This window comes from Ascidiella aspersa, chromosome 1 (genome assembly GCF_963924565.1).
Source record: "Ascidiella aspersa chromosome 1, kaAscAspe10.2, whole genome shotgun sequence".
Taxonomy (NCBI): domain Eukaryota; kingdom Metazoa; phylum Chordata; class Ascidiacea; order Phlebobranchia; family Ascidiidae; genus Ascidiella; species Ascidiella aspersa.
Window position 1 is genome coordinate 23,781,014 of NC_139447.1, and position 139,154 is coordinate 23,920,167.

The following is a 139,154-nucleotide window of genomic DNA, read 5'->3' on the forward strand; positions in this document are numbered from 1 at the left end:
AATCGAAAGTTACTTGTTTTAGATGTTCCGTTATGACATAACTTTGTGACGTCATTTATGATGTTTTTCATGCGTTCTAATAAGAAAAATTTTAATCGTTTTTAATCGTTACGAAAATTATTCTACGCTCGTCCCTGATTTTATCCCACAGCAGCGGATCCTTAGCTGTCTTTTTATTCGTATACAACACATGAAAATGTTTTTATTCAAGTTCAAATTTCTCATTTTCAACCATGCATCTTCAAATCTTTGGAGCATAATAGTTGGAGGTTGTAGTAAGACGTAATAAGAATATCAAAGCCCATACAGAAGTAGGTATCATTTGGTGAACATGAATAAAGAGTTATTCGAAACGTTCAAAATGATACCTTCTGTATGGGCTTTGATATTCTTATTACATCTTCAAATCGTTTAACTAAATAAACGTTTTCAGTTGTCTTGCGAAACTAATTTGACCAGTATAAAAGTTTTCAAGTTTGAAGAGAAGTACGATATCTTTAATTTAAAATTTTCACAGATAAACATAATTAGGCAGATCAGGGCCGAATTAACATAGTAGCAGATGTACAAGCGTTTCACAAGGCCCCGCGCTTGGTGAGCAAAACATTTTTTTTTGCAAAACCGAACAGTTGGTAAGTAATTTTTGGCTTGCAAACTGGAATGATAGGACAATATTATAGTTGTAAGATTCAATTACTAGTCCCAACGTCTTGTCCCAATTCCTAATTATTGTTAACTTTAAAAAACAGCAATTTGTGCTGACAATAATGTTCCGGCTACTTTGGAAATACTCCGACGCTTTTCAACCTGTATACCTAGGCTTGCCATACTAAACCGGGACGGTCCCGGTTTTAAGGCCTTGTCCCCGGTTAACCAATTTGTCCCGGATTTTTCAATTTAAGATTTACAAAAAAAATTATAAAATGTAAAAACTCTTGAGTTAGCCATTTACCAATTCCCCTCAAAACTAAGTAATACTTTTTTTTACATTTTTGGTTGGTAGGCTGTCAAGCAAATTTTTTTAACATACATTAATTATTTTTCCAGCTGGTGTTAAGAAATATGTTTCTGGGTGTTAGCTTGCTGTGGGTAGTTTATTTTTTGTGTGTGGTGAGTAAAAAAATTTAAATGGATTTTATCCGGCGGGGGTTGGAAGATAACGTTTTGAAGAAGGTAAGCGAGCACCGTCGCAAACCGGTCACCGTTAAGCAATTTTTATTTTCAAGGATTTTTTTCACGTATGACGCAGTTTGGTGCCGGTATTATTTGCTCAAATATTACGCAAGTCTAAACAATTGCTGTTACAACTTAAAGTTTAACGTTTGTTAGTAATTCTGGATCGATAAATGTCGCGGGTTTTCAGCATTACCAATTAAATTGAAGTCATAATCATACCGATTGCCTTAATATAAAAAAAGTTTTAATTTTCCAACTTAAGCGTTATATGTTTAAAAACTTCTTGATGTCTGTTACCGCGCAAAATTTAGGTAGAGTTCGCAAAATTTCGCTTTTAATGCGTCGATTTTAATAGTAAGCAATTTTCAGTTTCAAACGAGATTTTACTTACATTGGACGCAGTATAGTTCCAGGATTACGTATTAGCTGAATATCACGCAATGCGAACAATGGCTGCTATACAACTTAAGGTTTTACGTTAGTGAGTAGTTCCCTATTGATAGAAGTCACTGGTTTTCGTTACGCAAAAGATGTTTGACGTGCTTAGCCGTTGGGTATTTAGTCGTTTCATTTCAAATAAGTACACATTATTTGAAATTTTATTTCAACAAAATGTAAAATTTTAGTTTGCGAAGACGAACAATTAGATGTTTCACAGTCACGCAGATAAATGCGATAATGTAGAACACGCCATCCGATTAAATGCCGCTTCCACACAGGCTAAAGAATATGTGACTTCATTTGTGGGGAAGCATTTAGTCAACCAATTTCAGGCACAATCAACGAAAAAAAGTCAACGGACGACCAACATAATATGCTGTATAACAATTTACGATTAGAGAAATTAAAATGTTTTATTTATAAAAAATTAAAATGTTTACCACTTTACACACTATTTAGCACTCAAGCCATGATATTACGCTATCCGTAACATTACTTTTTAGTAATTAACATGGTAAATTACGTTTTTAAATCATCGGCAATAACACGCGGCTTTGCATATTTGCGCAAAGATATTTTGCGCAAGAGTTCACTCTCGAAGAGCGGGAAGAGATGTTTATAGGTTAAGTTATTTTATGGCGTCACGATACGACGTAAATTATAACGTCACCCCTTTAATTTGATAGGTTTTGCGGCCCATCAAAATTTTTAAAGTGGCAATGCGGCCCATTCTGCTAAAAGGTTGGACATCCCTGGGCTACACTATTTTTAACTGTTTTGAATATTGAAAATTACGTTCTGAAGTCACTGAACTCATATGAAATAATTGCCAAATTTACAGAGATTAAAATGCGTCGAAAATAACTTTGAATGATATTGCTGAAGTTTTATATTTCCCCTTGCAAATAAAACATTACATTAGACTTTTGTTATTGTAGAACCAACGCTTATCTATAATATATAGGCGATGATAGAACGTAGATCAAATCTATAAAATATTCAATTACTTCCCGGTCATTATTTGTACATCAAATCAATCTGCTGCACTTAGTTAATCCGGCACTGAGGCAGATAGTTAAATAACTCACGAAAAACACATCTAAATACTGCTAGCTTATAAAAAGTTTCATCAAAGAAAATGAATTTGTTAAAAATAAAATGGACTTTATTCCTAAATTGGCAACCCTGTAACCTTCAAAAATTTAAATTTCTCTTATAAAAAACTTTTTCGATTTTAAACTTAAAAAAATGCTCTCTATGACGCAACAATGAGGTTGTCGCAGAGAACTAAACTAGTGGCATTGTCAACCAATGATACCATTATAATAATACGATATTATTATTTGTGTTATTAATTTTGGTTTGATTTATGCGAATTCAAAAATGCCAATGATGCTGTTAAAAACAATAGCGTACGATTTGTTGGATGAACGGACTATTTTAAGAAGGCTGAGCGGGCCACAAAACAGGTGCTGTGGACCGTATGTTACACGCCTCTCACTGAAGACATGGCATAGCAATATTGCGTTTACCTTGGCCTCTTAACAAGTAATTATTTTGCTTCAAATAGATTATCTTCGACAAAACACACAAAAAAACGTGACCGGTCTAATTAAAATGACGTATAAAAACATTAGGGTTTTAAGTACCTATACCCAAAGGTATAAATCGGTCCAAAAAAAAAGCTTTAAAATTGTGTTGAATGTTCGAATTGTTCAGGGTTGTAAGCGTTAAACATATTAAAAGCCTACAATGATAGCGTCGAAGACCTTTTAACAAATTAATATACAAACGTTATCTAGTGTTATACAGTAAAGGGCGTCGTAACTAAGCCGCGGTACAATTTACACAAAACCAGGCCTCTGCCAACGGACCACCAGAAACATTCCACGAACTAAAAAGTTGTTTAAATTCGTAAACTTTCTTAACTCCTACAAAACTGGTATGATTAGATGTATTCTGTACAGAAATAAAAGTGAACGTTAACGTTTAGTGGTAAAACAGATTACTTGATTACTTTTAGGTTTCTCTGCTTTTTATTTGATCACGTTAATAGAATTTAATTACCGTGTATCAACAAGTTTAAATTGCTTTTCTTGCGCATTCATTCTACAACACGTAAAAGGCCAATAATAACCTTTTTTCCTATTTAGTTCGCGGCACGCTTAGAGTTAGCAGAAGAGATACTTACTTCGAAGTCGCCTTCGCAGCAACATGGAATTTGTGCGCCGCATCGGCTATGATTCGGTTTCGTCCGAGGCTACGCCCGCAATAGGTACCCAACCTGTACACGGAGTGAGCAACTACACGCTAAATCGAATATTTGTATCCGGCTTTGATGAAATGGTAAGACTTGGTGTTATTGTTCAATGGGACGTTAATGCTCTTTAAACCGGTGTATAACGTATTAATGTTTGTACCATCTATTTAGTTCAGTGATAATTTTTTCGTTAGTATGTGTTTTTCGGGTTATATTTTTGATTTTTGGTTACTTTTGTAATAGTCTACCTAATGTTTTCGTTTTCTCAGGTTTGTAACCGTATTCCGTTTATTTTTAGACTACTGAAAATGAGCTGGAGTCAGCCTTTGAAATCTACGGAGAAATATTAGACGTCAATATCGTGCGAAGCATGGAATCCAGGTGTGCCTTAATTAAGTTGCCTAGTTCATCCTAATTATTTCGTGTAGTTCTACGCGTGTGAAAAGTTTATTTGTTTTGTTGCGTAAAAGAGGCCATTGTTCAATACTTTTCTTGTTTCCGGCTTTTTATAAATTGTTCAAGGCTGGCTTACAGTAGCAAATATCTGGTTCTAACTGCATTTAAACGAGGGATTCTTAAACTGGGGTCCGTGAAGCCCTTGGGGGTACGTGGACAAGTTTTTGGGGTCCATCAAGGACAAATTGGAATCTTAATGTATTACATAAAAATAATTTGAAGTAGGTCGTAAGATTATAAAAAAAAAACGCTTTGGCGCCTTCTTGAATTTATTTAAGTTTAACATTTTTCAGACTGAAAACATTTTTGATTTCTACTTGTTTAATGGCGTCGTTTTATTGCGTCAACCCTTAAAAACTACATGCCGAACCTCTAGCTAGATAAAACCAGAAATTTTCTTGGGGGGTGAGCGTTAAAGAAAGTTAAAAAACTTCTAGTTTAAACGAACAATAATTTCAAGGAAATAAAAAAAAAAAAGCGCGAAATGACAAGTTGCAATGAACATAATAAAAAGCCAAAATAGTATTAGACAGTTTAGGTTTTTCAGTAAAACTGGTATTTTATTTGTTAAGCTCATAAACCAAAAAAATGCCAGTGCAACTTTTTGATGACTGAGATAAGTAATTTATAAGTATTTTATAAGTAGTAATTTATAAGTAATTTAAAATAAGTATGGGTGTGAAAGGGTTATCAAAATTATATAATTACTATACTTGTTCGCTTTGCTAAATCCAAATAAAAAATAATTTAGGGACATCATGATGAGTGCTATTGCCACTATATTAGGCTAAACTACAACAAAATTATTCTGTGTTTTTGTTTTAACACGTATGACACGCATCTATATGTACAAGACACGCATCAGTCTATTCGAAATCGACTCCCAAATACATATTGTTTACCGCCTAAAACTTACTGATTTTTCATTGACGAATTCACGCGTTATCATTTTAGCCACACTTTTATTTCACGGCTTAATGCCATTAAATATCAAATGGACATAAGATTTCGACGTTATACAACCTAAAGCAGTGGCTAATTAAATTAGCCTAATTTTTTTACAGTTAATATGTCGTCATTTTTTGCGAGAAAAATTAGCTGCTTAAACCCCCTTTAGAGAGAGCATCTTTCGCACAGTTGTCGTCGTCTCGTGTTGCTTCTTTATTTTCCTAAATTACAGCGCGGTCAGCAGTTTTGCAAAAACTTGTTTTTCGTTGACCCGAGAGCGCGCCCGACGCACGTGGACTCCCGCTGTGCAGCTGCGACAGTTTAATGAATTTTGTCGCGGAGGGCATCCTGCGCTCTTCGCACGTGTTCGATTGAGGCCGTCGCTCGGTTTGTTAACCGCCATTTTGTTTCGGTTTTTTAACTGTTGAAACAGGGAAGAAAACAACAGACTTTCTTGCGTGATTTTTTGGAGTATAATTTGTGTCCTTTTTCGTTTCGTAACCTTCGTGAAATTCCCGAAGTCCTTTTTCGAAAACATTTTATTTGCAGTTAAATGTAAACATACCTAAAATATTTAAACCACTTACAATCCTCAAATATAACTTTATTTATCTGTTTGCTTTGCTAACACGCAATTCATGAAACTTGCATCTGCGTCGATTGTCACACTGTGATTTTGTTTAACTGTAATGTGCTTTAATCCAACAGGTTTTGCGCGTCAGGGAAGTAAAACTTGTCGTCTACTTTTCGTCCTCTATTCAACAGGCTTCACAGTAAATGGTAGTCGAAGAGTTGTAGAGATTATATGGTGATTTTCTGATTTGTTCACCTATAAACCAACAACCCATCGATTGCTGTTGCCACGCTTCCTTCTGTCTTATGCGTCGAATAACAATTTTTCTTCTTACTATAGATTTTGCAAAAAAATATATTGTTGTAGTTCAATACATTTTATTTGTGTCGGTCAAAAAAAAAAACTATATTACAGTAAACGTTGGGAGTATATTGTGGCGTTTGAATTAAAGGATTTTTTTGGAAATTTGTTTATGTATGTAAATCACAAATCGTAAATAAGTGTAACATTTTTGTTACTAATAATTTGTAAAATTTTCAGCAAATTAAAAAAAAAATTATTTCCCACTATGATGAAAAATGTCGCTTTGGTATTCTATAAAACGCCTTCATTTAATTTAAAGCTATTCTACTACCTGTTTGACAGCACAGCGAATTTAAGCTAACTCCTGTCGACATCAGCATTTCAAGCACAAAGGGAGTGTATCTTTGAAGGGGGCTGTGCCTTTCTCTCTGTACAGTTTTGTCAAGTTGAATGGCTTTCATATAAACGCTGTTCAAATATGGTTACTACCTAATTGGGGTTCTTTGTCGCCTATTACTTTATTGTGCAGTTTAACAGTAACATTGCAATTAATTAATATTTGTTCAAATTGATATACATTAAAATATTTTTTTATATTACAACCATAAGTTAAGATTATTATTATCAAACACTAATAATAAAAACAGTTTAAGTTTACGTCCTATTCCAGTTACCTTATTACCTGGAGAGTCAGTTGTTGCCTAAACAAAAATAAAATATTTCAAAATTTATCAATATTTAAACAATGTACACACTGATTGGGTTGTGAAGAGTACTGTAATCTGGGCCTTGTCATTTGGTATTCAGGAATTAAAGAGTTCCATTGGATTACATATACCTATAAACGAATTTTTGATAAAAAGGTTAAACTGTGTTGCCTAAAGTCTTCTGGTAGTAAAAGGGAGTGATAACGTCTCTGCCCCTGGGCTAAGACTTTATTGCGCGCCCCTGTTTCGGCGCCTGTCAATTCATCACCCCGATAAATGGCAAACTCGCCAGGGAAGTGCTTTTTGGCAAGCTGACAGCGGGAGACCATTTTGCGGTTGGTCGGCCGAATTAAAAACACGTCCGGTAGAATCGCTAACTTCCACCATGAGGGCGATCTATCGATGCGCATCGGCGCCAAACATGTCACACTATCTCCTTAATGTTTATCACTGACCGAGTGACCGTGGGCGGCAAACTATGGCTTGATGCTGTTTGCTACAAGGTCAACAAAGATCCCCAAAAGTGTCACCTCGCTAGCGCTTTGCTTAGCTTATGTGTAACACTATCCGCGTCGTTGTTTTAAATGAAAGCAAAGGCAAAAGGTTGCATTTGTCAAACATAAATGCGATAAAATTTGCATTAGCTTCCAAGTATCGAATATAGAAATGTTGTTATTTGTGTAACATTATACGATTTTATCTTCCAGATTGTACGGCTTTGTTACTTTCCGATACAGACAGCATTGTGAGGCCATTCTTAAAAAGAAGGTATGTTTGCCTAGTTTATTAATTTTAACAACTCAACCACAAGTTATAGCAATCAAAATTTCTTAAAAATATTGTAGAATTTCGAGTAACATCCCGATTGTATTTATAAGGTAATGACAATAGTTATTTGCTTATCTAAAATAAAAAAAACAAAACTATAAAAAACTAACAATCTTTTTTCTCATACGATTTTGTTTATTATCAACAGGCCATTTTCGCCGTCAAATTGCGAGGCAATCAATTGGTAATCAACCCAGCTTGGTACCGTCCACGAAGAAATTTAGCTACGGAAGCAGTCTCAGCTCAACCGCAACTGTTGACAATGCAGCACCAATTACAGCAGTCTGACTGGCAACACGTTCCAGCTGTTCCCGATCCAAACTGCCTTCTGTGTAGACAAGCACCTGGAAGCTGCATGCAATACAGTTGAGTGTTTGATAGGATTAAATCACAATAAGAAAATAGTTTTAAGTGGTACACCCTAACAAAGAAGCATGCTTAAATAGACTGTCCGCTGTCCGAAAGTTTGATTTTTGGAGAAAAATGCAAAATGTAAAAAAGTAAGTAAAACGCTTAAGTTAGTAAACAATTGGTATTGTATTTAAATACTTTTAAACTAAGAAGCCTAAAGTACCGGAACAATTAGTTTAATATAACTGAAGAACATCTATGGCAGGGACTTTTAACTGTACTAAATTTTTGAAATTATTGCAACTATAATCAGAGAAACTTTGAGAATCCCTGATTTAGCTTGTTACTAATAAATTTCTACCTTAAGCACTGGGTTCCCCAAATACGTTTTGGCGCCACCCAAAATAACTGACCACAAAATATGCGATCCTAATAATTTAATTGAATTTAATGGATTTTCTGTTTGTTTGTGAAATTTCTACCTTAAGCACTGGGGTCCGCAAATACCGTTTTTGCGCAACTAACAATAACTACCCAAAAGTCTCGCGATCCGAATAATTTAATGGAATAGATTTTCTGTTTGTTTGTGTCGAATCTAAACTCCTTAGACGACAAAACAAAAACTTACTGTTTCTCAATTTAAATGAATAATCTGTATTTAACGGCTAAAAAACTACTATTAATTATATCGATGTTACCAGCACTATCGGGGTGCAGCATCAACCCTCGCAAAAATCCGACCCTGAGCTTCCTATAATAATTAAATAATTAGCGGCACTCGCGCGACTTTTTTTTTTTGAAAGCAAACTTAACTGTAAGCATATAAGTAGCTTAACCAGGATTGCGATAGAAATTTTAGAACATGTTGTTACAGAATTGCGTCAAAACGCAAAAAAAAACGACAAGCAACTTAAAGAAATCTGGTTTGTGTAGTGTGAAATCTTGTAAAACTCGCAAAGCGCTAACAAAAATGCGTGTATTTCGTTTTAGTCAGCCAAACTTTTTATTTATGAAGATAAACGACTCATTGACCACACACAAAAAATGCACAAGATACTTTATATGGGCAAAACGTGTTTGGGTGGGAGTTTTATCCTACATATTTGCGGCGAAGCGTAATACAATAGCGCGTGTATTTATTTACTAAATTTGTAAACAATTACATTACCTTGATATAAGTATAGTTTACGTTTTCATAAATTGCAATTTTCATGGAACTATTTAAGCTTAATCCATATTGTAAAGATTTAAAGGATTTGTACGTTAAGCAAAAAATCAACTTTAATTTGCTAGAGAATTAATTGCTAATTGTACGCCGCTAATTAAAAAGACTAAAATTTTTGGGATCCTGAATAAAGGGCCGCCACGCTCTATTTGCGGATCGCTGTCTTATTGTTTATTCTATAGACTTTTTTGTTATATTTCTAAAATCCAACCAATAACAGTGATTCTTAAACAGTGCGTCTTTTGAGGCCATAAGAAAAAAATTGAAAATCATTGACTCAACAAACTAAAGTAATTACTTATTTTCCTAACAAATTGGAAAAAATACTTGTTCTTCAGATTTTGACACGCGGACGCAAATATTTAGCAGTGTTGTAAATGGAACAACTTTCTTTAGAAGAAGTGAGCCAGTATCAGCCGGTATATATAATGTAAGTTTGACGTCCCGAGCTCACTATATGTATTGTTAGAAATTAGTAAGTTAATTATATCGCCATATTGTTTAGCACCCTAACTGATATTAGTGGCCTTTCTATTCGATCTTTGAATGAACAGATCATTCTTGAATGAATTCTTTTCTCACTCATAAATAAGTTTTATTTGATAGCAAAGTCAATTATATAGTCAACATTATATGATTGTATTATAGCAAACTGTTTTTAAGAAAAAAAATAACAACTATTGTTTATGCTGGCCTAATATTACCACTGAATGCCTTTAAGCTTCAGGAGCACAAAAATTGATTTAATAATGTTTAACCAAATTATTTACATTTTTGTGCAGAACATCTACCAATCACCGACACCAGTGATCTTCAACTATATGCCTATTCCACCCGAGAATTTACAATATTTGTAAAACAAATTAAACATGCTTTTAAATAACACTGTAAAACTGTATTTTGAATAAACATGTATTTAGCACGTTTGCGTTTGTATTTACCGAAATACATTTGTTGATATTTTAACAATTTTTTTATAGACTTTAAAAGTATAGTTTTTTGAACTCGAAAAGTGCAAAAATTCAATTTCTTTAAATTTCAAATCTGTTCATTATAAATAGTATTCGAGCAAGTCAGGTGAATTTTTATTCATTATATTAACACCTGTAGTTTACAAATAATACTTTTTTCTTATAGGAATCAAATCGTGTTGGTTAGATTTTACAAAAAAAAAATACAGCAAGAAATAAACAATCAACGTTAATTGGTTAATACCAAATTTCAAATGATTTTCTATAAATTGTTTTCTTTTATCAAGCAGTGTATCCCAATATGCATATCTGAATTATACCATGTGCCGAACTTGCATTTCTCAACAAATTCCGGTACTGATGGTGACTAATACGGAAATTTTGGTATTAGTTAACAAACTCAGTTGTTAAATTCGCTTTAAAAAAACAACAAAGTGTTGGTAACTCAAATTTTATCCTTACAGATGTTCATTATCCGATATACTATAAGTACGGATTTCGTATATTTTAGTTTCTAGTTGGAAAGAATTACGTTTGCATCTAACCCAAAAACTGCTATTTTTTTATTTGTTTAAAATTAATCTTTCCAACCCTGCCTCGATAAACGATACCATTTACCTCAGCTTCAAGATAGTCTCTTGTAACAGTACATTGTAATCGGAAACGTATGCAGAAAAAGTAAGGCCATGCCCCATACTATTTTTTGGCCACTTAAACTAGAAGGCAAGAAAAGTAATCTCGATCCGTTAAGGCAGTGCTTCTCAAACTTTTTTCGCAAAGACCCAAATATTAAGCTCAAGTATGACGACAAACTTGGGCGACCCAATTGTTTTTTGTTGTAAGCTAAATAAAAACTCGCTTCTTGTAAGCGAAGATAAAATAGGCATTAGCATAGAGAATTTCGAATTTTATTAATTATTGTAAGTATAGGGCGATTATTTTTTAACTTAAAAGTCAAAAATTTTGTCGAAATTTACACTTATGGTCAAAATTGGTCAAAATTCTTTTAAGTCGAATAAAAATGCACATACATTGCTTACAAAATTAAAAAACCTATGGTCAGATTTTTATAATTGTCGTTCAGGTTACATTTTATCATAACAAATTAGTTTTGAATTATATGCAACGACATTGTAACGTTAACTTCACTATAGTAATATACGGTATACGCGAGCCGGTAGAAATAACCACCAAGACCTATAGTTTATCGCACTAAGTTGAGCTCGAACTTCGTTTTTGCTTTATAGAAGTGCGTATCTCTGATTTGAACCAATGTATTGAACAGTATTTCGATATTTTTACATTTTAATACCTTGTATTTCAACTGTTTGCACAACATTTTCTAAATTAACCAGCGTCTTGTTTTCTTGGGTATTTTTATACTTTTTTTATTGAAATGACAAAAATATCAACTACCATTTCCAAAGGTATTGCACAAACCCGAAAAAATGAGTGAATTTTGTTACAGTGGTAGTCAGTAAAACAGCATAAACGAGTGGTTGATGACTTCAAGGCACTAATGCAGTACTTCAAACAACAATATGTTGTTTAAATTAATGTATTTCTTATAGGTCAAAATTTTGTCAAAAAAAATTATTTTTAGGTCAAAATTTCAATTTTTCAGGTCAAAATTTGTAATGTTTAGGTTAAAAAATATTCTTCCTAATTATAAGACATTATTTGTATTGCTTCCTAAATTTTCCAAATTGAAAAATCTTTCTCAGAACCAACCAGTTAGTAAAACATGTGAATTACTGCGGTCGGCGACCCAACCAAACCAAACAGCGACCCAATTTTGGGTCGCGACCCATAGGTTGAGAAGCACTGCGTTAAGGCTTAAGTATTCCATCATCTATTATCTTATATATATAATATTTAAAACAGGTTCCTCTGGCAATATATATATATATATTGCCAGAGGAACCTGTTTTAAATATACTATGCCTGGTAGCAACAGCATATTTACTTATTTACATAAATTCGAAAGTTTGTAAATGAAACAATTCATCATACTGTGGGCTCTTGATCACTATTGTACCTTACGTTGTTACCAGGGCCGGATTAAGGGTACTGGTAGGCCAAAGGCTATTTACCAGGGAAGGGCCTAATTTTGCAAACGAAGCTACAAAGTTGAAATTATTTACTGCAAAATAACACAAACATAAATAAAATCATGAAATTAATGTAATTAACTGGCATAGACTCATAGTGTAGGGGAGATGAGGGACCAGTGGGCCACGTTTGACGTTTTTGCACCTGCAGGTTTTATTTGCGTCGTAAAATAGGACTTAGAGATCGCAACGTGAAGTGTTATTCACCCTTTAACACACCACAGCATTTAAGTCCAAATGTAAGAATTAAGAGAAAAGTTAATAAATGCACCTACATTCTAATTATTGAACCAATTAGTCATTTTGAATTAAACTAACTTATTTGGTCATTGTAAAGCTTGTTTTTGGACTCCGTCGAGGTATTTTGTGTATTCGACTCTGTTTTGTCACTACATTCGCCAATTCCTAGATTTTAATTCTGATAATGCGTGGCTAATATTTGCCAAATGCGTTATGCAAAGCCTAGCTGAATATTGGCCTAAAAGTTGACCTTGAGTAACCCCGTAGCATACCTTGCGCGTTTTCCGGTGGAGTGTTCTTTTGCTCTTTAAGGGAAATCTCCTTAACTAGGCGAAGGTTATCGTCAAGTAATTGGCTGCCCGAAAAAACGCTGACGCCGCACCACAAAGCTACATATATAAAGAAGCACATTAATTGTTTCGTCACAGCGACAGGCCTTTATCCAATTTTGCCACTCGCAAGCATACGATTAGGCGTAAAAAAGCAGGTCTTATTCAGACGATTTTGATCATGTTCTGTACTGGGCAGTAATCTGCGTATTTGGCTTTATTATGTCATTGGCTTTAAAAGTGATAGCACAGAACGTAGATAGTTCTTCGTTTGTAGCATAAATGAAACGATTTATTTATCTATTCACAAACAAGGCACATATTGACTCGACTCGGTCATTCGTTTTTAAGCAAAAACTGTACTGTAAAGGTACTGGATCTGTATCACTATCAGCCTTACAAAAATGTAACCTTAAAAAATTGAGGGCCGAATTTTTCCAGGGCCTAAGGCTATAGCCTTATTTTTTTCAAATATTATTTATTTCAATTTGGCTCGTGGTTTATTCAATGGATGTTCTATAGTTTCCGTAACTTGTTTCCGCAAGAAAAAAAAGATATGGGCCTAAAATTTCACCGCTTAACTTATGGCTTAGATGCGAAAGGGGATCAAATAAGGCGAGGTATTTAAGGGATGATCGAAACATATATTTGATAAATAGAATTTACGTAGATAATGCGTACGGCCATGTTATTAAATTTTGGCCAGCTAACATGTTTAAAAAGCAATAATCATTCTCTTGTATGGTACTTTTGCCAATGAATTTCTAAGACGAGCCACTGCTCACAAAGTCGCTTCGCGAGCTGAACAAAGCAAGCCAATATGATCGAATTCTGTATTGAAGTTTTTCTATTGTTAGATGGGAGTCGATAGCTACAGAGGGCTAAAATGATTACGTCACAATATTTTAGGTTTGTTGTCCTCCAATCGAAGGCTCCTAGGAGTGCAGACTCATGAAATTTATGCACACCTACATACCTCTCTACGGCATTCTGTAGCGATAGGAAAGGCTGAATCTCAACCGGTTAGTCAAAAACGCTTTAAAGCAGACTATTCGAGACTCATGAGATGGAACGCCGTTTCTTTCGTTGTTGCGCCTCCACCGATCAGACTACAGAAAAGTTTATGGGAATAAAGCCTATAGAATAGATGGACAAAGTAGTGCCTAAAATGTGAGAGGCTATGGGATGATCGGGGGTCATCAGTCTGGATTCTTTTGGTGTCGACGTTTGGATGCTCTCGTTGGAACGGCGTTTGGGGCGCCGTTGGAGAGCCGCTATTTTCGCATTGGGTTGTTTTCCCCTGTTTGGGGTTAGTGGTGGCTGGTGGGTAGCCTAATGGGTGGGGTTAAAAATTAACTTAGGGTTGGAATTATTGGAAAAGTTAGTGATGAATTTAGGGGCGAGGTTTAAGATTAGGTAAAATGTTGAGTATTCTCTATTCTACCAATTTAAGTCATATTCTGACGGGTTTAGGACTTAGCCTACATCGATTTAAAGATTATTACGACTAGTAGATATACATTATATACGACTAGTAGGTAGGTCTATACATTATATCGACTAGTAGGCATAGCCTATAGTCCAGTTTGGTCTTTTTCGAACTGTGTTTTATTTAGGCGTTGATGTTGTTCTAATTTCTGTCTTACGGCTGGAGTCCCTTTGACCGTCTTAGGATATAAGACCGTAAAAACAGAAGATAAAAGAGTGTGAAACGTCAAAATTTCGGCGCCGCCGGCGCGTTTAATCATACATCGCTCATTTCCCCAGGGCAGCATGGAATATTGCTAACGGTCTTTATTGTCGATCGTCATATATTTCGTGGGTGTGCCGCCGATTTTTTTTTTTTTTTTTTTTTAGCTCTGTTGTGTGCCGCAAGTGAAAAAAGTGTAGCATCTTGCTCCATATTGTTACCGAGTCGAAACCCGGCTATTCAAATGAAGCAGGCTGGCCGGTGTGACGTCAACCAACGCCTGCCTGTGCGTGTTATACAAACTGTCAGCAGATTGCTGGAAGCGTTTGGTCAATTATCCAAAATTTCGTGTTTCTCATTATTCGTGTTGAAGCACGTTGTCACGATATTTAATTACCGCCAGCTGGAATGCTGTATATAAGTGATTTCATTTTATACCAAAAATAGCAGTTCCACTGTTCACTTAGCTGGGGTCAGATCGCTACGTACCGTACACGGAGGTAATTTATTGTATGTATCTTTTATTGCCATCGTTTGTTTATTGGCAATAAACATTATTTCATTGTGGCTGCGCCCCACAAAAGGTTGCGAAGCACTGTTTGACTAGACCCGAAAAATGCTTTAAAGTTTTTAACTTAAATCTCCTCCCTCCAAGATAAAAGTGAGGGAAAAACATACAGTTGTTTTTAAAAGTAAACTCCTGATATTACATCATTAGGCAACGAGTTTGTGTGTTTTTTTGCATCAGTCGCAATCACAACACATTTTTACCACTTAGAAATTTTCTACCACGCGCTGCGCTATCCAGGTTTATAGAGATCAGTGAAGACACAAACAATGAAGATCATTGAAGACACCTTTTCGCCCGATTAACTTTATTTTAGTTGCAAATGCAAACCATATCGTTCGAAAACACGATGCTTGAGATGACAAAAATTGGACGTTGGGAATTATGAATCGGGCACTGAATCATTGATAGGTCTACTATTCTAGTAATACGGACAAGGACCGATGCAACCACTTGCCATCGGCTCCGATTCGTTAGTTAGTATATTAAATCCCTACTGGCGGCCGTGAGAAGAATAAATACTGCTAATGCGACCGCCAATGGCTAAAATGTTGTGCACTGATGATACGGATTAAACATTCTACAACTGGCGGGGTGTCGATTGTTTTTCAATTTAATATAATAGCAAGTCGTAATCGGGATTGTAAATTGTTAGGTTGGCTTATTAAAGAAAACTCTAGAAATTATTGCTAACCCACCCGATCCGTTAGAAATTAGTGCATTTCTAAGCAAAAAGATCTACGACAATTAGTGCATCCAAAGGATCAAAAAGTCCGACTTTTAGACTTTGAGGTCTCGGACAATGCACTAATTTGACTTAACAATGTGCTTCAAAAGATTAAGTTTAATAATATTTGACCTACCTAAACCCAAACGCTTACCAGCACCCTAACCCAAATAATGTGCATTGAATTAATATTTACATAAACGCTTTAGGCTTCAATACCTCAATTTGTGACGTAACAATCCTATGGTACCATAGACGAGAAACTATCTTATGCCGACCTGAGTTTGGGCTTTTTCACCAGCATTCAAATAATTATTACATTAACGCACATTATTTGGGTTATGGTTCGGGTTAGCGTTTGGGTTAGGGTGAGTCAAGTGTTATTAATGCCATCTCAAACTTTTTGTGTTGTGTGTCATGTTTTTTTGTAAAGGCTTGCTAAAACTAATCAAATATATATATTATATATACATAACTTTTTTTAAAACTTGTTTAAAATCTGCCCTACCGTTCCTACTGATAATAAAAATAATAACTAACAAGTAACTACACATCAAGCTGGCAGAATCTTGCCAGCCTTCTGGTGACAAGCATTTTTGGCGAAAATTCTTTGGTTATTGGTCGCGCCCTTAAACTTAAATGATGTGTTTGCCAAAGGAATTTATGAACCTTGCCATTAGGGATGTTCAAAGTAGAATCCCAAGGTATTCTAGAATAATAGGTTTCGAATCTAGAATAACGAATCCAGAATAGCGAATCCTAGTATATTTTTATTAAATTATTTAACCTCGATTTTGTTTGGGGAAGGGATTAATCTTAATCTACCGTACAGGGCGCACAATCACAGCAATAAATCGCCCAAACAATTTTCTAACATGTGTACATTATAATAAAAAAACTCTCTCATATGTTTAACATTCTTAACAACTGTCATCTGAAGTCGTTCTGTAAACTGTAGTATGTCAACTGTCCAGGTTGTGTCCAAAACTTATATTTTTGCCAATAGTGAGAAAATGCAACACTGCACACAGAAGTCTTAAGCAATTCGGTCCTGATTTTGAAAGCATTGTTAAGTCTTAGTGCTTCTTTTTTGACTAACATGATCTGTTATGCAGTCAAATGATGTACTGCAAAGAATACAAAGTTATTATTGACATAACGAATTCTTGACAATTACGTTGTGCATAATTGCATAACTTCCCTGAATATTAACCTAAAGTTTACCTTAAGTAACCCCATAGCGCATTTTGTGGACGGTCAGCACGTTTTGCAACGCTATGGTACTTTTGCAACTTAACGCATTTAGGGCAATTGCGAACTCCACACCGGACATTACACGTTGGTCGCTCGCCCAATAACGCTTGATTGACACTTAATTATTAGACGAACGTTATCGCGAGACGCGGTAATTGGTCGCCCGAAAAAACGCTGACACTGCACTATGAGGTTACATTTAAAGCAAGCACTATAAATTGGCCGCCGCGGCGACAGGCCAACTTACCACACGCGTTTGTGCAATTAGGCGCAACAATCGGCGGTAAAACATTAAATTATATTGGTTCCAATTACCCGAAATAAACGGCAGAATTGGATTCGAATCCAAGGATTCCATATTCTACTTTGAGCATCCCTACTTGCCATGTTTTTTTGCGATAAACAAGGCTATTAATAATAGAATTAGACAACAAAACGTAGCGCCGAAGGCGCAAAAAATTTTGTGACATTAAGTCATTAACAAATACATAAGGGACATGTGAAGGTACAACCTGGGGCCTGGGGGTGTACGTACATGTCTGCTTTTCTTGCTTTAAAAGTGTTACATAGATAAACTGTTTTCAGGCAAACTTGTGTGAAAACGTGCTGCTCAAAACCAGATTGAAAAGCACAAAAAAATATTCTTTGGCTAAATTTCCAATTTATATTGCTCAAAATAATGATATTTATAATAAAATGTAAAATAAATTGTCACAGTCACATTGCAACATGCCCTATAGAATGCATATTACCTTTGGGATAGATTTGTTGAAAACAAAGACACATAAACATAGCAAAAGCACGCTAAAGTTCGCGCAATGCGCGAAAAAAATTTTTGCATTTGCATAATTAAACAACCAAAAATATACTTTAGGCTCTAGGGGGAGAAGCATAGCCTGGTACATCCTTAATATGCCGATGCGAATGTTATACCTGTACATTTAACCGAAATGGGGAATTCAACTCAATATACAGGAAATCAATTCAATATAGAAGTACTTGCCAATTCAAAGTAAAACTGCCAACACGTAACAATTGTATGATCAAAAGTGTGTACTTTTTAAAATAATAAACAGTCTATATGCCTTACACTGGCTTTTTCTCACTAAACACTGTGCTTCACACTACCTTAACTGTTTTCAAAATGACACAACAAAATTAATTTCTGCCAATTGTAGTTTGTGTAATGTTATTACTTATTGCATATTTCCGCTTTTCAAAAATATATGTGATTTAATATGTGTGGAAACAACCACAAGGTATTTTGAAAATTGGATGTTGAAAAAAAAATTCAAGTAAAGAAAAAAAATTTCGAAAAAAAAAGAAAAAAAAAAATTTTTTTTTAAATTATTTTTCTTTACTTGAATTTTTTTTTGCACCAATTTGTTTGGTTTTCTGGCTGATTCTTCGGCCGACATAGTCGCCAAGTCGTCAGCATTCTGCCATACTGCTACACATAACTTGTCATTTTATCGTTAATATTGTTCTCATGCTTTTAATCCTAGATTAGTGAATTACCTTTAATGTTAGTTTAGTGAATTACCTATGGAAAAATCTTGTAGGGGTGCCGCAATCTATTGATTATTTCTGAGGGGTGCTGTATCCATAAAAGGCTAAGAAACATGCTTAAATGTAGCTAAATTTGAAGGAGATTTGATCACTAAACAGGAAAAGTAAACTTTAATATAGTACCTCGCATACTAGGCTCATGCTAAAAACTTATTTGACTTAAAATGTCTGAGTTTAGGGCGCTGGTCTACAATTCTACCACAGTTTTTAAATCAACACACAACATTTAAGTTGGGATGCAAGTTAGCGTTTTGGTGTGGTGGGTCAAGTATTATTGTATCATGATATTATATTCATATTTAATACTATTGCATATAACTAACCCAAACGCTAACCCGCACCCTTACCCAAATAATGTGCGTTGTAGTAGAATTCTAGACCAGCGCAATTCAAATTTTGTTTTCTGGCTGTCAGAAAGTTGACTTGAGCAGTTTTCAAACGGTGTTTCTAAACACATAAAAGCAAAAAAATGTGTTTTTAGTATAAATTTATTTGCCTATAGCATGCCTAAGGCCCTAAGCCTGCTTTGGGAGAGTTTACCCAAACCTTAAAAAAATTTTTTTTTGAAAAATCTTGCATATTTATTTGTTATTCACATATGCATATTACAAAAAGCAAAACTAATAGACTGAAGTTTATTTAAGATACACTTGCTTAGCTTTAGCGTTTAACTAATAAATTATTTTCTATTTATTTATAAGACATTTCTGTCTATTTATAAGATAACCATCTAATGGAACACAGAGGTCTGCAGAACGCACTTTTGGAAACTTTATTCTAAGCTTTTAGAAACACATTTCTTTATGCATTTTTATCAGATTATATTAGTGTTTCTTTATTAGTGCTGTTTAAGATGGCCAACCGGTCCTTAATCACTGAAAATAACAAAGCTGTGCAGGAGGCAAAGCTGTTTGTGGTTGGTGCTGGTGGAATAGGATGTGAGCTGTTAAAAAACCTCATTTTGGCTGGTTTTCGTCACATCAAAGTTATAGATTTGGATACTATTGATGTAAGCAATCTTAACAGACAATTTCTTTTTCAAAAACAACATGTAGGGCAGTCAAAATCCCAAGTTGCGAAAGAAAGTGTGTTGCGCTTATGTCCAAATGCTGATATCACCGCAATACATGACTCTATTTTTAACCCAAAATATAACATGGAGTATTTTAAACAGTTTGACTTGGTTTTAAATGCTCTTGATAACCGCTCAGCAAGAAATCACGTTAACAGAATGTGTCTTGCAGCTAACATCCCATTAGTAGAGAGTGGTTCGGCCGGGTACCTTGGCCAAGTATCTGTGATCAAGAGGGGTGCAACAGAATGTTATGAATGCAGTCCTGCACCAAGACAAAAGTCATTTCCTGGGTGTACTATTCGCAATACCCCATCAGAGTTAATCCACTGTATTGTTTGGGCAAAATATTTGTTTAATCAATTATTTGGTGAAGAAGATGCTGATCAAGATGTGTCTCCTGACACAGCAGATCCAGAAGCCACTGGTGAAAAAAAGTCAAATGATTCAGCTGCTGCAAATAAGCCCATTGGTGAATTTCAAAGAAAAAGTACAAGGGAGTGGGCCAAACAAACAAATTACGATCCTGAGAGGATTTTTAATAAGCTGTTTTGTACTGATATATCATATCTTCTTTCGATGGACAAACTATGGGAGAAAAGAACAGCACCAAAGCCTGTGTCATGGAGTGATGTAAAAAATCAATCTGTAAGTGAAGATTCTGATTTTCAGGCGGTACTAAGCTTGGGTACCAATGCAGCTATGTTCGCCCGAAGTATAGCCACCTTAAACGAAAAACTTATGCAGGAAGGTAATGGTGGAACCTTAGTTTGGGACAAAGATGATTCAGCAGCATTAAATTTTACAGCAAGTGCTGCAAACATTCGTGCACATATATTTGGCATCAACCAAAAGAGTGTGTTTGAAATAAAGTCAATGGCTGGAAATATTATTCCAGCAATAGCAACCACAAATGCTATTGTTGCTGGTTTAATTGTCTTGCAGGCTGTTTGTATTCTTAGCAAGAAGTTTGATCAATGCCGGAATGTATTTGTAAGAAGAACTGCAAATTTTAGCAAAAAGCTGCTGGTCCCTTGTTCCCTGGACCCGCCAAAATTAGACTGCTATGTCTGCTCTGAAAAGCCTGAAATTACAATTGAAATGGATACTAACACTTTTAGTTTGGCAAGTCTTCGAGATAAGTTACTAAAAGCTAACTTAGGAATGCTTGCTCCAGATGTTGAAATCTTGGATGGAAAGGGTACTGTACTGCTCTCAAGTGACGTAGATGATTGCGAGGGACTGGATTTTAACAAGCCACTTTCAGTATTTGGAATATGTAGTGGTTCAAGGCTTCGAGCTGACGACTTTTTGCAAAACTATGACATTGTTATAATTATCAAACAAGGAACAGAATTTGAAGAGGAAGAAACTTTTAAAATACTACAGAAGACTGGTTCTATTGAGCCTAGTGTTCCATCTGATAAAGATTTAAATCTCGATGGTAATGATGACGACATCTTAATAGAAGACATGACTACTTTGCCAACTAAAAAGCGAAAACTAAGTAAAAATGTGTTGTCTGAAGAAAACCCTATTGAAAATATTGCCAAAAGGAGAAAGTTGTCAAATGACAATCATGATGATGACTTGATTGTAATGACTGATTAATAACAAATTTCACTTTATTTAAGTCTTTTGAATTCAGTAATTTTATATTTTAAAACATATATTTGGTTTTCCACACTGCCCAAATGACTGAAAAAGGGACATTTTTACAATTGTTATAAAACTTTTTCCGATATATATGTTTTATTGAATTACAATTTGGGTTACCACTTGTACTATGACAACTAACCTATATGTCAAAGTATTTAGATTTATTGTCAGTTTGTCACACACATCTATACATTTAATTTGCTGTGAATATCTTAATCTGACAGCTTTATAAACTTTTCATCAAATCTCACTATGAATAAAAAACCTTACATTTGTTAGTAAAAGAATATTCTTACAATGCTGTACGAATAAAAAGGTAGTATATATGTAATAGTGTCATTATTGCCCTAAATTTATAATTTTACTGCTTTGTATAAGCCCTTAACAAATCTTTCTTTCAGTACCTTATAAATGGCTACTTTATAAAAAAGACAATAATGACTCCAGCACAAACAAAAGCTGAAAAGCATGCTTTATTTTTAAATTTGATTACTTTGGGATTTGAGTTGCAGCATCAAGAAGCAAAGCATGGGTAACCAAAACAACACTTCTCTTTATTGTAACTATATTAGCCATAACATTTTTTGTTAACAGGTGTCAATTTGATGAAAACATGTTTGACAAACCCAACAAAAGAGCCTTTGAGGTTGTAAGTCAATTTCTTTTTAACAAGATTAATCAAAAACAGGCCCAAGAGCTGTTCAGGTAAAAAAATGCTTTTGTTGTTATCAATATCCATTCTAATAATCTGCCTGGTTGCAGATCATGCTTTCCTACAACTGACAAAAGATCGACACAAGAATTCCGTAAAGTTTGTTATAATTGGCTTAAACGCATATCTGAGGTACCAAGTCTTTTAATATATGAGACATATTATATGTTACTATATTTATTTCAACTAAGATATGTCCAATTTAGGAGATGTGTAAGTGCTGTGCCATCTTTTCATACCAAAGTAACAGTTTAGAGTACAATTTAGCATAATTTAAATGTGTATCGTAGGTTTGATATTGCTAAGTTAATAAACATAACGTTTAGTATACTTTACTTTGTTGAGTACTCAATGCATTTCTAACCAGTGTAAGTGATATAGCACTTCCTTGATTATCCTGATTTTTTTATATAGTGCTTATAGAGTACATCACACACTGGACGTTTAAGAGCAGTGACATTAATCGCAAAATGAGTGAAAATAAAATTTAATAAAACTTCACCTTGTACCACCCGAACCCAAACATCTGTTGGAGCTATGTCTAACCTGCAACATACCCCAAATGTTGTGCAGTATAATTGTAAAATGTTAGACTGCCTAGCAAAAATCTATCTAAGTGGTGATTTTAATAAGAGTTTGTTAGTTTTGGCAGCTAACTCAGTATGAAAATGTCGGTTACAAGAGGTACGATAAAGGGGGAAGTACTATTTTATTTTATTTTTTTCTGCAGGACAGTAAAAGATTTCATTTTCCCAAAGTAAATGCAACATTGTTAATGTCACCAGGTGGTCATGAGTTTATCCACCTAATGTTTCATTTTTCAAAGTTTGCTCTGTTTCATTTAGGAGGTATGGATTTACTTTTTCCTAATTATTCTTTATTTTGTGTTATTGTGTTTAGCTGATTTTTTTTGCATCATAAAAGTACTACAATTAATCATTTATTAGTTAGGCCACTTTTTCTCAAATATCAGAATAATGCATAATATGTCATTTTATATATGTGTGAGTGTGATGCAATTTTGAATTTTCACCACAGAAAAGATGGCAAAATCAGAGATTCTTCAACCAACAGTATTGGCAAAAGAGAAGTCAGCCCTTAAGCTTAAAATGAAAAGTATAGATGCAATGATTTATCATGAATTTCAGCAGCTTTGTCTTCAGATGAAACTTATTAAAAAGGCAGAAGAAGAAAAGCAACTTGTTGTTAGGTAATATATATATATAAATAAAGCTTACTAATAAATATAATGTTTAGGCTATCTATCCCAATGAGTTTATAGGTTGTTTTGTAAATCCTTTTTAGTACTTTTTTCACCATAAGTTGGAAAAATGTGACCAGGTGTTTTTTGTACTCTTTTCAAAAACAAGAATTATCTTAACTAGTTTGTTGTTGTACATCTTTTTATATTTTTTATTTTATTGTTTAATGTTTCAGTAAAATGAATTTTGTAATATTGCTAATATTGCTCACTTGTAAGATTGCTTGTTGTTTATTTAATATTTTTGGCATCTAAAAATTACTATGGAAAGGTATTGAGAACCAACGAAATAAATCAAAGGTTATAAAGTATAGATTTCTTTTGTACATATTTTATAAAAACATTTAATACACATAGCATGTAAATTTACTACAGTAAATAAAAACTGTGTAACTCATTTAAATAAAGAAATCAGGTGGCACTGTATAAAGACAAATTGTATTTGATTCTCGACAAGCTTTCGCACAACCGTGCTTCATCAGGTCAAAGTATAAATGAAAACAATTAAAATGCACATAAAAGCACAGGCGCAAGTAAAAGGCGATAAGAATGGTGACGTCTAACATATCCACAGGCACATGCTCGCAAAAGCGTGTTACTGACGCAAAAACAATTATGCTACGATGCTTGCGCTTCAAGGTACGATGGGTGTAGTACAGCCTGCTATGAGGTGTAGTGTGACATAAAGCCCAAATCCCGATTGAGCCCACATTAATGGCATCGAACTTTTTAATTATGTTTTGTTCGACTGTGAGCCTCGCTTGGGTTCCGTTACTTACTTTTTTGATCACCGAAACTCTAAGGTCTTTTACACTGTGTGATCCTTGGTTAAAATGTTCGCCGACCGGTTTCTCCATATGTCCATGCCTTATGTCACTTTTATGTCCATTCATGCGCTTTCTGATTGTTTGTCCAGTTTCTCCAATGTATATGGTTCGGGGACATTTTACGCATGTGATTGCGTAAACCGCATTGGTGGTATCGCAGTTGTAATTGCCGCCGACTTCAACGCTGCTGCCGTTCGAAAGTCACATCATTGAAGGACCGAACGGCAGCAGCGTTGAAGTCGGCGACAATTACAACTGCGATACCACCAATGCGGTTTACGTAACGGCACCCAAGCGAGGCTCACAGTCGAACAAAACATAATTAAAAAGTTCGATGCCATTAATGTGGGGCTCAATCGGGATTTGGGCTTTATGTCACACTACACCTCATAGCAGGCTGTACTACACCCATCGTACCTTGAAGCGCAGGCATCGTAGCATAATTGTTTTTGTGTCAGTAACACGCTTTTGCGAGCATGTGCCTGTGGATATGTTAGACGCCACCATTCTTATCGCCTTTTACTTGCGCCTGTGCTTTTACGTGCATTTGAATTGTTTTCATTTATACTTTGACCTGATGAAGCACGGTTGTGCGAAAGCTTGTCGAGAATCAAATACAATTTGTCTTTATACAGTGCCACCTGATTTCTCTATTTAGAATTAGGACAAATACGGCCATATACAAAGATTCATTTAAATAACTAACTAAAACCCATTATTGGCATCATATATAACTGGTTTCCCGGCAAGCTTAAAAGTTTTTATTATGTTGAATATTTTAAGCATAGTCCTATTTTTTATCCTGTACCAGTTTTGGCTCGATTTTTGTTGTTTGCTAGTGCATGAATCTATAAACATTTTTGCACATTAAAAATTGTTGATGTACTAGTTTGATTCAAAGTTTGCAGATAGAGAATCATCATTCAATGCATCTTAAAACTAAACCATTAAGACAACGGTTACACCATCCGTATCATGGCCAGCTTATTTCAACTGACAAGTAAGACTTGCATTCAAATTCTATGAACTGTGCCACTGATATAAAAAGTGTTTGCTTGTGTTTCTTATTTAAGGTAAAAAATATACTTTTCAATTACACGAATATTTATGTTGTAGACAACGATTGGAAATTAGAAAAAAACGCAAGAATGAATTGGAACATAAGTTGTCAGTGACTCGTGGTCTCTGGAAAAAACTTTTCCATTATGTGGATGAGACTAAGCACCATGTGAGTATACTCATGAACCTATTTTAATTGTGATCTTGAGGTTGGTTGGTGGTCCAACCATAACACTGAGTCGGCCAATACCAGCAAACAGTGATATTTTTAATATCTGAAATCTATTAACAATAACTAATTTTTTATGTGAAACATGTTTTTGCTTGAATATACATGACCTCATCAATTATCCAATGAAGTTGGGTCAATATTTTAAACTATCTGGCTAAATAAGCAAAAAACAGATAATCCAATTATCCAATTAATATACTGTTCAAATAGCGACAGAGGAAAGAACTGCATTTATGTCCAGAAAAATAAACATTACCTTGCACTTTTATGGTAAAAACTGATGACTGTTTGCCTGGCAACCCTGTCCTAAAATTTCAATTTCAATAATAAAATCAAAAGAATGGTGAAAATAGATGCAAAAAAAAGTTTTATATCTTATATTTTCATCCAGTGTTTTTTTAAGGTGTTTTGGTTTTCTCCAGCGGTTTCCCAAAATTTGGATAAATAATTCATTTAAGCAAATATGGCTATTTTTTGGTATTTAAATAATACACTTGCGGTCTCTTAAAACTACTTAGCGGTCACCCAAACCAAACCTTAAAAAAAAAACTGTTTCCATCCACCTTTGGTAGTATTAAATTTGCACATTGTAATTTGTATGTTTCAGAGAGACGTGTTGCACAGCGCTATTGGTGTTGAGAAAAATAAACTGTTTCTGGACTCGAACCATCTGCAACCCAAAGTTCCAGCCAAACTTTTGGACAAGTGCCAAGATGAAATATATCAAGTAATAATTTTCTACATTACTTATTTATGTTTGTTTGGGTTACCAGACCATTTTATAAACACATTCTCTCTGTAATTAACTATTTAACAGTTATAAAAGGTTGGCCATAGCATCACCAGATTAACAGATTAGTTTAGAACTCATCAATCATTAAACCTCGACTAAAATAGCATCCAATTTTCTTTGGTTAAACCACAATTTGATTATGCAAAAAAAAAATGAAAAAATAAACTCCTTTGTGAGAGTACTGTGAAAGTGTCATATTTATTTCATATTTTACATCTCTACCATTCCAGACAATTGGAACAAGCTTGTATCAAGAAGGAAAGATTAATTTATCAAGTCTTGTTTCTCTCTGTAACTTGTCTTTGATGATCATTACCGAAAAGATTCATGAATGTATGTTGCTAAGTTTGGTTGAGTTTTTTTATTATTACTGCTATTTTATAATTATTTTGCTTGTTACCAGATGGGATCCCAAATTTTGAAAAGTACATTGCTTGCATTGACAATCAAGTGAAAATCCATAAAGATGAACTGCTAAGAATATTTGACATCAGGTATGCTGTATTTGGAAATTATTGAGTTTTTAAGTGATGCATATGTTCCAGCTTTTAGCCAAAATAAATATGTTGAAATAAATAGAAGCAATCGGCTCTAACTATTTGTTCTTTGTACAACACCTTGAGAGTTGAAGACATTTGATCTCAGTGTTTAATTGATATTAAACAGCACAAACTATTATTGAATATTTTTTTCAAAGAAATCATCTTGAAAGACTTCAACCTTTGATTGACAAATCTGATGAGAGTGTTACATGTCAACTTGAAAACATTTATGGGAAGCGGAAAAGCTTTAACATAGATTCAAGCCGAGGTTTGTGTGATATCCCTCAGTTGAAACGACATAATTATACCTGTTGTTCAAATCACTGTTTTTAGATGTTCCTGGTGATTCTTTAGATAGTTTATCTATTGAAAGTCAACACGAGACCCCTTTAGTCGTTGAATATGATTATTCACAGAGTCTTGCAGAAATGTACTTGACTCCAACAGGTAGATTTTTGTAGGGGTTATGTTTTAAAATATAATATTCAAGCGCTGTCCAGCATCAAGTTTTAATTCTAATTTATAGTTATTGGCCAGGGGTGTCCAAAATCCGGCATGCATGCCAAATGTGACCTAAAAAACATGACATGCAAGTCCTCCAAAAAATACTAAATTTGTTATATCCAATTGCCATTGTTTATTCACAATAACAATCGTGTCAATTATGGAAACTAACATTTACTTTTGATACTATAACATTATACTCTAGTAGAGGTTAGCATTAACATAATTATAATGGCTTGGTGTAAAAAAAAACAATAAGCAAAAGTCAGCTTAACAACTGATACTTGGATGCAGTAATATGCATTCCTACTACACAGCTTAAGGCCAATCTTTTCTAGTCAATCTTTTCTAGTTTAAAAACAAATGTTTGCAAAGAAGCAGTTTTGGCCAATTATAACAAACGGTTTGCTTGATTAAATAAACAAATTGGCACAGGTCTAGAATCCTACCACAGCAATAAAACAATTAATTTGGGTAGGGTTTCGGTTAGTGTTTGGGTTTGGGTGGATCAAGCATTATTATATTTATTATTTAATAATATTGCTTGACTCATCACCCTAGCCCAAAATAATTTTAGCAATATTAACCCAGAACAAAAATGTGGTAGGATTCTAGATCAGCCCAACAAATGTTTTTCATATGTAAATAAACGTTTTTGTTATTCAAAAAAAAACCTTTTAATATAAGAAAGAATTAATTACTAAACTTTGTCACGGGAAGAAGTTATAAGGTAAAAGTTTGCTTGTCGGCCTGTTTGAGTTGGACACCCCTGTTTTAGGCTAAACAATCTAGATCTAGACCAGCCTTTCTTCACCTGGGGTAAATTTACCCCAGGGGGTAAATTTCCTAGTTTCAGGGGGTAAATCCAAGGATATGTATTCAAGCTCTGAATATTCTTGTTTCATTTTCTTCAACTATATATGCGAATCGGCTTCTCTGCATTACAAACCAACTTAACATATTGAATCTGATACTTATTGTGCATTATCTACTACTTTACCATACATTGAACAACTCGTTCACCAAAAAACTAGGGCGGTCGTCGCACTGAATATGACTGATTTAATTAGTTACTTTCGTTTTTTAATAAATTAGCACCACTTTATATATTGGGGGTAAATTTGATATTCATCTTTGTTAAAAGGGTAAAAAATACAAAAAAGGTTAAGAACCCCTGATCTAGACATTAAAAAAATATATTTTAGTATGTAAGGGATTTCTAAATTGTTTGATTAAATTTTACAAAAGTTTTCCTTTTTTAACTTCTTCATAAAACTGTTGTTTTGGCCCATCAGGTATGTTGGTTTGGAACATTAGGTTTTACTGAATATGTAATTGGAATATATGATGTTCTTCTAAAGATCGTCATGAAATGTACCTTTTTAGGACGTATATTTTCTAAATGCCACAAACTGTGTACAAATGCAACTATACAAAATCAATGGCAAACAAAATCATTGTTAAAAAAATTAAAGCTATCAATTTATGTTATTGCAAATTTTGTATTATTATAATATGAGACTTTTGTGAACTTAGATGCTTCAATAACTTCACTTTTTGAGGATATCATGGATGAAAAGTCGTCTTCTGATGAAGATCTTAAGAGTGATGTATTGAGCAACAACTCAATTGCATCTCAGTCTTGGTCTGTACCTCTGGAAGAGTTAAAGATACACAAAAAACAAAAACCTTTTACCACACTTCAAAGTTCTACCAGAAAAACTGCAGTTCCCAAGCCAGTTTGGGTACAGGATCCTGGCAATAGATTTGTGTTGGAGAGAAGATTACAAGTAAAGACCGCCCAGACTGCGTCCAAAACTCCAGGTTTAAACCCATTAGGACCACATTCTTCCAACAGTGCAAAAATAAGGCCAACAAACAATATTTTTTAGGAAAGGTTTAATTAGAAATGATTTATTACACTATTTTGTTTCAATAGTGAATCGATTGAAAACATATGCACCAAATTAAAATTTGGTAAGAATCATAGAAATTATAGTTTTATTTTTTTCTAAAGCATCCACCGTACAAAACCTAATACCAGTATGATTAATAGGTTTATTACAAAGTCTTTATTATTTAATAACTGTGTTTTAAATTGTCAAAATGAGACCTAAGTGGCCAGAACAAGGTTAAGCGACCTATTACCTATAGTGTAGCTTTATAGGTTGTACTGTCGATGTCTCTTCCATCTTCACCTATGGCCTCTTTAGGGCTTTTAAATATTCCAGATGACCTATCACGGTCATACTATGCAGAGTCAAAATTGATTGACCAGGTCAGTAAATAGACCGGAAGTCGGATCAGTCTAACACCACTTGTTTGTTTTAAATTATCACAGCAATAAATTTATTTGTATACAAGTTAAGCTTCTTGTTCTTACTGTAGAAAAAGTGTATAAAAAAGCTGTTTTTGTCACGTGGAATAATATTTATCCAAATAAACTTGTATTTGTGTTTGTGTCTGTTTGCTGATAACCTGTTACCTAAACAAACATGCATAAATATTAATAAGTTTAATAAAACGTAAAAGTCTGTTACAATTCTCATTTTCCGCAAAATTGGCCTGTTTTGAGTGGTGGAAAAACGGTGGACCTACAATAAAGATTTCAAGTAAATATCAACAAATACACATATATATAATTTTGTTGTCGCAGATTGTCAATTGCACTGTACAAGAAATATGTCCAGACTCGCCTCAAGTAGTTTACCATCAAGACACTGTAGCACAATTAGGTAAATCTCAACATCATTCACTGTTTGCCTGATTTTTTTTTAAGCAATCTTAGTTGTAATGTGGAATTTTGTGTTACAGATGAAACTGCATTTGTTTCAACGGACAAAATCCCAAGAACTCCCCCTACAATATCAAGGTCATTGGATGAAGAAATGCATGCCGGGCATCAAATTTTGCAAAATGGTACGTTGCAAGTCTAACTTGAGAAATCGGAAAAGGGAAAAATTTTCCTACTGTTGAGTGTTTGTTGTGCCCCATTTTTACACATCACATGCCATATATCACTTTATTTTCGCTGTTTTACATTTTCGGTTTAGTTGATTGTTTTGTTACAAATATTACTAATTTATTAGCATCCAGATCCAATCACTTGATGCAATCTGCAATATCTTCTCCGCCGAAATACACTTCATACAGCCACACTCTAGTTGGCGTTTCGAGTGCCAGTCCACTTCCAACCCCAGTTGTTGAAATGCCACAAGATAGGAAAATAAATAGTGGTAAATCATCTCCTTTAAGCAGCATCGGTATGTTTAGAAATTTTTCTTCTCTATGTGGAACCACGTCACTTGGTAAATGGTCAATATATCAACTCCTTTACAGACAGCATCACGTTTTCTGCACCCTCATCATCCAATGAAGACTCTGATATAGAAGATGACCAAGCAGAAAATTGTTCTCCATCTTTGCCACAGGAATTTGTGTTATCCCCCTTTAGCAGTCAATTGCAGACCCCCAGACTAGGTAAGTTTATCGTATTTTCAAAATAATATGTAAAAATATTTTGAATGATATGTGATATGTGCTGTAGTCTGAGGTTTAACTTTAAGTTATGTTTTATTATTAGCTGTATAGATAAGTGCGGCTTATATTTGGATAGCGGCTTATATTTGGTTGGTTTTTATGGTTTGCATTTGTACACAAAGCCGTCTTACTTTGATTTTTGGAGGGTATACCGGCATTTCTTTTAAATTTCTTATTAACATTTTCTTTTAAAAAACAATGTTAAAAAATATAAGTTCAACATTTTGAATACGTTTTTCGTTTTTCCGTGACGCACTTGGCAGCCTTCCGCGGCTCAACATTGAATAACCGCTAATCTAGGTAAAAACACAGCATTAAAACGTAAACAAAAGGGACGTAAAATGATGATTCACGCGCAGCGCGAACAATTTTTGCACTCATGTAGTAAAATATGTGATATGCATGGACTCGTGTCTAGTTTGTCAAAGATGCGGCGGGCCGTATGAATTACATCCAGCCCGCGGGCCGTAGGTTGCCGACCCCTGTTCCATACGGTTGTGGGGTGAATGCAGCCCCTCCCAAAAGAAACGTGATGTCAATGTAACCAGGCGTTTGCGCGTTTTTTCAAAATTTCAGTCAACTTAAATTTTTGTTTTTTATTATGACTGTAAACCTTTCTTGTAACGTTTTGTAACACATTTTTATGACTCCTTCTTTGACTTGTCTGTAGGGATGTTTAAAGTAGATTATTCCATAATTTTTATTCGTTTTATCGCGGAAAGTGCACCTAATTGTACGTCCGCGAGTGGCAAGTTTGGTTAAAGGTCTGCCGTTGTGGCAAAACAATTACTTTGCTGCTTTATAGATGGCCATTGGACATGTGGTGCGGCGTAATCCTTTTTTTTTTGGAGCGGCCAATTAATGTCGATAACCTACGTCTAGCCATCAAATGTCGGTCAAATGTTGTTAGGCTAGAAGCTGATGTAATGCCAATGAAGAGATTTCGCGAGAGCTATTTAATGCTAAAAAGCGGTTGGTGGTTGATGGGGCTTATGGCGGGAGTTAATTGGGCTGCAACCCTAGCAGGGTTGTCACAAAGTCTTTCATCCTCTTTGAATTGATTAAGTCTTTGAATTGATTCGTGTTTTTAAAAGTCTTATATGCAGCTTTAGGTTTTTAATTGTTTTCCATTGTGTTGATTATGACATTTATACTGCTTTGATTTCGATAAAAGGCTATAAATTTTCTCAAAAATTTTTGAAGTGTCTTTTAAATTTTTTTATAAATCTGTGTGGCACCTTGTCTGGGACACCGAAAATAGTTATGTCGTAAAACTCTGGGGTTCGTTCGAGCTTTGTTTTAGATATGGTTATGTTGAAACCCTTTCTCTTTTAAAATAAACAAACGCATTACACTGTTTTTTTGTTATAAATAGAGCTATTCTATTAAAAAGCAAATTGCAAGAAATTTTTCTATTAACAACGACAGTATATCTAATAGTTTTGAACAACTATTCACGCCCGTTTATACTTCCCAAATGCGAATGCGCTATGGTGATTATAATTTAGCACGACTGCATACACTTTTAAATGCTTAGCGTTAAACGACCCTGCATTTTGCAGCACAGCGAAACGTGTCAGAAGGGAATGATGAGCAGAGGGTAAACGGATTCTTCACTCCCGGTAAACCAGCGTTTCAGCTGCTTGACTTTTCTGACGACGAGAATAGTCCCCCTGCTGCGCAGGGCTCACCCCTCATTTCCTTTGACGATGGAATCGGTAAGAAAAGCGGAACCGAAATTTTGGCTTCGCTTGCTCTAAATTATTTTAGAACCACTGCTATATCATTTTAATTCGCTATAACTTATGTTAGGCTGGTATAATCTTGCCAGGCCTAAATTTTAGTTTTTTTGTGACATTAAACATAAGGGGAAAGTGCTACCTTCGGTTGCACTTGTTTGCTTTGCTTTTCTTTTCTCAAACTGTTACATCGTTGAGTATTTTTTAACATAACTCCTGCACAAATATGCGCATCCACTATCCAGTTTAATTGCGTGAAGCGCGAAAAATCCTTTATTTGGTTAAATTGGCAAAATTTCGTTTTACAGATTCGCATATTGCTCGAATACATGGTGTTTAAAGCCTTAATTTAATAAAAATCGCACTTTGCCGTGGTTTCTGGTGTCCTTGGACGGCCCCTGTCTATGTCACATTTTGGTATTTTGTCTATTGAACTGTAGTTGTGATAATCGCGATTGATTTTTATACCAAATAGAAATATATTGTTTTCAAAAAATAGATGTTTGCGCAAATTTCTTCGCTTTTCCTGGACGATTCTTCGGTCGCCAAGTCGCTAGCATTTTGCCATACTGCTAAAGTTAATTCTGTTTCAGGCCTTATGTTCTGAATTATTTGCGCAGTTAAATCTTAACGCAGCAAACCCTAGAAGTTTTCAAAAACTTTCCGAAACATTTTTGTTGGTGACTTTGATTTAGACTTGACGCAGTCAAACCTATCACAAAACACGATGCGCGCAACCAATCCAATCGACCTTCTAATGGCCACGCCCCCGCCACTCCTCACTCCTCAGTTGGACTCAAATAGCAACCAATCACCATCTCTCGTTCCACCACCAGCGAAGTCTTTGCTGGACATTACCAACCCTGAAACGCCGGTCTCTAGTCTGACATCCTTGCACGAGTTCTCACAGAACCTTCTTTCGCATGCCGCCAACATACAGGCTATCGACCTCGAAACACCGGAACTACAGCGCTTCAAGTCTGTTCTAAAATACAAAAGCGATGACTAAGTAGAACGGAGTCTAATGATTTTAGCGGACAAAAAACGGAGTCCAATGATTTTAGCGGACAAAAGGAATTGTGTTATAAATTAAAAAATTGTTTTATATGTTTATTTATATGTATGTGTTTGGTTGCCAAGTTGAGTCACTTTATATTTACATAACGTTTACATACTGTATTCCTTTTTTTATAGTTCCTTAAAAATGCTAAAAGCGCTAAGTGAGTTTATAAATGTCCAGTCCGCTGTGCTTACGTTTTCATCAATTGTTTTCTGTTGATGAATATATGGAGTAGTTGCATTTACCGGACGAATGTAAAAATAAAAACGATATATTTTGCATTTATCATGATAATGTTACAAATTTGATGTTGTAAGTTAGCATTAAAGTTGTAATTGGCATGGTTTAGTCACAGTGGGAGGCAGTCCTACATCCAACAACACCCTAAAAGTTTTAGTGTGGGCTTATTTTGGCAGCTAACTATAGATACAGTTTAGGAATATTTAGCAGATTTACTAGTATCCACCATTTCAGTCTATTTTTAACAGGTTTATTTTTAAAGGTGGTATTACCTCCTGAAAGTTAAACTAACGTCTATTTGCCATGTCAGTGCTTCGCAGAGCTTCAGTGTAAGAAGGCACAGGTAGATAGTTGTACAGTTTGGTTGCGTTTTGGGTAAGGTTATGGAAGAACGACCCGCGAACCATATGTGATCCGTAAGATTAATTCTTCGCGGCTTGCTCTATGAGCATAAAATACAGATAAAATGTCGGATGCAAATCCAAACTTATTAAAAGTGAACCACAGTAGAATTCGCCTATAGTGCCTTTGGCCATATAGACAATTTGCTTATAATAACACTTGTTGCAAAGTACCGTTTGGAAACAATATGTTTTACATAGCAATGACATTATCTATACAGTGACTTGGTTTATAAGAACATTGTTTACAGTAACACCACATTTCTTTCATTTGGGCTCAAACATTTCCGTATAAGGACACTTTTGTGATGCAATAATATATTCAATATTCCGATTTTTTTTTAAATAAAAAAACTTTATTCGCGTGTTGAATGCAGTGAATTTATACTTTATATAGCCTATATATATTTCTCTTAATTGTATTTTATATATTTATTCCTCACTAATACAAAAAAACAACGAAGGCTAATAGCCTACTTAAATACGGAGGCCAGCCTCTTGGAATAACCACTAACTAGTGGTTGAAGGTAACGTTCCTTTTCGTAATCCGTTGTTGCTTATCCTTAACGGTTAAGCATACTAAATTACGTTATTTACAAACTGGAGCTTGCATGTAACGGACACGTATACAACAGAGAACAGATTACCATATACAGGAACGAAAATATGCGACTTCAAGTGTAGTCGAAATTTTATATACGTCCCGCGATGCTCAATCCTTCCGTTTATCCGGCCCGAGATCGCCAGGCCTTGCAGTTATTTTTCCGATTAGGGAAAAAAAAAGTATGGACCCCGGTCTTGAGGTTAGTTATTCTGGCGCTTTAGATTGAAACTAAAGGTAATATTTCACTGCTTTGTTGCCCAGTCCAGGTGGTGTTATATGTATTTTGACTTGAATTTAACATTAACCAATTAAGTCATATGGCTGCTATACGATTTTATATTAGTTTTTTTAACACCGTGCTAGATACAAAATGGCGTCATTTGAACGTTGCTTTTACAACTAGTAAAACTTATGCTAGATGAGGAACTTCTGACATCATCTGCAAAACAAGTTGCTGAAAAATCTTATGCTTATCTTGTACTGTGCTTAAAAGTTTGAAGTAGAATTACATAGTTGCTTCAACATGGATGCCTCTGTAAGAGAAGAAGCAATAAGTCTAAAAATTAAACTTCTTCGGGAGAAAAATCAAATGTTGGAGAAAAGACATAAAATGGTTGAAGAAGACAAAAGGTTTGTGATTCTCTCCAATTTTTACCCTAAAAAATTGACCTAAATGACTTTTTCTGACATAAAATAGTTGTGTAGTCACATTTTAAAGAACCCCAAAATTTTTCGACAATGCAGCTGTGCGATTTAAGGGTTTTAAGAAAAAAATGAGTGTGCACTTTGCATGTTGTACAGAATACAGAATGGTCGTAGGCCACTATGAAAATAAAAAAGACTACTACACTATCGGGTGCAGGCATAAAATAGCGATGCAGTCAAATAGCCTATAGGCACCTATTGAGGCTATTTACCCAGCTCACAAAGTAATTCCGATTTCAAATTCGGAAAAAATCTTTGGAATTATGCAAAACTCTCAAAATAAAGTGTAATATTACCACCGCCCAAAAACTCCAACCCTAACCCAAATCAATAAATAATCAAGTATTGGTGCAAGTGTAAAAGAACAATTCGGTTAAATAAAATAGAATTTGCACTTGATTTTTCCATATGGTATGATAGTGGGTTTCACTTTTGACCTTAGTTGCACCCGGTAACCCTCATTTAAATTGTGCCAAATAAAATATTCTATAAAGCAGAACTCACCTGTGACTAACTTCTGACATAACTTTTAGATGCACTCGGTTACAATATTTAGGCAAGGTTATGCACCTTTAGGCCAGAAGAAAGTATAAAAGTTTGGCGCTTGTCTAGAATCCTACCACATTTGTTTTAACACTAACGAAACAAGTTGTCAAAGTTGAAATTGCAAGGAAGGCATAAATATCTAAGAATAATTATAATAATAATACTTGACCCACCCAAACCCAAACGCTAACTCTTTTCCTAACCCAAATATTGTTAGCAATTTGAACCCCAGGACGAAAATGTGGTAGGATTTTAGACCAGTGCCAAAAGTTCTTTACAAGATACCGGAGTGCACAACTAAAAAAAACTTTGTTAACTGAATTTTAAAAAAGTCATTTGTTCAATATTGTTAACACTAGATAGGGCCCAGTTTGATTAAAAAATACCTACATAAATTATGCAACTAACCTTGTACTCAAAATGGTTGATTTAGCTAAATTGTTTTGTATTATTAATTTTCTGCCATGCAACCTTGTTATTCCCCACTGTGTTATTTATCCAATCCTGTCATTTTGGCTCATTGCAGTGCGATAAACCACATATTGAATAGTGTTTTTATTTCAGAATAACCTAAATATATTTGAAAATGACAACCAATGTTTTGTTCAGACAAATTTAAGTCCAGTGGTTTTCATTGTGATGTTGATTTCCCAAGGGGTCACAGGTGGTTTAATTGGTCATCATATTATATTATGGCAAACTATTATTTTCACAATAAAAATAGCTGAAATGGCTAAAAACATAAAGATAAAAACTCTGCAGTTTAAGAAGTTGAGCATGCACTTACCACACAGAGAAAAATGTGTATGTTTCTTAAAATAGTTGCATTTGATTGTTTGTTTTAAAAGTTAAACTAGACTATCTGCTGACTGAGTCTGGTCACTGTAGGACGTATGCTTAACTTTAATGTGTCCTTTAAACAAGATCTATAAAAAGTCACTATTTTCAAATTACTTAACTTCACTGAAGTTTGTGAGCAAAACGACTTGACTTGAGTCTTTCGGACAAATAACTTAAATTGACTTAAGTCTTTTAAATAAAATTGGGTTATTTATCTTAATTTGTTCTTGTAAAAATATTAGCTTCCTATCTTTTGCAGTTTTGTTATTTTTTAGAGTTAGCGCTCATAATCCGATAAATTTTGTAACATTTAACGTTTAAGGACTTGACTTTAAATTGACTCTAATTATGACTGACTTGCTATTTATTCCAAGGGACTTGACTGGGACTTTTTTATATAAATTACTTGTTTACAATACTGCTTTTTCTAAAAACATATTTTAATTCTTTTTTAATTGTTATTCAGAAAGGCATTGGCAGTTGGTCGATCGGTTGAAACTGCACAGTCAACAACAAATTACAAGCCTCAAAAAAAGGTAAGGGTGTCATGCAATTTTTGTAGTTACTGAAAATGTCCCTTACAAAATTATTTATAACTGCCAAAATTGTGGTAACATCTTAAAAAACTGCCAAAATTGTTAGAAGTACTTAAATAACTATCAAAATTATGATATAGCCTGTATTTTTGTACATATGAGAATATAGAATGCAAATTATGCAAAAGTTTGTGATAGTTGAACATTATAAATATAAATAATTGCTTATCAGGGTAAGTTTATTGTTTAGCTGCAGGTAGCGTGGGCTGTTATTTTATTGTTTTACTTGGTTTATGAGCAACTGCTTGACAGCCCAAAACCTATTATCTAAGAGCTGTAACTTTGTTTATGTGGTAAACAATCCTTTTCTACTAGTTGAAAAATGCCCTGGATTTTTACATTTTTTTGTGCATATAGTAGTAACTGGTAATATTTGCCTTTTGTTAAAATCATCAGCCAAAAGATGATAGATACAGTCATGCCCACATGGATGACTCATACGATGCGGATTCTGGTGGTTATGAGCAGGCGCCACGAAGACCCAGAGCAAACCAACATGACAACAGAGAGTCATATGAAAGACGACAACATCACGAGGGTGCGCAACAGTATGGTGGTAGAGGGCAGCGTAATGATCGGCATGAGAGAGATATCAAGGAGTTTGAAGGCAGACCCCAGTTCAACAGAACGGAACGTGATAACAGACAAGGTTATGGTGGGCGTCGAGGTCAACCTGATCAGAGAAATCCAGACAGACAAAGTGATTATTCTTCTGGATATCACAAAAAAGTGAGTTACATTTAATGCCTGAGTTGTAAAAATGTTAACTAAATTGTAAATACATCTAAACAAGTTGCTAGATTTTTTGGTTTTTACAACATGTACATAATATTTAGTTTTTAAGTTGGCTTGTTATAGACTGCTGAAAGGGAACAACAAAGAAGAAGGAATGTTGACAAAATGGAAGCTCAGATGTCTGGACAATTACAGGTGCGCTAGTGCATGGTAATGTCGGCAAAATTTCATCCAGTGACTAATTAAAATCTTCTGTAAATCCAGTATATGGGAATATGCAATTATATTAGATAACATAACTATAGTATCTACCTTTCAATTTTCAATTGTTTGTTTCTGGCTTTGGTTAGAAGGGAGACGAAGATTGGCAAGAACCTATGGGATATTTACATGATCCCAAACGTCAAGGTGAGGGCGAGTATACTCGGAGACCACCTCCTAAAAATTATCAATACAATCCTGCCCGTGACCAGCCTAGACAAAGGGTAAGTGTATAAGAGCAAAACATGGAAATAGACTGAACAAGAAGTATTGAAGAAGGTTAACAACTGTAATAGAAGTATTCAAATATTTTTTAAAATGTTTAATACAGTCACGAGAAGGACCAATGACCAAACTGGAAATGTCAGTTGAAATGACAGGAAGGCAGCGTCGTGATTATGAACAGTGGAAATCGCAACAAGAAGCAGCAGACAAATTACGATTAGCTCGTGCCCAAGCCGAAACTGGACACTGGAAAAGGGAATGGGACAATGAAAAACAGTAAGCAAGTTAAAAATCTCAGATGTTGTGTAGGCCAGGGTTTCCCAATCTTTTTTGGACCACGGACCACTATTTGTGAATCTGTTTTTCCGCGGACCGCAATACAAAACAAAAAATAAATAAAACCAAATTTTATATATTGACAAAATTGACAACATCAATGGGACGGATGAGATTGCTTCCCTCTGCTTAAATCATTAATTCATCATAAATTCAAAGCGCAACAATTAAGATTTATGATACTGGATAGCAAATGCTTTCGAAATCACTAAGTTGTGAATAACTGCGGCAATTTAATTATCTTTGAAAGAGCACACATACTGTACAACAGGGGTCGGCAAACTTTTTCTAGTCGCAGGCTAAAACCAAACTCAGAAAGGTCTCTGCGGGCCGCACAAAATGTTAACAACGAATTATGTTATTAAAATGTTAGAACAACTGTTAATCAGGCGGGCTTCGGATATGTTTTCGCACTTAAAATCGTGTTTAGTTACTTTTATGGAGGCAGTAAAGTGTTGGCGCAAAGCGGGACAAAAAGCGTTTGTTAGGTTTAAAATTAGAGTCCAAACGTCGTTATTCGTATTGAAAAGTGTAGTAAAACCACTGCGAGAAAACGCGATTACTGTAATGGTTAATCTATTTCAGTGTTTCTTAACGTACTGTAATTAAGTCCTGGCGCACCTGGCGAGCGAAGCCAGCGCGATTTTTTTATTTCTTGCAAGTTTTTATTACATTTCAAAAAAAAAATGTATGCCTAATATTTTTTAACACGTTTTCCGTTTGTACGCAACGCACTTTGGCACTTGGCAGTCAGTCTTCCACAGCGCAAGAAGCGCTAGTCTATTTGCATCATAGCATAAACAAACCTAATGTGTATAAAGATCATTAACGCAAAGCGCGAAAATTTTTCGCACTTACATAGTTAAAATAGTCAAAAAGTATAAGAAATGGATTCGTGTCTAGTTTGTCAAAGGATAAATTACATTCGCGGGCCAGATCCGGCCCACGGGCTGTAGGTTGTCGACCCCTGCTGTACAACATATCTGTGTAACTTTTCAATTTCTTGTCATATCGCCACGGACCATCTGTGCATGGTCCGCGGACCACAGTTTGGGAAACCCTGGTGTAGGCTATACATGTCAAATAAACTTTGAACTATTTTAGCAACAGCAAGCAAAAATGATAATTTTGTTAACCAACTTTGCTTACTTTGCAACAAACTACAGTTTGTTTTTAATAAAGCACGCAAATAAACTGTTAACAACAAGTATCTATATGATTAAAAAACACCGGGAGGGCGCCAGTCAATTCTTAGGGGGGGCATTAGCACTGCTGCAATGTTGAACTTTTTCTGTTGTTATTTTATGGTTACATGTTAGCTTCATGGTCATTCTGCCTTTATGCTGTCCTTTAACATTAAAATTGCATACAATCATAGTTTAGTAACTGCAAATTATGCTTTTTTTTTTTAATTTTGCGATATGCAGGTGTTTCAGCTACCGATTTTTAAAGTTCTATCTAGGCGCCTTGGCATAGATATAAACAATAGAAGTAGTAATATTATTTCAACAACAAAGACAAGTGTTTAAACAAATAGCTGCTAGCTGCTTCCCTCCATCAGCTAATATATATCGTCGGTGTAGAACCAAACAGGGCTATGTCCAATTTTGATAAAATTTTTTTTTTTTGATTTTATTGTATTATGGACATAGCTCTTTTAAAAAATATATTTTCATAGCCTATATCTCAAGTTTATAAGGTCTATGTCCAAATGTAATTTCTGCCAAAAAAAACAAAAAAATCAGATCCAAACTGGTCTATGTCCATTGTCCATGTGTGGACATAAACCAATGTGCTAAACAAAACATATTTGGCTTAAGTCCACAAAGTTTAACTTATTTTTGGATTTGGTGACCAATATTTGCATACATTGTGGTTTTAAGCATAGTATCACAATCTACATAAATTGTATTTATACCATTTAATACTTATGTACACTGTACACACAATTGTCATATTGGGTAAAATCCGACAAATAATCGAAATCAGTGGTTTCCAACCAGGGTTCCGCTAGTACAGTCCAGGGGTTCCGCAATTTCTAAATTGTTCAGCTAATTGAGGTGTGTTTATTACACTGGGGTTACTCGAGCCAGTTGAAATATTGGAATTGGGTTTTCCGAGCCAGTGAAATGTTTCCATAGGGTTCCACTCCAGCAAAAAGGTTGAAAATCACTGATCTAAATCATGCTTGTTAATGTTAACAAAAACATTCAGTGCCATGTATTAGGTACAGTTTTTTTGTTTTTATATCTACACAAACCAAGCCACCATGTGAGAAAAGATTAACAAAAATATTATCACGTGGGTCTTAGTTCAAACAGGTCTTTACACGTTTAACAACTTTTTTTCTCGGGTTATCAAGTCTTATTGGCAAAAATAAACAATACGCAAGACAACAGGTGTGGGTATTACCCTGGTTAAACAAAACTTGACTGAAATTTTTGTAATCGAACAAAAAATATGAAATTATTAATAAGTTTGAATTTAATTGATTCTTACGTATCCATATTCTTCTTATGTATCCATATGTTTTTACAAATTTTGGATAATTTTTGTCCAGATATAATCCTAATAAATCTAACCATGTAAGATTACTGCGGAATGGAAAGCACCTTAAAGTTGGAGTCAGAAACGAAAACAGCAAAATTACAAGATAAGTTTAGGTTGTGAGACAACAGGTGTGGGGTACAATAGATCAGTGGTTCCCAACATGGGGGTGCCATATTTTTCTTATTTGCCGCAAAACAGTCGTTACATATATCTTAAACCGCAAATTTAGGTACCTGTGCATACTTATGGCTTAAATCGGGACATTCCAGATAATAAAATACATTTTTTTCCGCCTTGGTACATGTGACCGGACTCAAAATTTCATTTAATGGGTCGTCGACTCTAGTTGTATTATATAGTTAGAAGTAATGAAATTGGTTCTGGGCAAATTTTTTCCAAAATTTCAATAAATTTCAGACGCAAAACGAACATAATTGGTTCATGTAATTAGGTTTGCACTGTAATGATATTAATGATATTAATGCTAGTTTGTTATGTTTTGTTCACCTATATAAAAGTTCAGTAAAGAGAATTTTGTCGCTAATGGAAAACTTATGGAAAGTGAGATAGCTTTTATTTATAAGTTGGCAAAACTTGTAACACTTTTTCTATGTTAATATATATTTGGGTCGCAGCGAAAAACGGTTGAGAAACACTGTGTTTCATTTTCAGTTTGAATTACAAATCCTCTGGTAATTGATATAGTTTGAGTTTTTTTTTTCTCGTGTGTAGTTGCCATTTTTATTTATAAATTGTAATATTCATTTTCAGTTTGAATTACAGCCTTCTACCTATTTACCTTTTTTGTTTATTTACAATGATTTTTGCAGTAAAAAATATTTTTTTAGAAGAAATACATGTGTAACTTTAAATCTCTGGTTTGCATCTTCCAGGTTTAAAATTTTTGTGACATATTTCCCCAACCCAGGTGAGCATCAGAGTGGTAATGTCAAATGTGTAACAATCTTATTGTTTAACTGGTCAGTTAAAAATACCATGCATAACTAAAGATTTCATTTACAACAACTGGTTTTATGTTAGGTACCGGTAATGTATTCAGTATTACTCGGGAAATGAAACATAGTCAATAGGTAGGTATAGTGTGATTAATGCGGAAATTTATAAGTGAATAAACATTGTTCAACCCAAATGGCACGGAGCACCCATATGTATTTTCAAAAAGGGGGCCAAAAGAAAATAGGGGGCTCCGATAAATATAAAACCCATATAGTATTCTTCACATAGTATGCATTGGCAATCATGAATAGTTTCATTGGCATTGCTTTTGAGTGGATATTATAAAACAGACATAAACCGCTAAAAAAAACGTTTTGGCGTTTAACTCAAAACGTTGAAAATGGACATAGCCCAGTTTGGTTCTACGCCGACGATATAGTATATGTATAAGTATATATATATATATATATATATATATATAATGTGTACTGTAGATAACTTTGCTATAAGCGCAACAAAACTATTGTTCACATATTTAAACACCACAAATTCAAAGCTAATGCTTTAAAATTTCTAAAAAAAAATGTCTTTGCTTTCTATAAAAATGTAATAAAGTGATTTCATTTAGATTTACTGTTGTTGATAATGATGTTGTTTAAATAAGCTTCTGTTCTGTGTTTAGTACTTCAAAAGTTAGGGTCTTTTGTATATTTTCCATAGTAACAGTATATTGTAAATTTACAGTGAGGAAAGTAAAGACGAAGACAAAAATTGGAGCAGTGGCGGAGGCTATAACCAAAAGTCAAGAAATCAGAAGAGGACGCCTCGTTCAGGTTTTCATGGAAGTCAAAGCAGGCGTAGCTACAACCACGATGAACTTTCGGAAGAAACAAGAGACAACACTGATTGGCCATCACTAGGTAATCACAAAAATCGATTTACAGTAGGACTCCTCGTGTTCAAAAACAGTTTTAATGGTAATAGACTCACATAGAAGTTATGTTTTAGATACTAAAACATGTCGTAACTTGATTTTTTTTTGATGTTCTGTTCTCGCAATTCCGAAAAGTATTTAAATTTTATCTGATTTTTGTTATTAGATGAAACAGGGACTGCATATCAGCCTCAAAGGCATCAAAGGAAGCAAAATAGGAGGTCAAATCATAAGGAACAAAATGAAAGTATGTGAAATAAGTAGATAAAATAAGGAAAGCAATTTTAAGGTCTTAACTCCGGTAGTTATGCAGATAAAAAATTGACGAAATTACTGTGCGATTACCAAGTTTATTTATATGGTCCATAAGGTTAATAATACTGATTTTTTGCGTTAAAAAAGAACGTCCGGTCTTGGATACTTATTTCCCTCCTCAGGTCACATGCTGCAAACCCCTAAAAAAAAAGATTTTTTTGTTATTTACAACTGATAAAAATAAGGGCCAAATTAGTTTTTTTTTATTGTTAAACAAAGCATTTCAATTGACACAACCTTATGCTGTTTCGTTTAGATTTCTTTACTTGTTTTTAATAGATATTAGGTCATTTATGATATATCATTAACATTCAAACGCTATAGTTTACTGTTTTATGGAAAAATTCACGTTTTTTTGTTCAGGTCGCAAACCACAAGATGAAAATACAGGGGAAAGTAATGATTCTAAACCACAACATTCCCCAGAAAAGGATAACAATACTTTAGAAAGGTACATTTTTGTCATATCAACTTAAACACATTTGTTTTTTGTTATCTAAAGTTAGCTTTATTTGATAACAGTAAAAAGGTCACGCAAATAATTGCAAAAATTTGGTGTAAAGTAGCTTTACGCTATTACTCCCAAAGCTTTTTTTTTTTATATTTTGCGTAATTAAATGAGAATTTTAGTTAAATACGAAGACGAAGAGTTTAATTTGTCTTTTTACAGTCGCGCAGATAATTGCGATGATTTATACCACGCTATTTCCTTATATCGTGTTACCTTTATCGTGGGGACGCATTTTTGCAGTAGTTTACCCTCTGACGAAGATCTTACTCTATCCGTAGCATTACCTTTACTTACATGTTAATTGCCACATTCATATTTTTATAATCATCGGCTGTAACATGAGGCTAGCAAATTTGCACTGACATGCACAACGTAATTCGCAATAGTAATAAAGGGTTCTCAGCATGGTGGATTTTTTTGTTTTGTTTACCCAGCAAAACTCAATGTGTTTCCCGAAATCTCACGCCTATTGCAGCGGAAATTAATTTTCTTCGACCGGAAAATGCCAGTAGTCGTTCGCTGGTTAGAATTAAACTCTATTTTAACCTTGGCAACTGATATAATAAAGAAATAAACTTTCTGTTATGTAAAACATACCTTTGCCATAATCAACCCTGAAGAATATGTTTCCTGTAGATTTTTACAAGTTCTATTTTGCAAATACAAGTATGTCATTTCAATTGTTTTTGGTTAGGAATCCTCATGTTGAAAGTGAGATGTCCCCCGCCCCTGCGGGAAGTTCAAATCAGTTCAGTGGCCATGGAAAAGGCCGGGGAAGAGGAAGAGGTAGAGGCAGAGGAAGGGATCAAAAGGTTGGACATGAAAGAAAACCCCGGGGTAATCCAAAGAATCAGGGGTCGTTAAAAGTGGAGATCAGTCCGCGCTCTCCTGAATCAGCCATAAACGAAGACGCATCAAGTGTTCAAAAAACACCTCCAGATGCTGGAGCTGTCTTTAGTCCACTGAAAACTCCAGACAACTTTGTAAAGGTTGATGATTGGGCGGCAGAGGTTGAAATGTGCAGTCCGTCATACAAAAAAGAAGACAGTTTTGAAAAGCCTGAAAACTTTGAAAGTGATAAAACTACCGGTTCTGTATCCACTGACACAAGTCATAAGGAGGAAAATGACTTGGCTGATTCTACAGTTGCAGGTGAAAGTGACACTAAAGAATTAGCTGGAATTGATGCTCAAGAAGTTACCACTACAGGATCAAATGTCAATCTTTTGGAGGTAGTCGATGATGGCAATGATGTACATCAAGTTAAGACTGATGATAAGCAGAAAACAAACATTGTTTTAACTGATGATGTTGGTTCCACATTATTACCTGAAAATACTGATGCTGGTGAACAATCAAACGTAGAAGATGTTGTAGTTCCAAAAGATGATGTTCAAATTAGAACGAAGGATGAAAAGTTGAACTCTGATGGCTATTCCGCTGAAAGAAAAATTATGGAAGATGATGCTCTAAACTCGTTAACATCTACTGAAATTATTGACAAAGTCAGTGAAGATCAATATGCAAACCAAGAAACTAAGGAAGTACTGGTTGATACACAAGAGAAGGACAAAGAAGAAGAGGCCATTGAGATTAAAGAAAATATAACACAAGACTCGCTTGATGATGCTGAATTTGCCAGTGTCAAAAGTGATGGGTAAGATTAGGAAACTATAATAATAGTATTAATGAACAAATTATAACCATCACGAATTGAATGATATTACCACCCACTACTTAATTCGTTATTAGAAACTTTTTTAAACTTTAAGGTATTTTGGACAATAACATAAAATCTATCAAGCCAAAGAGAAAATAGAATTTCTTGATTGTGACTTTTATTTAGTGTTTGTTGATTCTTGGGACATATAATTAATTTGCTGGGCTGAGATTAAAAACAATGTTGAATTTGTTGATTTTAAAGTTTTCTTACACTTTGTTAGGCATTTTTTATGACTTTTTGCCTTGTAAAAATACAGATATTTATAAAAACTAGTTATAATACATTTAAAGGCTATTTTGGGATACAATTCGTTGCTTTATTACCGCACTGCTGAAAAATAAATTTTACAAATAGTAGTTTGTTTTAATCCTAATAATGACTAGGATAATGGGTTTCACAAGGGTGGCCTTCGACAAGAGAGCATAAAGTGTTGAGAGCACATGGAAGGTGGCCACAACTAATAAAAGGTTGAGAGTCAATGAATTGTCAACTGAAAAACAAATGAAAATAACTAAATTACATTAATACTGTTATTTAAGACAAACAATTCTTCATAGGGATGAGTTTGATGATGCCCCAGAAGCGCAAGAGCCAGAAAAGCAAATAACAATGGAAGAAGGTTACAACCAGGATTGTGATGCTGTGGAAGAACACGCAAATGAGAGTATGGAGGAAAATGGTGAAAATATTACGAAAGCTGAAATAATCACTTCAAAACAACAAGAAAACAATGAAGTAGAAAACAATGTCGCAGAAGATGAAGTAGAGCCTCACAATGAAGATTCAAACATTGCAGAAGAAGATAACGCACCTAAGGAAGAATCTGCTGACAATGGATCATCAAATGGCAGTACAGAGTAAGTATTTTTTATTACATAATGTAGTTATGATTTTACCATACCAGTGTTTCTTATGAGCTTGTTCATCGTTTTGTGGTGGCATACATTTTTCATAATTGAATAATCTATTAATTTTAACGCAAGCCTGCTCATGTTACCATTTGTTTAAATATAGTTGGATTGATATCGTTAGAAGTTGTTATGTATTTAAGAACAGGGCAATTATTTAATTCAATAACTCTAGCGGTGACAATACACAATAAAACAAGATGTCTTTTGCATGACTTTTCTTACGATATCATCACGAATTTTGTTACCAATATCACATTTATTTGTGGATCATGGCCAGTTTCTCGATAGATTATTATCCAATTTTATTCAGGTAGCTATTTGGGTAGAATATATATCACCGATAAAGCAGCACAACCTAACCTAATGTAGCAGGTATAATTTAACAAGATATAATTTGCTCCACAGAACTGCAGAACGCAAGGAGAGTGAGAATGCATGTTGAGCTTGCATGGTTTGAATTCACTTCTTTTTTTGCAATCCATTTTCTCTTCACACGTTACCTAGTTCTTTCTTGTAGCCTTGGACCAGAAAGGGCACTTCCAGTTGGCTCGTTTCAAATTCGATCGAACACGCACGAGGAACTAGTTACGCGACTCACTCAACAATCCGTTATTAAAATGTACAAATCAGAAGAGTAATGTGTTGTATACCGTTTGTTATAAGCATAGTGGGCTTAATGCGGTCTACTGCTTGTTTCTATCGAAATTGTGTTTTAAATAAACTGTGTGGTCATAGCCGGTTAAAATATTTTATTACGACTTGCTCAAAGAAACTTTTTTTTCTAGTTTGCGATTTGCACCAGTAATAGTTTTAAGGATTTTCCATGAGCGCCTTGATTTAGCTTTTTTGTGTACAGTTAATACATTTTCCGTAACAATTATGTCGAAAAATGATCGTTTGTGCTTTTCGTTATGCTTGCGTTTTTTAAATTCAATTAGTTTGTTTCTTCGAGTTTCATCCCGTTAACATCTTGAGACATTAATTTCATTTTAAACTTTCGGCGCGATTAAAAAGTCAATTACGAAAAACCTGAAATATTTTTTCTGTTTAATACAAAAAGTATTTAAATACAGTGCAATTAGGTAATCTAATGGCGAAGAGCCAAAATTAAATAATTTTGGTAAAGAATGATTTAAACGTACACTCGTCAGTTTCTCCCAACGCTCTTAATAAGTTGACCTATCGAAGGATTTTCCTGCAAATGCATTACTTTGTTGCTTAGATGCGACCGAGTAAATATTCTTTGGGAGTTCAGACAACCAATTTAAACAGTAGCCTATACTTATTCTCCACTAAATTGCTAGTCAATAGCAAGTAGCAGTTCAGTGTTTTGGGGCAGTCTAAATGTAGCTCTGAGGATACACTTCTGTTGGGAGGTATATATACTTTTGGATTGTTGGTTATTCGTTATTTCCATCAAAAGAACAATCGGTGTAAAGGCCGATCTAGAATAAATAGAAACATAAAAGTAGGCCTACCTAAGAACCGGCGATCTTTTTAGGACTAATATCGCTTTATTCGCAGACACTTTAAATCTGCTTCTCAGACCCCAATCGGTCCGCGTACCCCATTTCAGGATCCACTGGTCTATTACACCGAAAAAAGTTGTCGAAATGGCAGCGGAAGAATGTCTGTTATGTTATGGAGGAAGACCAATAAGGCCTGCCATTGGAGAGTTTAATGAAAAAAAAAACGTTAACATGTTCCCCTGTATCTGTCTTTTTTAAACGACATGCATCCAATATATTTATTACGTTAAAAAAGCAAAGTCACAGTGTTGACAGCATAAAATAAAATATGTATCCTGTAAGTGTTAGTGCCTCCTTGGTCTGCTTAGCTTCTGGACTCGTTCGTAAATGATAAGGGATTGCTTGTAATCCTCCACCGCATCGGACTTATTGCCCAAACATCCTCTGACGTCAGCTCTTCGTTTCAGGGTGACGTAGTCGCTTGGATTGATATCCAGTGCTGAATATTAAATGTGAATTATTCAGTAGACCACTATTGCACTTTAATTCATGCAGTAAATCACATACTACAAGTAAAAATTGATCTAAAGCAGTATCTAAATCCATATTTAGTAGGCTATAGGTGGATGACAACAATCGTACGTTAACTTCACCTTAAACTGGCGATTAAGTTCACTAAAAAATACCAACTCATATTTGTTAAGTTAGTTATTGTGTTGTTCGCTCGCATCTGTGTTATTATATATTAAAATGCAAAATGCCCCTGGCCACACAGCAGAAACCGCATAAACAACAGATAGATGTCTAAGGTGAAAAGCATAAATAGAACAAACCGTTGTTAAAGTCGATCTCCGCCTCTTCGTAACGCTTAAGCATGCAGAAGAGGTTTCCCCTGTTGTAGTAAACGTGCCCATTATGTGGATCGAGTTCTATCGCCAGCTTGAAATCCTGCAGTGCCTCCTGCGACATCAATGTTCGTTGTATACAATGTTGAAGACAAGTCGTTTGTCCCAATCAAGTTATTTTTAAAATATAATTTAAGTCCAAGTCATTATTTGAGCAAGTCAACTTCAAGTAAAGACATTGACATGCAAATAAAACGTTAAACTAACAAAATTGATAAGCTCGTCCGATTATTATGTGCAATAACTCAAGTAAAAATTAAAAAACGCAATAACAGCGTAAAAAATGTAAAAAACACTTAATTTTAACCAAAGTTATTTGACAAAATTACTCATGTCGTCAAGTCAAGTAATTTTGGTCAAAGGACTTAACTCAAGTGAATTCATTTTAAAACTCCTTAAGTGCAAGTCATTACAACACTGCCAATTAAACATTATTAAGCAGCGTATTTAAGAAACTTAAATTTGCTTATATTTTACAAACCGTATTTTACAAAGTACAAAGCCTTTAAGGTGTTTTGTTGTAAAATTCAAGTTGTAAACTAGTCATTTTGAAATAATCTAAGTCGCAATCAAGTCATTTGCAATTTAACTAAAGACCACGTCAAGCCACTTTCTACAAATCTCAAATCATGTTCCAGTTTAAGTCATTAGTTAGCCAAGTGAAGTCCCAGACTAGGTCATTGCCATAAAAATCAAGTCCAAGTCACGTCATTCGTATCCAAAATAAATTTCTTATAAAACAACTTATAAAGTTATTCTTAACCACATGAATTTAAGTCAAGCCATTTGCGCAAACGAGCTAAGCCCAAGTCAAGTCATTTGTTTAAATTACCAAGTCTAGTCATTCAAGCGCACACGAAACGTAACGAACGTTGAAAAATAAATCATGGAAATGTAAAAACCGCTTACTTCAACGTTGCCGAGAAACACGTTTGCAATCGCTCTGTTGAGATAAGCGGGACTGTCATCTCCATCTTGTTCAATGACCGTGTCCAGTGAGCTGCGAGCTTCAACAAACCTACGCTCGCGCAGGTAAAGGACAGTGGCATTGAAGTGCGCCGGTGAATAAGTAGGATCCAAAGTCTTTGCTTTCTGAAAAGGTAATGGAAATTTGAGTCACAAGAATTACAAATTTGAAAGAATTCATGGCCCTGAACCCCTGAGTTTATTATACTACTATAATTCAGATAAGTGTGAGCAATCAATGGGTGAATGAAAATGATTCCATACTTGCCTGTCGTCTGTATACAGGTAAAATTAATCACTAGAGCAGGGGTCGGCAACCCCTGGCACGCGTGCCAAAAGTGGCACGCCAAACGATTTAACGCGCATGTTATATCACCTTACGAAAGTGGAACTATTTCATCATTACCACATCAATAACATTATTATTGCATCACTAACACTGGCGCTAAATAAATGGTTCCACACATTTCTACTTTGATCTGCAGTGTTCGTGTCACAAATTAGTGTCTTAACTGTTGTATTTAACATTTTTTTCTAATCGTTTACATTACGTCACAATTCCCTAAAATTGGCGTAATGTTTACTGCGTTAAAGCAGAGCAGTCTACATTAAAAGTATAAGTAAGTACGTGTGTTTTTGTGCGACTGAGAAACCAAGCTAAAAGCGAAACTGATAGTTAACACTTATACGGGCATCGGTTGACAAGCGTTGAAGTATATTCCAAAATAGCGGGAACAGTATTGTGTTCGTGACAGTTCAGTTTTTTTTCCGCAGGGTTAGGGTATCTTTACAGAATTTAACTTCTGAAATTAGATTTAATGGCATCTCCCAAGTTACGTAAATTAGATCTCAGATCTTTCATAAATTAGATGTCAGATCACGGCAGGGATGCGGAGTTGGACTTGCGTAAGACTAGGTAAAATTACCCGAGTCCGACTTGTGTGCATGCGCAGTCTAAAATTTCGAAACTAGTAACTGTAAATTGTTAAGGTGGAATAGCATAAATTATGTTGGCGTGTTTTCCATGACCCCTATGAGTGGATTGCTGATATCCATTCCATTTTAGTTACGTAAATCATGGAAAAACAGGCTGTAGAGTCTGAGCCGTACTCGAGACTCGATAAAGCTGCACATTTGGCCGGACTCGGACTCAGGTTGTTTTTAACCGACTCCACAGCCCTGGTTGCCAGTGCAAAACCAAACATAGAAAAATGTTTGGCACGCGAGTTGTTGATATTTTGAAATTATTCATAAACTGGCACACTGCATACGAAAGGTTGCCGACCCTGCACTAGAGGAAATATTTTTGAAATATGAAATGAGAAATTTTAACTTAAAAAGTAAATATTGAGCCTTTTTTGACAAAATTTTAAATTATTAGGAAATGATTGATTTAAACAACTTGTTGTTTGAGGGACTTTATTAGTATCTGCGTGTGGGCGTCGTAACTCTTCGTTGTTAAGAGCATTTTTCGGTGATTTGCTGACTACTGGCGGAGAAGGCAAATCAGTCGTGTTTCGTGATTTAGGTGTATGCAAAACTCTTTAAAAATTTAACTCTGACGTTTGGAATTAGGAAAATCGGCTAATTACAAATCGCAAACCCCCCCAAAACACAGTAAAAACTGTTAAATACATTTGTCGAAATTAAAGATAAACGACTATTTGTACAAATATAAAGTACCAGGTGAACCATAAAACTAACACGGCAATCCAGTGGTCATAAAAATACTGGGTGCTCCCAGCAATTTATAAAGCTCATTACAGTTTTCGTTACAATTATTTATATTTTCTTCGTTTAACGACAATCAATTTAATTTTGATCCTAACTTATAAATTTTGACCAAATTGTGATTTTACTACACAAGATACGAAATAATTGGTAAACAACAACTTCTATGACGTCAGAATACAATGAAGACAATGCTGTTTTGCAAAGCACAAATTTTTGGCATTTGGTTCTGACAAAGTGTGTAAGAACAAGAAGACAACCATTATTGCTGAAAAAGTCTGCAAATTCAGCAAATTGGGATTATATGGTGACACGAAATCAAAAGAGTGGTACTACCAAGGGTATGAATAATTATTAAAGTGTTAAAACAAACGTTAGAGTTTCTAGGAAGACATAATGAATATTTTTAATTGAGCTGTATCGGAGGACTTTTTTAGGGTGAGATGTAAACCAGGTAGAAAGCAAACTACCAGAAAAATAATACCTTAACAGCGAGTTTATTACTAGAGAGGGTTAAGAATTTTCACTCGCCCGGTGCCATTGCTTCTGGCGTGTAAATTAGACCTCAGAACAAAACATAAGACATCAGCCTAAACAGGTTTAAATTAATTAATATGGGTCAATTGGGGCATGTCCAGGACCAATCTCAATGAATCCAACCCTGCAGTCGGATTACAAAGAACACTTGAATGCCGAAAATGATAAAAATATTGGAAACTTTTTCGCGCTGATGAAACTCGTTGCTCAGAATCTACCACTATTGGCAAAACACGTCCAACACGCAGAAAAAATTCGGAATCAGTTTCTTATTTGTCACCCGAAATTCAGAATAAATTTATTCATTTATATACTTGCATCAACTGTAAAGAGCAAGTTGACTCAACTCCTGATTTAGGACAGCGTGAACAACTTCCTAAGGTCATAAGATTTGTGGATGTTGATTTTCATATTAAAAGAGTAACTATTCAAGAACCATTTTTCGATTATAGGGAGATACATTCAAAAGATGCAGCAAGCCTATAGAGAAAGTTATCGTCGATAGACTGAAATCTCACGAGAAACCTCTAGTCGACTGTAAAGCACAATGTTATGACAATGCTGCTGTGATGGCGGGGCGTAGTATATCAGGCCTTCAACAACGAATATGTGACAGAAATCACAGAGCAGTGTTTGTCAACTGTGATGACCACATCTTAAATTTAGCAGGAGTACACTTAGCTAAGCAAGATCCAATTATCGTCACATTATTTACGACACTTAAAATTATATATTATTTTTTCTCTCATTCAACAATTCGGTGGAGAGTAAAAAAAAGAGAGAATAAGAAATAGCTTTTCCGATAGCAGTAAAAAGAGAGTCTGAAACACGATGGAGTGCACGATCAGAAACTATTAAAGCTATCCATGAAGGACTGAATGAACTAGTAAAACTGCTAGAAATTATCGGAGGACTCAACTATAACACCTGCTCTAGAAGAGGTGCACAGCAGCAGGCCAGCGTATTGAATAACTAGTTTTATTACAATTCTGGAATGCCATTTTGGGAAAAATCGATCTGATACAAAAGCGCCTACAGGATCCTACAATGAATTTCCATCAAGCCGCAACTGATATTGAATCTTTGGAGCAAGATATTTTCAGACTTCGTGGTGGTTTGAGCCAAGCCGCTGTAATAAAGGCCAAAACAAAATGCTCAATCTGGGTGATTAAGGTTGTCACAAGTTGCGTTATACCTGTAAAACGTCTTTATAATCTCAGACAATGCGTTACTCTGTCATCTGTCACTGACCATTGTACCTATTGTTTTGGCGTGACTTTGTGGTAAGGCGTGGCGTGTTATTCTACATAAACGACGTTAAATTAAACATCTACAGTTTTTGCTGTACCAGTTGTAGGTTGGCCAGCACAGAAAAGCAACTTTGGGACATTTGTCCTAAAAGTTTGTGACAATTAGGGGCTCCTCCGGGATTCATTCTATTGAACTATGTTTGCTGTTGACCTAGTTTTATCTGGTTGTGTAGAAAACGAGATGGAAAAGATTGAACAAGTTGACAAGCAAATGGGTTTGACTGGAGCCGACTTGGCAAAGTTCATAAATGAACAGCATGCGTTCGAGAGAGAAGAGCGACGCCGAGTTAGGGAAGCTGAATTTCAGCAAATAGTTGCCGAGGCTGAAGCTGAAGAAGGCGTAGAAATGCCGAGGCTTAAGCGGCAAAAAATCAAAGGGAATCCGAAGCGAGACAGGTAGTATCAGTTGGAATTAAAACGGTTCGAACTTCAACTGGCAGAGGTTTAGCGCGAGAAGGCAGCCACAAGCAAGGAAAAAGCGCCTAAACTGCCATCGTTTGTTAACGGCAAGGACGAGTTGGATAGCCATCTGCCACGCTTCGAGCGCTTTGCTGTAACCTACAAGTGGGATAAGTCAGAGTGGGAGACTACGCTAAGCGCCCCTCTGACAGGTCGAGCATTGGATGTATATTCAAGAATTTCGGACGCTGACGCTGTGAACCATCAGCTCAAGCTAGCTTTACTGAACCGTCACGATTTGAATGAAGAAGGGTACCGCAGTAAGTTTCGGAGTTCAAACACCGAAAATGATTATAGGTCCGCAGAATTACCGGGCGCAACTTTCCACTTTTTTTTGGTAGATATGAGTGATTCGCCAAAGAACCATCGCTAAAGTCATGTCCCAGAGAGTTGTCGACTTAAGTAACAGGCAAGTCCTTGCTCTAACGAGTGTTGCTGAGCAGTTCCTGGCGGCACACAACCATGAGTTGGCCCAGGACATGCGTCAATGTAAAGTGCGCGAATTCTGTTTTAGCTGCAAGTAGGACATAACGCCAAGAGTTGTCAACAGACCCACGAGAAGGTGCTTTATATACGATAAGATAGGACATCTAGCCGAGGATTGTAATTCACGCGCAATGCTGCTGAGGCCGATGTGAATCTCAAACTCGACCGCATGCGCACCGAGGAATGTTACACAGTCGGATCGCGGATATAACTTACCAATCCCAAAAGGTTTAGTTGACGATAAAAAAGTGACTGTATTAAGAGACACCGGTTGCACAGGCGTTCTGGTTGATACACAATTTGTTCGAGAAGACCAAATTGTTGACAGACCCGGCCATGAAGCGGGCCAAAGGCTCTGTCGTGTCTGCCGAGGTAGCAAAGATAAAGGCCATTACACCATTTTGGACAGGCGAGGTAGAGGCTCTATGTCTAGCCGATATTTTGCATGAACTGTGCATCGGAAACATTCGGGGCGCTAGAGGAGCGGAAGACCCTGATTCATTGCTGGAAGAAGCGAATGCTGTCCAAAAGCGTTCCCACAAAAAACATAACAAAGATAAGAAGAAACCGCTGGTGGTGCCTGAATGTGACGAATGACCTGTGACGGACAAGGCTGAATTCGACAGGGCACAGAGATAAGACACGGCAATCGTTCAAAAGGGAAACAGGTAACCAAATACTAAAAAGGGGACAAAGTAACCAAATTTGTGGAGGACTGCTATACCGGATGTTTCAACACCCGAAACACAGCAGAAGAGAATAGAATAGATTAAACAAATTGTTTTACAAAGTAAGCTAAAAGAAAGCGCTATTAAGGTTGCCCATAATTTCATTACGGCCGAAACCGTGAGAGACGTACTCATCGACTTGTTCAGTCGATTAGGCATTCCTAAAGAAGTGCTACTTAGGTACTTAATTTGTCTACGAGTACATGCAAGAAGTAAACCGCCTTCTAATTATGAGACATATGACGACAAGTCCCTCTCACCCTATGTCTAACGGCGGGGTAGAAAAATTTTACGGGACTCTAAAGAAAATACTGAAAAGACAATGTTGTGACCAGCCAAAACAATGGAACAGATTTATTGGTGCTTTGTTGTTTGCATATCGCCAAGTTCCTCGATAATCTACGGGATTTTCACCCTTTGAACTACTACGGGGAGACGTTTCGCGGTTCAATGACCATACTAAAAGGAAAATGTGGGATAAACTCACACACGGATACGGAAGTGAGATCGATGAGAGATACAAAGAGGTAATATAACAAAAAGGCCAAGCCACGACGGATGGAATAGCGCTACTGCTGCTACCAACCGACCACAATAAGTTACTTCTCCAGTGGAAAGGCCCATTTACAGTGGCGGAGAAACGTGGGTAAATGTGTAATTATTTTCTGGATGTGAATGGAAGAAATCGTGCTTTCCATGCGAACATGCATAAAAACTATGTCTCTAGAATGCCTGCCACCGGCAATCAGGATACATCACTTGTCCACCAGGGTTGTACGGCTGTGGGTGAAAATAAGACAACCACGATGACGTCACTACAATCTATCAAGTTTGACGAAACAGAAGGAGGGGGGGGGGGGCGTTGGCGGCTACAAAATCTTACGCGGACATTTTTATCGATTACCCGGGAAATGTTGGTTTGCTCGAACATCGTATACAGCTCACGAATGATCGGCCGGTGCGGTCAAAACCATACACCGCTCCTTACCACATTACGGACGAATTAAAGCGCGAAATCGACGAGATGATGCAACTGGGAATAATACGACGATCCCACTCAGCATACGCATCGCCTGTGGTTGGCGTGAAGAAAAAATATGGTTCTGATCAGATTTGTATCGACTATGGAAAGTTAAACAAGATACCCCTGTTCAATCCGGAACTGATGCCAACAGCAGAAAAGGTGTTCCAAAGACTGTCCAGCAAATACTTTACTAAACTGGATCTTACGAAGGGGTACTGGAAGGTACCCGTTGCTAACAAGCACATTCACAGAACGGCTTTCGTTACGCGCAGAGGTATGTATGGATTTCTCAAAATGCCATTCGGGATGGTTAACTCGGGTGCGACTTTCGTTCGCGCAATGCGCTCTTTATTGATGGAACTAAGCGACGTTGTTAGCTATTGACGACATCCTAGTACACTCAGACACGTGGGAGAAGCATATCGTGGCACTAAAGGATTTTTTTCTGCGATTAGCCGAAGCCAACCTATCAAACCGGCGAAGTGCATAATAGGGACCAGCAATGTGGATTTTCGTAAAAATAACGTGGATTTTCGTAAAAAATAAATGGATTTTCGTAAAAATAAAGTTGGACGTAATCGGCCTGAACGAGGACAACGTTATAAAGATACACGAATCGGTTCGCCGAAAGACAAAGAAGGAAGTTCGATCGTTCATTAGGTTGACCGACTACTACAAGGATTTTATCCCGAACTACGCATCTATAGCCAAGGCTCTCACTGATCTAACAAATAAGGGGCTCCCGATGGAGGTGGTATGGGGCCCTGAACAAAAATAATCGTTAGGTCAGCTGAAGAATAAATTGGTTGATAAACCAATTCTGCACCTCCCAGATGGCTCAAACAAGGGTCTCGGATGTGTGCTGCTACAAGATGTGATGGGACCCTAGTCACTGTGAGCTACGGCAAGCAAGAAATTGAACAAGGCTGAGGAGTCGTACTCCACCAACTAGAATGAGTGCCTTGCTATCATTGTGGCAATTAAAAAAGTAAGATTTACTTAAGTACGGCGCTGAGTTGACTCTCCAGGCGGATCACCAGCCGCACACTTATCTAACTTCGGCAAAATTTGCGAATGACAGCCTTATGCGTTGGGCGATATACCTGCAAAGCTTTCGAATGAAATACGAAAGTATTAAAGGAGTCGATAACGTCGGTGCCGACTACATGAGCAGGCTTGATTAAGAAAATGTTTTGTATTTGCAAACTTATTTAATACATTTAGTGTCTCGTTACTCAATAAGGTACACTAAGCCAGAGGTCCGCAAATAGTGGGTCGCGAAAGCCTCAAAACATAGCACCTCAAAGTAGAATATTAGATCCTTTTATTCGTGCTGTTAGGCGAGCAACTATACCGTGTAATGCCAGGTACAGAGATTTTGCAATTTACTTGAAGGGCGTTAAATGAAACATTCGACGTTAAACGAAAAGGTACGCTGCAGGGTGACTCAAGGTCAATTTTAGGCCAATATTCAGCGAGATTATGCACAGTCTATTAATCAAGTAATGGTAACGCAATAATATAACAAAAATCGAGAAATTATTTTGATGAATGTTGTGACATCGCTTGGCTCAGTAGAAAACAGAGCCGAATATAAAAACAATTTGGCGGAGTCAAAGAAAAACTTTGTAATGACTATAACTAAGTTCATTTTATTTTAGAAAGTAAGTGCATTTATACGGCTGCATCTTTTATATACGTGAAGAAGTAAAACACAATGCTAGGTATTTTTATAAGCAGGGGGGCCACGAGGATTGAAAGCCTTTTAAAGGGGGCCACGAAGTATAACAGGTTGAGAACCACTGTTTCAGACAGTTCAACTATGCAATCATTTTTTTATCATTTTTAATTGAATCATCCATTTTAAGAAATCACTTTAGTCCAAAGATTCGGCTAAGCATAGCAGTTTTTTTTAGTTGCTTGTGTTATGAAACACAAGCCTTTTAAAGCTTAGGCTGCTCAGTCATTTTACAGATCCCATTAAAACATTTTATCTTTTGACATAAATAAACGCCACAGAATTATCATAGTAAAGAGAGACACAATAAGTTATTGTATTTTTACCCAGGCTATTCTATTAAAAACACTTTTATATTTTGGTCGCGAGACTTTGGCACATGTATTTTGGGGTCGCGTCTTAAAGTATTTGCGGACCCCTGTACTAAGCTATAGTGCTACTAAGGCTGCCGCAATCTATTTATTTTTTCAGTAAGGTGCGGTAAGCTAAAATGGTTGGAAACCACTGGTTTATACCATAAAACGTGCCTTACACATTTTTTAGCCAAAATTTTCAGTCGTACTTTAAGAATTGATTTGCAGTTTTTCGGTAAAATAATATATACCTTTGTACAGTAAAGTGAGTAAATTTATTGTGTACTATAAAAAATACATAGTTACTGGCTGTAACTGCTGAACGTACTAAACGCCAATACAAAGCAATATTATAGGTTTACTACAGTGTGACATGATCATAAAAAATCACGTATATGAGGCGCAAAAATCAGCTCGTCGAAACCAAAAAGTTCCTGTAGTTTCCTACTTCATTTTGCACAATCACAAATCTTTTGGACTATCGTTACCCACTTGGTCACAAATTAATTTGCATAGTAAAGTTTAGGGTTTTTTTAGGCTACTCACGTTGTAGAAGGCCATGGCAGAGTGAAGATCGTGTTGACATTGATGTACCACGCCACAGGCGGTTAAAAGTCGTGCTGTTGGCGGCCCGCATTTGAGCGCCACTGAAAGGTCACGAGCGGCCGCGTCAAGGTTACTGGCGTGCAGACACGTGACTGCTCGGCCCTCTAGCGCCGCCTGGCAGTTAGGATCCAGGTTAATTGCAGAAGTAAACTGCATCCACGCTAGTTGCAAGTGACCGTGAATCTAAAAAAAACAGGGTAGGGGGTAAATCGTATAACTTGCGGTACATTCGAAAATAAACAAAATTGATGAATTAGTTCATAATTGCACACGCAATATGTTTAAAGCAAGTGGGCTGCGGCATTGTTATGAGCTTTTTTGATGTAGTGTTTACTGCCAATCGCATTCTTCAAAACTGCATAGAAATCGTGCTTGAAAATGAATTACACCGTATTTTATGTGAATAAACATAAAAATATTTTATGTGAATAAACACATCATCTTTTATATAGTTCCTATACTCTTTTATAAAAAAATGTATTAAAAATCACCATAACAAATAAATCATTTATTATAACAAAAAATCACCAGTATTAAGTGGACAAATAGATTTATTTTAGCTTTTTTTAAATATAATTATAATTAAATTACGTCATTTTAGTTTCAACTTGGATTAAAATTGGAATTACTGCATTCTTGGAAACCAAAATATAAACTAGATTTACATATTTATTCATAATCAATTAGGCTTAAATCGCAGAATATTCTCGTCAAAATACCTTGGCCGTTTGTACCACACCTTCGTTATTTTCCCGGCATTTAAACTCACTTGCAAGTTGTATCCGAGATGAACGCGAGCATCTACATTGGCCGGGTCGAGTCGCAGAGCCTTCTCGTACTCCACCTTAGCCTCTTTGAGTCGTCCTGCGTCATTGTACACATCACCCCTGCCTACGTAGGCGGCAATGATGTAGGGGTCGACCTCGAGACATTTGGTGTAGGCGGCCTCTGCCTCGGACAGATCATGCAACCTGAGCAAAAAAGTTTTTCATTTTAGGACATGAAACAAACGATGTTACGCATTTTAAATTACATACGCCATTTCTCGTAGGCATGAATACAAAAAAGGAGGTTAAACCAGATCATCAAACTAAGCATTTTTTTTTGTTCAAATTAGAATAACAAAATCAAATAATAAATATTAAGTTCCTGTTGCCGAGGCCTACAGCGAAAATAGCTTTAAACATTATCTATATTTGACGTATAAAAATTTACACGCGACTATTACAAGACTATAACGCAATTTAGTCATATTTTACCTCGAAGAGCACGCCACTTACTTGTGATAGCATAGAGCCATCGTGTGAAGGATGCGAGTGTCGTTGGGCGACAGTCGCGACGCCTCGCCGAGGTCCAGGGCTGCGTTCCTGGCATCCCGGAATCCGCTGTCCAGGTAGAGCAGGGCGCGGTTGACAAAAACTCGCATCCGCAGCGCACGGCTCGCCCCATCAGCTTCGCTCATGCTCAGGATTAAAATGATGCTATAGTCCTAAAATCGATAATTTAGTCTTTACGGTACGAGAGTCTATCCAAAAGAAAGCAACATGACACTATACCGACACAGCTAAACTAAACTGCCCTAAAATTTATTTGTGTCATACATAAAAAATACCTTGTTTTATTGCACCTTGACCGATCAGGGTAAATGTTTTTTTTAGGGGTGTCCGATACTTGACATTTTATTCTGATACCGATACCAGACATTTTGGTCAAAAAGTATTGCGATCCGATACGAAAATGACGTCATTACCGTGCCTTTTATTGTGCCTAAGGCACAATACATTTCATTTAACCGTTCATATGTAAGTTATTAGGCCGAAATTCTCTTTAGCGTTAGGAAATTTAGTGAACCCGAACAGAAAAATCGAGAAAATAGAGGGGTTTGCGGCAAGGAGTGCTCAGGCTATTTTGAGAAAATATATACCAAGCGTAGCCAATTCCTTTTTCCTGCAGTAATTAAAGTGGGATTTTTACACTTTATTACAATCTTGTTCTTTATATGTTTTGTGTTTCGACTTTCTAAAAATTTTTAAGCAAATTTTGTAAAAAAAATAAGGTAGAACCTAGGGTGAAAGAGACTAGTGACAGGCCGTAAAAATATATATTTAACCATCAAAAGGGATAGTACTACAAGTAAGCAGTAAGTCGAGTTACCTTAAGAGCATCTTCGTAGCGTTTCATTTTATGCAGGCAGACGGCCCGGTTGTAATAGGCCAGTGTGCATTGCTTGTCGAGCGCGATGGCCATGCTCAAGTCAGTGATGGCGTGGTGAAACGCACTGATGCGAAACTTAAGTGCTCCGCGGCAGAGAAGGGCCCGTACGCTCATCGGTCGCAATCGCAAGGCTTCATTGCAGTTTAGAATAGCCTGACAAAACAATACAACGTATGAGGGTTCGTTAAAAATGGCACATGTAAAGCTAAAACTTTTTTTCATATTTTATACTACGATATCTCTGTCGTAAACTGTATTTAAAAACAAATATGTATTGTATATGTTTTGTTTGCGTCTCACGAGGCTCTAAAATTTCCTACGTTTAGATTTGAGTCGTTTGGTTCTAGTGGCAAAGTTTCCACTTATATATTGTTAAGTTTTTTTAAAAAAAAAATATGCGTCGTTTATCAATCACAACTTAGCAACTCCTATAATATTTTAACTTGGCTCGATATAGCAGAATGCCCACCTTGCTGTAGCGCTTCTTGGTGCAGTAGAACGCTGCCCTGCTTAGATAAGCTTCAAACAGTTTAGGATTGAGCGCCAGAGCTCTGTTGAGGTCCTGAACGCCCTTGGAGTGGTCGAGTTTGAGCCGACACAAGCCCCTCTGATAGTAGGCCTCGGCGAAGTTCTGGTTCACCTGAAGAGTTTAGTGAATAGTTACTGGTAGAAGAACTGTACAATTTTATATATATTTTTCCATCGAAAATCTGACATAGTCGATCAAAAAAGTTTGACTTCGTTTATCATTCCATTTCGGGAATACTTCCCTCACTGTTTGACAAATTGGCGAGCCGTTTCAATCAGCAGTATTAGGTTAAAAAATATAGCAATGACTAGCATATATAGCTTTAAAGTTTGACTAATTGTTTAATGGCGAAATAATGCCAGTGTTTAGAACGGGTGGCCAAGTAAAGACTCCAAGTGTAATAATTGAACACCAACACATAAAGTTTTTTTTACGTAAATGTCGTATTTAAATAATCCAATATTTTAGTTTTTATAAGAGAAACTTTTAAAACCTATTCCTCAAACTGTTATTTTTAAGTTGTGAGCCTACAGTATGCTGCATTCCTCACTATCGCATTCATCACATTGAATATGGCCTAGCCCTACACTAAGTACGTAGCCTATGTACAACTTGTTATGTATTACATTAATATTAAATGACCAACAGTGCTGCATCCACGTTTTTGCACAACCTCAACAGATTTGCGCCTACCCGAAGAGCTTCATTGTAAGAATGGAGGGCCTGGGAGTGGTCCGTCATCTCGGTGTAGCACTGACCCAGGAGAAAATGCATCTCGGCGGTCTCAGCAGTAGGAGCTTGGTTGCTCTTCAGAGAAACGTCGCCGTACGCGTACAAGGTCGACAGCTCAAGGGCGTTTTTCAAGTTGGTGATCGCCTCCTTTTATACAAATTTTGCCTGGTTTCTTTGCAATACTTAAAAAACAACTAGAACTAAGGAAAACACAAAAGTTGTTTTAGGTTTACAATTTTAACCATGTCGATTTCAAGGAAAACACTGTCTTAGACTGCTTACCAGAAATATTTACTTTAATAAGTTCCGAATCAGTTACATTTTTTAGTTGTCATGTAACAAACAGTATTGCATAACAAATGGTGATGATTGAAAAATACTGTTATGCTGAAACAGTTTTAAACTTGTTTCAAGCGACACATTTGAAAACGTACTTGAACTTGCGCACACCCAGCGCTAACAATTTTAATAATTATACGTTTATTCGTTTTTAACAGAAAATTAAAATTACCTGCTGCATTTTTTCGTTACATTGATGTTAAATACACATGTAAGGGTATAACATTAATATATTTGCAAGCATTTTATTACCGCAATTGATTTAATAATACGAGACAGAATCATTGTACGATGCCCTCACAAGATTAAAACGCACCAGGGCGTAGCGACGCACAGTTTGAGAACCTTATAAAGTACCAAACATTTTTAATTAAATCCGTTTTCAATAAATTACATTGAATAATTGATCATCTTTATAAATAAAGAATATATAGTAGCTGAATCCGTAACTACTTCTAACACCAACCCTTAGTTTTAACCAACCTTAAAGCGTTTTCCTTTTATGAGTGCTTTCGAAAGCAGAACGTACATATGTGGAACCGGTTTGGTCCGACAGGCTGCGCTGAGACTATCGACGGCGGCCGTGTGGTTGCCTAGAAACGACTGGACGACGGCCTGCTGAGTGGCTGAGGTCGACACCAAACTCTGTGGGACAGGACGTATGTTGGACTTACCGATATGACAGATTAATAAATAAATCTTTTTCCCAATGCACCATTAAAAACATGGTAAATAAAAGAGTTGTGTGAGTTAGTGATATTCAAACCATAGCAGAAGTAAAACCAAGTATACTAAAATAATGTCCCAACTTGATTTTATTAGAACAACTAAATTGAAAATGTTATTCAACTTTCTTTATGTTAAAATACTAGAAAGGGCGTACAACTCACATTGCCGGGACTCGGTTTACTTACTCAAAAACGAATGGATTTTGTGAATTACACGCGGTATTACGATACAGGCCATAGGGTCGCAGAAGAAGTAGACACATTAGACATGTAAAGTGACTGGGAAAGATCTAACAATAATGTAGTGTTCTTTCTGGCCTGTACCCAGGGGTCATGGTAAATTAATTTTTTTACCGAAACGCTGAAAAATTATCTTAACCGCACGCAAGAAAATGCTCAGAAATGACATAACACAATTACGTCATAACAAGACGTCTTAAACGGGTAACTTTGGAACATCTGAGGTTAAACAATATTTTACCGGAACGCTGTTCGGCTTACTTTGATCACTGTTTGTACCTTGTCCAGAGTTGCGATGTGGCGGACGCAGAAAGCGGCCAGTTTGAGTTTCTTGAGCTGAAGCAGCAGTTTACCCCTCCTGAGATAGAGGTGCCTCTCTGTGGGCTGGAGGTGGATGGCTCGTGTTATGTCGCGCAGCGCCTTCTCGTATTCGTGCGTGCGCGCAAGTGCGTCTGAGCGACAGACGTAAGACCTGCCAGTACGCAAAACATGTAATCAGCACAAAGCGGCAAAAACAAAACAGTGTTCTGTTCGCCGGCATTTGCCCATCTTGTGATTAAAACGAGTAGTAATGTAACTGTAATAAATGCGATCGAGTATCAGACCCAAGAAAGACAGTCCTAAATCTATTTTCTGTTAAAGAGTATGATTGCGCAACTTAATAATTACGAAGATTTTACAGACAAATCGGCACCGACATACATATACCATATTTCTATATTATATATATTATTTACTGCCTGTAAAAAATGTAAAGCTATTATCAAGCAGATTATATATAATAATATGTCCAAACAAGTTTGTCTGTACACTAAAACTCAATGTTTAAGTATAAATTAAAGTTTCCAAAAGCATGATCGGATCCAAGTATTCAGTGACCAACAATAAACAAAAACAAAGTTTAAAAAAAACAGCAGGACTTATTTTTACGTTTCATTAAACACTTCTAACCTATACAGTATTCAATAAACTTGTCTGGCTGTCAATGCATTACAAAGAATCTATTTACCGTCACATTTACAAAATTTGGGTTTTATCAAACGCAACCTATCAGTGATAAACTGAAAACGTAATCATCTGTTGGTAAAAGTGTGTCCATGCCTGATATAAGTTGGGTCTCCTTTAATAGCAAGGGAAAATTGTCGTCCTGCTTCCCAAAAATTTTCCGTCACCTGAAAAATAATGAAAAGGCTAAACGCATATTATTGGGGGGGCAAAGCTGACTTTCCTCGGGCCAATTTTACTTCTAAACGCAACTGGCTACTATTGACGTCAACATTAAATGTAAGTAAAACGACTCAAGTCTACAGTCCCAAGTAAAAACAAGTTATTTATTATGTCGTTGGTTAAGTGCCGTGGTCAACTATCATTATAGACCAGTGGTTCTTAACCGATGTGCCGCGACCCTCTAAATGGTGCCATTACTAACACTCAAGGGCGCCATTTTTAACGCTCAAGGGTATCGAGATATATTTTAAATTCTTTAGGATTCCATTTTTTGCTCTATTGGTAAGCCTCTTGATTCAATTTTTTATGTACAATAAAAGTGCCAAAATTCAAAAGGCTTTTTCAACCTTGTTGCAGAGTTAATGTGCTTTTTCAATCTAGTTTATTGTAACGGTACAGTTAACCACTCAGAAGAAATATGAGAAAGGGTGCCGCAAACTATTTATAATTTCTGTAGGGTGCCGCAAGCCAAAAAGGTTGCGAAACAGTGCTATAGACCGATCGCATCGTAACATTTATATGAGAAATCACCCCATGCCCAAACCACTATTTCAGTGCCAAATCCCCAAAAAAGTTGGATTGTCATGGAAAATTATCCTAATTGTCATGGAAAAGTCTCCATAAGCAAACATATTCTATTTTATATTTTATCGATGATCATGTTCTTACCTGCAGTTGTATAAGGCCGATGTTGACGTGAGCACAAGCGAGTGTATGATCGAGCCTAAGGCTCTGCTCAAAGTCTGACATCGCATCCTGATATTTCTTTAGTTCGCTGTAAAGGATTCCTCGGTGAAGCAAAGCCTGAAAAATGTGGAGCATGAGACCGATTTTGAGTGTGGGAATGGTATTATACTGTTGCGATAAAGATTAAGTATTGCTATATGCTTTACCAGTGACGTGCGGTGAGGCTCCTAGATGGTGAGGCACTAATTTTTTCGAGTCACGTTTTTTTAACAACCACAAAAACGGTATCGTAATAATAAAAATAAAAAGAAAGTTTGAACTCTTTTTGTTTAGCTTTTGCCATTGTATGAACTGCGTATCGAACACAAATAAATATGCTAGCAAACCGTTTCGAGCAGCAACTGACTGAGTTTTAGCGCAATACTCAAAAATTATTCAGAGAGCGAAAACAAAATCACCAAAAAGTACAGTAGTAAAACCACATTAATATAGCAAACGTAAAGGCTGGTTCACACTAGACGTGTCTAACGTTAACGTAAAACGTTTTTAAAAAACGGTTTCGGTTGCGGAAAAGTTGAAAAAAAACAGCCACACATCCACTCCTTTTTTTACCAATCTCTTTGAAAGTTGCGTGTTATTTTTTGTCCAGTCGTCTGATGCAAAACTTTTAAATTTGCAATTGGTCTGCCATTATTTATGACTTCAACTTTAGAGCTTTACACTACAAGAAGTCAATGTACACGCACTATCGGCATTTAAGCTGGACAAAGAAAGGTTTCATAGCGTGGACGTCATAATTGAGGCATGCCTCAAATCATAGCTAAATCGTTCATCATGTTTTCCGAGAGAATTAGCGAAAGAAAAAGGCACGCATAATGCAGTGTATGGCACTTTAAATTTGCGGTAGAGATTAACTGATATAACTTTTGCTTTACTGCCTCACCTGCCTCCCCTGACTGCACGTCCCTGTGCTTTACTTAGTTATACCCTATTGTATTTATTAGCCAAAACTGTGCAAATATAGGCTCAATATAAAAAAGGCCTAAAAGCATGTAACACGTGAAAAGAGCAAAACAATTTACTAACTTTTGCAATTAGAATGTATAACCATTTCCACCTGGTAATGTGATACATCTCGGATATCAGTTGTATTATATTCAAGGTAATTAATTAAGACAATCTGCCATATATACGCCAACATAATGTCTTTCAAAAATAACCCAAGTCCCCACTATAGAATCACACGACGAATGCACTAACCAGCACGTTCTTTTCGCTGTCGTCGATTAACAACGACACGCTGAGATCCTGTAAAGCTTTAGTGGGCGCCGCTGTTCTCAGAAGAGCGCCGCGAAAGTAGTAGGCGTGAGCATTGCACGGGTCGAGGTGAACTGCTGCCGAAAGGTCGATAAGGGCATTTTCGTGATGCCGGAGCTCAGCGTGGGCGCGACCTCTGTACGTTCTGCAGTGGGGTGAAAAAGGTTTGAGCTGTGTGCGCACGGCATTGATTTACTCGGCCAGTTAGAGTTTGGCGAAACTTGGGTCATACTGTTAGCTAAACTTGTGGCATTTTCATGTCAATTTCGTGGCAACAGCGAAGATACAGCAAACGTAACATTGCCATCCTTTTTCGACAAACAGCACCTTTTTCATCATTGATATACATTCGTGGTTTCACTTTTATAGTATGTTATATAATACTACCGCGACACGACATAGGGGTTTCTTTTTACTTTAAAAAAAATAATAAAATTACATCGGTATAAACTTGTTGTATTCCGATCGCAATGAACCTGTGAGTTTATTGAAGCCAATTTTAAGTCTGTTGTAGACTCAGTGCTAAGTCATTGCGTTTTATTTACAATGTAGTGCGCTTTTATAATCCATTTGAATCCGATGCCAAATCACACCTGGCCTGTGCGTTCTGCGGGTCCTTGGCAATGAGTTGCGAGAATTCAGTCACTGCCGTGTGCCAGGACTTCCTCTCAAAGTGGAATACCGCCCTTTTCAGAAGCGCATCGGTTCTGAGCGGATTGAGCCTTACAACTGTAGCGTAATCCTCCATCGCAAGCAGCATGTCGCCTGTCGCGAGGAGAAACGAGTGCGATAGATTCGCAAGTTAAGTTGCATCACATTTATTCGGTTTAGTAATATTAGTTTTTCGATTTAGTAATACAAATTTTTACATAAAAACAAATAGTTTTTCTAAATCTGTGCAGCTTAATAGAAATACTTTGGTGCTCCGAACTAACCTGTCTTTTCAAAGATGGAAGCTCTCTGAAAGTAAGGCTCTTCGCTTTCAGGGGCAAGTTTAATGGTCTGCGTGTAATTGACCACTGCCATCGTGTAATCGCCCAACGAGGCGAAAACATCACCACGAGATCTTTAAAGAAATTAAATATTTTATAAAATACCTGCGATTATAATTTTGCCAAGGTTGGAATAATCTTTGCTTCAATATAATATTAAAATTTACACCACAAAACCAGCCCAATGTTACCAAATGTTTTTAAGTGTTTTGCTCTTATTGATATCGTGTTTTATAACACTTAACAAGAACGCTAAGATATTCGACCGGATATCTTAACACTATAATTTTTTAACTTATAACACCTGTAACCGTCCACATCCTTTCTATTGATCTTAAGCAATGCGTTTAGATCGTCAAGCGCATCATGCTGTTGATTTTTTAGTAAATAAATAAGATGTCGTTGCCAGTAAGCCTGAGTAAGTCGCGGTTGAATCGAAATTGCTTCGGTCAAGTCATCAACGGCTTCTCTGCAAAACAATTCTTTTCAAAGATCAAGGTATTGTCAAACTAATCGATGGTGAACGCAAAGGTATACTAGACAAACACAACGGTAAATTGGTAGTCCAGGACCTAGGTAATAGTGCTACGGGTAAATCACAGATTTCTCAATACTCAACTGAACGACATTGGTTTTATTTGCCGTTTATATTGGTTTTAGGATACTGGGTAATGTCGGTGTATGGTTACAAGATTCGTTTTACTTACAGAACAGTATTAAGAATAATTTCATTTACTGATAAATAAAATCGTTGTTCGAAGGTTTGCTATTCAAATTTTGACATGTTTGTACTAAAATTATAATAGTAAACAAAATGGACGCCAAGATAGGTTATACCATATACTGCACTGAGACTATCGATGCATTAGTCACTTAGTGTTTGCTAAAAAAGTTTTAATAAATAAAAAATAAATTGCCGGAAGAGCATCTCTCTATATACCAGTGATGGCAAACCTTTTTATTTTTATCGCGGGTCACAAACACGACCTTAATCCTTACAAATGCACAGTTGGTCATATAATTAATTATTTGCTAATGTTATGCGAAACCCTCCTGCTGCGTGGTTTTAAGTGTTATATTGTCTGGGTTGGTAATTCAAGGTTTTTGAATGATTTCCATTTTCGGATTCCCACAAATCTTAAGAAGCTAAATAGTCAACAAATGCTGCAGCATTTTTTATGGGATTACACGAGTTCAGCGTAAAGCTGTTTAGCATGGTTTATTGGTTTAACCAGGGTTGTTAGAACTTTTAGTCTGCGACTTGTTCATTTCCCTTAAAGAATCGCCACCCTTAACGTTTTACAGCGATAAACAAAATGCTTTTAGCTTTTTTTTGTCAAAGAGGCGGCGGGCCGAATGAATTACATCGGCGGGCCGCAGGTTGCCGACCCCTGATTTAAACAGTATGTAGTGCTATCTAACGAACAACTGTTTTTTTACAGATATCCTTTCATGGAAACATTTCGGTATTTCTAAAGAGACAAGTGGATCATTAAAAATGTGTGATGGGTCACTTCGTGACCCGCGTGTCAGTAGTTCGCCACTCGGTATATACCATGTCTGGCAAAAACAGCATATTTATTAACAAAGGCGTACTTTATGTTGCCAAGTTTGCGCAGAAGTGTTCCCCTTCTTGCCAAGTGACATGCTCTGCGTGAAGTGTCGCTTTTTAGTAAACGATTGATTTCCATGGTCAAAGTCACCACTTCTTTTTTCATGCTTTCCTCAGTTTCAACCATATTTTCTGAGGAAATAAAAAAATTCACTTTAGGATTAGTGTACCTTTAAAAGACATTACAAAACAGCGCAAATTTGCCTTAAGCCCCACAATGACATATTAATACAAATTGTACACGTTCGTCGAAAGGTTTTAAAATAAATCATTCTAAACTTTTTGCCCGATTTGTTTCTCCTTTAAATAGTTATTGTGCCTTATCTTCTCAATAGTAGTTGGTCACTATTTATTACACTTTGTTCCTATAAATTTACTTTGGTGTAGCAAAACCAAGATTACCAGCGTCTGTGCCAACGATGGCTGGCGGCAACTTGTCAGGTACGACCAGCTTTTTAGACTCGGTCTTGGTATGGCTTTCGCGTTTGTCCACCACGGCCGCGTCTCCTCTTTCGTTAAGGATTTGCTCATCGTCTGAAAAGGAGCTATCGTCGTCCGAGGGGGGCGGAAATAACTGCATACGTAATGGGATGTTTAGTAACATCAGCGATAAACGCAGGACGTTGCACATAGTCACGATTCAAAACTAAAAACAGGAATAACGCTTTAAATAAAAAAATATTTTTAGTATGTCGGACTATTAGATGGGCCCGGTTTTTTACGTGTGCTCTGCTCAAACCCTCACTTTAACATCGTATCAAACTATAAACTTTAAAGCATTTCGACAGTAATTAATTATCTTTGTCACAAAATTGTACGAAGTAAAAAATGTTGTTAGAATTAACTACAGACATATATTCCACACCTCGTCGAACCACGAGTTCCATATATCGCGAACCCACTCTCTGACGTCATTAATCCTTTCGGGATAAACCTGATGACGTGATATAAACCAATTGAAGTTGGTCAGTCTCGGCACACTTTAAAGATAAAAGTAAACTGGATTTAGGCTATTTTTTTTGTTTTTTTTTAATTTTAGCGTTATTTATTTTAATAGTAACAGGGAAATGACCACAACACAAATCGTTTAAGTAAAATTTAAATAATATAAAAAAAATAATAAAATATTAAATCTCAGGAAAATGAAACATCTTACATAATTTTTTATTTTTTTTTATTATACCTTGTTGATCTAACCAGTTTCTTAGGTAGGACTCCATGAGTGCTTTCTTTTTTTGTGATCGAATTTTTTCTGCAGTCAAGAAGGGATGATGAACGTTTTAGACGAGCAGGTTTGTAATTCTGAAGTTGCTTTCTCACGTTTTGCACGAATCGTTTACTTCTTTTCGCTTTCTGTTAAAAAAGAGCTGAAAAAATGAAGTGGTTTTACCGTTTTAATAAAATATTAAAAAAAAAAATTAAACGATTTAATTATACAGATGCAGCAAATTAAAAAACAGCATAACGATAATATCGCAGCAATTTTAAAACCCAATACAAAATCTAACTGATATTCTTAGTGATAGTTTACTCGTTTTATGTAAAATGTAAATGTTTAGAAACAACGGGCAGCACTAGTTATATATAGAAGCGTACCAGCTTTTTCTTGGGGTACATAACGTACGACCTTCCAGTGCCGAGTCCTTGACCAGTTAACGCCATTGTGCTGCTTTCTACGGGCATCACACCGCCGGTGGGTGGACGGATGACTCGTTCGTGGGAAGGTTCGCGCTTTGCTTTGCGCGGTGAGGATTTCTAACAACTCCACAGGTTTAGTCTATTTTTTATGCTAACACGCCACAAATTTGCAGCAACTCACATTGGTATCACTTGGAATTGTCTCGTTGGAGAGTTGCAACAACGTCGTAGCAGAGCGGTCCTTGTTTCTTTCCATGTACGCCAGTTCCTTCTGCTGCCGCACTTCAGCCATAGCGTCTGTGTAACTGGTTTTAACCTATAAATGATAAATAGTAATTTCAAATTACTCTCGCTTAGGTCAGCCTTTACGAAACACTCTTTAAAAGCGACATCTACGAATAAATAAACACAGGACGATCAAATAAAGAGCATATCCAACAAAACTAGTGCAAAGAAACAAACGAGCTTTGTATATCTTATTCGCATATATAATTATATTTTAATCAACTTTACCCCTCCAGCGTAACACAGTTGCATGACTTACCAAAGCCTCGGTCTCATTAAAAACAGCAAAGTGCACATTCGGAGTGGACCGGCTTCTTTTGAGAGTTCTCGATAATCGCGTTATGTCCAAAGCCTAAAATTGTCAAATATATTACACAATATATGATGCGAATTAATCAAACCACGAACGTACAGAACGGCATTTAACGAATATTTTTTCGTCCAAAAAATTATAAAACATCTCACAACTGCTGTTATTTCGAACCTATAAAACGTGAACATTCACGGTTACAATTTAAAAAAGCAAACTGTACAACTATAGTTAACTATATTTCGACAGGCATCGAATTGAGCGACCGAAACGGTTTTGAATTGCCTTATCCTTAAAATAGCAAGTTTATCAGGAAAGTCGAATAACGCCTTAACCGAATTAGCTGACTGATAACGGGTTATAAAATAACCTAAGGTATTAACATAGTCCAATTGAATAATGTATGTAAAAGTTTATAATTGACTGATTACCTCGAAAGATTTGTGGCGTTTGAGCAACGTAATGGGATTAAATTCTCTCTTTTGCTCGTCTTCCACCTGTATATCTGACAAGTCGTCGTCTCCTTGCCAGCTCTGAGTAAAAATAAAAAAAATCACTGAAAAATAGCATGACTCCCATTGGCGCCGTGGATTAGCGCTATGTCCAAGGAAGAAGCGTATACCCAAACTTTAATACAAATATGTAAACAAGCCACAGGAACAAACAATATAACGTCTTTGTAGGTTGGAGAATATGCACAATAGTACAGGAAAAAATGAACTGTAAAATATTTACATATACGTCCAATAGCGACTGACGTTTCAGCATGGCAAAAAACTTGAAAGATTACCTCGTCCTCCGGTTCTTCGTCTTGCGTTGCAACAGTACCGTGGTAGTCGGGAAAGACAAGCGCTTTCACCGCAGTCGTGGTCAACGACATCTTCGGTGGAGCAACCGTCCAAAGCAAGCGCCATAGCCCCCAGTCATTAGCTTGCGTCCTAAACGGTAAACAAAAATGGGTAATACATAATAATCATGATGCCATTATCTTGAGCAACAACTGCATATACGTTAGTAGAAATTACATGGAAGTCAACTACACGAGATAAAAAGTGAAACCTTAATTACACGATAAGTATTTAAAAAAGTGATTAAAGACGGCAAATTTGTAAATGCTGCAGCCAGATGTACTATAAGTATGGTTATTTGCATTGTATAATTTGTACTTGACTCCTTGTAGTGTGTAGTCGTCCTGCCTTTCGAACTCGCCCTCTACCAACTTTTTCCATCCGTCGATGTCGAGAGGGTCAAGCTTGCTCGAGTCGAGGTGATCCAACTTGTTTTTATTTTTTGAAACTTGTGGCTTTACTGTGGGCCTATCATGGGATGCAGCCTGTTTCCTACGAAGATTTAAGATATGCCATTGTCCCCTTGTTATGTGCTAAATAAGTCATCTTCTAATTAACCAAAATATTCGTAATTTTAAACCTAATCAACGCATCTTTATCCGCGCTTTACGCAATGGGGCTCAATCCAAGCTGAATTTTCGCCAGGGGGTTTGCATTGTTTTTATGACGTCACGTTATAATCTAATTTTTTTTTAAATCTCCAAACATTTTCGTGCCGCGCCCCAAACAAAAACCCTGAAGCCGTCTCCTCGGCTCATGTAACAGTTATTTGGATTACTTTAACGAAATCAAACTTTTGTGTGTATATGTCATAGCAATTAACGAAATGCCATATTAGTTGTAAAAGAATATTTTGTAATAATGCTTGATATTTAAAAAAATTTAATTAAGTTGATACAATGCTCAATCCTTGTGTTGTTTGTATATATTTTTATATTTTGAAGTATTTCAGTGTCGTGTTTTACCCAAAATACATACGTGATTCTAAAAGAAGTAAATTTAAAATAGTCCAGCTATTCGTTTGTTTCAAATATGCAAGTCAAATTTTTGCTAGTTTATATGTTTAATCCATCATAATTACACTACGTTTTAGGTTTTTTTAGGTTCTTACTGGTTAGGATTTTGAATTCGTTTCGATATCGCCGGTGCATCCCCAAACATTACGTCAGCACCACCCGGGTTTGCGTGCAAAACTTTTGTTAGGGCGAACTCCATCGGGGAAACTTCTAATTCGCCAATAGATGGCAGTAAACAAAGGCGGTGAATTCTTCCCTTCGGCAAGTAAGGTGGAAACTCTTGTTGCGAAACAGTCCCTGCATGAACGTCGTCTAAAAAAATGTTTTTGCAAATGTAAAACAAACAAAACAAAATGGGAAAAAGTTATAAAAAAAATCATTGCGTTGGATGGCAAATTGTAGCTGATTTTTTTATATTAGTTTGGTATCAGATAGGCACCGATACCACCGTATAGTATCGCACAACTAATATGCTAAAACTTCGGGTATCACCTCTGATACGGTTTTATCGAACATTCCTATAAACGAGAATATTTTTTACGAGTATTAATGTGTTTCCGTCATTAGCTTAATGGCACTTACCTCGAAGTTTGGGTTTTGTCGCTTTTTCCAACAAAGCGGGAAACCCGCCCTGAACGTTTAAAACATCGTGGTTTCTGACGTCAAGGGACAAGCTAGCGTCTTGGACGGCTTGATCGTGATCGAATGCTTCGTCTGTAAACAAAAGTAAACCTGAAGAGTATTTTTTCAAGTAAGCGTAGTGGCCTTAGTCAAAACCTTGGACGCATGCGACTTGCGACTCGCTAACATGATTTAATAACATTAATCCAAAGGAGTCCGTCGGCTAAAGCTAAAGCACTAGAAATTTCCAAAATAAAAGTAAATATGTAACAAGGGGCCAACAATTTGCACTCTGTGACGCCGTCAAGGAAATTATCCTAAGGATTAAAATAACAAACTCAGTATCGAATAAGGACAGAGTTTGTATTCTCGCCAACCCTCGATGTAGCCCTTTATGCCCTCAGTTTTGGATTGGAAAGCCCTGAGCTCGGTAACAATGGTTCATGATGAATATATCAACATACTAGTCAAAGTTCTGCTAGTAGTAAAAAATACAACATCTGTCCGCCCTACCTAAACATTACGTAAAACATGAATAAAAGTTTAAAACAGGAACATTTTGTATTAAAGAGAACATAAAAATAGAGCAATATTTTATGCAAAAATATCACCTTCGTCGTAAAACATGGCGACTGGTGACGAGGTTTCGCTCATAGAGCTTGCTCCATGTAACCCATGAGAAGATTTTCTCATAAGAATCGATGATACATCGGGGATTCCTAAAAAAATCCAAATGGCCATAGCAATTAACGATTACTTTTTGTTTAATGTTTCATATTTTTAATTTATAATAGGGCTATGTTTTATTTAATACTTCGGTTTTGCCGTTGTGTTGTTCTTAACTTTTGTGCCAACTTATTATAAAAGCTAACGTCTAAACCTACCAGCCGGAGCTGAAATTTGACTGGCAAGAGTGGAAACGGTATCACTGACGTCGACTTCGATTGTTACTTTTACTTTGTTAGTGGAAGCGGCAGGAGAATCCGACAAATCCAGGGGTCCGTCAGCAAATTCATCCACGGGCATTTTCACATCTTCCTCAGCCGGCGTTGGACCCTCCGAAGCGTTCCAATCGTTCTTCTGTCAAAACATGAGTGAATTCAAACAGTTATTACTTTTACATAGTGCTTTTACTTTTATTAAACATAAAACGCTATAGAAGGGACAATATTATTGAACCAAAAACGCCTTTGTTTTAGTTTTTTAAACACGTGGTCCATACTGTACGAATATAGTGCTTCCATAGGTTATAAATAGTTTGTTAAAATAAAACTAAAATCAGCTGATACATTAAGATTTCTGTAAGCTAGTGGTCACAAGCCTGAGGGACGCAAGAGGCTGTCTAGGGGGCTTTTTATTTTGTAAATATAGATCATTCTTATTGTTGTGGTAAAATTTTTTTTCTAAAAAAATTAGGTTAAATATGTTTTTTTGCCTTTGAAATTTCTTTGTATATCTAGTTCGCTGGCTAGCTTTTGGTCTAATCATGTACTATTTGTCAAACGAAAAATGGACCAGAAAAACACAAACAGTATCAACTAAAAATTTAGCAGTAGAATAAGCAAGAACAACCACACAATTGTGATAATGGCATTTGCTTCAATAAACCGGACGGGTTTAAGACTACAACAACTTGTTTCTATGTTTACATCATAGCTCCAGTTTAACGGCTTTATCTCATCTAAATAGGATTGAAAAAAAATGGCAAGTAGATTGCTACAACAAAGAGATTAGGACCAGTTTACCATATCTGTTATGACCAAAAATTAGGCATGATGCTGTTTGTTAATGTAGTAGTTTACCACCCGTAATCATTTTATGTTAGGCTTTTTTTTTAGAAGTTTTGGGTTTAAATAACGAACTGTCCAAGTTTTTCATAATGCTTATAATTTGACAATTGAGTTTTGGAAAGATAAGTAGTTGCTTTAAAGACAAAGCTTATTTACTGAAAGTTTTATTTTGACATTAGCAATTTCGTTTAAATTATCATCACAACAATCTTCTACATTTACAATCAGCCCAGATATGAACATACAAACGTCATTCAGGGCCCCAGGCGGACTTAACACTAAAAAAATTACTTTATCACAAGGCACAAGCTATCACGAATGTACTTTTTGGAACAATCAACCCATTGTTATTAAGTGTTAATATACAACATAATCTGGTCAAATAACTCAGTACAAAGTTTTTTACTCCTCAGTCAAAGAGTCTATATTGATGAAAAACATTCCTAGGAATAAAATTGAAACAAAAGTAAGCATCGAATGGTAACCCTGGGAAAGACACCACTGATAAGAAGAACCTTTTTTGCTAATACCTTTTGATTCATAACAAAATATAGAAAAAATGCTTACTTCATTAACCCATTCATCTGCATGTGCCATAACTTGTTGCAATAGCTGGTCAATTTTTATATCAGATTGTGATCTTTGTTTACCACTAGCATGGCGAGATGACCTTAATGACTGGATCATGTCATTAATGGACCTTGCAAAACACAATGAAAGAAAACAGTAAATATGTGTTTGATTCATACTCATTTAACATATACATATTGGTCATGTGAAGCATTACCTTTGTGGAGATTCTGTGTCTGATGGGGCATCAATAGCAACAATAGGGGAGTTTGCATATAACACCTCTTGCTGCTCTATAAAGCAATTTATTACATTGGTATTAGGTATATTCCTATTGAATTTTTAGATTATATAATAAATCAAAATAGTAATTTAATATCTTGCTTCTGAATGTAGAAAAGTGTGATGAAACAAACAAATACCATTGTTGTATTCTTTTCCATGTCTTGATCCAGTTTTGCTATTAGGAGGAGCAATGATTTTTCTTTTTCTTCGTTTCAGTTTTGATCGTGGTACAGATGGTGGCTTAGCCCGCTTTGCAAAAAACGCTTGTGTTGCTGTCCCTTCAGTGGCTAAAATGGCTGGCATTTTTATGTTTTCACTACCAATTTGTTTGGCAACATTAAGTGGGTCATTCAACCATTGTTCTGAATCTTCAAGTTTAGACTTTGTTCTGTCTGTTTTGTTTTTCTGAAGAGAATCGCCTACCATCATTACATTTAACTCTTCTACATTTGATGAGCTGCGAGCTGGATAAACACCAACAGTTGAGGTCTTTGTTTTTACCATTTCCTGTATGTCAATTTCTTTTTTTGAAAATGGAAGAGTGTTGCTTGATTGTAGTTTGTGATTTACAATTCTCTTGTCCAGTGGATTGTACTGCTTCCATTGTTGTGACCTCACTGATGACATTCTGTTTAGGTTTGGTTTTCAAGAAGAAAAGTTACAGCCTAAAGCTATGTTGCTATTTTACATGACAACATAGTTATTTGCAACATAGGAAATATACAAATATATACAAGTATTTTATTTTAAACATGCAAAAAAATATTTTAGGTTATGTCCATCCAAATACTTTAAGGCAGGGTTTCCCAAACTGTGGTCCGCGATGGCTGCACAGATGGTCTGTGGCAATTAAAAGTCGAGCAAATACTTACAGTATGTACCCTTTCAAAGATAAATGCCACAGTTATTTCACAACTTAATGATGTTGAAATCTTTTGCTATCTATTATCGTAAATCTTACTTGTTGCGCCTTCATTATAGTCAAAAAGTTGTTTACGAAAAATTCTTCTACGTTTAAGACGTAATAATATATTCTTATCGCCATTCAGAATTGGCGGTTTTGTTGAGATCATTCCAACCGTTTGCCTACGTTAAAGTTAGTGAACAAAGATTAGAATAAAACGTTTGTTGTGATTGGTGTTGTCAGTTTTGTGAATAAATAAATTCTCTTTTTTATTTTTTGCTTTGTATTGCGATCCACAAAAAAACAGATTCGCAAATAGTGGTCCGTGGTCCACAAAAATTTGGGAAACCCTGCTTTAAGGCATTGCTTTTTGTAACTCATGTCAAGCATTAAAAAAACAACATGAAAAATTACATAGTTAAAAAATGAAAGTTTTGCTAGCTTCAGACCTAATGATAAAATCTCTTTCACACTACAGTGTGCAGAGGCTAGCAACCTTCTGTTTCTAGCTTTTAATTTAAGCAGCATAATTTTATAACTAATTTAGCCACTTTATAACTGATCTGATCATAGAAAAAGCAAAAAAAAACTTATCCTCACAATGATACTGTCAAATTCAGTTAGTTTTAAAGGTTATTTGGTTAAATTTATGGCTCAAAATATTTTTTCTTGGAAATAGTGATTCTAAATGGATTTTGTTTCCAAAGTTTAGCCAAAATTTATCGAAATTTAAACACTGGCTTACATTCCCCGAGATTAAATAAAAACTGGCTTTCATTTCCTAGAGAGAAAAAAGTGGCTATTCGCATGGATCACTTGGGTACACATAAACACATTTAGTGATAATATATTAATTTAGGATGGTTGTGGTTTCGGTAAGGTTGGTCTATTCTGTGGCAAATGTACGCCTAATACTTCGTTTGCATGCCTGAATTAGTCGATTGCACTTAACTTTAGATGTTGATTTTAGTAAGATTTGCCCGGCGAGTCGTTACTTAACTTCGAAATTCAAAGTACGGTAACCGATCCATTTTCCATGTAGGGAAGAATGAGCGGGTAACCCACATTATATTCGTTGTGGTAGGATTCTAGGCCAGCGCCGAATACAAGTGCCTTTAGATTAAAAAACGGCGCTATATGGAGAGAATGCCGGATTGTTACCTTTTACTAAGGATTTTATTCACAGTTCACACAGTCTACATTTTTCATTTTTTTGCAGCTGTCGGCATGGTTACCGTCTACGATGATATAAAAATAATCCGGGGCGCCACAAAATTGTATTTAACTGTCATTTCATGTAAACAAAAAATAAGACTTCTTTGTTCACTTGAAATATGAAATTCTAATAAGGGAAAAAATGTGTATAATAAATTCTACCAAAATATTTATTATTCAGGTTGTAGTGCGATATAAATAAATATCCAGTTGTCTGTTATTACCTAAATTTATATTGTATTGTTACGTTTTTTAAGTTTTAACATATTTTAAAAAGAATTTGTTGCTATACTTAAGTTCATTAGAAATAACGATTGTTTGATCTCGAACAACACCGAATTGGCAAAAACTCTTAAAAAAACGATTGGGAACCAAGGCAAGTAAACAAATTAGATGTAAAATAAGTTTTGTAATTTGCTTTAGGCAAAAGCAAAGATTTGGGAAGACATGCATTTTATTGTACTGTGACATAAATGACTATGTCAGACACCATTGTGGCAAGCAAGCCATAGTTAAATCAACGAAGTTCCAAGTAATTTATTTGTATAATCGAAGTTAAATTTCAATCGTTTTGACAAAGTCAATATAGACACCAAGTCCAAATAAAAAAAGATAAGTCCAAATTTACCTTATTTAGAAATCTTATTTATGGACATCGTTCCGGAAAATAATTTTTGCTGGTATACGCGCTGTACCGGTAAAAATGACATAAAAATGCCAGCCATTTTAAAGATGATATACTGTAAATTCGCGCGAAACACGAAACGATTACATTGACTCAAATAGATTGAAAAAAAAACTGTAAATCAGGAAGGTATCGCTTGCGGCCCTTGCGTGGCCCACGAGGTATAAAAAACGTTTTTCTGTTTATTACTTCAAAAGGTGCGGCTTGTGTTTTTCTAGATCACGCATAATTGTTGTAATGATTGGAGTACACAACAACGCTCAAAGTTTAGTAATTGGTGACTATAAAAGTTAAAGTGACTGTAGATATAACAATTTAGCAAGTGGCGTTTCAAGTTTAGTAGTTTAATAATGAGTCGCGTTAATTTACCCGTGGAGAGTTTTTGCCACGTCCGTGTACTTGAAGTAGTCTGTTTGGGGGCTACTAGGCGCGTACAATACAATCAGTTTGTAAATAATGGTCATGAACAGGGGTGGATCCAGGCGGACATGCCCCTCAAAGCCTCAAGCTATATTTTTTTATTACATTTTACTTTATACATACCTACCGGTACCCTTTTTTAACTGCTTTCTATTTTTTGAACGTTTCTGTTTTATTGATTTTTTTCTGTCCAAGAGAGCTATACAAATTATTGCATGTTGCATTGCATGACGCATACATTTTAAGTGCATTTTCTATTAAGTTAGACTACGAATGCGAACAATATGCGCAAAAAGCATACATTGCGTTTAACTTTTTTTTAATTTGTATGGGTGTTACTGATACCCACGACACAATCGCTATGAACATATAAAAAAGGTGAAATAATACACGACTCTATAGCAAAACATCGGCATGTCATATTGCATATCTAATCGAAGAATGTTTGCGCGGAAGACGAAACAAGTTATTGGGCTTTAATCCAAATTAAAAAAGGGCTTGATTTTTGTTCGAGAGCCAGGCTTTCCAGGTCGTTGATGTCGTGAGCGTGAAAACTATGTCGGTATCTTCCCAACTTCACCTTGTCGAGCCACTCATCAAGGCTGCTTCCTTCCTCGAGGTTGTTGGGGCTGTCTTGGTTCGGCAGTGGGCGCTGGGGTAAACGTTTTTTTTCTCTTATGGTACTTTCAAAAATATGCTTAATTAAAAAAATTGCTAGCAATTTAACAGAATGTTTCACAAACCCAAACAAACTTGCACTCGCTTCGCATACCAACTGCTCCGCCACATTTTTAGAGGTCTACTTTCTGCCCTGGGATAAAAAAAACTTTAAAACACTGCTCTTACCTATGATCAGGGGAAGATCCAAGGGTGCACGTGGCCATGGGCCCCCAAACTGGATTTTTTGTCTATTTTAACTAAGTAAATATAAAAAAAAATTCTGGCGTCGTGCCACAAAAGAGAACCACTCCATTAAGAAACGAACAGTTTTAGCTTTACTGGTTTAAAACACCTTTGGGTGAACCGGAGTTGTAACTTTTAAATTTCACGTAACTTTTAAATTGCTTTGAACTAAAACCGAAGTTTAGGGATTCGCGAAAAACAACTTCACAACCGAACCGAACCCTAACTGTAAAATGTTTGGTTATACATTAAAATAAACGGTTCGACTCGTTTCATTAAACCTAAAAGATTGAATATTTACCGTAATAATTATACACAAACGTAATTGGTATAACGAACCCGCTGTCTTGATGTGGCCCACGTGCGAACGTTTTTCTGTATATTACTTTTAATTTGAAGTGCCGACTTGGTTTGCGGTCTCACATAATGCCCGAGCCAATTGGCGAAAATCAACAATGCTTAGATAAGTCGCGCGTTTAATAATTGAAGTTACAGGTTTACTGATTGGCCAATCCAGGTGGGCAATCGTTTAAGTAAGAGTCGCATATAAAATTCTGCATTACAAAAAAGAGCCGCCGCATGGATTACCGTATGTGGAATTTTTATGCAGCCACGAGTACGCTGATGAGTAGTCTGTTGTTCAACAGGGGTTGTGACTTTTGATTGACACCCTGCAAGTGTCACTAAATCGATGACACCTGTCACCCATTTGGTGACACCCTGTCACTGATTCAGCGACCTCCTGTCTTAATTTGGTGACACCCTGTCACCGATTAGGTCAGTGGTTCTCAAATTTTTTTTCATAATATTCCTCCCTTAAAGACTCCAACACTGTTAATTTCTCTTTGACACGATTTTTTTTGTTGCGGCCCTTGCCATTTTGAGTTGTGCAGAACTGCTTAGGAGACCTGCCTAGTGACGTATCATGACATATTTTTGCCAGGCGTGAGCTACGGGGTGGTGGGGGTCATATATTAAAAGCACGTGAAAGGTGCGACCGTTTATGAAAAGTTGAGAACCAATGGTTTATCGTTACACTTTCTAACAATATTTTTTTTAAACAACGAATTTCAACTAAGTAAAAAGCTTTCCAATTTGTTACTGCTTTGAGTAATGCTTTATTTATTAGCTTAACAAAAAATATCGAGTGTCGATATTAAAGCGATTAAGAATTTACTATTTAAAATACACGTTAAGATATTTAGAAACTGGATATGGTAATCAAATATTTTAGGTAAATGATGAATGATAGGCCGCTTACCGAACGAAACACCGCGATACCAGTGCTGTTTTGTAACAAAAAAATAGGTGCACATAACAAGCAACAGGCAATGTAAAGCGTTATATTGTTGCACTCAAAAACCAAGCATTTCTAAACATTGAATTGTGTTGATCAATTAAAAGCAGCAGCGCGTGCGCGTAGGAAGCGCATAGTGCTCTGGTGCGGTTCTGCTGCTGGCCGAAACACACTGGCGGCTGGCGCCACAGTAGCTGTATACCGCTCTAGTCTTGGTCGGCAATACATTCGTTTCGGTAGCCTACTTCGAATAAGAAAAACGCTGTTGCTACGAGTATACGATAGATATCCAGAACCTTTAAATCAGTTTAGGAGTGAGCAGTACAGCACTTTTGGACTAATAGATAATCTGGTTCATTGCATTTTGTGTTTTGTGAGTTAATCGATAAATCAATGTTGATAGATAGGCTAATCGCACTCAATAACTTTCAAGTTACGTTGTTTGGTGATTTACGTATAACAAACTAAACACAACGCAGGACACGTTAAACTGATGCTTATTTGTCGAATTTTATTTAGGTATGACAATATCGTAATAGTCAATTTGATAGTTAATGTTATAGAATATAACATAAAACTAATGGCTTGCTCAGGCTCCAGTCAGAGTTCTGACTCTGACAGTACTGCTTGTAGTGAGCATATGTCCAAAGAAAATGTCTTTGACGAAACTCTAACCAAACAAGAAACGTTGAGACTGAGAAACGCACATTTGGGGTAAGTCGTAATTTGTTAATTGTAGAAAAGGTAATGTTAACAGGTTATCTTATGCTTGCAGGTCAGCCACCACCCTGTACTTTAGGGACGACCCTATCAAAATGGTCAGGGGTTACAAACAGTACCTTTACGACGAGATGGGAAATCAATATCTGGACTGCATTAACAATGTGGCGCATGGCAAGTCGTATATTTGTGTAGAACGTATTGCTGTGAAGCCATCTTTGTTGCCTTTTCGCTTTGAGCGACTACAGCGACAATTTCCTTTGTCTGGCGCAATAATCAGTACAAAGGTTTATTGCCTTGCTTGCTGATAAAAAGCCAGTTGAAACGCCCTTTTCTCTTAAACATGCGCACTCGTTTTGTTTTTCCTTCCTGAATCATTTAAACTACTGCTAAGGAAAACAGGCAAAGGTATTTGTATGCAAAGTACAAAAGGGATAAATACAAAAATGTGACTTTAATTGCATCAGTGGTTGGCAAACTGTTGCTGAATTAACAAATTAAGTATTTTGGCTAGGGCTTGCGTGCCATTTTTTATTAGGTCGAAGTGCCACATTTGGCACGCGTGCCGCATGTTGGACACCCCTGGTCTAGTGTTAAAATGTAGTTGTGGGCCGTGTGATAGCCGTACAAACATTGCACTTCATTTTAAAAGTTGGTGTGTCATAGAATATTTACATTGGTCAGCTTGGAAAGGCCTACGTGCTAAATGTGGTTCTGAGAGCCTGTCGAACTATATGTTTTGCCAACTTTAACTATATGTAATTAAAAAAAATTTTGCGCTCGGCGCGTATATTCTTCGTTTTATAGTTTAACATTATGGTGTAGCGGTCTATTAAGGCGTCGTGTAATACTTCACCTTGAAATCAAATATCCTGAATCCGACACGTAATGGGCCTTTATTAGCTCTGAAAAAAGTACTTAGGGCCGCAACAAAAAAAGTTTGCCGACCACTAAATTGCATGATAGTTTAGCAGCTCTGCGACAATAATGCATGAATCGTAGCGTCATAAACTCGACTACCGACTAGTCACTAGAACTAATGCCATTATCACGATTGTTAGTCTGGCGTGTGTTCTTGCTTCTTTTGTTGCTAAATGACTTATTTTATTGTTTATTTGTCTTGGTCGATATTCCGTTTTGACGCAAAATACACGGCGACCACCCTGACGACCTATTGTGACCCCCAGGTTGGGAACCACTGGTTTGGGGGCGTTAAAGACTCGATTCACTTTTTATGTTTTGGGAGGAATTATATCTGTTCACTGATATGGTTTGGGACTCTTTTGTTCGTTAATGGGAGCTAAAAAACGTTTTTTTAAACATCCTTGTCGTGGACTTTAAACTTGAAGCAACCAACTGTTTTATCATACAGTGGGACACTGTCACCCCACAGTGACAGCCGCCGCTTGTCAACAGATTTCGCAGCTTTACACCAATAACCGCTATCTCCACGATAACCTGTCAACGTATGTCTACCGCCTGGCGCAACTCTTCCCCAATCCGTTGGAAGTATGCTTCCTCACCAACTCTGGGTAATATCTCGTATTTACTAAAACTATTTACAGACTTAATATGTTAAAACAATGTATTTGTCTTTATTTGGTCATTTTTCGCTAGATTATATTTGTCGAAGCTAGTTATTAAAAGATACAAGCAAGTAATATGAGACTTGTAAAAGAGTAAAAATATTAAAAGGGGCAAAAAGGCTATTATAATTCAAATGTATCCAGTAAAAGAAGTGACCCATTTTCTTTCAACAAGGCGATTTTGCAAACATTTCAGGGGCGTATCTAGACAATTTAATAGGGCAATTCCGAATTTTTAAGTAAGGAAACGGTCGACCAAACAACAACAAAAAAAAGACCAAACAAAAGACGACAAACCGCGTTTTGCGTTTGGTTTCGCATTACTTTAAGACGCGTGACTCAATTACATTAACAACACCGCCGCTTCAAACAGTTTGTTAAACCCTGACAAAAACGAAAAAAAACGATATTGTCACTTAAAAAAAGGGGGTTCTGAACCCCCCCCCCCCCCCCCTGGATACGCCACTGGCGCCATTGACGTTGTCGAATTTTCACAGTTCCGAGTCGAATGACCTTGCCATGCAACTAGCGAGGGCACATACGGGTGGTACAGAGGTGATTACTTTGGAAGGAGCCTATCACGGACATTTGCAAACTTGTCTCGACATAAGCCCCTTTAAATGGAAAAACGGAAATAACAAGACTGAATACGTTCACGTGGTAAGCTGCATAATATTCGAGACGTTTGCCTGTTTAATAAGTCGCAATGGCAACAAACACCCTTTGCTCGCTTGTTTTAAATGGCATGCTGTTTTCGCGTAAGCTTGTTTTTACGCATGGTTTGTGGTTACTGTGTGACCTCCAGCGCGAGTTGACAAACTGTAAACCTTCCATATACTTTCGCGTAAACCTTTGGTTTCGTTGCATTCGGAGCGCCTACTCATCCAAATATCCTATGCTGTTAAAAGTTGCCTTACAAATATTTGCTGTCTGAATTCGTCCTTGAAAGTACTTGTTGTGGTCGTTCCACGTGACACTTTGTGGCGCCTCAAAGTACTTTGCATTAGCAGCTACGCTTTGTGTTACATTGTGTTACAACTTTAAACAACAGATGTGTGATTGGCTTAAGCTCGGCCACACCCTCGTTGACTCCGATTTAGGTTTAGCGATTTATTGATTGTTTGCCTTATCCTAATTGTTAGGCGCCATCACCTAACGTCTACCGAGGGGTTCACGCAGATTCGGAGCGGCCCGGCGACGACTATGCAAACGAAGTGAAGAACGTCGTCAACGAAATTCGCCGCGACAACAAGAAAGTACGCGATTTGTGCAAATATAAACTGTAACTTTATATTTAAAAGACTTGTAGCAAGCGATTTTGCTACTAGTTTAAATGTTTTACCAAGTCCTAATATAAATCAACTGTGGGTAAGTTCATGGTAGGACTTGCAGCATCACTGTCAAGGTTATTATGCACTGGACAACTCTGTAAGTATCTGAGCAAAACTAACTAACTAACATGTTAAGCACAATAGACCATAAAGGCCTTATATAGGTGTTAGTATTTCTTGTTATACCCAGTTGTCGGCCTTCATCATGGAATCACTTCAAAGCTGTGGTGGCCAAGTGTTACCACCAACAGGGTACATGACGCAAGCGTTCAGGTGGGGCAGTTTCCGGTCGCCAACAAAAAAACCTTTATCGCGTTTGTATACACGCTGTATTTTTTACTGATTTCTTGTCATTTGTACATATTCTATACCTCTGTATTCTCTTTTGTCGTACCATCAAAATGCGAATGGTTTCTGCTGCCTGATTGTAATTTTTTATACTTCCTTTTATGTTCCTTGTAGAATTTTATTAGCACCCTTGTCCGAATGTCCGTGCATTTATTTATGTATCTGATCACAATTTTTTCCAATGTGAACGTGTAATATGTAGTGGTATAATCTCAACGGCAGCCGTGTGTTTCAGGTTTGTTCGTGAAGCGGGTGGGCTTTGCATTGCAGACGAGGTACAAGTTGGATTCGGTCGGATCGGGACTCATTACTGGGCATTTGAGCCACAGGTACTATAACCATTACGATTGATGAATTTTTCTCAACTGCGTGTGGGTTAATCCAAGAACCTGATTTAACTGTTCTCGTAAGTTTTTGTCGGCCAAGTGTTTTTTTTTTAACTTCCGGCTTTATGATCAACTAAAAGCGTAACCTTCATTCTCAAGCAATCTCATAATTGTCAGAAAACAAGTGATTTAACCACACCTGTATTTCCTTTTCAGGGCGCTGTCCCCGATATAGTGACAATTGGCAAACCAATGGGCAACGGGCACCCGGTGTCGGCCGTTGTCACAACAAAAGCCATTGCTGAAAGTTACTGGAAAATAGCAGATGGCTACTTTAACACGGTAAGCGATTTAGGACTGCAATTTGTATCACCTAGAATCAGGACTGTTCGATGACCTGCTGTAGACCTATATTTGATTATGATGTCAAAAAGTGTACTAGCTTTATTTTTCATTAACCGCGTAGAGATTCTTCGATTTTGAACAGTTCATTTATTCATTCTTTGTTGCACTGTACCATGTGTATTGTTACACGCCTCTGAGTCTGAGTACCTTTTGAATATAGGAGCCGTATCTATCATTTATGAACAAGTATTAGTGTGTACTTTTTCAACAATATCACTGTATTTGCAACGTATATTATTGTCCGACTTGCAAATGTTTAAAGCGATTGAATTGGAAAACACAAATTTGATTTTGAACCATTCTGGCCGCAGCAGCACGTATAAATACTAAATTACTAGCTGACACTAACATAAGCCATACACACTTCTTTATTATTAAGTGATCCAAAGCACGGTTTCGCAAATGTCAATCGTTATGTGCCAGTTCGCTATTATTGTGTGCGACAGCAATAAAATTAAAATTTGGTTTCCAAGAAATGTAACATCATCCACTTATGAAGGCAAATATTGTCGCATGTCATTAACTCTCTCATTCTACTTAGGCCTACTACGTGAGAGTGCTGCCAAAAATTTTAGCCGATTGTCAATAACTCTGAGCAAATCATGGTGAAAATACAAACACAACGGCAAACGTGTATGCCAAGCTCTTTTAATAGTTGTACTAAGTCACGTATAACACAGAATAAAGTACGATAACCATTCGGCGAAAATTTCCCAAAAGCTAATGCATTACCGCGGTAGCGGTCAAAACCAATACATCATCACAAAAGTCACGAACACAAAATATATCCACTTAAAATGACAGTATATGAATCTATCGTGAAGTAACCTGTTTTTCATTTTTGCAATTTCTTTCTTGGTTATTTAAGTTTATATTGTATGATTTCTATATGTTGTTACTATAGTATGGCGGCAATCCTGTTTCCTGCGCAATCGCTCACGCCGTTCTTGACGTAATAGATGAAGAGAAAATGATAAAACATGCACATGTTATTGGTCGCTACCTGCTGGACGGGCTTGAACAGCTAAAGGAAAAACATTTGCTGATTGGAGATGTACGGTACGTCTTGATTCAGTATAGGCCTACTACATGTGTTTAATTTATTCCTATAAACCACATATTATAAGTAGGTATCTTTCATGAGCTATTTTTTTTGTTTGCTAACTTGTTTATCACCCCAAAATTATGTTAGCAATATTTACGTATATATATTTTAACGCGCATATCGTTAATGCGAAGTCTTCTTAAACCAGGTTACTATATATATGGTTTTATCCATATCAAATAATAATTGATTTGACTTGATACCGGTGTGAGCCCAAAAGAAGTAGGCTGCATTGGCAGCGAATAACATACATACATTTATTTTCAGTGGCATGGGTCTTTTTCTGGGAGTTGAGATCGTAAAGAACCGCAGTAGCAAAACGCCAGCACGCGAAGAAGCAATGGAGATATATAGACGGTACACAGAGCCGTTATTTTTTTTTCTATGTTTGGTTGTGCACTAGCAACCAGGGATGTGGAGTCGGTTAAAACAACCCGAGTCCGACTTTGGCCAAAAAGTTGAACCCGAGCCTGACTCCATCTAAATGTGCGATTTCGTCGAGTCCCAAGTCTGGTTCCGACTCTACATCCTGAAGTTCACCCACTTACGTAACTAAAATAAGATGGATATCCAGCAATCCACTCATAGGGTCCATGGAAAATATTCCACGATAAGGTATTCCACCTTAACAATTTAGAGTTTGCTGCATGCCTTATTACTTTCGAAATTTGCATGCGCACACGCCGGACTAGGGTTGTTTTACTTCGTAGCCCTGCTGTCACAGCTAATTTACGTATGATCTGACATCTAATTTACGTTTCTTGGGCGACGCCATTAAACCAAATTTCATAAAGTAAAATTCTGGGCGCTTATGGTTCAGAATCCTAACACATTTTGTCTGGGGTTTATACTGCTAACAATACTTGGGTTAGGGTGAGTCCAGTATTATTATATTTATTCTTACATATTTACGCCTTCCTTAAAATGTTACCTTTGACACCTCGTTTCGTTGGTAAAATAAAGCGCCAAATTCTGTAATATACCCAAACCTTCTGAGAAAAAAACGAACTGTGACGAACACAATACTGTGATGCCCGCTATTTTGAAACATATTTCGATTTTCAGCCGATGCCTAGAAGTGTTAACTATCAGTTACTGTTTTAGCTTAACGCTTTTATGAATAGAGATCAGTGGTTTAACGCAGTAAACATCACACCACTTTTGAGGCATTGTGACGTAATGCGAAAGGTTAGTCGTAAACAACAAGTTTGACGCCTTCAAAAAATAATGTTAAATACAACAGTTCAGACACTACAGTAACACGAACAGTCGAACACTGTAAATCGAAATTAGTGATGTAATAGTAATGTCAATGATGTAGTAGTGATGTAGTGGTTGCACTTTGTTCGTCTGCGTTAAATCATTTGGCGTGCCCTGAAAAATCATCTCGCGTGCCACTTGCGTGTCATGGTTTGCCGACCCCTGGGCTAATGTTTGTAGTCTTTGTTTTCCTAAAACACGGGTTTGTCGGCAAAGATGTAATGTTATTACATAGCCTACAATCCTATAGCGTTCAGTTAGGCAGCCTTTATTTATTTTGAAGTTAAACTAATCGGTTTACTTAATTGAACTTGAATACAAAAATATTTATAGCAAACTTGTTTCAAACTTATTCAAAATATGTCAAATAATAAAACACATTCAATAAAAAAATGTACAAGCATAGCATAGTCATTACTGGTGTAGACTGTAAAGCGCAACAAAGACATCAGGTTGAATGATGGATTATATAACCGACTTTAAGTTGAAACAGTCGTATTTTAGTGCTTCTCAGGCCCGATTTTGGTGATTTGGTTGGGTCGCCGACTGCAGTAGTTTACATGTTTGAGATTTATTAAGATTGGTTCTGAACAAGAACGTTTTAAATTTGTTATAAATTTGCAAATTAATAGAAAGACATGACATTTTAACTAAATTTTACCTTGTTTATGGTGTTGTTATATTTGTGTTTTGTTCACTTTGAGATGACAAAATAACGGCTCAAGAGAATTGGGTCACCTCAGCCTCACCGTTAAACTTAACGGTTAGGCCTTTTTTGGTCGCTGTAAACAAAGGCTTAGGGTCCCTATTTTTTGATCGGAAACCTTTATATCAACATGGCTAGAAACACTGTTTTTAACGTGCCATGACACGCAACACCTGCAGTTACGATTACATGTTTATATACTCAAGTGTTATAGGTTTATATACTTAAGTGTTACAGTAGCTTCATATACACTATTATCTTAATGTTTATAGGATGAGGAGCAGGTTTGTGCTGATTAGCGTCGAGGGTCCAGACGAAAACGTCATCAAGCTTAAGCCACCGATGTGCTTCAATCGTTCCGATGCTGACCGACTTTTGCAGGCAATAATCCAAAATAAAAGATTAATGTTACCATTTTTGTTTTTAATTTATATGATTGCAGAAAACAATATTTAAAAAACGGCAACGGTGGGTTTTCAACCTCTTGTAGGTTTCAACAGCACGTGTGTACCATTAAAAGAAATGAAATGAATACTGCCATACAGACACATGCTTACTTCCTTAAGACCATGCTTCGACCTGCACTCGCAAATTAGATTGGTCTACAACACTTTATATACAGTACATCAGGGGTCACAAAACTACGGCCTGCGGGCCAGATCCGACCGTAGAGTTAATTCTACTGGCTCGCGGCATATTTCCTTGAAATATTGTGGGATGCATTTCTAAGCTTCATGAAATTTAAACTGAGCGACAATTTATTAAATCTCACTAAAGTTTTTGTTGTAGAGTTTTTTGTATTTCTTTTGTTTAACGAAAATTAAGGTTATGAAGTACGACACAAAATTTTATGTCCGGCCCTCGATTGTTCCGGCCTAACAGTCAGTTGGCCCAAAGTTTATGGAAACCCTGTTATATATTGTTAGGCGCAGGAGTTACTAATCGCAGAGTTACTAATAGAATATTACCAACATATCGAAGAAATTTTAAAATGTTTATCATGTTAGTTTAATAATAATAATTTAATTTATTAATAGCTTGAGAAGCGCACCGCTTCGATCAAAAATCAGTCAGCAAAGCTTAAAAACTTAAAATTTTAATGTAAATATGCATTTCGCCATTTAAATAATAGGCATCATTTGGAACTTTTATCGTCGGCATTATGTGTTCTGTTTGAGGGCGCGATTCTGTTGTGGAAACACATTACAAGTTTAATTTAATTTATTAGTTTTTTCTATCTGTAAATGTTTTCTATGTTTTCATATTTTTATTAGTGTTTGGACGAAGTGCTAAATGGCTTGCCATCGCCAGACGTTATTTGTGGTCCAATTAAAGTTTCTGGAAAAATCCTGACGACGGTTATCAAGGAATTGTCGCCAACAAAGCTTGTTGCTTCTGGTTCCTCTACCAAGAAAAACACTCCAGTCGAGTCGTAAACTCAAGTGATAAACTTAGTTGCAGGTCATGTTTTTTGTTATTCGCGTATAATAATAGCGGCTGGGTCAATTTATCGTTTTTGCGGTGCCATTGTTGTGCGATTGAACTGGTGAACAGTATATAAATTAAATAACTATTGTGTATGATTTATTAAATGATTTTTGCTAAATCGATTTACTTAAACTGCTTATGGTTTAGGCTATACGTGTATGACAAATGATTTAATTTTACTGGCTGAACATTTTGGCGCAGCATATACAAACAAACTGTCCTGTTATTATTTTCTAAAAAAGTACGTGTGAGTTAGTGTTGTATTTCCTTTACAATGATTTCTACGCCGAAACAAGAATATACGCTCGTTCTTATATAAAGCAGTGGTTCTCAAACTGGGGCCCGTAAAAAGGTTTCAAGAAATCGTTCAACATATTTTAAATTCACTGACACACAAGCTATTTAGGGTGAAGCACATCCTCTTTGTGGAGTTAAGAATATAATCCATCATTTGACAGTTTGTGTACAGAAATTTGTTTTTATAGGAATACTATTTTCAAAGGGATGCTACACGTGTGATAATTTGAGAACCACTGATGTAAAGTGTTAAGCAATAATTGCTTTATTAGACGCGTTTGTTTTAAAATGCTTTTGCCTAATTTATTGCGACACTGTTCTGTTGTATAACTTGAAATTGAAAATAGCCCTCTGTGAACATACATGACTTGTGCGAGTGAGTTTCATTTTTGTCTTTTATTGCCAACTTAGAAACGTTTTGTTCTAAATCTTTTCCAAGTAAGCGATATCCTCTCCTACAGCGCAAAAAAAAGATGCGAGACAAAAACCTTGGCAGGGGCGGTAGGGGGCGATATCGCATACTCTAAATCAGGATGGTCTAAACTCAAGTGCCTTAGTACAGGGGTTCTTAAACTGAGGTCCATGGACCCCTTCGGGGTGCATGAACTAGTTGTAGGGGGTCCGTGAAGGCCAAGTTGAAATATAAGTGTATATTTAAGAAATAATTAATTTTTCTAAGGAAAGAGTTTAATTAAAAATAAATAGTTTTTGCACTGAATGCGTTAAGACTCTATTTTCCTTTCACATTTTGTGGACCGAATACTGCAGATTTTAGTCTATTTGTATTGTGCCGTCAATTTATGACGTCATTTTAAAACAATTTTTTGCTTACCAGTGGTCCACGCGAGGCGAAAAAAAAATTGGGGGTCCCCGTTGAAAAACGTTTAAGAACCCCTGCCTTAGTATGAGGACGGTTAGACGAAATTCTAAATCTTACAAAAATTATCGATTATTCGCTGAATAAACTAGTTGGAATTGCAGAAATGTGAGGCCAAAACGTCGACATAATTTGCACCAATAGACAAAATGTTTTGACATTTAACACGAAGCTCTGCGTAGCCTAATCTGTGACATTTGGTAAACTGTACGAAAATGACAAGATAAATGGTAACATAGTACCAAACAGTGTAGTTACAAGGCGTATATATATGAGTATACTCCCTCTCCGAACGTTACGTTGCGCAATAATGGCGTGCAAGCAACTCTTGAAAATCATAGATCCAAAGGCAAACAGCCGTCCGCTTTGGCTAAAGAAAATATAAAGTACCATTTAAATATAAACGGAATACCTAAGAATATAAACGTAGTACCTACAATAGGACGCATTGGCAAATAAATTTGACTTCCATCAAACAACACAGAATTTTGTCGAATTCAAATTAAATTAATATCGAGTCTCCCATAAAAATGGGATTCGGGTAGCACAGCAACGTCACGAACGTGTAGAACCCAAACATTAAAAATAGTTAGTCGCCAGTACAACTCCCACCAAAAGGATTTACGAACAACTACAAACGACATTCCTCGTTCAACCTGGGCACCGGACCTTAAGTTGCGGGAGTGCACGTCTGCCAGGGTAAAGCATCTATCGTTATCTGTACAATTCAACAATCGAAAACGAACCAAAAAGCTTCCAGATTAAATTCAACTTGGGCGCAATTATAACCACAGATTACCTTTATTCGTTCGTTAAAATAGAATCGAACGTATGTAGCCTACCCTCTGCAAAGCCGTATATTTTATTTGTGTCCTATACCGTATATTTTATTTGTGTCCTGTGACATATTCATTGTTTATATTAGGAAAACGTGAGCGCGTGGTTAAGCATGACAGTACGAATGTTGTGTATTTGTTCCTCCAAGCAATTCTTTTTCATGGTATATGCCGAAAGTGCCCCGACTATGTTACGCTTTTTTGCGGTGTTATGCTCTGTGCAAACTTCCGAGAAATATTCGGCTTTAAAAAGAAGAAGTATGGCGATACACAAAAGTAAATGGTCGTTAGCCGCCTGAGAGCTTTTCTATTATAAATTGTTTTCCGTGTGCTTTTTTAGCCATTTTATTTATTAATAAAAAAAAATAGTAATAATAATAAAAACTTAAGAGACAGCATTATCAATGTTTTGCGGAGAAATTAAGTAGTTCCCAAAAATTTCTCGTTTCGCATACTATTATAACGATTAATCACAGATAAGGAAATAATAAATAGCAAATTCATTTTCATAAACAGCAAATGTGAATTATTTTTAATGAGTAATTTTTTTTTCTTAAAATAAATTATTAAAATCAGTTTACATTTGATATAGCATCCTGTCAGCGTAAATGCAAAAAAATCGTGCTTTGCGCCAATCTTTCTGTAATGTGTTTTAAACCGGCGCCGTGCATTGATAACCACTGATTTACATAAAGTTGCTTTTACCTAAGTAGGGCTCTCATTGTGTATCTAAATTCCTCTGTTTGCCACCCATATATTGTGGAACACTTTCGCTTAGTGGGCGGCATCAGCTATCAAATTAACGCAAAACTAATTCTAATGTTTGGCTGTGCTTCTTACTCTCTTAAATAAATTTTAGATGGTAAAAAAGGTTTTTGGTAATCTGTTTTTTTATACTAATTAACGATTTATCATACGTCACGCTCATAACCAAATTAAGTCATTTTTTATTGATTTTCAAAGTTTTTGATTCAGTCACTCCTTGTTACCATCACCATCCACAGAAAAAGTGCTTGGGTCATTTTTAGGTCATTTCCCACTCCCTTGTGCAAAAAAATGACTTTTTTTTTCTATGGATCTGGATGGCAACAAGGAATGACTTAGGCAAAAACTCTGAAAATCATAAAAAAATGATTTAGGCAATTTGGTTATGAGCGTGACGATAAGTGGATTTGTTTGGGCCGGCTTCACAGCAAAAGTGATAGTTGGGCCTAAAATAGAGTAAGCTATGTTGTCTTTAAAAAATATATCCTTGTTAGTCGGAAGTATCATAACCCAAGCCTAAACTTAACCAGACTTTATGTCACAAACTAAATTCTCCCAAGGTGACAAGGTTTATTATAGTAATAACGATTTACACCGCCGGCTCTCCTATTTCCGCAAGGATCCAAGGGATTACTGCAGAGTTCTTTGACCAGACAGATGGCATGAACACCGGACAGCGAACCACTCCGAAGGACGTGTTTCCTACCAAAACCCAAGAACCATCTTCTCTCTGAATGGCAAGGGGTCCTCCAGAGTCGCCCTAAATCCATATGAATATTTGTTAGAGTTGCAAGTAATCTTTAAGCTTTTTACGAAAAAATATTGAAGCGCTTACGTTACAGGCACTGTTTCCCTCTAAGCCAGCGCACTGCATGCGATTCGTAATGCGCTTTATCTCCTTCATTTCAGTGTAACATCTTGATGCCTCTATAAGTTTAGTGTGGGCAAATTGCAAAGCATTTGGAACTTCTTCATGGGTGCCTTCCATTAGACCCCAGCCGCTAATAAGAGCCTGGGTTCCATCGGGAAATTCTTCATTAGGTTGAGGAAGGTTAATAATATCCACAACCTAAAATAGACATAATGCGATAAACGCTTATAAATACGACTATACAAAAAAAAACGACAAACATTGAAGAGACTCAATTGTAATATTGCCCTGTTGAAGATTTCCTATAATAAGTTACCGAAACGTCGATACATTTAATAAAAAATATTTGACGGAAGAACAATTTAACAACAGATACAATGCCTGGCAGCAACAGATGTTAGTTGAAGGGACTGTTGTATCGCACAAGGACGCATTAAAAAACCCTCTCGCGATTTTCTTATTACCTGTTTGTCCACATTGGCCGGCTTTTCAAGCTTGATTACTGCATAATCGTAGTCAATTAGAAGACGTCTCCAATCAGGGTGACAAGTGAAGCTTTCCACTTTAATTAATTGGTTAGGACTTCTGTAATCAAGGGATCCGAGGCCCACAGTAACATCACTGTAATAAACAATTGAAATAAAAATTAAATAGGACTGCCCGTATAGTTGTTTATCTATGATTTATGTATATACCTTTTAATGTGAACGTCCGCCGTCCACGCATAGGCTACACTAATTTTTGTGCCAGGGATAGATTTAGTCAAAAACGACATGGGTCAGTCCTGTACTGCATGGACAAGGGTTGATTTCGGTCGCGCAACTTTAAATGCGACCAACGAATTCAGGAAGTCAAAAAATAATTATTGCGCAGTAAAATATCAAGTTAAATGTTTTTTTAGTTTAATACGGCCCGCTAATTTGACAAGCCATCTGTAACTTTAGTCAAATCTTTTCTGCCGTTCTCGTGTTTCACGCGTTTTACTTGGACTCTTAAGAGACAAAAGGCGCCATCTGTATTTTCGCACGCTCTTAAACTAAGTTTTTGCAAACCTATTATTGGAAAAGCATTTTTTGCACTTCGTTTAGAATTACATGTATTACATCTTTAAAACTTAAACAAACATCACTTAAATAAGTTAAAAGCACAACTGTTGGGTAAAAGACACTCATAACTTGTTAACTGCTAATATTCAGAAATGTGCATATAGCCATATAGGCTATTTATTCATGCTCAATGCGTCACGCCACCTCCAAATACCTACATAAAATATGGGCATTTTTAACGAGTCACAATTTTTCCGCGCTTAGCGCGACGCGTTTTTTTCTTTAAATTCATTTAGAGTTGCCAATGACCAGGGCCGGATTTAGCAATAGGCTAGGCAGGCTGAAGCCTAGGGCCTCAACGTCCAGGGGCCTCGAAATTCGGTTTCGAAGTTGACAAAACTTGACAAGTTTAAACCCTACCTAAATTATATATATATATATATATTCAAGAGTCGAAAATTCTACACACAACTGGTTTCAACCACGTTGTAAACCAGGGGCCGGCAACCTACGGCCCGCCGATGTAATTCATCCGGCTCGCCACCTCTTTGACAAACTTAGACAAGTCCATTTCACATACTTTTTGACTATTTTTACTACTTAATTGCGAAAATTTTTCGCGCTCCGCGCGCATGTTAGTTTTACGTCCGCTTCTTGTACACTTTCTAAGCGAAATTAGAGATGGGTTTGACGAGTTTGATCAGGAAGCAAAAGAAACCTTGCCGAATATTAACTATACAGAGCTGTCACTAGGAGACAAAGAAATGCACCTGACGCTTTAAGTGAACTTTCTGCAAAGGAAATGTTTAAAATAAATTCCTTTGTCCCTATGCTCGACCCACTTGAAGCCAATTTAAGAAGAAGAGCTCATGGGTACAGTGACATTGCCAAATGTTCCTCTTTCTTGCTAATCTGAAAGCAACTAAGGTAGAAATTGTACGAGGCGTAAAACTTTTAAAGGAAGCGTATCCGTAAGATGTTGACCCGAAACTTACTGATGAGCTTCTACAATTTCATTTGTACGTGAGACAAACACAAAACCAAGGGCTTACCGGTACAGAAGAGCAATCTATTTCTTTGGAAAAAAAAATAAACACTGCCTTTCCTAATGTGGAAGCAATATTAAGACTGTTTCTAAGATTAATGGTCACTAACTGCTTAGGAGAGAGATTTTTCTCAAGGCACAAAAACATCAAAAATAAACTGAGATCGACAATGTCTCAAGAAAGGTTGTCCGCCCTGAGTATTCTGTGCATTGAGAGTGACAAACTTAAACAGATAAATTTTGATGAACTTTTGTATGATTTTGCTTTGACGAAAGCTAGAAAAAAAATTGTAGCCTAGTCTTACTCAATTTGATGGCTGTAAGCCTGTAACTATTTCTTATTGATCCTCACAAATAAACTTAAATTTGCACCCATGAATGTGAAAAATTGAAAGAACGAAGAGAACAGTAAGCAATGACATGTGATGTTGTTTAGAGAGAAATTCTGAGCTCAAAAATAGGGAGGGTCCTAACAAATGGAATAGCCTAGGGCATCTCATGGTCTTAATCCGGCCCTGCCAATGACATACGTAATCACAGATGTTTTAAACTTATTAAATTTCGAGTCACAGTATGACGTCATATTGTGTGTATTTTATATCCGTGCGGCCCACAAAATGTATCGCGATCCGATCCCATACCAAATGACGTTATTTCTATGCTTACACAAGCAAATAGATAAAAGTGTGTACGAACGTATTCTTTCCACATTCTCAAGCCAAAATTTTATTTAGCGTTAAGAAGTTAGTTTAGCCTACTCGTGTTGTTATGCTATTACCTTTTAATGAGTTTATTTTTCGAACTAAAATAACACCGTTGAATCGCAAACCATGTCTAAAATTAATTTATTTGTTTGGTATCGGATCGGCCCCAATATCGGAGTACCGATGGTACAACTTGGCATCGTGTGTCGGCTCCGATAGGTTAACTCGCGCGTAATTAAAAAAACTTAAAATTAGAAGAGTGTTTTTTTCGCGTTCGGCATATGACACAAAAAAACTTTTCGTTTGCTCTCGTGCCTTTAAACATCATTTAAATTTACAACATACTCTAGTTGGCAATGACAAGCGGTCATGACATATCCTGCATGAATAAGCGATCCTCCACAAAAATGCCGACCGGTAAGCTGCAGTGAAACCTGCCACGGAATCATGCTTTGCGCCTCCAGCCCATTTACAATGCGATTTTCTGCTGTAGCAACTGTAACAAAAATATCGACCGTTTGAATAAAACGACTGGTCAATTAAAAACATATATAGGCTACATTAATCCGGATTTGTACTCTAGGTGCACTAATTTTTTTACAATAGGATAACAAACGGTTTATAAGTTACTGTGTTTTTTAGCATGGAACAAACTAATGATATGAACTTACTTGCTACAAATCCGAGAAGGATGATAAAAATCATTGTTGTTTCGTTGCTGTAGTTTCTAAGACTGAATGCATCAGGCGACAAACCACGAAGCTCATGCTTCTCAAACAAACATTGGCAGACTATTTTTAAAATCGCGTGCCTGTTATGTTTGTGGGAACGGACATGTGTATTTGTCGTGTCGCCATTAACTGTTTTGTGGGACATAAATAAGGTGCTTAGACAAAGTTGTCTAAACGTTTTGCCGGTAAGTTGCACTCAAGGACAAAGCAAACACATGTAAGGGCTAGGCTAGGCCTACCATATGTCCTCTTTTAGGAAGATTTTTCCTCTTTTTTCAAGAAAATTGAATGGTCCTCCGAGGACGCTCAAAAATGCCCAAATGTCCTCTTTTTTCGCATTTCGAGTAAGTTGCTTATACTTTCAACAAGACTTTTAGGCTTAACGTTGTATTTATTTTCAAAAAAATGCTGTAGCCATGAAACATGCTGAATAGCTGATCTAAAAAAGGTTTTCCAACAAATTGCCCTACCAGCCCTACCCTCTTGATTGTTATTACAAACATTGCGCCAGAAAAATGGCAACCGAACCTCACATGAAAAAGTAAAAAGGCCCATTAATAAAGCAAAGGTGTGTAATTATTCACTTAAAAACGTAGGATTTTAAATCGTCACTTATGAATCTTTCCGTAGCCGCCTACAGCAAAACAATCGCGCTCCCAATAAATAGCGCTCGAGTCGCCAGCAACACCAAATTCCGTATCGAAAACTAATCCGAGAATCCCAAAACAACCAAACATCCTGAAATCAGCATAAAACATAATTAAACTGAAATGAAACAATTCTACTTTCGTTTTACTTGCCGGCAAAAATGTCCTCTTCTTGGGTGATGAAAATACGGTAGCCCTAGGCTAGTCCCCGATGCAACTGACAATACTATTGACTGGATGGAAGGAAAATAACTACGAGAGAGCTACATAAGATAATTTTACATAAAAAACAACCTTATTTGTTACATCGTATTTGCCAGTAATTACCGATTTCTATGAGACATTGGTGCTGTACCGTTGTGAGCTTACTTTCCGATACATGCGGTTTTTCTTTTTCGCCTGACTGTCGTGGTGAAAGTTGTTTTGCTGCTGTTTTGTGTAAAATGAAGTATTTGTTACTCGAAAGATTATTCTTGGTGAGTTGCGTTGTGTATAATGTGGTTTTGCAACCCTGGTAATATGTCAATATGTAAAGTAACATTTGCTAAATTTACTATACCACAAGTAGTCAGTTCGCCTAGAAATATGGCTTCGTGTATATGATAACGTCATTAATGTAGTATTTACACTGCTCTTGTTTTGCAGTGCCTTTTCTTGTGAACTTTATCAGAGTGAAATCTCACTCTTTCTTGACTACATAAATTTGCTTTAAGTCTTGGTATGTTTATGTGTGTGTGACGTCATAATGAGGCCTTGTTTGCTAAATTGCTTGTTTTATTTAGGCGTTTGATAAGTTAGTGACGCTGATTGCTTCGAATTCTCCCGGTTGCCCAAATAGTTGGTGAGCATAATATTTGAAATTGTACTATGAGTTAATTGGTTTTGACACGTTGCCTTTGTGTAGAAACCGTCTCCTTCCCGTATTGTGCCAGCTTCGTTGATTCTTTCTTCAGTTCAACAACAAGTTTCAAATTCAAACTGTGTGTGGTTGTTTAAGAGGCTGAAATAGGAGACGCGTTTCCCTACAAGAATTTAGCCTCATATAGCGTTCTGCGCATAGACCGGGGCGCATATAACGAACGTTATATTATTGTTCTAATATTATAATATAATAAAAGTGCGGATGCGTGTTCACAGGGATATTAACTTTACTGTAGGCTATAGGTTATGTATTGTGATAAAGACGGACGAATTACAAAAATTATAACAATAAAATTTTGATCAAAAATATAAAGAAATCTCAGTGTCCAAAAGCAGACCATTTGAAGAATTTAAAAATTAAACATGCTCAAAAAGTATTTAAAGTCACGGCGGTTTAGGAAAGTAAATTTATTGTTCAGCCGCAAGTATCTTACTAATGCACGGTTCATTGAATAATGTGTTTTAAAATCTGTTTTGTGTTTTGTTCTAAACCTACTTTACAGTTTTTTCTTTTATAAAAATGTATTGAGCCACAGAATTTTTTTGCAACGTAAGTGGGCCACGAAAGAAAAAAGGTTGAGAACCACTAATTTAGAACATTAAATTTATATCATTTACAAAAGCGTTTAAAGCCTAGGTAGAATATAGCCTATAGATGCGTATCGCATACGTTAGAAATTCAACTTTTAACAGGTTGACCTGATTATCAAAGAAATTAACTTATAAAATAGTTTTAAAAGAAAATAACGACGTTGTTATTCACGATTTAAGACACGTTGCTTTTGATCCAGATTGGGTCAATACCGGTCGTAAACTAAACGTATTGGTGTAAATGCGTTTCTAATCTTTGAATTGGTTTGTAAGCCAGTCGCGATAATCTTTCTGTTTTAAGTATTGCCCTCGCTTACGCGCGATTATAACAGACTGGGCAATATTATCGCGCTCATTGATAGTTTTGAATATAGTTGGGAATCTGCTTTCAAACGGGTTACTTATTTCTCTTACGTTGGGTGCCAGGAGAACGTGTTTGCCAGTGTTGCAATGACTTGACTTAAGTCACTGTTTTCAAATGACTTGACTTAAGTGATTTGGGCAAAATGACTTGACTTGACTTAAGTCTTTCGGGCAAATGACTTGACTTGACTTAAGTCTTTTGGGCAAATTCCTTAGGTTGAATTGAAGTGCTTTCTGTAAGTCTTTTTTTAATAAAATTGAGCTATTTATCCAAATGTTTGCACATAAAACAATTTGCTTGCTATATGTTCCGTTTTCCTTATTTTTTAGTTCAGTTATTGTTCATAGTCATACGAGTTTAAATATTCTAATAGTTTAACCTTTTATTTTTACGACAAGGACGTGACTTGAAGTTGACTTGCTCTAATTACGACTTGACTGGGACTTGACTTGCGCAACCGATGACTTGGACTGGGACTTGACTTGTTATTTATTCAAAAAGACTTGACTTGTTTACAACACTGGTGTTTGCTAATCGCGACTCCAGCCATAAGATGGAGATAACAACAACATCAACGTCGGAATAAAAAACACACAGTTCGGAATAAGAACAAAATAGGAATAGTCCCAATAGTCGTAATAGCGCATAATTTGGAAAGACCTAATTCCGTCGTAGGAAGAGCTAATTGGCCAGAATCACGCCTATGCAATATTTTACGTAACCCCAAACCCCACCCCTAAGTACATTAATAACTCCCCTAATAATTTTAACCCTAAACCATTATCTAACTCCACCCATTGCCCACCACAAACCCCCAGCAATCTGGTGTCAAAACAGCGGCGCCGTTTAAACTAGGTCGCCAAATGTCGACACCAAAACGGCCGATGGCCCTGATCGTCCCATACCCTCTCCCTACAGTTTTAGGCTACATTTTGGCCATTTTTAGGCCTTATTTTTACGTCCTTTTATAGCATTTTGACGAAATGGTTACGCTATCCCTAACCCACGATAACGACAGTTATTATTATTGTTCAGGATTATAGTGCAATAAAGACCATGCTAGAAAAACTGATTTCGGTAAGCCTATATATTCGAAGGCATCCGGTGTACTATATTTTGTGTGCCTTTATTGTTGGCCAGTTTTTAGAGATGACTTCAGAAGAAAACGTGAAGTTATGAAGTAGGGAAAGCGGGGCAAAACGGACACCTCACTTTTCTCGTTAACGAAAATTGCCAGCGTCAGTATTCGTTTGCCTAACAGTGACTAACGTCGAAAAAACGTTTGTGGCCAAAAATTAGGCAGATTCGATTTTGGACAAACCGGCAACAGGGGACGTGGCGTTATTTTGCACAATGTGCGATTGTTTTAAAAATTACGCAACGGTCCCCTAGCAATTTTTTAAATTGCTCACGTTCCCCTTAAAAATATACACAAATAAACACAAAATTGCACATTGTTTTCAATGGTGTCAATAGGCTTGGTAATACCGTATTTAATATTGTAACGCTAACTAAAACACTTTATTTAAGAGAAGTAGTCACGAACAGTTTTAAAACAGTGGTCGTACAGCCCACCGTGGCAGCACAGCAAGCTGTAAAAACGTAATTCTCATCAGCACAACACAATACCATGACTGTACAATGCACAAACTCAAAGAATGTAGCCTAATCACATGAATAAACAACTAATCGAAGCTTGTGATGACGAGCGCAAACACGTTGGAATTACGTAATTGTAATGTCATTTTGCAAGTATAGGTCGAGCCTGAGTTTGGCTTTCCTTGTTTTTTTCCACAATTAGGCATATGCACGGGATAGTTATTAATATTGTGTTTGTAAGGCTTGGTTTGGAAAAGTAAGTTGCCTGAAAATTTTATTGCAGAAAATTTGTTAGGTGCTTCGCGGTCCCAGAAAATTGTCTCCAAGGACCGCGGACCGCAGTTTGAGAACCACTGCATTAAGAGAAATATAAGGCAGTTTACGTACGGCCTATTTATACCCATGTAACTTATATATAGTTGCAATGCTACTTAGTCTAGTGCCATTGAGTTTTTATTTCTGTATGTTTTGGCCTACTTTTGTACAATATTACACATTAAGGCAATTAAATTATATTGTATTAGTGGGGTCCGTTTTGCCCCGTGTAAAAATCGACAAAAGTTAATTTATTTGGAAGGTATGCTTGTTTTAGTTGTTTTTTTTAGCATAGGAGTAACTTTATCGTGCAAAAATATTGAACTATAATGCAGTCTATTCGCGTGAAACGCGAATAAAATGTGTTTATTGGGTTTAAATTTAGCAAAACTTTCAATTCAAACAATTTATGTTCCGATTTAACAAAAAATTCCTAGATTTTGTTATTAACGCGGCTTCTTAGATTTTGCTAGTAACGCGGCGCAACATATTATAAATACAAAGCGCCCATATTAACGGATGTTGATCCCATTTAGATTGATGTAGTATGTACAATACATTGTACAAACAGAATGTCCTAGGCAATGGAGCTATGGTTGTTGCTCCCCTGAGCCCGGGTACCTCAGTTGGTAGAGCGACGGTCCCGGTATTGCCGGAATGCGTGAGTTCGAATCTCACCGCAGGCTAGTTGTTTTTTGAGCCTGGCCTTGCTTGCTAATCCTGAATAGGTCGACTAATCTCTGTAAGTCTTTCCAAAGGCATTTAATGAAGCTTCAATTGGCAATGAATTTTAAAGTGTGAACGACATTTGTATTGAATTCAAAAAAGTGAGCATATTGTGTGTTCAATCTTTCCAAGTCAAAACACTAGGTAAACAAGGCTGACAGAGCTTTTATAAAACATATACAAGAAGGCGCAAGCATTTCTAAGCATGCAAAAAGGATTTCAGGAAACAACAAGCGTTTTTCTGTCAGCTCCACAGTTTTAACATCTACTATACAAAACAGCAATTAGGATAAAACAAAAACGTTAAAACTGCGAAAACACATTGCAGAATGACATTACTTCAAACTATGCGTTCTGTTATCATCAAACTAATACTATAAAGAAACAAGCGAGCCTGCTGCATAGCTCACAGAACTTTCATTTTGACTCCGACACTTGCTTGATTGCTTATAGTCCAAAAACTTGAACTTCAATCGATGACCATTGGTAACCGAATACTCTTTAACAGCCTGTGATAAAAAACAGAAAAATGTATAATTGCAACTGTTGTATAGTTTCTCACAGGAAAATTTGTTAATGAATTGGTAAACGGTGTTTTCCCATAGGAGGTTAGTTTCTAATGCTTAAGAGAGAAATTTTGCAAGTTGCAGTAAACCATAAAAGTTGGGAACCACAGAGTTAGTACCAAATATCCAGCGACATTATGTTCTCTTGAAATGCTTGCAAGATTTTATTACATGCGCATAATAATTGCATTGGATTTGAATAACTGTATGCTAAACTGAAATAAACTTTAATATTGATTTAAAATTAGAAAACAACACAGCAAAAAAAAACTCAATTTAATACAGTATCACACCGTTTCACACATTTAAAAAAATACAAACTACCAACCAATTTACACTTTAACAATAACAGAGTGCTGTTCACAAAACATATTTTTCTAGCATAAAAAAATGTTTCTAATACCCACATTCAGCATCACTCCAATAGGATGTCGGCCACAAATAGTGTTACTGTATTTGTTTAGGTAAGAATGAAATCCTTTTGGGTCCAGATCCTCAATTAAGCTCATGCCCTAACAAATAAGAAAGTGGTATAATTAACTTTTGCTGTATTCTGAATTGCGTTTTGCTTTGATTTAAAATATGGTAAATATTATCATTAAAACTATTAAGCTTGCAGCAGCCCCTAAATACTGCATATCTGATAATTAAGCTGTTGCTTCTATGAACTATCCTTTTACCTTTTGTAGTTTGTAATTTTAATTGATTAGGCTACAATTTATTGTTTTTCTTGGCACATTTTTTTAATTAATAAAAACATGTAAAACCACCGAAACATAATACACCTACAAAATTTCAGAACTACATTTATAGGTAAGTGTTAAAATAAACACAACAAACAATTATTTCACCATTTTGTCCAATGCTTCTATAGATTTATATATTTCACCATGTTCAGGGTCAAAGTGTGTATATCGAAACCTTTGACCTACAAATAATAGTAGTTTAAAAAAACCATTAAGCTGTACAAACAATTAAAGTGAACTCACCCCAGTGGCAAAAATCAGAGGATATCACAAACACATTAGTGGGATCAGCTAAATATTTGCTAAATATTTTGCCATACATTTTTTCTGATGCTTCATTCAAACTCCCAACAAGCACAGGGATAATTGTAAAGTTGCCTCGTTGACTAAAATATAAGCATTTTTAATTACCTATTTATATATATTTATTAAAAACACTATTTTCTGAGAACCTAAAATTTAACCGAGATGTAGCCAACACACTACCCACGGGCACAAATTCACCCACATGGGACTGTGAAAGTCAACCGCATGCCTGTTCTAAAAGTAGCACAACTCACAAATGAGCGTTAACCCCCCAAAAACTAAATTAATTTCAAAATAAATTGACTATTTTGTAAACATAATCAGTGTCTTAAAATATGAGCATTAATAATAATTAATTTTAAATAATAATATAAAACGAAGAGCAAATTTCATTCTGATACTCATTAATTGAACAAAAAGTCTAACCTAAAAAAAAATGCTGCATTCAATCTGAAAGGCTGAAGTAGTTATATAGGAATTTAATGTCGGAGCAGCAAAACTTATAAACATTACTTTAAAACACTTCACCTTTGCATAACCTTCGCTATGTAGGGAAGTTGCATTTCAATGCTGTGCTCATCTTCATCTGTTTGCAAATCCATGTTTTTAAATTTTGACGTTGCAAAAAGTTCTTCGTATACTGTTAAGTTGTAAATTTAAATATACTGAATTAACAAACTTTCAACAAAATTTACAAATAAACGGATTTACCTTCTTTATCTATCGTTAAATCGTATAAGGGAGTCTTGTAGGTGGTTGCCTGTGAAAGCGCACATTCACGTAGAAAAACATGATGAGATGGACCAAGAATAAACACTTTTTTCCTAAATGTTAAAATAAAATACATTAAATCATATATTTACAATATATATAACTCTCAATTGAATATGTTGTACAGTGTACACATTCCATTTTTTATTTTACATTTTTTGTCACAAATTATTATAATACAAAACCTACACAGTTGATGGATCAATTTGCTTGAATGCATGCGCAGCACACGAACCACAGTAAGAGTACCCAGCATGAGGAGATATAATAGCTCGAGCAGGTGCATGTGATGACTGTGCACTGTGTATCCAGTCTCCAAGTTTTTTGTCTAACTCTTTTTCTGTGAAACAATAAGCTAAGTAAAGATTTTCAAATGAAACACAAGTTCTTTAGATGCAACAGTTAGAAGTTTATTGAAGCCGAATGCAGCTAAATGTTGTGTCAAACTTAATTTATTTCAGCAGATTTAATAGAGCACCACTTAGTTTTATTATGAATATCAATTTTGAAAAGAAGAATTTAATATTTTCCAACCTGCCTGGAAAGTGTACACCACTTGTTTAAAAAGGTCAAGTGTACACCACTTGTTTAACATGTTAATTATTAGAAAAATCAGGGTGCATATTAGGATTATTTCAGAAGCAGGTTGGGGCGTTTGACACTTGCTGGTACACTTGCCATACTTTTTAAAGTGGCTTATCTGTAAATAAATAAGTGGCTATTTGACCAGATCGCTCTTTAAAGCTTGCACCTATACATGATTATTCATTGATTTGGGTTAGGGTTAGCGTTTGGGTGCTGGTAGTATTAAACTTAATTTCCAGTGTTTTGCACAATTTTAAATATTTATTCTAAAATCGGTTGAAATGACTTTTATTAGCCGGGTAAATAGCCTTAGGAAGTGCCTATTTGGCCGGATTGCTCTTTTACTTGCACAGTAAGTGAATCGATTTAAAAGTAAAAAGCTGGTTCCAAATAATATCATTCTTTTAATAAATTCTTTATAAAAAGGGCAAAATGATTCGTGATTTTTTAGCCGTTTTGCACTTACCTGAAGCAACATACCAACTTCCTGCATGTGTTGCTCTTCGTGAGGTCATAATAAAATGTCAAAGTTAAAATATTTTGAATTAAAGTTCGCTGCTGCTTAACAAAAACACAATTGATGTTTGTTTTACAGATTTCGGCACTGGTCTAGAATCCTACCACAGTGAAAATAACATTTGGGTTAGGGTTAGCGTCCTAGTTTGGGTGGGTCAAGCATTATTATTTTATATAATACTTGACCCACACACACCCAAACGCTAACTCGCAAACTAACCGAATAATGTTAGCAATATAAAACCCAGACAAAAATGTGGCAGGATTCTAAGCCAGCGCCCAGATTTCAAAACTGATAAGCAAACTGTAAAAAGGTTAGAGCAAATCGTGGATCATTTTTTTAACCAGGCAATGTGGGTGGATGGATTATATAACACCCCTTGAGTGGGTTGCTGAATAACCACCTTATTTAGTTACGTAAATGGGTGAAATACAGACCGAGTCGGAGTCAGACTCAGGACGAAATCGGACATTTTAGCCGGAGTCGGACGCTGGACCAATTTTTTGGCTGGTCTCGAACTTGGATTTTTTTAACACTCGGTAGCCCTGGTAGCAAGTATTTTGCAAATGTACTCTGCTTTTCTAGTAATTAACTAGTGTTTGCTAAACATTTTTGGCGCTGGTCTAGAATCCTACCACAACGCACATTGTTTGGGTTAGGGTGCAGGTTAGCGTTTTGGGTTAGGGTGGGTCAAGTGTTATTATTAAATAAAGAATATAATAACACTTGACCCACCCACACCCAAACACTAACCGGCACCCTAACTCAAATATTGTGCGTTGATTTTATAATTGTGGTAGGATTCTAGACCAGCGCCACATTTTTTTATGTAGCAACTTAATCTATATGGGGTGTGTCTGTTTACTGTAGCTGTTTGAGATGGAGAAATGCAATCTTTAATAATTGTGTTACACAGACTCAGTTTTATTCAAAGAAAAAAGTTTAGGGGCTTTCCCTAATTATTTAGCTGTTTTTTTCGTTCCGTAATAATTAGGATCATTTAACCCACACCAAAGACTCAGTCATATTGTTGGTCGAATAAAACTTGCATTAAAAGTGGGTCGCGAACTGAAAAAGGTTGGAAAGCATTGTACTGCGTCAACCACACGCTTTAGATGTTTTTCTGACTACAGGTCGAACACAAATCAGTTATTTTTCGGGTTTATGCAAAACTCGTGAAAATGCTTGATTGGTTTAAGTCATTTCAAAAAAACATGTATGAAAATGCAAAATAAAAACAACAGTTGAAATACAACGTAAAAATAATTGCAGAAAATTAACAAAGTCCTGGTTATCGAAATAGGAATGGGATAATTGCAATTCATAAGCGAAAAAAGAAAGCAAATACTGGGTGGGTAATTCTGCCGACTCGCGTATAGGCTACCGTATATTGCTCTAATGAAGATATAATACAGTTTATGTCGTTAAGTATAACTTAAAACAATTTTTTTTCAAACTCATGACTATCCAAATACTTAACCCCAAACAGGGCACTAGGGCACCCCATAACGCTGCCGTTTCAAATACGGCACGCAGATATCGTTCCCAAAACTGCGGCGCCACATAGCCCACCCTCCGCTTCTGGTTTTAGATGCGTTTTAGGTTGTATATCTTATTTCGATAGTTTTGGAAGTTTTACATATAGGCTTTTTAGGTCTTACTGACGTATCACAGGGACGGATTTCAAACCATATTTTTTGCAATTTTTTACAACGCAAATGATTTTTTTTGCAACTGATTTCTGTTATTAGTATGTTTTTGCCCGTTTTAGGAGGAGGGGTCGTGACTTTTTATTGACACCCTGTCAGTGTCAACTAATTGATGACACCTGTCAGCGATTAGGTGACACCCTGTCACCGATTCTGTGACACCCTGCCAACGATTCAGTGACACCCTGTCACTGATTTCGTGACACCCTGTCAACGATTGAGTGACACCTTGTCTCCGATTTGGTGACACCCTGTCACCGATTCGTTGACACCCTGTCACTCATTCTTTTTAAATCTGGAAAAAGTTTGCAGTGGACAAAAGCGCACTTTTATGTGGTTTAAAACGCTGTAGTTTGTTCCGCAGTAGTTCATTGGTTACCCATAGCTAAGTCCAGTTTCATACTGTATTTGACATGTCAACTGTTAACCAGTTTGCCAACATTTCAGTACTAATCCTGAAATAGACACATTGAATGTATAACGTCTTTGTTTTGTTACTTTTAACGTTATTAAGAATTTTTCTAATGTTAAATGATCTTTATGGGAATCCGGACACTTTATTTTAAGTAGTTCGCTCCAAGTAGAATACCCAATAATATCCTTACTGCGTTTTCGTTTCTATGCCAATAAATGATTTACAGCAAATAGGGAAACGCAAAATTGGAAAAACAATTACAAACCAAATAGACTTCTTGATTGTTTATTACTCTTATAGACGTGTAATATAACAGTCATCACAATTAAACACAGATATAGTTTAGGCAAAACCGTTTTAAAAAATGTGCTTGTTCAAACTTTGTCATAATTGTTAATTGTGTATTTTTATAACTGATAAATTCTACTGTTTAAATTAATGCTTTTCGATGGTTGACATTTTCAGCCTGATCATATAGGCAGCTCGTCTTTTAATCCAGCGGCTGGTAAGTTAACAACATACCTTACAAATTTTATACAACATTATACATTGAATGTTTTAAATAAGTGATCTGGAGATCCTTTGTTGAACCAGAAATTGTTGAAGAAGTCAAGTACGGTAGTGAAACAATAAAATGGGTAATTTTATCTTGCTGGCTGTGTGGAGAGTCCATATGCCATCTTTAAGGAAGACCATGCAACATGCACTCATGCAGCCTTTTGATCATAAGATGACTCTAATGTCTCCAAGACTAATACCTATTAGACTGTAATTCTGTAGGAAACAATTTTAAAGTGTTTTGGGAATAATATCATATATATTATAGTTATACCTCGTTTATTTATACCCCGATGTTTTTAAGCTTAATTATTGAGGGCTTCTCAGTAGACCAGTATATGCAAAACGTTCGCTCTGGCGTCCAAAATGGCATAAAACAAGTTAGTTTCGAAGTCAGTAATTAACCTTGTTCGTACGTCAACTTGACGTTTTAATCGGGTTGCTTTGTTGTCCGCCAAAACGTTAAAAAATACCATTTTAAAACGTTTAAAATGACGTCAAAAGTGACTGAACAGACGTTAGTTTTGACGTCAGTAAACAACGTGTTTTGTACGTCATTTATGACGTTTTAAAATTAGTTGCATTTGGTTTGTCTCAACGTTATGAGAGAACGTTAATGAAACGTTTAAAATTACGTTACAATTTGTCTAAAACAAGTTAATTTTGATAAATCAACGTTATTTCTACTTCACGTATGACGTTCTTAACTGGTTGCATTATAGTTTTATGTAACGTTAAAATACAGCGTTAGTTTAACGTGTAAACGACGCCTAAACTGGTCTAAAAATGTTAGTGTTGACGCTAGTAATAGACGTTCTTTGCATGTCACGTATGACGTTGTCAATTAGTTTCATTGTGGTTCGTCGCAACGTTAAAAAATAACGTTCATAGTACGTTCAGTGACGTCCGTAATGATGTAACACATGTTAGGTTCGACGTCTGGAATTAACGTCGTTTTTACGTTACAAATGACGTTGAAAATTTGTCGCATTGCGGTTTGTTCTAACGTTAAATTAGACGTTAGTGCCACGTTTTGCATTGCTTTTGATAACAACGCCACGACATATTTTCTTAAATTTCGTTTGAACACATTCCCACTACGTTTACGTCGAAAAAACGCTGTGTGATAGCTGGGACATTCTGTTGATAAACAGCAATCAAAGATAAATTTTGAGGCACAGATTCTAAGATGTAAACTAAGTAAAAAATAAAACCACGGTTGACAGTGCTTGTTTTTGCACATCTATCTAACTACATTTAAAAGTTTCTCGGCCGGTCGGTCGACCACCACACATTGCACACATGTTCGCCGCTCGGTCGCTGACAGACAATCTTTAAGGAGACAGACAGAGCAACGTCGCTCATACTGCATGCTCTCTCTTAAGCGAGACGCCGGGCGAGTGGGTAAAATAGAAAGAAACTCGTGTGCTCCCAGACAGAAAACAAATGTTTCTTTCTATGAGAGAAACTTTTCTTAAAGCCTTTAAGTTTTACTGATTTCTCTATTTTATATAATGCAACAATTGAAGGCTCAATAAAAAGTCATGTTGTTGCACACTTTGTAAACATAATTTAAAAAAGTGTTATATCAAATAGTAGCCTAGTAATGATTTTTCAACTGATTTAGCATGAAGAAGTATGAATACTTTAAATAGTGTTGTAACTTTGTGCGACGTACCCTACTCTATGCTATTTATGTTATTCTTAGTCTATGTTTATTTGTGCGTTTGTTGTGTTGCGGGTTATGCTTACTTAAAACGCTGTTAATAAAAGCCTAGCAATCCCTAGGTAACCACAAATAGTATGATTTAAATCAGTGTCCGGCAAACTTTTTTCGCGGCCCAAAGTACTCTTTTCGGAACTCTTTAAGGCCCATTACTTAAAGTCACCACGCAAACAGTGCCAGGATATTCGTGTTAATTTGGGGGCATTAGAATGACGTCCCAAAGTTAGAAATACTTGTTTTACTCGAACGCACTCGTGCGCAAATATGAAGCTAAAGTCCAGTTGAATTGAGTGTATAAAAAAATAAAAATATAAAAAACATACTTAGGTTGATTCGTTTTACATTGGCAAAACTTCAATTAAAAGGATATGTTACGCATAAGTCACATAAAAGAATTCGAATATTGCTCAAAATAACGGCATTTATTGTAACATTTAACAGAAATTGGACTGTACCAGTTATGAGTCACTGGATGCAAGAAATTATAGAACACGCGCTTTTGGGCTGAATAGATTAAAGTATAAAACTTAAGTATACAACATTTGACGTCACAAGTAACGCCGTAGTTCAAGTAATTTAAGAAACGTGTATGTTGTTCTCGAACCAACCAGTGTGGTATTATGTAACTAAAGCAAGTTTATCTCGCAAAACGCTTAAAAATTGCGTCTATTTGATTTTAGTTGGCGAATCTCTTACCAAAGACGTGTACTTAAATGCATAAAAGATTAACACTATATCAATAACAAAGCTGAATGGCGGCACCCGCAATCACGTAAAACGTTCGCACGAAACGCGTAAAAGGAATCCATTACGTTAGTCTTGTTTTAAAATTTGGATAAATATTACTCATGATACGCGCCATATTAAGTTGAACAGAAAATTATTTTCAACTACATTTATTTTGGTAGAAATTGCATTTTGCAGGTAGTCTAACTAAGTTCATACAGTTTGGGCTGTTGACACCAAGAAAAGGTGAAATATTATACGACTCCTTGATGCCGAAAACACTGCCGGAGACAATGTAAAAATACTTAGCCACACCAACTTTTAAATACAGTGTAATGAATGTACGGCTATCACGCGGCACACAACTACACAAAAAATTCAACTAAGCTATTCAAAAATGACTCGCGGCCCACCAAAAATAGCTCTGCGGCCTACATTTGGGCCGCGGCCCACAGTTTGCCGACCACTGATTTAAACAGTCATGATCGTTTATTAAATATTACAAGTTACTGATGAAATTCATAAAAAAAATGGCAAATAAAGCATTTTCTTTTTTGAGTAATTCTGCCATGCTATGCTTCCACTAACTGTAATATAGGCCTACCTGTATTTGTTTTGTTGTTTAAAATGTGTATTACCAACATATTAAACCAATAAAGAGGTCTGTTTGTTTTGTCGCTTGGTTTTAAAAGTGTGCTTTCTCTATGCTGAAACACGTATATGCAAATTTTCTCTATATGCTGAAACACGTATATGCAAGTACATTCGGGGTATTGTTAGGTTTTATTTTGTCGCCCGACAGCACATTTTAAAGAGTGTACTACTACTACAGGAATAACCGATTAACAACGAAGAGTAGTACAGTTAGAAAGTGATAAAGGCATCTGCAGAATGTAAAAACAAACATATTTTTACCCATATAAACCGATTTAAACTTTCATTTTGGTAAAGGACACTTTTTTACAGATTTTGAGAAGTCGGCAACAGGGTGTCATCTAGTTGTTGACAGGGTGTCACTGATTCAGTGACAGCGTGTCACCGAATCAGTCACAGGGTGTCAATAAATCGATGACATGGTGTCACAATTTACCTTCTACAATAGAATTGGTGACAGGGTGTCACGGAAGCGGTGACAGGTGTCAGCATTTTGGTGACATTGACAAGGTGTCAGTAAAAAGTCACAACCCCTGTTGCGTTTTAGCAGAATGTATTCAGTCCACAGGCGCCACTTAAATAATTGCATGTTGTGCAGCGGACAGCTGAAGGTTCAAAGAAACATAAGTGATAAACGAACACCAAGCCTACTGCAATTGTTTGGGTATGATTACATTTTCCTGTTATACCATTAAATAAATCAGTTTCCTATAGCTCACCGAATTCGGATCTAGGGGTGGCAAGAACGCCTAATTTTGGTATGTGTTAGACCGGTTTAAGAGAAGCCGCAGTGCGCCCTATCTAAAACTTTTTTAAATGTCTGTTGTACGAACTTATAGGTTATATATGCGTTTTGCTTTCCGTCTTTTTAATGAACAGAACATAGAAAATACGACCCTTTATGAATTACTATTTTTGCCACTTTAAAGTAAATGAACGATAAAATATATTTCGCTGCTGGAAGGATTGTTTTGGAGGTTTTCACTGTGACTTTAGGTTTCATGTGATGCATTTTCAACATTTCATGCCCCGATTAAACAAAAATCGTCTATCATCCTCTTCTGGTACACATGTAGCCTACTTTATGTGGCCCGCAAAGAATATGCATAACATATCGTGGCTCGTGGTGCTGTCAACCTTGGACCACCTGAGATCCATTATTGACGTAACTTTGTAAGATCCCCTCGAATTTTCGTTCGTCGCGTTAGGAATTTAGTTGATTGTTCCAGTAAAGTAATTATTCTTCTCCTGGTAATAAGGATTGGCCTGCACATTACGTCTATGGAAGTTCAAACCAGCAACACACAACACCAAATATGTTCGGCATGATATACACAGTGTACAAAACCACAAACCCTAGACTGTACGCGACAATTTACCTTCTACAATAATTGACTACACACGAAAGAACGAATAAATGCGTTCGGATAAAGATGGAAAAGAACGTGTAAAAAGAGTAGAAAACACAAGGAAGCTTAGAAAACGTGCGCTTAAATGAGACGTGGTCAAAAAGCACCACAACGGGGTGTCGAATTCCGTTGCAACAAATTAGTGTACGTTGATTAGTTGCCAGACAAAACTAGTGTTTTATGTCCTAATTAGGAGGACTTTTCAAAGTGTTATATAGCACAGGCTGCACACAGGGATCAAAAATGCTCTGCGTTCTATTGGGACATTCATGTTTTGTTGATAGGTGAAAAAAGTAAACGCCGCAATGGTATGGCGTTACGCTTGTATCTTATATGTACAATAAAGAGGTGAGCTTTTACGTGGTAAAATATCTTCATTGAAAGTTGCATGAAGGTATATTGGTAAATTAAAGTTTAGCCTAAGTAGTGCTGTAGATTTTGTTGTAGATTACAAAATTGTAAAAGCTTGTGACACCAATTTTGTTTGGTTACTATAGCAACAGCCAACATGGCAATATGGAATTTGCAAACTATAAATCTGAATGTTAAGGCACATATTAAACATTCTACGCTTTCTTTCATCACGTAAAAAATAAAACGAAAAAAGGAAAATGGTGTCAAGTAAAAGAAGTATCTCAAATAATTAAAATGGAACTCGAATTTTTTTGAAATTTTGGAGGATTTTAAGTTTAAGCGCTAAGTATCAGCAAAATGCCTGCACACAAGCTTACAGAATATGTCCAAAGTTGTTCGTAACAGAAGTTGTTGGGTTCACAAGTTATACCAAAATTATTAACTAAATAAACAGTTCGTTGAAAAGTGGACAGATCAGCCTGATAGATAGGTTTTTGTTTTACCAACTATTGAAGCAAGAAATCCACTATTATAGATTCTTTACGCGCGACAGGTTAGCTTCTGAACAGCTTAACGTGCACAACTAGCGAGCACGGGCAGAACCCAACGTAAATTAAACACAGTACAACTATGTGCCAAATAAATCTGATGAAGAAAAGTTCCGGGTCGCGTCAGGCAAAAAAATCCCGGGGCTAAATATAAATCAGGGGCGGCAAAACGCCATTAAACAAAAGACAGCCTTAAAAATAAAGATAAAAAGGTTTTCAAAGAGTTAGTTCTAGAAAAACAAAAATAAGTAAACGCAAAACTGCGATATTTTCTAAACTTACGGTTACAATTAGCGTTTGTTGCCAAGCATTAGGGTTTGCTAAGGATTCATTTAAAACATGCTTATAATTTATATATAGTTACTGCACCGTTTTAGTTTAGCGGCGAGAAAAAACCTTGTTACATTGCAAACGAGTGAAATACACGATAAAAGGTGCAAATCGGCCAGCGGTAGTAAAAGTGATATATGTATACATTCAAGTCCTTTCGGCGGCGAGTGTTCAAGGACGTATGACGCGTGTGCCAGTTAACGGTTGAAAGGGATAAAGTGAGGAAGGCCGCGGTTTGCTTGGCGCCTCCATTTCCTAGGTTAAGTTCAGGTGCTTCTTCTTTTTCACACACAGGTCGTCCAATTTCCGCCACAGGTCGTCGCGTTCTTTCTCCTTCTTCTGTTCTCTGGGAATGACAGCGTCGATTAACTTTGGGGTTATATCTACTTATTTATGATACAAACATTTCACAAAGGCAGTCGAACAAAGTCCAATGAAGTTTATATCTATAAGTTGATGACTATACAATTCAAAACTTGGAATTTATTTAGTTCAATATGCAGTTGTCAACCCATTTTTGAGAAACCATAAGTTACTATTGCAACTTACTTTTGCCTCTCGGACTTGTATGACGCCGTGAGACTGTCGAAGAGCTCACTGTTGATTTCCATAAAGGTCTTCAACACGTTGTAAACAAGTGCCACGATGGTTCTGGATAAAACAAAGCGGCTTGCAAATGCTTGGTTGATAAACCGGTGGATAAATAGTACTAAAATGGCGATAGTTAGTTAAGAATAATTCAGGTACGCAGTGTTGTTTTCAGTTGCAAAAAGACAAATGGGTAAAAACGCCTGTTGTCAACCATTAGTGTATTAAGTTTGGTTCAACACGCATGTATATAATATTTTGTCATTAACGCGAAGCTAAAGCAATTCTAAACCTGAAATTGTCAAATACCAGGAGTGGGTCCAACAGGCCTTCCCAAACTTTCTGCAAGCCTTTCAATTTATTACAACTTTTTTGTGGCGCTTTAGGTTAATGGTGAAAACGGGACATTTCTGATTGTTTGCTTATGCAATATTATTGAACTGTGTATCCAATGACGGTTTTATTTGAAAAGCACCTTTCCAAGCAGCCTTTTAAACTGTGCAAATGAGTTTAATGTATTGCTCAAGCTAGCGTGTCAGACAGCATTTAAGGTCAGTATGATGGAGCTGTCCCACAGTACCCGCCTACGCCGTAGTAAAACCAAATCAGTCGCGCATTTGGATATTTGCACAGCGGTCGCTTGGGCGTACGTGGTTATCTCAAACAAAACAGCTTGTAGCAATATGGCTTACGCTTCTCTCTGAGATAGAGCAATTCAGATTCCAAAGTTAACCCCCTTATCGCACGCTGGAAACACTACAAAATGAAAGCTAAATGACGCGAAAATAGTTTCAGCTAACTTGAAGGAATACAACACGGTTTGCGTTGGTAAAATTTATGTTATTGTTTGGCATTAACTGGCGGCTCTTTTCAGACCGACTCATCAGCCCGAATTGTAGAAAGTACGTTGTCTGTGTGTTCAATGGTAGTGATTGAATAAAATTAATCAATATCAATACACTTAGCAAAAAAATGCAATAATGCAAACCAAAAAAAGACTGTATATGACAACAATAATAGCGTTAACTACATAGTTTGGTAAGTCGCATACAGCCCAAGTGTAATACATTAAAGGGGAAAATATTTTAAGGCGCTTTATTTAGTCTGGAAAGTTTCTCCTAAAATAGGCAAAACATCACGCGAAAATTATTTGCATTTAGATCAGTGGTTTTCAACCTGGGGGTCACACTCAATAAAACTCTACTTAATTTAAATTCTTTGTAGCAACTTTGTTTGTCTCTTATACAACAAGTTTTGTTCAAGTTTCGTTTACGATATTGCGGGAGGTATCTTTTTTCCATTGTTACGTCACCAGGGCCGCAAATGGCGCAATACATTTTTCTTCTTTAGGGTAAAAAAGTGGTTATGATGAAAATAAACCTTCGGATTAGACGCGTCATACTTTCCGTTCGTAATATCGGATATTGCTATAAAATGACAAGAATGGAAATTTTTATAGCCGCTATATACTCTTTCATATTATAAATTTATTATGTTTAAATTAATAATATCGTTAAATTTTGTGCTACTACACAGCCGTAAAAGCTCATCTGCCTGGCATACAACAACAAAAAATGTCTACTTTTTACCAGTTTAAGAAGTAAAATTTCCACATACAGTGAAAGTTTTTTTTAACATTAAGCCGCCAACAAAAGCTTTTTTTTAAGTATATGCACGGTCGCACAAGTCATTATCAACAGCCACAGCCGCAGATTGTGTACCGCTGCTCTACTTCATTTGTAAATTTATAGTTGTCCAAGTTTGACCCAGTCTACCAACTTAAAAACAGAGTGCAATTGATCAAATTTAGAATTCCATATAAGTAAGCAAGGAAGCCTGGCCACGAATCTTTTATAATTTTTGTAATTAAATGAAATTTGAACACTGACATATTGACCTTGTTTGTTTCATATAATTTCTAAATTACGCGTGGCCTTTGGGCGTCGCTATAAACGCTAAAGTTTCTAAACCTATGCAGAAATAAAATAATTTCGACATCGCTTCGCATCTGGCACCTTGCGCTCTTGACGCCAAATCAACAAACACACAGGCCAAATTACACATATTTGAGTGGCTGTTAACCGATCGATATGCAAGTTGTGCAGAAAATGGTTAGGAATAGCAGACCTGTTGGTAGCAGCGACCCGTTAAAACATAATCTTTAAATAGTCGGTATAAAAATATTATATGAAAGGCGACAAATGTATATATTTTATGGGCTGTTTCGTTTCAGGTAAACCATAAGGAAATCCGCGTTAAAGTTGTTCAGAAAATCGGCGCCAATTTAGGCACTCGAAAGAAATATGATCGCCCGATTTTAGGCAGGTCGTGCGGTTGCGGCGGTTCTGCCATCCGGCGTTTAAGAAACGTAGCGAGGGCGCGGCAAGCTCGTTGTTTGCCAGTTAGCGGGCGCGCACGTACACGTATATGCTGGGTTTATAGTGAAAAACATAAAGTTGAGACAGGGCGTCTGAAGACCGCAACTAAGGCGGCAAGTTACGACTGTTTGCCGAGCGTCCACGGCAGGACCGATTGAAGGCACGCAACGTCACCTGATTGCGTCAGCGGGCGCCGAGGGGGTCGAAATTATGAGGCCAGTTTATATAGGGGCAAGTATTAAAACATTTGTCTGTATTTTTGCAACAAGTATAGGGCTAGTTTCAAGACCGACACGACGTACCAAGCGGAATAATGGGGGATATACCATTGCTGTTTTCAAAAAATTAGATTGTATTCGCGCTATACTTTAACCTGATACTTTTTCGACGAAACAAAGCCATGGTAAATAAGACTATATATGCAACGCTTGATTTTAAATCACATATGCAACGCTTGATTTTAAATCAACTTTATTTCAAACTTCGAAAAAACAAAATCGAAAATAAAAAAATTTGCGTGTTTGGTTGTCGATTGTGAGTTTCTTCCTAGTTATTTTACTGATTCGCTCTTGCGGTATAGTAGGTTAGTATTTTAATGTTGGTAACTCGATCACAAAATAAATAAATTTTGCAATGCAGATGTGCGCCGTCACTCGTTTTTTTTTCATTTATTTATTAAATCGTTTAGCTTGCTTTTTTATGCTATAGGCATGCAAGGCTTTTTCCTTAATCCTTAGTTATGTTTGTAATTTAGGAATCCTTACTGGTTCCAATGCTCTTTCGATATCTGGTACAAGCTTGGAAACATGAGCGGAAGAATGGCCGCAGAGTTCTCTTCAATCAGGTTTAAGATGTACTCGTTGTTCCAAAAGTAGAGGGCTCTTTCCGCCACCTAAAAACACATGGAATATCTGAAGAAGGATACTACTACAAAACATCGGACTGGTGACCACAAAGGGTGACCTAGGATCAGTAAGATTACAACAGTTATTACGCGGTTAATCTTGCAACGGCTTAGAAGGCTTACTTCAAAGAACATCACAACATTGATATAATAGATCACGAGCAGTTTAATACTACAAAAAGTACAAATGATCCACATTACTCGATAACATTAACGCAAACAAGCCGGTATTAATTCGTATGCCGAACAAAATAGACATATACTTTGTATTGATAGCTTTATTTTTTATTGGACCCACAAATGCTAGTGGTCCAATTTGCCGCGACTGCGCAGCTTGTTTCAGTATCGAGGCACGAACCTGGAAGTGCGGACTAGCAACACATTTGGCGAGCTGCTGAAAGATCTCGGTGTGGACTAAGGTGAACTGGCTGGGATCGATCACGTCCAGAAGTTCCTCAAGCTCACCTAGGAACATCACTTCTTTGGAACTGCATGTCTGTGGCCAGTACTTGAGGATTCCTTGCAGAACCTTTGCGGGACAAATCACATATACGGCTTTCAAAATAGGAAGTGGAGCCTTTGGTGGCTTATTTACCTCGTGTGGCATTTTATAGTACCCTGCTAGTATTTACTTTGTCTACACCACAACATGATTATTTGTTTCAGTTGTACTCTATTGTCGAGTTTTTCAATAAAATTTGAGGTCTAGCAACGCAAAAATAAAAAAACATGTTGTACACCTTTATAGCCAAAATTTAAAGAGTTTTTGGTACTTTGCAACGTGAGTATTGTTTCATAATTTAGTATACAAAATGCTCTTTTTAACTCAAAAGAATGCAGTATAAATAATTAACTAATAGAAGTACAACGCACATTTGACGAAGTGTTGTCTGTCTGTCAACATTTCCTGTGGCACTTTTGGTTTCGCATGTCATGTTTGACGTTTAACCCACTGTCCTGTTTCGTTATCACAGTTGTATTGATATGTTTACTTCGATTAGGTAATTTTTAAGACAAAAACGGTGTACATAAATAAAGGTATGTAACCAAAAAACCGTACATAGAACAACTCACGTATGAACCGACTGTAACATTACAAATCTTTATCAATATCATGCTGCTTAAAATGATAAAAAAACACGCTAGGATCACAATGTAAATGTGCTCGGTTACTGTGTACGCGTCTGATGCGAGTTTTGCTACGAACCTGAAAGGAATCATATAACGTGTGACATGTTGAAATTAGACAACCTTGCCCAACCATTGGTGTGCCGCAACTAAGATCGTACAAAAGATCGTACAAAACCCTTTACCATACAGGTGACAACGTTTTTATGTTAAACAGACGGTTTGGATGAACATAACGTTACACAAAACTACTGTAATGCCATTGTGGACTGATTGGACGACTCTCGATAGCAGCCTCTTTGCCATCGCAAACCGCTGGTTCAAAGTCACTTAACCAATTGCGATTGCGATCAAATAGCACATCGAGAGATGCACTAGCGATAGGGAAGCCATTGTGGGCTCACGCGCTGTACCACGAATGCGTACCCGGTGCATTGTGATTCGCGGATAACAAAACAGAGAGAAGATATTAAACGCGTCGCGTTTCACTTACCACCCGAGTGAGCGAAGAATCCTTTTCGATAAACTGGACCACGCAGTAGGCCAGCTAGAAATAAAGTTTAGTTAAATACGACAATAACAAAGTTTAGTATTAATTATTTAAAGTACAAGAAAAACTAACAACTATGAAAACTCAATATATAAAAAAACATGTACGAATGACTTTTCATCTCACATTATAATGGTTTAGCGAAATTTAAAATACATATTCCAAAAAAAAATGTTGTACTTTCCTAAATGACTTCTTTTAATTTGTTGAATGCACTTTATTTCAAAGGTACTTAATTTAAGTCAACAATATTAGTCATATAGATAAAATAACCACTTTCTATAATCCAAGCTCTATGTATTGCTTGAGCAACATGGCAAAGAACTGGGCAGTACACCACTGATTGGTTTACTTCAATAAATTTCACCTGAGCATGAAACATTGATAGTGCTCTAGTCTTGTGAAGTGGCAGCAGCACTTTTGTCAGAAACTGGCGATGCTCACTTTTCAATGGTAAAGCGAATCCATTGATAATGCTGCAAATAAAGAACAACTCGGATTTAATCATAAACTGTATTTTGTTTTATTTAAAAAAAATATTTTTAAATAGATTGTAAGATAAAATGACTTTAACTGGTCTAACAAAGTAAGTGCACAATTTCTTGTACAATATGTAACTTTACCTTCCAAGAATTTCAAGCAGCTCAGGAATTCCAGCAAACTGCTCACTCTCATAAATGAATCTGAAAAACAACAATTAATATCAAATGTTAACCTAGATTAGAAAAAAACCTCTTCAGTAGGGTATACAAAGAAAATAAATGTTGGCTTATAAGCATCTTACTGATACCCACGTCAAAAATATGTTGTTAATGTTGCGACGAATGAATGCTCTTAGGCCAAGAAACTTTCCATAAATTCGATGAAGAACAGTTTTAAGGAAATCCCTCTCTCGTGGATCTTCACTTGCAAAAAGTTCCAAAAGCTGAAAATTGCATTGTATCTGTAAAAATCCTTATATCTCTCTCTCCTTCCCAGACCCTTTTTGCCAAAGATTTTTTGTATGAAATGCTTGCCCCAGAGCCAGCCAATGGCATTTTTTGGCCTGCAATATTTTGGCTCAGTGAATTTAAAATGTAAAATAGCCTTTTGGGCAGAAAAAATAATGAATTTTGGTGTAGAATTTCCACAAAATAAAACTCTGGGTGTATGCTTGGCAGCTACTAATTGTGTGTATATACAATCATAATATCTTTATTTTTTTTAGACTTTATTTTGAGTTTGCATCAAAATATAGATTGATGGTTTGTTCATTTCCAACATTTGTTGTCAATCAGATCTAGTTATTCAGAGCATTTCCATCAGTATACAATATGGCGTAGAAACATATAAAAAAGTTATTAGTTATGGCTTGTGCCTACAAAACAAAAATAAAGAAAGTGAATGCCCTTTCTAAATAAATTCAGAAAATGGCAATTCTTAAATTGATGTACTAACAAGTAATGTCTTATAATTCCCAACTTAAATCAATAAAACATAATCTACACATAAAACCTGTTTGATTGCAACACAAGCATGCATTAATAGAGGTACATAAGAAGTTCATCTAAAGCGGTTTGAATTGATTGTCATTTCCTTGACATGATGTTAGATTAGTTTTAGTTCGTCTGTACTTAACTAAACTTGTTCGTTCTAAAATGGTAGTTTATTTAGCTAAATTAAATTGATTTTACTTACGCCTAAAACAAACTTTTGGTCGATATATTTCTTTGCAATTATCGGCCTGAAGTCAGAAGATTCCATGATCCGCAGGAAAAATTCATACACAAGCTAAAAAAACACATTAAATTTAAGAATCACAATAACAAATATTTAAACAGATTAAGTGCATTTTATGTGTAATTAGTTTGCCACTGGGCAAAAGTAAATTTTATAGAGTAGTAATGTACAGTGACAATACCTACATAATTTAAAGCTAAAAAACATTTAAAATATTATAAATAGATAGTTATAATTCTGATCTGGAAAGTTGTTTGGCCTAACATATCTCAGGCCTCCATTTAAGTTCTCTTACTTTTTTGACTTCTTCAAATGTCTACCTAAAAGGTTAGACTTTTTAAATCATTAGAATTTTGTTTCTGCTACAAGCTCTATGTTACCTAGCTAATATGACTCAGTATGACAGCGATGTCTATTGTTAAACATCATGATGATGTTTATGTTTTATTAGAAAAGTAAAAATTTTAATTCACTGTGGGTATTTAACTTCAACACAAAATCTTTAATAGCTAAGTACACTTAATATTATGAAGTATGAAGATGAAACTGCTTAAATATACCAAAAAACTAAATCTCTACAAAAACAATCAGTGGCTAATTAAAACATAACTTTATACTAAATTAAAAAATCTGTAAAGGAAGTAGAGAAATAAACAGTGTTTATATGGTTATGCTTTTCGTGCTTTAATTATTACATAAAAACTTCATTTTTGTCCTTATTTTTTTCCACAACAGACACATGTTAACATTCAAACCTAGAATCAAATGTGTCAGGTAAGTAAATTTAATACACAAACATGTAGACCAGGGGTTCTTAAACTGGGGTCCATGGACCCCTTGGGGGTCCGTGAACTAGTTTTAGGGGGTCCGTGGAGGCCAAATTGAAATATTAGTGTATATTTAAGAAGTAATTTTCTAAGAAAAGAGTTTAATTAAAAATGAAACGTTTTTGCACTGAATGTATTTAGACTCTGTTTTCCTTTCACATTTTGGTGACCAAAAACTGTAGATTTCTAAAGTCTGCTTGTATTGTGACGTCAATTTATGACGTCATTTTTGAAAAATTTTTGCTTACCGTGGTCCATGCGAAGCAAAAAAAATTTTTAGGGGTCCGTGGTGAAAAAAGTTCAAGAACCCCTGATGTAGACCAATATTGTGCTAGCAACCCTATTAGTAGAACCATTAGCAACACTATTTAATTTATTTATTATTCTGTTAGCATCTAACAGTTAGGCAAGCCTATAGAGTTGTAATGAACTTCAAAGGATGAGGTTAGCAGGTTAAAAAAAGTTAAATTGGGTGTCAAGTCAATGTAAAATGCAGTTGCAGTTTAAAATTGTCTGCAATTTTCACTAGGAAGACGTTAATTAACATAATGTATAAATTATTCTACTTGTAAATGGGGCCATGATGCTTCAAGAGTAGGGTCATCCTCTTCTGGGTCAAATTCAGCTCGTTCAGGTGGGGGAAGAGTGCGCAGAATGTTTTTTGATATCTATGTCAACAAAAGAAAGTGGCTTAAAATGGCTCTGACAAAGTAACCATAACCATCCATCATCATTTGCTGCACTCAGTGTCAAAGCCTGTGGTGGCCAAGTGCTAGCATATGTTTAGCAACAAAACCTTTTTAAAAAATAAAATAAATCGGACATCCTACCATCTCAATTATAAGAGGATAAACTGTCTCTGACAGGACACCATGAGTTGATGACACATAATCAATCAGTTCATTCAAGCAAGCTCGCTTTACTTCTTTTCCCTTAAATAAATTTTATTTGAACTTGTTAAAAAAAAATTTAGAGCAATTTAAATGTAAAATATTTATCTATTTTTATGTATGTAGTGTCTAACAAGAGTATTTATTAATATAAAGAGTCAAAGTTATAAGTTGTTAAGTGGTATAAAACAAAAAACGTTGAACCACCATAAATTAGATTAAGCAGTTACCTGTAAATCCTCTATGCTGTCCATGAAGTTGAAAATACAACAGCCCTGATGTAGCTTTTTGCAAAATAACTCTGCCTGATCTGCCGGTAACGCATCTGAAATTTAATCATTAAGAAAAATCTTTAAAATTAATAGATATTCATATAAGTATAGTTGATCATGATCACACGTTGTACATAAATTCTTTGATAACAGGGTTTGAGGTAGTTTTAAACAAATAAGATATATTGATATTTGTTGGTTGAGTTTCAAACATCCTGGAAAAATCAATCTTTTGCTTTCATTTAAGGGCAACTAATATGTCACACATCCAATAAAATGATTACTTGTGTGTTTAACAAAAACAGATGTTATATAATTGTACCGCATTTACAGTGCTAGGATACAGCTGACAAACCAAGCAATCGGTTACTCTAGATCAGCGGTTCTCAACCAGTGGGCCATGGCTCACATTTGAGGTGGGCCACAGACCAATTTAAAAAGATATATTCAGTTTCATTTGTGTCACTATATTTAATTTTACAGGAATAATGGCTTGGGGAGGAATTAAAAAGGAATGTAAATTTATTGTTCAGCCGCAAGTATCTTACTAATGCACGGTTGAATAAATAATATGTTTTGAAATATGTTCTGCTGTGCTTTGTTTTAAACCCATTTTACATTTTTTTTTTTTATAAAAATTTATTGGGCCACAGCATTTTTTTGCAACGCAAATGGGCCACGAAGGAAAAAAAATTGAGAACCACTGCTCTAGATGTTGTTCAGTAAACATATCTATATAATATTATGATATTTTTGATTGTTACCTTTAAGCTGAGGCAGTGGTTTTAGTTCAATTTTCTTTTCTCTGTTAAAATTAGAAGAACTTTGTGATCGTCTTTGAGACTGTGGTTTATGCACTGATCGGCGGTGAAAAGGTTCACTATTAGGATTATCCATGACCAGCGCCGAAACGCTAAGTTAAATTATTAAAACCAAATTTACACTATCATTCTAAAAAATAGGTTACAATTTTATATTATATTATTTAATCATAAGTATTTTTTTCATTTTCGCTGAGAATCTATGATAAGATTTTTTTAGTATAAATTTAGTTTCTATAGTTTATTATTTATTGAACATTAAACCACATTGTAAAAGTGCTGTACAATTTTTGTTCTTTAGACACATGCTGTCTACAAAAGCACTGCAAAGGCATGCAGATACTACTAAAAAGTGGGTAACGAGTATATATAGTTTAAAGTGTACATTGAAAATAATATTACTTCCTTGGAATATGCACATAATACCAACAAAAGCCAAGTGTGGCCGACTAGCTGCACTGTGGTCCACTTTATCTCATTCCTATACAAAAGACAGATATCTTTATAAACCCGCAACTTTCTTACATACAAACAAACTTATCTATGCCAGATCAAAGCAACTACCTTTAGTACTCATTTAAAAGGTTGACTGTCTGCCCAGATTTTTTTACTATGAATCAAGTAGAGATGGCCTGACTATAAAAAAGTGAAGTGAGCAGTAATTATTTTAGTATATTTAATAAATTGGTGAAACACAAAAACATAAATCAAAATTATTTCACAGATTTTGCTATAAATAAAAAACTAAATCTATGTTCATGTTCTAGAAATTGCTTATAATTCCTTGTAACCACAACCAGAAAGTTTTCATAATTTAAATAGTTTTAGGGTTATAAGTCAAATGTAGAAAAATTTTAACATTGATTATATATTGCAGTTGCGTTATCTAATGCTTCACTATTTTTTTTGCTATATAAACCAAGTTAAAGATAACTAAGCTTCAGCAACTCTTTTTGCAAACTCTATTTCTATTATTTTTATTGATGATTCCTTTTGTTTTTCTGCTCACTATTATAATTTTTTCAATCAAAATAAATATATTATAGTTTCAATTTAAATTTATGCCGAAATTAAGTATTTTATTTGATGTTAAATATAATAGCAACTTGATCCTAAATATACTCCATTATAGATGCAACCTTGATTATCAAAAGAAAAGTACAAATATATAATTAGGTTTAATTCCCAAAGTAAGCGCAAATGTAAAAAAATAACACAAAACTGAATTTATGAGTCATTTTCTCTGGACAATTAATTACCAGCGTTGTAAACAAGTCATATTGAAAAGACTCAGTCAAATCATTTGAAAAATGACTTGAGTCCAATTCATGTCACAGTCCAAGCCATCGGTTGCCAAACTTAAGTCATTATGAGAGCAAGTCATATCATTGACACAAAAATAAAGTGTTGAACTAATTAAATTAATAAAATCATCCTATTATGAGCAACAATTAAACTAAAAAATAACACAAACGCAATATACAACAATCATATTGCTAAGCTCGCAAAACTTGAGATACATTTTGTTGAAAATCGCCTAATTAAATCCCAAGATATTTGAGAAAATGACTTCTGCAGTTTCTTCATCTAGACCGTTACATTCAGAAATAACAAATTTTATACAATTAGATTTTACTGAAGGCTTGACGTTCTTAAAAGAATGACCTTGTGTTTTTTTGCTTCTAAGTATAAAAATATCTTCTTTATTTAAACTTCTTTTCCATGCATAATTTTCCAAACTTCTATAAGTTTAATTTGATTAGTTTTAACATTTTTAAACTAACTATATGAAACTAATTTAAAATACTGGTGCTGGTCTAGAATCCAACCACAGTTATTAAATCAACACATAATAATTGGATTGGGGTGCGAGTTAGTGCTCGAGTATAGTAATATTATATTCATTATTTAACAACTTGCATAACCCACCCTGACCCTACCTAACCCAAACGCTAACCCGCACCTTAACCCCAATAATGTGCGGTGTGGAAGGATTCTAGACGATCACCAAAATAATATGTTTACAGTGTTATACTTATAATGTGTAAAATAGTTTTGTACAATTTTTCCCTAACGAAAATACTTCTAAAACGAACAATAAACAACTATCAAAACATCCCCAACAGGACGCTAACCTTCACATTCTGTCAGTTGCTGTGTACACCCAACGAACGAACAATGCAGAATTTTGGCGCAGTATTTAGTAAATCTTAAAAAATGTATATTTTGGTAAGATGATATTCATAAATTATATAGACGGTTGCACAAAAGTTTGTTTTAACAATGATCACTAATTTAGGGACGTCTTCGGGAGTCGTGATAGTCCGTAGCCCCTAACCTTACATAAATATATTTTGTATCTATGTCAATAGGAAAGTAACGTTAATTGCTTGAGTGACTAAACTCATTCAACCGCGAAATGTCAAGCATTACAAATACAATCTGCTTAGTGCTTAACCTTAACCCAGGGGTGTCCAACCAATGATACTATAATAGGTATTATAGTATCATTGGTCCAACTCACACATGCCGGCGTGCCAATTGTTATCCTATAACTTCTTCCCGTGCCAAAGTTTACTAACTAATTCTTTCTAATAGTAAAAGCATTTTTTTACCAAATAATAAAAACGTGTAGTAGCAGTGCGCATTACTGTATCTAAGTGTCCGTCGGTGAGCTGACATTCGCTCCTTGTTTCTTTACACCAAACTTTATAATTATGTGAATGCTAGCCTTCATTACTGTATAATGTTATAGTATTAGAAGAAATTGTTAGTAGTCGTGATTGCCGCGATTGTTTTATATTGTGAATAAACAATGGCAATTCACTGTATAAAAAAATAACTATTTTTTGGCAATTGGCTGAATAACAAATTAGGTAATTTAGGGGGCTTGCGTGCCATTTTATATTAGGTTGCGTGCCACATTTGGCACGCTTGTTGGACACCCCTGCCTTAACCTAATAATAACAAAAACGTAATTAAACAAATGTCAACTATCGTGATTATTAAGTAAAACTAATAATTTATCAAAAGCATAACTTTTTGAAAGATACTTTTTTGGTCTCTGGCATAACGTAATATTGTTTTACTAAGTGGAAACTAAATCTCTGGCAGTGTATTAAATTAGGGGACCTGGTTCATTCTTCATGTAATGCACTTCAAATGTCGGAATATACCAAAAATATAGCCTCATCACCAAGTGGTTGTATCAGGATTAATATACTTACATACACCAGTGGTCCAGTGCTTAAACTTTTTATTATAGTGTACTGGCAGTGCAGAAACGACAGTTTGATCAGCAAACAGTAATAACATTACTTTCACACTTATCTGTATAACAAATTAATTAATGTCATACATTTAAAGAAAGAAAAGCTTTCTCAAAACCCCACATTTGACATCTTTTGACATAATATATCACCTGCCAGATGAATTTACAATAAATATGTCATATATACTGCAAAATGTTGGCATTAAATTTCTGAAAAACAATTGGCATGAATCTTTATGGCCACAATCTATGGAATGTAGTTTGGTCTTATACCATGACTAACATTCCCACATTACAGAGCCTGATGTTATAAATGTTGTGATTAATGTTTTGTCAATTACAGTTCCAAACATGGGCTACACTCTAGGAATTGATATTGGCACAAGCTCTGTAAAATGCTCTGTTGTATCACCAAAAGAAAAACAATTGGTAAGTAGATTCCTGTAGCAATAAAACTAAAAAGCTCAAGATTTAAATAACAAATGTGTTATGTGTTTTTTTTATATTTATTTTGTATGAGTTAAATTTATTTTTAATATGTACTTAAACAACTTTAATAAAATGTTTTGCATACCATTTTAAATAAAAAAATGTTTAGCAAACTTACTTGTCATTTTCAGAAAAGTTATGGTTTTATATGTTCAGTTGATAAAATTAAAACCTGTAAAGATTGTGTACAAACTTTACATCCAAGTATAATTTTACCAATCTAGTTTAAGTCTTGGCCCATAAGGTTTTAACTCCTATACTGCCTGCTAACCAGGCCTGCTCAGTTAAAAAACGAGTCCGACTTCAACCGAAAAACTTTTCTCAAGTCTAGTTCCTACTCTGGCCATATTTGCAGGCTTAGTCCAATCTTGTTTTTGACTTCATTTCTATGGCCTGTATTGCACTGATTTACGTAACTAAAATATGGTAGATATACATCAATTTACTTGTAGGGGTGTCATATATCTCATCCACTCATAATACTTGGTTGGAAAATATTTTAGCATATGGTATTCCTCCTACACACCGAACTCTGGGCACTGGTAGTTTTACTCGAGTTTGGAGTCCCAAGTCAAAACCAATTCCTGAGTCTGACTTGGACTCAGACCTCCTCTAAACTAAGATTCGTAGGTCAGCTCCACCAAAACACATTTCATATTTACCTAAAAACATGTGACTTACTATACTAATATTTTATACATTTTAGATAAGCAGTACAAAGTGTGACACTCTTGCAACAGTAAAAAACTTGACAGAAAATGGTCATGATGAGCAAGATGTGTCAAAAATCATTCAGTGCATTAAACAATGTCTTACCAATCTTAGCAAGGAAAATGGCAAAATCTCCAGTATTGGTAACCTAACATTATTTATATTATATGTATTAAAAAATAGACACAGTTAAAATGTTAATCAATTTTATTCATTTCAGAATGACATTTTGCAACACAGATAACTTAAATATTTTATTAGTTATATGTGGTCAAATGCATGGGGTCGTTTTATGGAACTCTACTACCTTGAAACCAACCCTAAAACCTGACGATGGTGTTTCCAACCTAATAACATGGCGAGATGCAAGGTGCGATGCAAACTTCCTCAATTCATTGCCAAAATCTACTCAGCTGACACAACTTAGTTCTGGTAAGTCAAATAGACACGTCTTATATTATTTGCTTGATTAATAAATATTTAATAACAAGGATTTGGATGTGCATCAATTCTTTGGCTGAAACAACACAGACCTGGATTTTTAGACCATTTTAACTCTGCCGGAACCATTGCAGACTATATTGTTGTTAAACTGACAATGTGCAAACCAATAATGTGCTATCAGAATGCTTTTAGCTGGGGATATTATAACCATGCAAGTTGCGATTGGGACATTTCTATGTAAGTTGTCTTCTGTGTTCCATTTTTTTATTTGTGGCTGTAGGTATTATTTTACACCATCCATCTGACATTATCGAGTTCATGAGACAAAGCAGGAAGATTAGTCCTTAAAGTACAATATCCAGTAGAAAATCAACCAAAAAAGTGGACACATTTTAATTGAAAACAACAAAAACAACTATTTGTGGCCCTCTGCTAAGTAGTTGGAGAAACATATTTATTTGTTGCTATTTGACTTTCTTACAGCATTGTAGGGCTTTGCATAGTTATATGAAACTGTCATACCTATGAACGATTTTTAGGATAAAAAAGGTAGACTTCCCCATGCATCTCCTACCCGGTGTGGTGCCTGATGGTACACAAGCTGGGACCCTCCACAACAACTGCTGTGGAATTCCTGCTGGGACACGCGTCAACGTAGCTTTGGGTGACATGCAATGCTCTGTGATGGCCTGTCAGCCAACCTCCAAAGAAATAGGTGCAGATATGATCTGTGAACTTTTTTTTAAATAATAGAAGTCGCTCTTCTGGTGTAAATGGAGTTATAAACCGACGTTTTGGCAGCAGATATTCGTTTACACCTGAAGAGCGATTTCTATTATTGATATGTTACCTGGTGAGCTCACTCTATTTTATTTTTTTTTAATATTTAGAATACATTTTTTTGAAATAAAATGTGTAGGATCTTAAATCATTTTTTTGCCTTTGATTGCAGTTTTAAATGTGAGCACATCGGCGCAAATATCAGCGGTGGTGGATCGCAAAAAAATGCAAAACACAAAACCAGGTATCCGCCGTTATATTTGTCCTAATTTTATTACCGTTTAAGACCGGTAATAGCTGGTAAACAAAGTATTTGTCCTATTATTTTAAGTAAGTCAAACTCTTTCTTGACTTGTACCAAATACTACCACACGACATTTTGCCGTAAAAGTTCATTTGTAGCAGTTAAAGTGCGTTATTGCACTGTTATCGGAGCACTATCCTGCAGTAATATACTATAAAATCAAATAAAACCTAGTATTTTTATCCTGCAGAAAACTCGCACACGCGTGCTTTAATGTTTCGTTTGTGTTTAAGATAGAGCAGCAGTTGACTTACGAGAAACTGCCGTGAGTCGCGTTCCCTACTTCGACGGTTGCGACCTTCTCACCTTTGCGTCGCTTAACGGAGGCCCCGTGCTCGGCGAATATGTTCGAATGCTAACTGAGTGGACTCGTCGGCTGGTCCCGGGAATCACCACCGATCAAGTGTACTTGAGCTTGATGGAATCTTCGCTGAAACGTAAATAACGATGCTGATTGTCATTTGGCATACCTTTTAGTTTCAAGTTGGTTTAAACCTAAATTGTCAGGAAATGTTAGACTGTGTTTTGTCTTGTTCATGTCTTGTTTTTAATCTTTTAAATGCTGACTGGTGCAAAAAACGTCTCGTTTTTAATCTTTTAAATGCTGAGTGGTGCAAAAAACGTAGTTTTTGCAAACTGGATAAGCAGAAATAGACAAACTTTCGAACGCAATACAAAACTGCATCACCAGCATGGCCGGCACAACGAAGGGCCTAACAAGACCTTTAAGTAAACTGTTCCGTTAGGACTTTACAACATTTATGGCCGAAATGAAACAGAAAAATAACAATATTTACAATATTTAATGTATAGTGTTGAAACTTGAAAGGGATAACAAGTTGCCACGAATAACATTTTTTTAAATATTAATTAGAGCCAAAATTATCTTTCCCATTATGAATTTGCGTGAGCTATAAATAAGAATAGCAACATTAATGGCATTTTACTTTGAAATAAACGCTTCGACTTTATTGCTCATCTCAATAAAGACATATTTTTGTCAGCTTGCAGTAAACTCAGGTTCGAGCCCGCCATGTTCGGCGAAAGGCACGACCCCGAAACGAGAGCTTCCTTACACAACATCGACTCGTCAAACTTCAACCCGCCCGAGATGGCCCGTGCAATTGCCGCTGGAGTTTTAAGTAACCTCCGAACGGTGTTTGAGGCCAGCGGACTCGACGAAGCCAAAGACATCCGCCACGTGTGGGCGTGCGGGGGCACATTCACAAAGAACCGGCTTTTTCGCGAAGAATTAACGCACAACGTTTTCTACGACAAAACCGTTTCGTTTGAACGGAAAAGTGACGCCGACTTTGGGGCTGCCTTATCCGTAATGTCAGAAACGTAACTCTTTGTAACCAAAGGGAGTTTACACCAGTATTCCACGAGTGCCTGGATGGTAATCTTACGAGCATCCGCTGTGTGTTCTAATCGAGTGGCGATGGGGTAATTGACTAAAGGAACTAATTTAACATAATTTAGCGCAATAGTTGTTTAATTTGTTTTGATACTTAACTCATGTTTTTAATACCAACTCAGTTTTACTATTGTAATTACTTTGGTTGTTGTTACTGCAGCAATATAAAACTTTTAACATTACATTGCCATAATTTAAAACACAAAATCATCAGGTTAATTGAAAAATGAAGGCTGTTCGCCTGTATGTTATGTCACGCCAGGCTAGCGAACTTGTGCAATCAAGCGCATAAGCACAATCACTGGTCGCGCCAAATCCGCACACTTGTGACAAGTGAAAACTCGTTGATGACGCAATTGCGGTTTTGTGCTTCCGGCTGAATGAATGGCTACAAAGTTTTCGGTGACGTTTTATTGGTCACTGTCCAAGGGTTGGCTTGCACCGCGATTAACTTTTAATAAGAGGAAAACGATCATTCGAAGCAATCGATTAGTTGTAATTTTGTTGCCAGTCGAATGACGTCTCGCTTTTTCTAGCCCACGAAACGCCAAAAATGATAAAAGTAACTAATTTAAAGTCAAGTTTATTGAGATCGGTTTTACTGTGCTTTTTTTCGTTAACCTATTTTGGGTTGGGTTTAGGGCTAAAAAAAAGTGTCTTTTACATACCTCGTTTAAGTACTCCCATAAAACTGTTATACGGACTTTAATTAGTCCCTTCACTTTGGAAACTTCCCTTTGTCTGCCAATATCAGCAGTTGATAACTAGCTTTTTTCTGTTTTATTTTCAAGTTATCTGCAACTGAATGGAATGCTTGAGAAAGTGTCCTCGATTATAGCCAAGGTCCAAGGTTCATGTCACCAAAATCAACTTTTCTGTTATTTGAGAAATATTTAGTTAAATTGACATATGGATTTGAAATTGATTTTTAATAAACATTTTATTACATTTGCTTTAATATGTCCATCATACAGTTTTCGTTTTTAACCGACTGTAAGGCTAATTATTTTACTCAATTTAAACACCTTATTGAATTGCTAATTAAAAGCGGCTTGTCGGTTTTGCTCTGCTATATATAATTCTCACTACAAAACCTTAGTACTTAATTTACGCAATTTTTATACATGGTGAAGTGTAAAGTGTAGCCTTTATATTAGTCCATTTGTAATTCAGATTAATTAAATTTGCTAAGTTATGTTTTAATGAAAACAATATTTGCAAATCGTAACAACGAATAAACGCACACGGAGCGCATTGCAATGTAATGTTAAGGATGCAGTGTCCGTTTTTTAATTGGTCAAATCTTCTTTCCGGCACAATGATTTTTAATTTTGTGTGCCACGGTACACTTGGTGCCTCGAATGTTCGTGTCTTGATACTTTTGTAATTTTGAAAATATGTTATTCGTATAACAAATAAACATACAAGCAGTCATTTCAGACTTGAATACGCACTATCACACTCAAAGTTGATATACATTAAGACATTTACATATTTTGTTGTGTGTTGAAGGCGATTATAGTTCTTGTATCGGGGGCTTCGGGCATAAAAAAATTCAGGGATGAATTTTCAAAATTACGTCAAAACATGACGTAGTTGTATATTACAAAACGAAAAAAAGTGTACAGCGTGAAAAAATGCCTTAATCTAATTCAAGTTCATTTTTGAGGGAGCCTTGAGACGCAAAGCGCCTTCGGGCTAAAACGATTTCAACAGAATGGTCGTAGAAACACTAGAAACATAATTAAGATTTAAATATGCCGTTTGGAGCCATAGCCACGTAAACCTCCTTTGACTGCAGTCAATATTTAAATATGCCCAAAAGCTTAAACATTGGTGATCACAGCAGTTTTTTGTCATGATTTTAGGACGAATGTTAAACCCTGGTTACAATAGTTTACTTTAACGTTTGTTAAAACTCTATAATACCCATCATTTGTGACCAATGACCTTATTGGATGAAAAACTCCACTCACTACATTGAATGGCCTCGTCAAGCTAAGTTAAAATCCTTACTTTAGATAGGTGCACGACCGAACTTTAGATAAATGCACGATCTAAGGGTAAATTATATTTTTATGGCTCGATTTGGCCAAAAATAATGCTATTTATGCTCAGCCGTATACAGAAGGGCGGATTTTGAAGTTCGATTGCTTTTATGACGCTCTTCAATTTAAAGAAAATTTCTTCATTGTCATGAAGATGGATTTGTCGCTCAGCTTTCCTAGACTTTTCTAAACATCACATTCTTTTTGACAATGCTGTAATATGTGATTTTGCTTAGTTACTGTTTTCAAATGACTTGACTAGACTTAATCTTTTGAACTGAATAAGTTTCGTTAGACTTTTTGTAAAATTGAGTTATTTATCCTAACTTTTGCATATAAACAATACGACTTGACTTGGATAAGTGATGACTTGGACTGGGAAAAGACTTGACTTGGATTAACGTATTTTACAAATGCCTTGACTGGATCTTAAGTCTCATTTTAAAATGACTTGTTTAAAACTCTACTTCTCGGCTTAGCGTTGAGGTTCGGGAGATTATCAGGGTTAGTAACATATTATGCGGTTTTTATGAAACTATTAAATTTGGAGTGAGGCTGGCTATATAAAAACATTTTTAACCATTTAACAGTGTTGTAATTACACTGTGTTGTAACACTGTTTTTAAATGACCTGACTTGACATAAGTCACTGTTTTTAAATGACTTGACTTGACTTAAGTCATTTGGAAAAATGACTTGACTTGACTTAAATCTTTTGAACAAATGACTTGGGTTGAAATAAAGCATTTCTTTAGGTATTTTTTTTATAAAATTGAGCTATTTGTCCAAATTTTTGCGCAAAAACAAATTGCTTGCTATATGTTCCGTTTTCCTTATTTTTTAGTTCAGTAATTGTTCATAATCATACGAGTTTAAAAATTCTAATAGTTTAACGTTTTATTTTTATGACAAGAACATGACTTGAAGTTGACTTGCTCTAATTATTGGTTGACTGGGACTTGACTTGCGCAACTGATGACTTGGACTGGGACTTGACTTGCTATTTATTCGAAAATACTTGACTTCAACTTAAGTTATTTTACAAATAACTTGACTGGGACTTCATTTTAAAATGACTTGTTTATAACACTGCCATTTAATATGGTATTTACCCACTGCATTTTTGTGTAGTTAGGGTGATTTCAGGGCATTACAATTGTATTCTTTTTGTTAAAAGTTGTAATTGTTTTCTTTTGTTAAAAGTATTCGGCGATTTTTTCATATTTTTGGTTTGCCGCAGACTGGAAAATACTGAGAACTAGTGCTATAAAATATGTTATCGGGTAAGCAAAACTGCAGGCTATTTTATACTTTAGTATTTTTTTTTTACTTTAGTAATGTATATTTCAACAGGTCTGACCAACGTAATATCTGACTTTTTTAATCTAAACTAAGCAAAAACAATTTAGCGTACATGTTGTCAGATAAAGAAATGTATTTTACTATACAATATATAAATCAGCATAACTGCTGGTCAGGGTTGTCGAATGGATTTGCCAGAGAGGAAATCAAATAATATATTATTATTTAAGCATCGAGCGAATACGCTGTAATCTTTTGCAGGCATGCATGTTCCGCTACAGTAGCATGAAACATGTCTGAAGTCGAGTAAACACGGTAGTTGCAGGAATCGCCTCTGATGTTGCGTCTGTGTACGTTTGTCGCTTTACGAACGTATCGAACAGGTGTTCGTTGACACCAGCCGCGGATATAGAATTTTTGTTTGGTAGGGCATGAAAATTGATTAGGAGATGATTTCACAAAATCACATCATAACAACGTCACAAAGTTAACCTAAGCGTAAGACCACAGTTCGTTCATTTGTTTAAGTTTCAGGTCGAAGATGCGTTAGTTTTAGTACAAAAGCTGTCTTACCAAGTTGTTATCGATTCGCGCAAAGCGAAAAAACGCCTTTAAATGGTTTAAAGTTGCCAAAACTTTCTCGGTGGTTCGATGAGACGAATGACGCCTTTGGGCTAAAACAAATTTATCCACATGAGCTAAGACATACTAGCACCTCTATAATGTACATAATCGCGCAAAGCGCGAAAATGTGTTGCATTTATACGTAATACTTAACATAGGCCAAAAATACAGTACGTGGCCAAGGCACCTGTCCACTCCCCCATGGATATTTGTCATTTTTTGTATTGCGTTTGTCATTTACCCGCTATCTTTCTGCTAAAAATACCCAAACCCTTACGCCCCATTGATCTGAAGGTGTTTTGGGTCCCCTCGCTGTGTCGGTCATGATGTGGATGTGTATACAGTTTTGGTTTGTTTTATGTTAGATATTTTGTTTACTTATGCTTATCCTTATGCTTGGCAAATCTAAGTTACTTACTTTTTATTGTTGGTCAGTGCGACTTTTTAAGGGCCAGATCGCAGTTGTACACGCTTGTGTATGAAAGTTTCACTATAAAAATATTTTTTTGATACTAAGAAAATTCTGAACCTATTTTTTTAATTAGTTATTTGTTTTTACTTATTTTAAACTAACGAATTCCTTATTCTAAATACAGTTGTTAATTTGTCTTTCGTGAATTACGTATTAGTTTAAACATTTTTGCAAATCCGCGATTAAGTACTTGTTTTTGTTTAGAGTTTTGGACGCCGACTACAATGTTTGACACTTCAAGTGCTGCAAGGTTTAGCTGTTCCCATGTCCGTTGCTGGATACGCCTGAGGAACAAGGCAAAACATTTTGCTGCCTAGGGCGAATTGGACGTGAGAAACCGGTTTCGTCAATACCCCAACAATTTTTTTCTGGCCCTGAAGCCCCAGTTTGTTTCTGGGCGGGGCGGCGTGAGAACCAATTCCCTTGACCTGTTACACCTCCTGGTTCAATGCAACCCGGACGTTCGACGTTATGAACTTTCCCCATCATCCGTGAAGCTTTTACTTGTTATAGTTTGATACTGGGATGTCCGGCTTGTCGCTTTCATTTTTACGCCTTTCCTGCAATCTTGAGATTTGTCACACCTGACGACAATAAACTAGAACTATTTTTGTTTAAATGCTATATACAAGCATAAAATGCCGAACTATGCAAAGTCGTTCTACGATGGAACATTTTTTTAACAATGTAAATTGTAAACAGTATAGAGGTATATTTACTAGCAAGTAGCCGAACAAAGATTGTACTTTTTCGTTCTAAAAGTTTAATTTTCTTGCTTTTAAGTTATTTTTTAAGCAATAAACGCAATACTCCAAGAGATAAGAGCGACAAAAGAATAACCGAAAATTTCA

The 139,154-nt window shown here is 36.0% G+C and overlaps 9 protein-coding genes, 1 long non-coding RNA gene and 1 pseudogene across 14 annotated transcripts; 7 read left to right on the forward strand and 4 right to left on the reverse strand.

Moving 5' to 3' along the window:
* The first annotated feature begins 8,036 nt into the window (after nucleotides 1-8,036).
* On the forward strand, nucleotides 8,037-10,179 carry LOC146168386 (uncharacterized). The gene is made up of 3 exons (XR_014501322.1): nucleotides 8,037-8,193; nucleotides 9,608-9,699; nucleotides 10,052-10,179. It is a non-coding gene; the product is annotated as an uncharacterized LOC146168386 (long non-coding RNA).
* A 9,373-nt stretch (nucleotides 10,180-19,552) lies between these two features.
* Nucleotides 19,553-21,860, forward strand: LOC146168387 (SUMO-activating enzyme subunit 2-like). Its single transcript, XM_083385198.1, has one exon. It carries the CDS (start codon nucleotides 19,582-19,584, stop codon nucleotides 21,409-21,411), a length of 1,830 nt encoding a protein of 609 aa, XP_083241324.1. The 5' UTR covers nucleotides 19,553-19,581; the 3' UTR covers nucleotides 21,412-21,860.
* Nucleotides 21,858-33,968, forward strand: LOC146168388 (uncharacterized). The gene is made up of 20 exons (XM_083386260.1): nucleotides 21,858-21,991; nucleotides 22,054-22,164; nucleotides 22,222-22,303; nucleotides 22,902-23,019; nucleotides 23,210-23,381; nucleotides 25,149-25,259; nucleotides 25,376-25,487; nucleotides 26,158-26,277; nucleotides 26,574-26,676; nucleotides 26,747-26,837; nucleotides 27,041-27,153; nucleotides 27,219-27,332; nucleotides 28,926-29,272; nucleotides 29,557-29,667; nucleotides 30,046-30,124; nucleotides 30,204-30,308; nucleotides 30,479-30,652; nucleotides 30,729-30,869; nucleotides 32,492-32,647; nucleotides 33,364-33,968. Exons 1-20 carry the CDS (start codon nucleotides 21,897-21,899, stop codon nucleotides 33,675-33,677), a joined length of 2,769 nt encoding a protein of 922 aa, XP_083242386.1. The 5' UTR covers nucleotides 21,858-21,896; the 3' UTR covers nucleotides 33,678-33,968.
* A 1,474-nt stretch (nucleotides 33,969-35,442) lies between these two features.
* LOC146168389 (uncharacterized) lies at nucleotides 35,443-48,117 on the forward strand. 2 transcript variants are annotated; one of them, XM_083388849.1, is made up of 12 exons: nucleotides 35,443-35,603; nucleotides 37,531-37,600; nucleotides 38,057-38,389; nucleotides 38,519-38,590; nucleotides 38,746-38,880; nucleotides 38,988-39,157; nucleotides 43,469-43,644; nucleotides 43,825-43,905; nucleotides 44,337-44,424; nucleotides 45,179-46,141; nucleotides 46,765-47,064; nucleotides 47,524-48,117. In XM_083388849.1, exons 1-12 carry the CDS (start codon nucleotides 35,497-35,499, stop codon nucleotides 47,558-47,560), a joined length of 2,532 nt encoding a protein of 843 aa, XP_083244975.1. In that variant the 5' UTR covers nucleotides 35,443-35,496; the 3' UTR covers nucleotides 47,561-48,117. The 2 variants fall into 2 exon arrangements, with proteins under 2 accessions (XP_083244975.1, XP_083244974.1); XM_083388848.1 differs by having other exon boundaries at nucleotides 47,636-48,117.
* Nucleotides 48,118-48,931: 814 nt separating this feature from the next.
* On the reverse strand, nucleotides 48,932-78,037 carry LOC146168390 (uncharacterized). Its single transcript, XM_083381934.1, has 34 exons — nucleotides 77,548-78,037; nucleotides 77,343-77,418; nucleotides 77,123-77,255; nucleotides 75,650-75,845; nucleotides 75,377-75,484; nucleotides 74,727-74,858; nucleotides 74,240-74,456; nucleotides 73,447-73,620; nucleotides 73,071-73,218; nucleotides 72,712-72,813; nucleotides 72,230-72,322; nucleotides 71,867-72,001; nucleotides 71,644-71,802; nucleotides 71,231-71,400; nucleotides 70,913-71,027; nucleotides 70,450-70,621; nucleotides 70,032-70,179; nucleotides 68,740-68,904; nucleotides 68,379-68,509; nucleotides 68,037-68,208; nucleotides 67,387-67,588; nucleotides 66,109-66,243; nucleotides 65,314-65,384; nucleotides 64,492-64,684; nucleotides 63,728-63,889; nucleotides 62,867-63,052; nucleotides 62,114-62,284; nucleotides 61,585-61,797; nucleotides 60,711-60,919; nucleotides 60,200-60,401; nucleotides 59,371-59,613; nucleotides 50,402-50,584; nucleotides 49,421-49,547; nucleotides 48,932-49,086 (listed from the first exon to the last, which is right to left on the reverse strand). The coding sequence occupies exons 1-34, from the start codon at nucleotides 78,035-78,037 to the stop codon at nucleotides 48,932-48,934; spliced, it is 5,688 nt and encodes a 1,895-aa protein (XP_083238060.1).
* On the forward strand, nucleotides 54,218-55,578 carry LOC146168391 (uncharacterized; annotated as a pseudogene).
* A 5,323-nt stretch (nucleotides 78,038-83,360) lies between the features above and the next one.
* LOC146168392 (5-phosphohydroxy-L-lysine phospho-lyase-like) lies at nucleotides 83,361-92,762 on the forward strand. Its single transcript, XM_083386277.1, has 12 exons — nucleotides 83,361-83,548; nucleotides 83,610-83,728; nucleotides 84,927-85,086; nucleotides 85,638-85,800; nucleotides 86,283-86,396; nucleotides 86,662-86,744; nucleotides 87,055-87,148; nucleotides 87,362-87,487; nucleotides 88,455-88,609; nucleotides 88,923-89,012; nucleotides 90,894-91,002; nucleotides 91,896-92,762. The coding sequence occupies exons 1-12, from the start codon at nucleotides 83,415-83,417 to the stop codon at nucleotides 92,055-92,057; spliced, it is 1,509 nt and encodes a 502-aa protein (XP_083242403.1). The 5' UTR covers nucleotides 83,361-83,414; the 3' UTR covers nucleotides 92,058-92,762.
* A 2,711-nt stretch (nucleotides 92,763-95,473) lies between these two features.
* On the reverse strand, nucleotides 95,474-99,255 carry LOC146168393 (chymotrypsinogen 2-like). The gene is made up of 5 exons (XM_083386261.1): nucleotides 99,222-99,255; nucleotides 98,896-99,046; nucleotides 96,220-96,376; nucleotides 95,720-95,953; nucleotides 95,474-95,644 (listed from the first exon to the last, which is right to left on the reverse strand). Exons 1-5 carry the CDS (start codon nucleotides 99,253-99,255, stop codon nucleotides 95,474-95,476), a joined length of 747 nt encoding a protein of 248 aa, XP_083242387.1.
* Nucleotides 99,256-104,508: 5,253 nt separating this feature from the next.
* On the reverse strand, nucleotides 104,509-108,018 carry LOC146168394 (protein MEMO1-like). The gene is made up of 8 exons (XM_083380406.1): nucleotides 107,885-108,018; nucleotides 107,023-107,173; nucleotides 106,774-106,886; nucleotides 106,591-106,702; nucleotides 106,000-106,142; nucleotides 105,862-105,938; nucleotides 105,418-105,522; nucleotides 104,509-104,953 (listed from the first exon to the last, which is right to left on the reverse strand). The coding sequence occupies exons 1-8, from the start codon at nucleotides 107,931-107,933 to the stop codon at nucleotides 104,819-104,821; spliced, it is 885 nt and encodes a 294-aa protein (XP_083236532.1). The 5' UTR covers nucleotides 107,934-108,018; the 3' UTR covers nucleotides 104,509-104,818.
* A 7,017-nt stretch (nucleotides 108,019-115,035) lies between these two features.
* Nucleotides 115,036-126,566, reverse strand: LOC146168395 (serine/threonine-protein phosphatase 2A 56 kDa regulatory subunit alpha isoform-like). Its single transcript, XM_083390214.1, has 13 exons — nucleotides 126,385-126,566; nucleotides 125,579-125,673; nucleotides 125,289-125,390; nucleotides 125,025-125,126; nucleotides 123,590-123,682; nucleotides 122,707-122,837; nucleotides 122,536-122,595; nucleotides 122,280-122,388; nucleotides 121,856-121,909; nucleotides 120,593-120,763; nucleotides 120,095-120,222; nucleotides 116,914-117,015; nucleotides 115,036-116,710 (listed from the first exon to the last, which is right to left on the reverse strand). The coding sequence occupies exons 1-13, from the start codon at nucleotides 126,515-126,517 to the stop codon at nucleotides 116,620-116,622; spliced, it is 1,371 nt and encodes a 456-aa protein (XP_083246340.1). The 5' UTR covers nucleotides 126,518-126,566; the 3' UTR covers nucleotides 115,036-116,619.
* A 2,394-nt stretch (nucleotides 126,567-128,960) lies between these two features.
* Nucleotides 128,961-135,283, forward strand: LOC146168396 (sedoheptulokinase-like). 4 transcript variants are annotated; one of them, XR_014494653.1, is made up of 9 exons: nucleotides 128,961-130,141; nucleotides 130,908-131,055; nucleotides 131,174-131,344; nucleotides 131,404-131,593; nucleotides 131,896-132,071; nucleotides 132,309-132,380; nucleotides 132,674-132,877; nucleotides 133,445-133,886; nucleotides 134,649-135,283. XR_014494653.1 is itself a non-coding variant. In XM_083384077.1 (8 exons), exons 1-8 carry the CDS (start codon nucleotides 130,064-130,066, stop codon nucleotides 133,786-133,788), a joined length of 1,383 nt encoding a protein of 460 aa, XP_083240203.1. In that variant the 5' UTR covers nucleotides 128,961-130,063; the 3' UTR covers nucleotides 133,789-135,283. The 4 variants fall into 4 exon arrangements, 2 of the variants coding, with proteins under 2 accessions (XP_083240203.1, XP_083240219.1); XR_014494654.1 differs by having other exon boundaries at nucleotides 133,445-133,839; XM_083384077.1 differs by having other exon boundaries at nucleotides 133,445-135,283.
* The last annotated feature ends 3,871 nt before the right edge of the window (nucleotides 135,284-139,154 follow it).

Bases quoted from the DNA above. Each gene is read 5' to 3' on its own strand.
- LOC146168387 (XM_083385198.1), top strand. From the start codon at position 19,582: ATGGCCAACCGGTCCTTAATCACTGAAAATAACAAAGCTGTGCAGGAG.
- LOC146168388 (XM_083386260.1), top strand. From the start codon at position 21,897: ATGACTCCAGCACAAACAAAAGCTGAAAAGCATGCTTTATTTTTAAAT. The intron at 29,668-30,045 runs GTCAGTAAATAG...TTGTTGTCGCAG, and splicing joins AGTCAAAATTGATTGACCAG to ATTGTCAATTGCACTGTACA. The intron at 30,653-30,728 runs GTATGTTTAGAA...ACTCCTTTACAG, and splicing joins ATCTCCTTTAAGCAGCATCG to ACAGCATCACGTTTTCTGCA.
- LOC146168389 (XM_083388848.1), top strand. From the start codon at position 35,497: ATGGATGCCTCTGTAAGAGAAGAAGCAATAAGTCTAAAAATTAAACTT. The intron at 35,604-37,530 runs GTTTGTGATTCT...ATTGTTATTCAG, and splicing joins ATGGTTGAAGAAGACAAAAG to AAAGGCATTGGCAGTTGGTC. The intron at 37,601-38,056 runs GTAAGGGTGTCA...TAAAATCATCAG, and splicing joins ATTACAAGCCTCAAAAAAAG to CCAAAAGATGATAGATACAG.
- LOC146168390 (XM_083381934.1), bottom strand. From the start codon at position 78,037: ATGTCATCAGTGAGGTCACAACAATGGAAGCAGTACAATCCACTGGAC. The intron at 70,622-70,912 runs GTGTGGAATATA...TTACGTATGCAG, and splicing joins GGAACTCGTGGTTCGACGAG to TTATTTCCGCCCCCCTCGGA. The intron at 50,585-59,370 runs GTGAGTAGCCTA...TTACCTTTTCAG, and splicing joins CTGCCATGGCCTTCTACAAC to AAAGCAAAGACTTTGGATCC.
- LOC146168392 (XM_083386277.1), top strand. From the start codon at position 83,415: ATGGCTTGCTCAGGCTCCAGTCAGAGTTCTGACTCTGACAGTACTGCT. The intron at 86,745-87,054 runs GTGGGGCAGTTT...CGTGTGTTTCAG, and splicing joins TACATGACGCAAGCGTTCAG to GTTTGTTCGTGAAGCGGGTG. The intron at 89,013-90,893 runs GTACACAGAGCC...TAATGTTTATAG, and splicing joins GCAATGGAGATATATAGACG to GATGAGGAGCAGGTTTGTGC.
- LOC146168393 (XM_083386261.1), bottom strand. From the start codon at position 99,255: ATGATTTTTATCATCCTTCTCGGATTTGTAGCAA. The intron at 99,047-99,221 runs GTAAGTTCATAT...TTTTTGTTACAG, and splicing joins CCTTCTCGGATTTGTAGCAA to TTGCTACAGCAGAAAATCGC. The intron at 96,377-98,895 runs GTATGTTGTAAA...TGTTTATTACAG, and splicing joins GCTTGTCATTGCCAACTAGA to TGATGTTACTGTGGGCCTCG.
- LOC146168394 (XM_083380406.1), bottom strand. From the start codon at position 107,933: ATGACCTCACGAAGAGCAACACATGCAGGAAGTTGGTATGTTGCTTCA. The intron at 105,939-105,999 runs GTGAGTTCACTT...TATTATTTGTAG, and splicing joins CTCTGATTTTTGCCACTGGG to GTCAAAGGTTTCGATATACA. The intron at 105,523-105,861 runs GTGAAATAATTG...CTTATTTGTTAG, and splicing joins TAGAAGCATTGGACAAAATG to GGCATGAGCTTAATTGAGGA.
- LOC146168395 (XM_083390214.1), bottom strand. From the start codon at position 126,517: ATGGATAATCCTAATAGTGAACCTTTTCACCGCCGATCAGTGCATAAA. The intron at 125,127-125,288 runs GTAGGATGTCCG...TTGTTGACATAG, and splicing joins ATCCTCTTATAATTGAGATG to ATATCAAAAAACATTCTGCG. The intron at 122,596-122,706 runs GTGGGTATCAGT...GTTGTTTTTCAG, and splicing joins ATTAACAACATATTTTTGAC to ATTCATTTATGAGAGTGAGC.
- LOC146168396 (XM_083384077.1), top strand. From the start codon at position 130,064: ATGGGCTACACTCTAGGAATTGATATTGGCACAAGCTCTGTAAAATGC. The intron at 130,142-130,907 runs GTAAGTAGATTC...TATACATTTTAG, and splicing joins CACCAAAAGAAAAACAATTG to ATAAGCAGTACAAAGTGTGA. The intron at 131,594-131,895 runs GTAAGTTGTCTT...AACGATTTTTAG, and splicing joins TGCGATTGGGACATTTCTAT to GATAAAAAAGGTAGACTTCC.